Source organism: Micromys minutus (genome assembly GCF_963924665.1).
Source record: "Micromys minutus genome assembly, chromosome: 2".
Lineage (NCBI taxonomy): Eukaryota > Metazoa > Chordata > Mammalia > Rodentia > Muridae > Micromys > Micromys minutus.
In genome coordinates this window covers 50,590,091-50,711,986 of record NC_137971.1, presented here as the reverse complement: position 1 = coordinate 50,711,986, position 121,896 = coordinate 50,590,091, and the positions used below count along the sequence as shown (strand labels likewise).

The 121,896-nt window shown below is 41.3% G+C and overlaps 4 protein-coding genes and 1 pseudogene across 10 annotated transcripts; 2 read left to right on the top strand and 3 right to left on the bottom strand.

Annotated features, from left to right (window-relative positions):
• Positions 1-282: 282 nt before the first annotated feature.
• On the top strand, positions 283-8,792 carry ZFTA (zinc finger translocation associated). The gene is made up of 5 exons (XM_080912194.1): positions 283-898; positions 2,945-3,433; positions 4,121-4,510; positions 4,781-5,323; positions 5,502-8,792. Exons 1-5 carry the CDS (start codon positions 760-762, stop codon positions 5,960-5,962), a joined length of 2,022 nt encoding a protein of 673 aa, XP_080768320.1. The 5' UTR covers positions 283-759; the 3' UTR covers positions 5,963-8,792.
• A 4-nt stretch (positions 8,793-8,796) lies between these two features.
• On the bottom strand, positions 8,797-62,592 carry RTN3 (reticulon 3). Of its 6 annotated transcripts, XM_080912188.1 has the most exons (9): positions 62,301-62,592; positions 48,328-48,384; positions 36,485-38,626; positions 17,840-18,047; positions 14,982-15,120; positions 14,624-14,693; positions 13,740-13,786; positions 12,407-12,465; positions 10,469-10,764 (listed from the first exon to the last, which is right to left on the bottom strand). In XM_080912188.1, exons 1-9 carry the CDS (start codon positions 62,443-62,445, stop codon positions 10,719-10,721), a joined length of 2,913 nt encoding a protein of 970 aa, XP_080768314.1. In that variant the 5' UTR covers positions 62,446-62,592; the 3' UTR covers positions 10,469-10,718. The 6 variants fall into 6 exon arrangements, with proteins under 6 accessions (XP_080768319.1, XP_080768314.1, XP_080768315.1 ...); XM_080912189.1 differs by lacking the exon at positions 48,328-48,384; XM_080912190.1 differs by lacking the exon at positions 48,328-48,384 and having other exon boundaries at positions 36,485-38,353.
• Positions 62,593-73,920: 11,328 nt separating this feature from the next.
• On the top strand, positions 73,921-116,666 carry ATL3 (atlastin GTPase 3). The gene is made up of 13 exons (XM_080912187.1): positions 73,921-74,018; positions 87,690-87,904; positions 88,097-88,240; positions 93,258-93,362; positions 94,892-94,942; positions 96,543-96,599; positions 96,886-96,978; positions 97,855-97,993; positions 106,497-106,624; positions 107,167-107,223; positions 108,099-108,170; positions 109,153-109,584; positions 110,970-116,666. Exons 1-13 carry the CDS (start codon positions 73,973-73,975, stop codon positions 111,054-111,056), a joined length of 1,626 nt encoding a protein of 541 aa, XP_080768313.1. The 5' UTR covers positions 73,921-73,972; the 3' UTR covers positions 111,057-116,666.
• On the bottom strand, positions 92,340-92,648 carry LOC308417895 (large ribosomal subunit protein P2-like; the record flags this gene model as incomplete). The annotated part of the gene is made up of 1 exon (XM_080913204.1): positions 92,340-92,648. One exon carries the CDS (start codon positions 92,646-92,648, stop codon positions 92,340-92,342), a length of 309 nt encoding a protein of 102 aa, XP_080769330.1.
• LOC308417084 (large ribosomal subunit protein eL21-like) lies at positions 102,168-102,625 on the bottom strand (annotated as a pseudogene). The gene has a single exon. The product of its transcript is annotated as a large ribosomal subunit protein eL21-like (transcript).
• Positions 116,667-121,896: the final 5,230 nt, after the last annotated feature.

Genomic DNA, 121,896 nt, shown 5'->3' with positions numbered 1-121,896 from the left:
CGCCGCCCTCACTCTGGCCCGCTCCGGGGAAACCTCGCCCCGCCGCCCCTCCCCGGTAGAAGCCAGAGCTGCCAGCGCTAGCCCCAGGCTCCCGCGGGAGGGGGCGCGGCAGCCCCCACGGCTCCACCCTCTCCGCGGGGCTGCGGCCATCTGGGGCCCCTGCCAAGCGCGTCCGTTCGGGGCCCGCGCCCAGCTCGTGCGGGAGGACGAGGCACCCCGGAGAAGGGAACTGTGCCTCCACACCGGGCGGTCCCCTGCTAGCCGGCTGCGGAGAGCCGGGTTCGGAGATGCCCCGAGGGGGCGGTGGCTGAAGCGCGTCGCAGCGGACTGGACGCGGGCGCCCCTGGTCACCTCGTCTACTCTTTAACGAGCAAGAGCTGCAGCTGCGGACGCGGCAGGGCGGACCGGCGAGGGCGCTGAGGTCCGTGCTCCCCGCGTCCGTCACAAGCGCCCGCTGCGGACTTGCCACCTCCCGCCTTCCCCGCACCAGCCCCCCGCGAGCTGGCAGGAGGAAATTGCGCGCGGCCCCTTTAAATTTACCCAGGAGCCCTTAAAGGAGCCCCAGGGGCCCCAGACAGGAATCCCCACCCCGGTCCAGCCCGCGCTGCCGAGCGAGCAGCCAGCCGTCCGTGCGGCCGGCTGCCCGTGAATGCGCCCCGCGCCCGGGGGCCCCGCGCACCGAGCGCCCCGCGCGCGCCGCCGCTGGCTCCGCGGCCCCGCGCCCCGCCGCCCCGGGGCCCCCGCACCGCAGCGCAGCGTATGGAGCCCGGCGGGGACCACCGGAGCCGGAGCGGCGGTGGCAGGGGCGGCCCCGGGCCCGCAGTGGCCTCGGCACGGGGCCGACGGCTGCCGCCCACGGCGGCGAGCGGCGGCACGGAGCCCGAGGAGGACGACGGCGGTAAGATCTGGGGCCGACGGCCCGGGGTGGGGGCCCCGGCGTGGGGGAGGGGAGGGCTGCGGCTCCGGGCCCCTCTCGGCCGCCGAACAAAGCGGGGGACGAGCGTAGGGCGGCTTGGGGCGCCACCTGGCGGGCGCAGAGAGCAGCTACAAGGCCCGCGGGGCGCTCCCCGCCCGTGGCGGGGTCTGCCTGCCGGGCTGGGGCGGATCCCTGCTCCTTAAAGGGCCCCGCGGCGCCTGTTTTTGGGGGTCCAGCGATATGGGAGTCGAGGCGCTGGAACGTGCGGCTCCCGCCCTTTCTCACACTCCCAAGTGGCTTATCTTTTAAAGGCTGCCCAGTTCTCCTGTCCCCTTGTGAGGCTTTCCCCAGAGTAGCATAGCTCGGGATTCCGCTGTTCTCGGGTATGCCGTCCCTTTCTGCGTGGCCTTGCTGGAGACGGGAACTCTTCCCTTTACGATTACACTACGAGAAACAAAGCGCACCCGTGTCCTGGGGGCCCCCGTCTGTCATTCCCCACATCGGGAAGGTCTTAAGTAAGGGATGAGTTCACACTCGAAGGTGGATGCCCCCTCCTTTCCGTGCGTTGTCGCGTTTCAGAATTTATTTTGGTCCCAGTTTTTCAGCTGTACCAATACCCGCCGGTCCCAGTTGGCCCTTAAAATCAACTGCTTTTTTGTCTCCCTACTGCATGGTTCATTGCCTTTAGATCAGCGGAGGTTCCGTCCTGACTAGGGAGACTGTTCTCTACTCTCCGAGCTCCCCTCCCTACAAGCCCCCCCACCCCCCTTTTTATTTTTTAAATCTCAGCTCCTCCTTTTTCTTTCTCTCTCTTTTTTTTCCTTTCTGCTCTTAAAGGGCCAGACTGTCTTAGACTTACAAGGCTCCTGTACTGGAAGGATGCTTAGTAGGATGCTAGCTGTCCAGTCAGCGCGTTTGCAGACAAAGGGACATAGGCCCAGAGGCAGACATGACCTACCAGAGGTCACTGAGCAAGGCACCAGTGAAGCCAGATCTTGAATCTAAAGATTTTTCTATACTTCTACTTAAAGAAGTAATGGAATAAAAACAAAACAAACCAAAAACAAAAATACCACCGCCACCAACAAAACAACTCCATAAAGGGACAAGAGCCGCTCTGATCCTGTCATTTGTCTATCTGACTCTGGGATTCTGTACTGGGAGAATGACCAGAATCTGCTGGTTTAGTCTTTGTGGCCAGGAGACCATTTTCTAGGTAAAACATGGTTATCCAGCGCTGCGGAGAGGGCTCTGGGTGTCTAACAAAGTGAAGGAACACTAGTGGGTTGGTGAAGCCCCAGAAGTGCACACTTTTGGAATGGCAGGCTGTAACCACTACCCTGCCAGCACGAAAGAGATAAATGCCTAAGACTGAATGGGTGTGATGGGTGGTGGCTGCTCCCCAACCAGGAGCCACTCTTTGCAGGGTCATTGTGCCTCTCAGACTCTGGGGAAGTCCAGGTCTGAGCAACTCCTTTCCCTGGAGGTGTTGACAGCTGTATCTTAGGTGTCCCCCCAGTGGAAGACCTGACAGGTCACACCCCATCCCTAAACTGCTCTTTACCGGATGGACGGCACATTTGAGGCCTATTGGGAAAAGGGAGCTAACCTTTGGTTGGGGCCCTCCTGGAGGGGCCTCAAGTGGATGGGTGTTGTGCACAGATCTGGGTGCAGACAAATGCCCCCTATTGTTCCCCTCTCCTACTGCTTGCTCTGCACTGGCTGTAACTGCCCAGCCTGCTGAGCTCTGGCTTTATCCCTCCTTATACCTCTGTAGTAGTGTCCTTCCTGGCCTTCACTTTGGTTTTAAAGTCTTCAGCAAGCTCGCCCAGTGCCCATATCCCTTTGTTCTCCCTGGCTGGGTCCCTGCCCTCTGTAGTGTTCTGACTTCCTGAGCACTCACGTCCCTTTCTCTGCTCTTGCCATCCCTCTCCTGCCCTAAACTCCCACCCTTCTCATGCTTCCAAGCCTTAGGTGCTTCTCTGGAAATCGGAGATTGAGAACCTGTCTCCCTTTTCCCTTCTTCAGGACAAGCGCTTCAGCTGGAAGGGGGTGCCTTGGGGTCTTGGGGGAGTACCCCCCTACCCTCCTCCAGGGCCAGGGGACCAGCATCTTCAGGCAGGAAATACTCAGATCATTGTGAGGCTCGGGCCTCGAGGCCTGGAAAGAGTCGAATCCCTGGCAGGGACCACCGGCGCTATTACCACGACCACTGGCGGCTGGAGTACCTGATGGATTTCATCCCCTCCCGGCATGGCATGGTGTGTATGGTGTGTGGCAGCTCCCTGGCCACTCTCAAGCTCAGCACCATCAAGAGGCACATCCGCCAGAAACACCCCTACTCCCTCCATTGGAGTCCCAGGGAGAAGGAAGTCATCAGCAACAGCTGGGATGCCCATCTGGGGCTGGGGGCCTGTGGTGAGGCTGAGAGCCTAGGGGCCCAGGGGGCTGAGGAGGAGGAGGAAGAAGAGGAGGAGGAGGGGGCCAACCTTCAAGCTTGCCCACCCAAGGGCTCAGGTAATACAGAGTATGGAGAGGCAGGGGCTTGTGTGTAATGGGGCTCGGGGAGGGGACAGCTTTTCTGCCAAATTTTTTTTTTTTGAGCAAGTCTTTGCTTCTTTTTTGGGTGGAGTCTGTTTTCTGCCCTTACTGTTGAGAGTGGGGAGGGATAGTGGTGTGGTGTGGGGGTAGTTTCTAGCACACTGAGGCCTAGACAAGGCAGTCGAAAGGAGCAGAGTAGTTGTAGGGGTGGGGGTGGGGTCAGGTTGAGGGAAGGGCTGTGAGTTGCTGAGGGAAGTGGGGTGTGGTGTTGGAACAGTAAAGCCCAGGGCAGGAGCCTGAAATCTGTTTCGGGAGGCTGGATGGGACTTGAGTGAGCGAACAGGAGGGTTAGGGAGAGGGGTTAAGATAAAGGGTGTGGTGGCATATGCCTGTCATCCTAGTTCCAGGAGAGTGGAGGCAGGAGTATTGGATAGATAAGCATTGGCTACATAGGGCCTTTGAACCCTGCCTAGACTGTATGAGTTTTCTGTCTAATAAAAACAGAACAGAGAAAGATGTGAGAGGAAAAGACAGGCAAAGATCAGCCATGGGACCTGAGTCAGAGTTGAGTGAGAAAGAGGCTGTGTGTGGAGCACCTACCTGGCTGTGGTGGGGGACTCCTCAGAGGCCAGAGACTCAGTTGCTTCCCTCCAACCCTTTCAGGCAAAGCTCCGGCTGGTGGGGGCTGCCGGCGCCAGCGACGAGGGGCTCGAGGGGGCCCAGTGGCACCTCGGCGCCGGCGCCTCGCAGCCTCCCGAAGGGCTGGGGGCAGCAGGGGTCTGGGGTCCCGGCGCCTGGAGCGGAGGCTGAAGGAGTCACTGCAGAACTGGTTCCGGGCTGAGTGCCTCATGGACTACGACCCACGGGGGAATCGGCTGGTGTGCATGGCCTGCGGCCGGGCACTGCCCAGCCTGCACTTGGACGACATCCGTGCTCACGTGCTGGAGGTGCACCCCAGCTCCCTAGGGCTCAGTGGCCCCCAGCGCAGTGCCCTGCTGCAGGCCTGGGGTGACCAGCCTGAGGCTCTGTCCGAGCTCACCCAGCCCTCTCCAGGTGCGAGGCTGTCCCAGGGCTGAGATCCCTTCAATATTAGGGCGGCAGCATGGGAGTTGAAAACAAAATTGGGAGGCACGGATTTTTGGTTGAGGGCTGCAGGCCTCTTCCCTTTACACACAGACATTCAACTTCCCACCCATCTCTCTCTGGCTGGTGCCGGCTAGATTGGGGCTGGGGTGAGGAGCAAGGATGGAACCTTCTTGTGTGGGTAAGGACAACCCAGCCAGAAGGCTGCTGAGCCCTTCTCCTTCACCCCTTCCCCAACAGACGATGACCTCGTCCCCCAGGACCTGACCAGAAAGAGCCGGGACTCCGCCCCCGCTGCTGGAGCCCACTCCTCTCAGGATCTCAGCCCCCCAGACGTAAAGGAAGAGGCTGGCTGGGTGCCTGAGAGGCCCGGGCCGGCGGAGGAGGGCGAGGGCGAGGGCTCGAGGGCGGGCAACCCGGGCCGGCCTCGGAGGGGCCGAGACCATCGCCGCCACTACCAGGAGCGCTGGCGGCTGGAGTACCTCATGGAGCTGGACGGCTGCCGGCGCGGGCTGGTGTGCATGGTGTGCGGGGGCGCGCTGGCCTCGCTCAAGATGAGCACCATCAAGCGACACATCCGCCAGCGCCATCCCGGCTCCAACAGCCTCAGCGGGCCAGTCAAAGCCCTCATCGCCCAGGAGTGGAGCGAAAAGGCCGCACACCTGCTGGCCTTGGGGCTGCCCAGACCGGAGTCGCCCAGCGGCCCTGTCGCCCCCAGCACAGCCTCAGCCTCTGAGGAGGGGGGAGGGGCAGAGGAGGCGGAGCCAGAGGAGGAGTGGTGGGGTGAGCCTTGGAGGGCCAGAGCAACTGGCAAGGGAGAGAGGGCAGGGCTCGGAGGGAAGGGTGGTGAGATTTGAAGGCTGTAGAGAGACGGGAGGATGGGTTAAGAGGAGCCATGGGGAACAGGGACTGGGTCTGTTTCATGCCACTCGCTCCAAAGCAGCCCTTTGTTCTCCTCCAGGCGACGCGCCGTTGTCCCCTGGAGCTCCGTCGGAGCGACCTGCTGAGGAAGAGGAGGATGAAGATGACAGCCAGGAGTCCGGAGGGTTGGCCTTGCCACTGCCGCCACCGCCACCTCCACCTCCGCCACCGCCGCCGCCGCGCAGTCGGGAGCAGCGGCGCAACTACCAGCCGCGCTGGCGGGGCGAGTACTTGATGGACTACGACGGCAGCCGGCGCGGGCTGGTGTGCATGGTGTGCGGGGGCGCGCTGGCCACGCTCAAGGTGAGCACCATCAAGCGACATATTCTCCAGGTGCATCCCTTCTCCATGGACTTCACCCCGGAGGAGCGCCAGACCATTTTGGAGGCCTATGAGGAGGCCGCGCTTCGCTGCTACGGCCACGAGGGCTTCGGGCCACCGGCTCCGGCACCACGAGACAGCGGCGCGGATCTCAAGCCTGGCGCCGTCTGTCGCGCGTAGTGGTCACCCTGGGCTGGCCTGGCCCTTCGGCTGAGGGACCCTGATGTCAGGCCTTGGGACCCCCACCTCCCCGCTGGCCGGGCTAGGCAGGGGATGGGGTTGGGATGGCGCCACTTGCAGTTCTCTGGTGACACTCTGCTGTCCCAGCTCGTACTTGCGCCTCCGGCGCACACTGGCCCGGGGTCTCTGCGCTCTTTGTGCGGTGCTCTACGCTTCCCGAAAAGCCAAAGCGCCTCCCATTGTTCACAGCAAGTGCTCTCGGCTGTCCCCGAGGGCGCAGTGCTGCCAGGCCGGGATGGGGGCGCAGTCAGTCAGTATTAGGATTGAAGGCAGGGCGCAGGGAAACCAGGAAGGACACGCTGGCCGCGCGCCCTGGCCAGTGGCCCAGTTCTATGCGGCCTCACGCCAGCGGGAGAGGCTCTCGGCTCCCAGGCTGTGGGGTCCAATAGGTATTCTTGGCCTCTCAGAGGCCCAGGCAGTGGACTGGGGCTGAGCAGGGGGCCGGGCGTGGGCAGAACGGTGGGGCCCATTCTGCTGCGCCAGCTTCCCCGGCTGGCCCAGGGGACAGCGCACTCATCCTGAGCCGCACTGCCATGCCTTTGGGACCGAGGGCATAAAGGGATTAGCACTTTTTCTTTAGGCCCTCCTGCTCAGAGGGCTTCTGTTACTCACAAAGTGAAAGCAGCGGGAGCATTCTTGGTCCAGTGCCAGTACCAGTCCACCCCGGGGCCCTGGGGCGGTCGGTCTCAATTACTGACACCCTCTGAACATAAATTGCCCTCGGTGGACACACTACCGGTTCTCAGCTCCCAGGGCTTGGGGCCGGGCCTCGGCCTCCCTTGCTTTTACCCGAAACAGTGCCAGGCCCTGTGGTGCCAAAAGGGCCCCTCAATCTCCCAGGCAGGTCCGAGAGGGATATGTAGATTTCATTCTCCCGTGGAGAACAGGTGGTCCGAAGATCAGGCCCTTTTTTGCTCTTTGTATTTTATTTTGAAACTGTATTTAATGCTTTTTATATGAAGGGGAGAGGGGAACTGGCCCAATCACCCTTATGTGCAAATGTCTTATTTATTATGTATGTATCAGAAATAAGCTGTGAGGTGGTGGAGGAAGAACTGAGATGGGAGTGTGGTGAGGGGATTGGAAGTATACTAGATATTTTCATGTTTCCCTGGCCTTTTGTCTCCAGGTCCAGTGTCTGCTCTTCACAAAGGGAAGTCACTGCAGGCACTGTGCCCTCCTTTTAAAGTCAGGGTGCGGTGGTCAGGGCATGGGACCTGGGTTCTGGAGCCAGTGCAGCCCTTGTGGTGAGAAAAGAAAAGAAATCCCTTCTCACCCTCCAGAGCCGGAGCTCAAGGTTCAAGTGCCTCAGGCCCAGTTCCCTAGATCGAGAGATGGATTTTATACCACGGATTTTATAGCATTTTTTATAATTCAAAGTTGTCAGTGGGAAGGGACCCTAGAGCTCACAAACTGATCCCTTTCAGATTTCCCAGTTCAGTGAGCTTTGCACTATATTGCACTGCTTCCAATCTGGCAAGTTACCCAGATTTCTTTACCGTTAGGCCTGTCAGAGTGCATGGTGGGCACTACAGGCCCACAGCACTTGTGACTCCTGAGGACAGCAAAGTACTGTAGTTCCTGGGAACGAGGATGCAGGCGGCATTCAGCAGTGCAGGCTTGCCAGTCAGAACTCTAGGTGGGACCCACGTCCTCTGCCGCTGAGGTTTCCCCAGCAGAATTAGGCTGCTTATCTGTGCTTGTTTTGAGGCCATCAGCTATTCTGGAACGGCTGCTGGCTCAGTGAAATCCCAGTTTTGACCAGCAGGCTTTTGGAGACAGTATTAAAATCTTAAGAAGAGAGATTATGGATAGCGCCAGGCTGTGCACTTACCCCTTTGCTTTCCATCGTGCATGTTTTTAAGCTGAGAATGATTATTCTCTCCCACCTCCACATATATTGGAGCTGCTGATTGTTGCTAGAGCTCACTGCAGAAGTTCAGGTTAGCTGGGGCAGAAGATTTTGGCAGTCTCCAGGGTAGCATCCTCTTAGACACTCATTAGAGATGCATTCTTGGGTCCACCTGATTACTCAAAGAGGGTGGGACCCAAAATATATTTTGATAGGCCTTTCCCATACAATTGCAGCTCCCAAAGTGGTTGTCAAGTACCTCTGCAGTGATTCTGCCATGATGACCTATGGCCTCAAGGGGCTGGTGGGTCTCCGCCCTCCTATCCTGACATGAACAGGTGAAGTTCCTTCATTGTTTTGTTAATGATATGCTTGCTATTATGGCCCATATGTAAATGTTACTCTGGATACATATTTATATGCCATGTTACTTAAGTGACACTATCCAAACATTTGTATGTGTATTTGTGAAGTTGTTTGCATCAGTCATAAAGTCCCACTGCCACCCCCAGAGGTATATTGAATAAAATCTACAAGTCCAGCCCTATGAGTCACAGCCAACTTAGTTTGGGGGTAGAGCAAGTCAGAGGAGTTCTGATGTCAGACCAGACAGGCTATGACCAGCTCAGTTTCAGCTTTTGGCTGCATGGGGTTTATAGGCTGCTTCCTGTGGCAAGTGGGGAACCTTCCCATTCCCAGGCAGGTGAGAGCCTTTCACCCCAGTCATTTCCAAGTCATCCTTTACAGGGTCTCTAACTTCATTTTAGAAAACAAACAGTGCAGCTTGTGTGCTCAGTGCCATGGGAATCCTTGCAATCTTGGGAGTTCTTTTTCAGAGTTCTTGGAATGAGGGTGGGAGTGAGCGAAAGCCTTTGCTCTCACTTCACCCGAACTGTGTACAAAGAATAAAGTTGCAGACTGATGAGACAGTCACTGTGTTTTTATTTATAATTAATACATCAATTTGCAGTTTTACAGGGACCAAAAGAGCTCCTTGGTACTACTGTATTTTTATGATGCACGCACAGACACGTACACAATTTCATTAGTAAATTCTCATCTCTACATTTTTCTTTAAAAAAAAAAAAACTCGCATGTGACACAAATCTTTCCAATTATTTTAACACAGCAGCAACAAAGAAAAAAGCAAGGTGTGGAGGATTCCAGTGCAGAGTGGGGTCCCTAGTTGGTAGACCCCAAAGACCATCGGTGCATTTATTTCCTAGGAGGGCAGAGGATGGTGATGGAGTGTTGTCTACAATGGAAACCAAGGATTCAAAATGTACAGGGGCAAAGAAACTCAAGAAAATGGAGTAAGGCATTCTATCAAAATCTTAAGTCATTTCCCAAAAGGATTGGGAAGAGGACCCATTCCTAATTCTAGTCACAGAACTTTGTGACCATCAAATCCCTTCAAGTCCCCAGCTCCTACTTCCTCACAATAGGGTAGGGCTGAGAACTGAAGGAATCTTGGATGCCAGTTTTCAAGCTGACTGGATTTCCATGCTGAAGGAGAGACGCAAGGTCTCAGGTAGAAATCAAGATCCCTGGACACCTCCACTGGTTCTGTTGTAAGTTCCGTTGTCTTATCAGTATCACCTGGTCTTGCTTGGCCATCCACAACCTAAAACTTCCACAAAACTCTCCAAATGAGCACTGTGGATCATGGTAGGAACTATTTCTTAATCACGATGTTTGAAATGGAGATCCTTTCAGAACTGCACTGACTCGAAGCAGCTGCATGTCATGCTTCTAGAAATGTACCTCTATCAGTCAAGGCCTCTGACTACAACAGATACATGACTTACAGCCAGTGGGGCTTTGGTCCTCAGGCTAAAGCACTGCAAAGCACAGGTGGAAGCAGCAGGGAAGACAGAAGGAAGGCTTTTCTTGTTCTTGTACCTCATTACTCACAGACTGAGATAGGATTACAATAACTCAATGGCTGAGAGCCCACATGCAGATTATTTTTCTTTAACAAGTTTATAGCAGTGTACAGCAGTTACAGACATTTATTTTATAATAAAAGTACAACCATATTTATTAAACTTGAGGTAAGGTGGGCAGGGAAAAAGAGGGAGAAGCACATTCTGGAATGATTTCTCACACCAACACTCACACTGGTATCCCACACCAATGGCTTGGACACTGCCCTCCCAGCTGGCAGAGTCCTTCCTTCCCTAGGAAGAGCAGCAGAGAGGGTGGCTGCTGCCCTCCTGCTGACTGCTCCACCTACTGTGTCCTCCCTGTATTTCTTATGTGGCATTATGGGAATAGGGAATCACCTCTATCACCTGTAAGTTATTCAGAGCCAACAGTTCTGTCATTAAGGAAGAGAAACAGTAAGCTAGCTGCTTCTGTGTAAGTCAGGAAGGTGGGACTGGAGGGCCAAACAAACCCAATGGAGGAAATCCCACTCTTGCCCCAGACTATTTATTCATAAGTTAATCATTTCCTAACTTAAAAAATAAGGGCACAATGATAAATGGGAGCTGTATACACGTCCTTGAGACTGGATAGAAGAACCTGGAGACATTTTCTTTTTCCCCTTTTATGGTACATATAAAGCTCCAAAACCACTATGGTCTGATTAATTCTATTAATCTGATTCAATCTTTATTCTTTAGGGTTCTAAGAGATCAGTTCTTTTTTCAGTCTAACACATCTTGTGCTTGGTACTAAGGATAAAGGGAGAGGAGAGGAGAGAACACCAAATTAAAAAGAACAAACAACCTGGAACCAAACTCTAGCTGACACTGAGCAAGGTCCTTCATAGTACAAGTGACGATGTTATAACTATTAAATGGCGGTTTAGTAACTGTTGCACTTCTGACTTCCATGTGCTTATTCTGCCTTTTTTTTGGCGATTCCAGGAAGCTTTGCTTGGATCCTATTGAGGAGAGAAAAAGAAAACTTAAAGTATTTTTTTAAAATATCCATTTGTTCTAGGCCTGTTTCTCAGGGACGGGTGAAGTCAGGTAGGGCTCAGCTATCTGGAACAAACCTGAGGGGGTCCCAACATATTGCCCTTACTGCAGGGTCTGATCCTGTTTCCCTACAGTGATCCCTGGCCCTTCACAGAGATCCAGGAAGAAAAAAAAAGTATTGGGATCTTGGTATGGCAATGCGAGAGCCCATTTCTTTCACTCTGTGAAGTACAAGAAAAGGAGTGTCAAAAAGGAATGACACAGGTCAGCAAGACAAGATTGTGTGGAAAGGATGTGGCTGGTTGGCTCATGGTTCTCTGAACTACAAGGTCTGGCAAGAGGACATCAGTGCTGTCTTTTACTCTGGTGAAGTAGTCATCTGAGCCTTCAGTGATGTCAGAGCTGCTCTCCATAAATGTGACATCAGCTAACACTTTCAACAACAAAGCATGCCTGGTCAACAGCACAGGGTATTTATGTGTGCCTTCAACCTGGAGCAGTGTGAGCATTCAATAAAGCAAATAGGCCCAGTGAGGATTCTGGCACCAGCATCATCTGCCTGGCTTACACTTATATTTAATTTCTTCTTTTTGCTCTGTGGATAGAAATCAGGGCCATGTATGCTAATCAAATGTTTTACCACTAAACTATACTCCTAACCCATCCAGCTTCCTCTTGATAATGTGTAAAGACATTAAAATCTGGGGTGCGGAAGGTACAAAGTGAACAGCTGTAGCACTTCTTGAAGAACAGCTGAAGAAAACAAACAAAAAGAACACACTAATTTAGTGCCTGGTTCATCTTGCTGTGAACATTCAAAATAGAAGTAGTTCCTAGATTCACAGTATCAGATAAAAGAATCCATAGTATCTTGGGGCTGGAAAGATGGCTCAGCGGTTAAGAGCACTGGCCGCTCTTCCAGAGGTCCTGAGTTCAATTCCCAGCAACCACATGGTGGCTCACAACCATTTGTAATGGGATCTGATATACATTAAATACATAAATAAATCTTAAAATTATCTGAAAAAGTCACTAAAAGATTTAATGATATTTTATAGAACTTTGAAAAGGGAAACACAAATTTTTGTTTGTTATCTTGAGATAGGTTCTCATTACATAGACCTGGCTATCTTCGAAATCAGGCTGGACCTTTAACTCTACCCACTTCTGCTTCTCATGTACCAGGATTACACATGTTCACCACAATGCCAGATCTAGGCTTTATAGCATTTAATAGAAAATACAGAAAAGATTACCTTAACTTGGATAAATATGAAAATAAAATAGGGTTAAATACCCCAAAATATTTGACAGCCAAAGTATTTACATTGATCATTTCAATCTTGAGAGCAGGAAGGTAGGATATTGTTTGAGGCCAGCCTGGGCTACATAGTAAGACCCTGTCTCTAAGCCAAATGAACAACCTAAGAAACGAAACCACCACGAAACCCAAAGATGCTTCTCAATATAAGTACAACAAAACTAAGGTTTTATCCAGGGTGAAAATTAGTTACTTTTACAGTAACATTTTATATAAGAGACTAAGCAATATGGGGGAAGGGGTCCACATGGGAAATAGTGAACACGATCCCTAAGTACACTTACTTTTCAACAATTGACTTGGTCTGATCCCGGGCAATCCCAACATAGTGGTCAATCTGCGTCTTTAGGAGAGAAAGGAAGGAAGGCTCAGCTGGGCAAAAGGGGCTAAGAATTTTTAATTTCAAAAATTTTCATACAATATGTATTTTGTTAATATTCTTACTACCTTGAAAAGGCATTATTCTGTTTAGCGCAACTAAAAAATCCCACTATTCACTATTCCAGGAAATAAAAAGGATGTCCAGTGTTTCAGAAGTTACAAACATCTGTTTTTAGATTTCAACAATACTTCAAAATAAGAACTATGGATCATTTGTAGAAGTAGAACTTCTGTGGTGTTTTCTGTAGCAACACTGAAGTATATTCTAAGAACCAGAAACTGCATATTTAATCTGTATTCTGTAGTTGTGATGTGATTTGGTTCCTGGACATTATTAATTCATTTAGTAATAAAAAGGCCAAAAATATTTTTGTTTATATGTATGTGCATATTAGTGCACGTGTATGAGGAGTGTGTGCATGTATGTGTCTGTGGAGGCAAAATTTTTATATGAGGTTTCTCTTCAATTGCTTTGTATCTTGTTATTATTTTAACTGATTAATTAATCTAAAGTCTCACATAGCCCAAGCTGGCCTCTAATTTACTAATGTAGATAAGAATGAACCACGAACTTCTGATCTTCCTGACTCACCTCTGACATACTACAGATGTGCACCACTATATACAATTTATGTGGTGCTAGGGCTTAAAACCCAGAGTCTTATACATACCAGGCAAGTACTTTACCAACTAACCTCCATCCCTAGCCATGTACTTTACTTTTTGAGACAGTTCAGTCCTTCACGGAACCTACAGATCACCGATTTGGTTAGAATGGCTGTCCAACAAGCCCCAGAGACTCTTCCCAGGGCTGGGATTGCAGGTGTATATTTAATGCCAGGTATTTTTATGTGGGTGCCTGAGATAAGAAAACTCAGGTTCTCACGCTTGTGTGACAAGCATTTTATAAACTGAACTAACTCCCTGGTTCTCCCAAAAGGTCTTTAGATGGGTAGCTAATCACTTGGTCCACAATGGAAATATCTGCTCCTTAAAAGCGCAGTTTAGTTTTTAGAAGCCTAGTTTTAATATAAAGCATCTTTTTTACTTTCCCTTTTGGAATGGATAAGTCATCCTTATGACACAGAACAACTATCTAGGCCTCCAGTCTCTCTAGCTATTAATTTTTTACTTTCCTTAACACGAACTGAAGCCATCACTTACATCACACACATCACTCAGCATATCTGTTCCAGACAAAAGCCGACCTTATACTTCTCATAGACAAATGCCTACCTTATACTTCTCATAGACAATTGGGACGCTGAAAACAAGCAGCTCGGCTGTAAGACAAAATAAAAACACGGCAAGTGCAAATGTGCGACTCAAGCAGCATAGCCATTTCTTCTTCATCGAGTATAAGGAAACAATCAAAAAAACAAACAAACAAACAAAAAAAAACCCAAAAAACAAAAAACAAACAAACAAACAAAAAAAAACCAAAAATCAAAAAAACAAACAAACAAAAAAACCCAGAGCCCTTGCAATTGATGATAACTAGGAGAGAGCAGATAAGGGGAGTGCTGAAAACCCAACAGGCTATTTTCTTTCTATGACAGGTGTCAACTTTTATAAAAGTAAGATTCCCATATCTCAACCAAATCTAAACATAAACCTAACCAAATCATTCATGGTTGCTTTGAAATCCTTTGTGAAACCATTTAATAAACTCTCGGCCACAGCCCAGGTTACTATGGATAGACATCACAGGGGCACGTGGAGGAAGTGGTCATGCCGTGTCCATACTCTCCAGGCTCCTTAGGCAAGTACTCCACTCCTGGGCTACGTTTTTTGTGGTTGTTGGTTTTTATTTGTTTTATTGATAGTCTAAGCTTAAAATGATGCTGAATTCCGGAACTTCCTGTTTCTGTCTCCCTAGTGCTGGGATTATAGTTGTGCACCATCATGCCTGGCTGCCCTGGCCTTTTTGTTTTTATTTTTGTCTTTTGAGACAGAGTCTTATTAAGTTACCCAGGCTGGTCTTGAAGGTTTGATTCTCCTGCCTCAGCTTCTTGAACAGCTTTGATTATAGGTCTGTACCATCTGAATGAGCATTTACACTGAGTCTGACACGTCATTTAAGAAATAAGCACATAGACACGCTTTCCTGGTCACCTTACCGAGAATCAGAAGAGTAATTCCATTAAAAACAGCACCAACGTAGGTCATCAGCCACATGAAGACAGCCAGCTGGGAAGGCCAATGTCAGAGGGTTAGAGAAGCATAAAAACAGCAGAGTTCAAGCTAACGAGGTCTGTATCAATGTAGTGTTTTATGACACAGACCCCCATGTGCACTCACAGTTGGAAAACTCAGTCTTGGGGTCCACAGGGTGCAGAGTTGAAGACAGCTGGTCTAATGCTGCTCTCTAGAGGTGGCAGCTCTCTGTTGTTACCTATTTTTTTTTACAGGCTTTCTCTTTTCGAATAAAGTCCTATATTCCCTATTTTACTTCTAAATTCAAGCCCAGCAACTAACCTTCAAGGAGTCAACCAAGTCTTCTACCAGAAAGAGACGAATAATGAGCTTGAGGGCCTTGTTGACATGCACCATTGCAGCATTCATGTAGCTGTGGAAAGCTTCTGAGGACAGAGTAATGTCCACATCCAGGTAGGCCCTTCCGAGGAAGAAAAACAGTCACACGTGACACTCAAAGGGAAATTCTTCAACAGCATAGTGGTATTTTAGTGTGAAATCAGCATTCTAGAAATCTGTAGGGGACACAGCTGCCTTTTATTGGATAAAAGCTAATATACAAGTTATCTATGAATTATAAGGCTTTCATGCACAAGGAAGAACTATTTAGTGTGGATATATCAAAATACACTCTGTAGGAATGTAATCAGATAGCAGAGGACTTGCCTAGCATGCATGAGATCCTGGTTCAATCCCCAGCATTACACACACACACACACACACACACCTACATACCATACATATATACTGTCTATCTACCTACTTATACTGGTGGATTTGTCTGTCTGTCTGTCTACCTACCTACTTATCTATAATTCACTAAGCAGGCTAAATGGGCTGGCTATAAAGCCCTAGGGACCTGCCTATCTCCTCCTTCCAAGAACACTATTCTAGCTATGCAAATACACTGTTTTATTTTTAATGCACATGCCTATGTACGAGTGTGTGTGTGTGTGTGTACAGTGGTTTGAATGCAAATGACCCCACAGGCTCATAGGGAGTGGTACCACTAGGTGGCCTTGTTGTAGAAAATGTGCCACTAGGGTGGGCTTTGAGGTTTCAGGAGCTCAAGCCAGGCCTACTGGTTTATACTGCCTCTTCCTGTTGCCTGCTGATCCAAATCTAGAACTCTCAGCTTCTACTCCAGCACCATGTCTGCCTGTACACTGCCATGCTTCCTATCATAATAATAATGGACTAAACTGTACTAAACTCTGGACTGTAATGGACAGATCCAATGAAATATTTTCCTTTATAAAAGTTTCTGTGGTCATGCTGTCTCTTCTCAGCAACAGGACATTGTCTAAAACAGTAGGTATACACCATGGTGCATATGTACAGGTTGGAGGACAGCTGTGGTAGTTGGTTCTCTCCTACCATGTGGGTCCTGTGGACTGAACTCAGTTTGTCAAGCTTAGAGTAAATACCTGCTGAGCATCTTGCTAGCTAAGACCTTGTCTTAGCAAGTTCCAGAACTCCCAAGGCTACACAGAGAAACCTTGTGTCAAACAACCATCATCAGAACAAAAACTGGAAGAAAAAAAGAAGGGCTGGGACTATAGCTCAGTAGTAGAGCGCTTGCCTTGTATGTGTAAGGTCCTAGGCTCAGTCCCCAAGCTGGGGGTTGGGAGGCATAGTTTAGAAAAGCAAAGAAAAAACTGAGGAGGGTAGAAATCATGAATATGTTAGGGCTGCAAACTACACAACACTCTTTGTTTTCAGAGGTTGAGAAAAAAAAAATCAAAAAGGAAGAGCAGCCAAAGAGTCTCAACTATATAGCCCCCAGAACTTACAGAGCTCTGCTTGCCTTAGCTTCCCAAATGCTGTGATTTTGGCATATGTTAATGTCTGGCCATCTTGTTCTGAGGGGCAACCCTGTGCTCATAACCTGTTCATTCACACAGTAGCTACTGAGTGTCTACTGCTTGTCAGGTTTGAATACATGTTGAGGAGCTCGGACTCTTGGAAAAGCAGAAGAGCAAGAGGCATGTATTCATCTTCCTGTTTACTAAGAAAGTACCTTCAAATATAAAGGTTTTAAACATGAGATATTTCTAGGTATGGAAGCAGAGGCAGGTGGGTCTCTGAGTTTGAGGCCAGCCTTATCAACATAGTGAGTTCTAGGTCAGCTAGAGAGACACACTGAGACCTTGTCCCAACAAAACAAAACAAAATAAAACAACTCCCTAGATTTTGGGATTAATATAATTTAGCAAAACATTGCATAAATTCACAGAAATGGCTCAGAGAGGGACCATTATTAAGATATCTGAGCTTGGGCTAGAGAGATGGCTCAGAGGTTAAGAGCACTGGCTGCTCTTCCAAAGGTCCTGAGTTCAATTCCCAGCAACCACATGGTGGCTCACAACCATCTGTGATGGGATCTAATGCCTTCTTCTGGTGTGTCTGAAGACAGCAACAGTGTATTCACATTAAATAAATAAATCTTAAAAAAAAAAAAAAAAGATATCTGAGCTTGTAAAATGTATTCACTCAGTTAACAAGTCCTGGTTCATTAAGATTAATTTACAGGGCTGGAAAGATGGCTTAATAGTTAAGAGCACTGCTTGCTCTTTAAGAAGATCTGAGTTCAATTCCCAGCAACCACAGGGCAGCTCATAACCTGTACTCTAGTTTCAGGGGACTAGATGCACTCTTTTGGCCTGCAATGGCACCACACACATGTTGTACAGACATACATACAAGCAAAACAGCCATATACATAAATACTATTTTAAAGGTTAAAAATAACTGCCCCCTACTCCCCGAATCCCCCATCCCAGGGAAACTGCACTAGAGCTAAAAAAAAAAAAAATCAGAAATAAAACCTGGAAGAAACAGAATAAATTCCTGGTTTTAGAACTTGGAGTTCAAAGCTGTTTCTATCTGTTACTATATACGCCTGAAACATGGACATAGCAGCTGACCGAGGGCTGCCCTGGGCAAGCTATTCTGTGCCCTGCTCTGGATTTAGAGCTCTCTTTAATCTTAAGTGTGAGCCTCTAGTCTGTTAAAAGTTTTCAGATACTAACTTGATTACTTCTTAGGGTGACTGCAAGGTATTTAGGGAATGCTTCTGCTATCAATCAGCCGTAAGAGACAGGTTAGAACTTCTACACACGCAATCTCAGCAAACTTACTTGAATGGATGTCCTTCTTCTGACTTCTGCACAGCTTGAATGACAGACTTGTAGACTCTGAAGCTGATGGTGACAGAGAGAAGAGCCAGGATGAGGTAAGAGACCACACTGATAACACTGAAAGCTGCCAGGGAGAGCAGCATGATCAGTGTGGTGCCAAAGACAACCCCAGTCTTCTTCACATCTCGCCAGAAAATCAGATCATGCACTGCCAAGAGAGAGGGAAGAGAAGTTAGAGAGCCCAGGACAACCCTGCTTGTGCTGTGCTTCACTGACTGAACCATCTACCCCCCTACTATCTGGCACCTCTTTATTTTTGGCTTTGTTATTATGGGTTATTTTTTTTGTAGCCCAACTTTAAACTCCTGATCTCCTACAGTTGGTACTGTAGGCCTGTGACACATATCTTACTGATTTTATGAAGACAGGGTCTTGCTCAATTGTCCAGTCTGATCTTATAAAGTGAAGAAAATGGCACCTTCTCCCTAAAGTTGTTCCAAGTCCAATGCAGGTAGAGTGCATTATTATCTACAGGCAACAAACATGGGGATTTACTAGGAAGGAGAGGTCTCAAGATTCCTGATGGGAAACTGAGTTCCAGATAATGATTTTGCAAATCAGGGAGAAAACCAGGGGGCCACTCTGGTGCACATGATTGAACTGAGACTACACAGGAAAACTGGACAGGAGACTTAGGTAAGAGGTCCAGTACTAAGCTGGGTAATTCCTACAGTCAAGAGTTCAGGTACATATCTATGTCAAAATTCATATGCCTATAAGTGTAGTTACAATACAGAATGCAGAGAGGTTTCATGTCATCAACCACTCACACAAACAGATGATATGTGCTCCTGGACATGACAAATATGAGAAGAACACAATACTGCTTCTATGGAATTCTAGTCCTTTTTAAAAAGAGAAAATAACTAGACAAACTCAACTGGAGAAATATTCTACAAAACAACTAGTCTATATTATTAAAAGCTACCAGTGTAAACCATAGGGGCTAGAAAGATGGCTCAGCAGTTCCAGAAGACCTGATTTTAGTTCCCAGTATCCATAGACTGACTCACAACTGTCTGTAACTCTAGTTCCAGGGGAGTAACAAACCTTTTTTGCCCTTCATGGGCACCAGACACACACATGGTTTACACATACATTCATACATGTAGCCAAACACTTATATAAACAAAATGAATAAATCTAAAAGTTTTTACAAAGAAAGAAAAGATTCCTACATTTCTAGAAGTTGAAAAAGGCCACTGTGTCCTCATGGGTTTTACTGCCACCTGCTGGAACGTTGTTATACAAGCTAGCCAGATGTACAATTCACATGTGCCTAGTGCCCCCTAGAGGCATGCAGAATATAAACTGCCTAACAGTACAGAAAAAGCCCTAGGCTCAACTGGTGGAATTCAGGGCCTAGGCCCGAAAAAGGGCATTAGGGAATGGCTGATAAAGGGCAATAATAATGTCCTACATCTCCAACCTCACAGCTTGTTCCTTTGCTTGATTCAGGCCTTGGCCTTCAGTTACTTCCTGTCCTACACTCTGTATTCCATCACTCTGTATGACCTTACAGCTTTGTTTCTGCCAGAAGTACCACCACCTGGTTTATAACAGGCTCTTCAAAACTGTGACAGGCCAACCTCATAACCCAGAGCCAGTGTGACTACAACTTTCCTTCATTTCCTGATACTGCTCCTCAACATGGAGATTTGCCAAGCATATTCAGTGGGGGGTGGCGGCAAAGCATTTGGAAACGTTTACCTCTCTGATTCTCTGGTAGAGTTAAGAGAAAAAATGTGACAAACAGGGCAGCTGTCAAAGTTAAATGTGAAGCCATCAGGATGGGTGCTCAAATTAGCAAAACGCCATGGTAGTTCCATTTCCATAATTCTTTTTTTTTGAGGTGGGGGGAGTGGGGGGGTTCATTTATTTCCACTATCAGTACAGCTTTACAACAGCAAATTAGCTGGTGTGATGGTGCACAGCCGCAGCCCCAGACTCTGAGGGTGGAGGCAGGAGGTCAGCAGTTCAAGGTTATCCTCGCTTCCTGAGCCAGCAGGGATCAGAAGTGCACACCAAATTGCTTGAAATATGTGGTACCAGAGAGAGCTATGCTCCCCTTCCCACTTTTTTCACTTTTTAATTTTGAGGTTGGCCTTGGACTTCTGACCACCCTGCTAATAACTCAGCTTCTTGAATAGATGTAATTATAAAACCTGTGTCACTAGGGACATCTCTTTCAATGAATGAAAAGGAAACAAGAGGGGCTAAGAGTATGAACCTAATCAAAATTTATTAATTACACACACAACAGAATTCACCATCTGCCCACTCTTTCAGCTGATAATGTATAAACAAATTCTGAAGTTTGGGTTTGCGACCTTTGCCACTGACAGCAGCGTAACTGGGACAGGATGCAGAGCTGGATTGTCACTGTAAGACATGGTAAGGACCTTGCAGGGATGTGCAGGACTGTCTGGTGTGTATGAAGCACCAGGGCACTGCTGAGCAGGCAGTCAGAGCCTAATGTTAGCCGACATACATTACTCATTCATTGCTAGTCTTAGCACGAAGTTACATTGCAACACTAATGACCAAAGCTTGTTACAGAGCAATAAAACTTGTCTTTTTTGAATTGTTGCTTCTAGGATATATATAATTAAAACTGAGGGAGAGAAAGCAGCTTTCAACTAATTAAAAAAAAAAAAATTTAGAGCCAGGCATGGTTAATCCCAGAGCTTAAGAGACAGAGGCAGGCAGAACTCTTGAGTTTACGACCAGCCTGGTCTATAGAGTGAGTTCCAGGGCTACACAGAGAATCCTTGTATTGAAAACCAAACCAAAAGAATTATATTTAAATATTTTATTATTTTTATTTCATGTGTAATCTGTGTGTTATATATTCTATGTATGCAGTTTCCATGGAGTCCACAAGAGTACATTGGCTCTCATGGAACTACCATAGATTTTAGTGGCCATAGGGGTGGTGGGAATTGAAGCTCTGACCTTTGGAAGAGTAACCAGTGCTCTTAATGACTACATCTGGAACTAACTAAAACTCAAGTGGCTAGGTATACTTTTGAGGGATTTTTTTTCATCTGAAGTGAGAAGACCCCACTTTTAATCTAGATCTTTTGTTTGTTTTGTCTTGTTTTTTCTAGACAGGGTTTCTCTGTGTAGCTCTGGCTGTCCTAGAATTCACAGAGATCTGCCTGCTTCTGCCTCCTGAGTTCCAGATCTTTTGAGATGGGAAAAGCCACCTTTAATGTGGGCCACACCTTCTGCTGGCAGCCTATAAGAAGGAAGCTTTTGTTTTTTGTCTGCTTGGTTTCACTGGCAAGTCTATTCCTTTACTGACATTAGAGCCTACTTCTTTGAAATTCTGATGGATACTGAAGACTGGCTAAGATATCCAGACTCATGGGCTGAACAACTGCTGGATTCTTGAACTTTCTGTTGGTAAACAGCTATTGTTAGACTAGACGGATTACAGCAGATAAACCATCCTAATAAATCCAATTATATGTATATGTGCACACACACATATTTCCATTCTATACGATGTTTTCCTAGAGAATCCTAATACAGTGGCCATACTTAAAATGGTTTAATTTAATTTTTAAAGAAAATGCTTACATGCAAAAAAAAAAAAAAAAAAAAAAAAGAGCTTATTTAAAATCTAGAGCAGTTACCACTCCTTCAGAAAATTCATTATAAACAAAAAGCCAATGGGGCTGGAGAGATGGCTCAGTGGTTAAGAGTGATTGTTATTCTTCTGAGGGACCAGAGTTTGATTCTCACCACCAACATCAGACTGTTCACAACTGCCTGTACCTCCAGCTCCAGAGAATCTGATGCCTTCTTCTGGCCTCTACAGGGACTTATACACACATAGCAGATATAAATAAAAATAAAAGGCTAAGATAAATTACTATAGTAGCTTGTGCCAAAACATTTTCTCATGTTCAATACAACTTTAAAAAAGCATTAGCACAGGAAATAGGGCCAGACATCTTTAAGTGACTTGCAATGATGAGATTGCAGCTTCAGTTATACTGATACATACAACAGTATGACTTAATGTAAATTCATATGCTAACGTGTCATACTCATCTCTGAGATGGAAACAATGACAAAACCTAGATCTCATTGTAATTCAGTTCTGTGCATGCTACTTCAGTACAGCAGGAGCCTTGAGTTCCTCTTTCTATCTGAACTTCCCTTTTCAGGACATTGCCATGTTACTGCTGCAAGACAAAAAAAGAAAACATACTAAGAAAAGCCCAGGTAAGTGTGCTTACCCATGCTCAATCCTCAGCCAAATCCAGGGAACAATGGGGGGGGGGAACATTTTATATTCCTGCTTTTTAAAAAACATTTTATTTATTTATTTACTTACTTACTTACTTAATGTGTGTGCTGCATGTATGAGTGTGAATTTGTGTCTGTGTATGCTACCAAACACTTTCAAGGGTTGGTTTGTGCTTATTAGAAGCTGATTCTCTCATTTCTACCTTCAGTACTGATTTAATATGGGTTAAATAATAACAGGGCTTCTATTCTCTCTACCGTTCAGCTTTCTGACATGTATCCAAAGTCTTGGTATTTTTATTTCTCAGGTAAAATGAGATCTATGTTCCTATTGTGCAGACTGTTTTTCAAACCAATAGACCACAACTAACTCCTGAGAACCAGGTCAACCTGACTTGAAAAGCAAGGTTTTTCTGAAACTGGCAGGCCATAATGAATGTAACAATGTCCAGAAAGTTCCAGAAGTTCCACTTCTGTTAAACTTTGCTTTCTTGCAAAAGTCATGAAATACCTATAAAAGAGTCTCCCCACTGTGGCTGGGGGTCACTTGCTCACTTTTGATTTCAAGGAGAGCAGGTGGCCTGGCCATTACTAAAAATCCTTGCCTTGCTCATTGTGATCTCTGTTGAGTGTTTGGATCGCCAGTCTGACATGATAACAGGGTTTTCCTTAAACCATAAAGGTTCTGGCTGTGAACTCAGGTCCTGAGCCATCTTAATGGTATTCCTCTGCCCTGTATATTGCTTCATAAATTCCAGAAAAAGCTACTTGCCACAAATGATATATACTAGTTCCATGACATTAAATCAAAGAGTAACAGAACCAATAAAATCTTTCATACCAAAAAGGATTTTATTTACTTTTAAATACCTGTATTACTATCATTTATGGTTTCTTCAATCATCCACATCTACATTTTTTGTGTAAAATCTTTCAAAGATCATTTCTTGTAAATTTTAAAATAGAATTTTAAAATAGAAAAGCCTTCAAGAAACCAATATAAAGTCAATACAGTAGCATATAAAAGTATCTAAGTATATAATTATATATTATTTTTAATATCACTATAACATATACAATAGCTTTTTTTAATAGAATCTCTGTTCAGAATGTGTTAACATCACATTAGGATATGCACTTGTGATAGGTGTGTAAAGAAATCATTCCCTCTTTCTCTCCCTCTTTAGATTTCTTAGGGTCTTCTCAAGTTAACTGTGCTTAGTAGTAGACAGCAGATTTTAAAGAAGTCATCAAAGTAAATGACGCTGGAAAGCTGGAAAGTAGGTCCACAAACTCTGTTTAAATGCTCACCTTGCTGGCACTCTCTAAAATACTTGATTCCTGCGCTGCTTCCTCCTGTCTGCATCAGGCCCCCTTCCTTGCGGAGCAGCCCGAAGCACTGCGTCCAGCAACAGTTACCCATCGCATGCTGCCCAGGCACCAGCAGCTGCATCTGTCCGCCCCGGAGAGCTCCGCCAAGGTGGCCGTTACTGCAGTGGCCTAAAGGAGCCGCGCGCTCGAGCACAGCGCGGTGGCTCTAGGGAGCAACTCCAGGAGCCCAGGCCTGGTCCGAGGCCCCCACTTAATTTTTATTGAAAACAAAGGTTTTCTACGCCTTGCTAGCGAGATTAGGGACGCCAGCTGCAGTACCCATAATATACCAAAAGGGGGAGCCTAGTGGCACTCGCAAAGGAAGCTGCCAGTTTGCAAATGCAGTCAGGAGCAGCATTTGCTGACTCCTTTATTAATGTATTTGCTTTATTACCAAATTTAGTCAAAGAGTTCAGTTTGATTTTAAGCTCATAAATCACCAAGAGTCAACATAATTTAACCTACTCTCCCAAGCAGGGTTCTTTGTGTAGTCCTGGCTGTACTGGTATTCAGAGATCTACCTGCCTCTGCCTTCCCACTATGTGGAGTTTCTCCCAAGCATTCTTAAGGGTAGAAAATTATTATTCTGAAAAAGGAAGGAATGAAATTGACAAAACTCCAATTTTAATTTATTTTTAAAGAACAATTCAAGATCTACACAAGGTTTTGTTTTCTTTGCATATGTCTTTTGTTTTAATCTGCTAATATTCAATACATCTAATAAAATTTAAGTGGGGAAACTCAGGCTGACTGGCTGGTTTGTTTAGAGTTTTCCGTTTGTAGCATAGGCTAGTCACCAATTAATGACCTTTCTCAGCTTCCTGGGTGCTAGGATCACAGTCTTTTGCTACCTGATTGGCTAAAGACAGGCTTTTTGACCATAAAAGGGAAAACTGCTCATTAATAAAGAGGAATGCACACTGACAGGGTAAGCTCTTCTCTGCTTTTTCCAATTTTAACTTCCTTTCTTATAGTTAACTCTAGATTTTCTGACCAAGATCTGTTTTGTAGCAATGGGTAAAAAGACTTCCTTGCTAAGCATGCTAAGGCCCCAAGTTCCATCGCCAGCAGTGCTAAAGTAAATAAAAGGTGAAGGGGATGGTTCAGTTTCAAAAAAAATTTTTTTTTTCACTAAAAGAAAATGATGAAGGCATTTCCCCACTGGGTTACATTTTCATCATTTAAAAAAATTGCACTGTTTTCATTAAATTAAACCACCTTTTAAGTTAAAAAAGATATTAGGTATTTATAAATTTAGACCCCAAATTTGTAAATGCTGAAATTTCTTAAGTCTTAAGCAGAGATTTACCATTAACTCAGCACAGGTCACTGTCGGGGACAGCTCTCACTGTCAAACATGCTTTGTCCACAGAAGAGGCTGGCAGCAGGCCAAAGAAATTTGTAGGGACCTCTTTCAAACCAACGCTCACTTGACTTGTAAAAAATAAATTATTTTTCAACCATTAAAACCTCCCATTGTCTTTACCCTCAATTTCCAATTTGTAAAGCACATACAATAGTGTGAGACTAGCCCTCCCCAAGCTGTGTAGCAAGGTGGTTTTGAAACTCTTATTTAAGAATGCAGCTAGATATTAAATGGGTAAAGACATAAAGACTTGTTTTTTCTTTCCCCTACTAAATATGGGTGTGTGTTTATACATATCAGACTACTGAATTTGCTAATTAAGAAACAGTATAGAAGGGGCTGGAAAGATGGCTCAGTGGTTAAGATCACTGACTACTCTTCCAGAGGTCCTGAGTTCCATTCCCAGCAACCACATTGTGGCTTACAACCATCTTCAATGTGATCTGATGCCCTCTTCTGGTATGTCTGAAGACAGCGACAGTGTACTCACATAAATGAAAAAAAAAATTATAAAAAAGAAAAACAGTATAGAAGATGGGTGTGGTAGAATACACCTGAAATCCTGTTCCGGTACACAATTATACCTGCAATCCCTTGGAAGGCTGAGGCAGAAGAATGAGCAGGAATTTAAGGTCAGTCTGGGCTACAGTGTGAGAGTCTGTCTCAACAAAGAAGAAAAGAGCATACAGAACAGAGCCACTGGACCATGCTAACTCAAACACTAGTTACTGCTAACAAATCTAAACACACAAACATTTTAAAGAAAGGTTCTCATAAAGCCAAGGCTGGCCTCAAACTCAAAGCTAGCAGAACCTTGAATTTCTGATCCTGCAGCCTCCAAGTGCTGAGATTCTGACATGTGACATCATGTCAGAATGTGCTTATTAAGCAGTGTCAGGGTTCAAACCCCGAGATTCCTATGTGAGGCTAGTACTCTACCAACAGGACTGCCTAGAATATCCAACCCTCCTGCTCTTACCCTCTTCCATCCTCTGCCAGTGTGGGACACCTAAGCCAGCCTCAAATTTAAATGGTAGTCAGCTTGGCTGTCTTTCTCTGTTAGTTGACTCAGGCAAATAACATGGTTTTAGACTTTACAGTATTAAAAATGTGACACAGATTCTTTATCTGAGACAAAAATTGAAAGCAAAACCACCTATTAGGTTGACACACATATCCCTGACTTTTAAAGTCCTTATTTTTCTAGCAGTAACTCTCCTATGAAAAAAGTGGGTATACTGGCTATTTTTAAGTCAACTTGACACAAGCTACAGTCATCAGAGAGAAGGGAGCCTCAACAGGGCTGTGGCCAAGCCTTGGGGCATTTTCTTATTTAGTGACTGGTAAGAGAGGACCCAGTTCATTGAGTCAGGGAAAGCCCTGGGCTAGAGGTTCTGGTTTCTAAGAGAGAGCAGGTTGAGGGGAGCAAGCTGTAAGCAGCACCCCTCCATGGTCTCTGCAGCTGCTCCAGGTTCCTGCCTTGTTTGAGTTCCTGTCCTGACTTCCTCCAGTGACGAACAGTGTTGTGGAAGTGTAAGCCAAATAAACCTTTTCCCTGCCAAATTGCTCTAGTCATGGTGTTTCATCACAACAATAGTAACTTCAACTAAGACAGTGGGCATCTGGGTAATGAACAGATACTTCCCTGTTTTATTACCCCAAGCATAGCACAGCTGAAAATCATTTCAGACTAACCAAACACAGAATCATCAACCTAGATTTTATTCCTAGTCTCTGGCCTTCCCTCAGGCAATGCTGGGGATAGAAATTGAGGGTCCCATGAGTGAGTACTCATAACAGGGAGCTACACACCTATATTATTTTGTTTGATTGTTTTTGAGACAGGGGCTCACTTGTCTCAAAGGCTGGCCTCAAGCTCATGTGGTACTTCTGTCTCATCCTCCTAAATGCTAAAGGCCCAGCTTCTACATTAAAAACGAAGTACTAATAGGCTGGAGTTGGCTCAACTGTTAAAAGCACTTGTTCTGGCAGAGGACTGAGGATCAATCCCCAGAACCCATATGGCAGTTCACAACTGTCTGTTAACTTCAGTTCCCCAATGCCCAATTCTAACTTCAAGGTACACCAGGCATGCACATGGTACACACACATACACGCAGGCAAAACACTCATACATACAAAATAACAAATCAAAAACAATGTGCTCAAATACATATATCATAAAACAACATGGGCTATTTTTTAAGAGTAGTTCAGTAGCATTTAATTACATGCACATCAGCAGGTGGGGTGGCACATACATACTTTTAATCCCAGCACTCCAGAGGCAGAGTTCTCTGTGAGTTTGAGGCCAGCCTGTCCACAGAGTGAGTTCTGGGACAGTTGAGGCTACAAAAAGAAACCCTTCCTGCTTTGAACAACTTTCCCCAACCTCCAATAAAAGCACATGCATATTGATGTACAACCATCACTGTTATCTATTAATGTTTCATTGTATCCTTCTGTTCACTCCAGTTTTTAAACGAGCATGTCAGTATAAACAATGATTATTAGGACATCTACTTCAGCTTGAGAACCAGGACTAAAATCAAATACTCTTTTCATGGTTTTCTTTAGATGTAAAATTTACAGCAAACTACATAATATAGTTGCTGGGTATATGTACAATATGTACATCTGTTCAATTTCAATCAAAGTGTAGAAAAGACCACACTCCTGAAGGTTCCCTAGTGCACCTTTCTCATTCTAGAGTTTGTATTTTGATCCCTCATACCCATTCCTAAAGGCCCATTCAGTTAAAGACTGATCCCCAGAGAGGCAGTTGGGAAGGAGGTTGTTTAGTGGAGGTCTTAGATCATGGGGTGTTGAGGGGACTTTGAGACAGTTTCTTCTTTTATGTTTTGGCCATAAGGCTGACAGTTTTGCTTCAGCACATTTGCCCTTCTAATGGGTGATGCTAAAGGCCCAAGAACAACACAGCCAACTGTGAGCCGGACAATCCTTTCCCAAGCTACTTCAGGCATCTGCTATAGTAGAAAGCTGATTAACCTAAAAGTCAGTAACTCCTAGAACACCCACTGCTGTCTGTTTGTCCCAGGTCTTTTGTTCTACAATCATATAGATGTTCTATAGTTGCACAGATGTAACTGACACAGTACAAATTATTTTATATCGCTTTCCTCACTGAGCATAATTTCTGAGATTTATATTGATGCAAGTACCAAAAACAAACACAAAAACAAAACAACAACAACAACAAAACCCAGCTATATCCAGCTGGAGAGATGGCACAGCAGATAAGATTATTTGATCCCTGGGATCCACAAAGTAGAATGAGAAAACGGCTTCTCACAAGTTCTCCTGCAATCTATACACAAACATAGCTATGTCAAGGAATGTTTATTCTGTTTTCAACTTCAGGACATTATTAGTAAAACTGCGCACACACACACACACACACACACACACACACATTTGTGAAGGCTTTTCTATTTCTCTATAGTGGAGTTGTTAGGTCACAGGACAAATGGGTATTGTTACAAGAATCTGCCCAGCTTTCTTCTAGACTCAGCCACAGTCCATGAGACTCTCACTGTCACCCCACCTTCACTGGGAACTGTATTTAGTTTGAGCCACTAAAATGCATAGATAGTGGTGACTACTTAAACTGCATGAGATTCAGTATGAGGCAGATTTACATTGTATTACAATCATTTGTGTGAAGTTCTTTTGGGAAGTGTAGAGGAGTGGTTCTGATGCTTTGATTTAATTGGAAATCTGTGTTTACTAACGGTCTTTGACCACAATTGGATTTTGATCTATCAGTAAAGATGCCAGTGGCCAATGGCTGAGTGGAAAGAAAGAGGCGGGCTTCCAGGTTCACGCAGGCTAGGAGAGAAGGGGAACAGACTCAGAGCTAGCTATAGGGGAGATCTTCCAAAATGTAGGAGGAAAAGAAAGGGAAGAGGCCCACGAAGGGCAGCCTGAAATTTATCTTGGTCAGCTTCACAGACAGTAACTGGGCAATTAAGTTGAGGGCAGATTTAGAGATGTTGCACTAGGAGTAAAGGTAAGGGGCATGCTACCCGTAGAAGGCTTTGAAGAACCCAGCCACAGACCCAAAAAGGCAGTTTAAAAATGAGCTAATGTGTGTATGTCTTTCATCTGTGGTTCCTAGCTAGCTCCTGGGTGGGTGTGCACCTGCAACCAGCTGGGAGCACAAAGTGGGACAGCCAAAAACTACCCTCTGAAGGGAAGTATCATAATTCTGTTTGGTCCAATTTCTGATAGTTGAATAGATACACACTTTGACAAGAACTTTCTTAAGGCAGTGGCTTATTAGTGATGTTTTTCATTACTCAAAAATTAAAAAAAATTACTTTTGATAAAGTCTAATTAAATTGAGATTAGTGCAACCAACAACCTAAGAACTCCTTGCCTAGTCCCATACGATGCACATACCTTTTTCTTCTCTTCCATTGCCATAGTCTCATTACTCAGTCTGGGCTGAACCTTGGCAAGTCCTCTTATCTAACCTTAGCCACCACCCTGGCTTTGTAAGATTTTTTAAAAAATGTTTTATGTTTACTGACCGATTTTCAATTAACTTGTACACTATGTGATGTTAGAAATGATGGGCAACAGCTGAAGACATTGTCTAAGACTTGCCCCTTGGTTTATGCGTCCTGTATAGGATGTTCACCTGTTCTCAATTATGAGGAGAACCAATGATGAGGAGAGGCTAAAACCTGAGGACAGCTCCAGAAACTAAACTTGGCCACCACTCTTTTTTTCACAGTTGACAGCTAGTAAGAGTTGTGATCTAGGGTGAGAGAGACAGCTTAGCCATTAGGAATACTGATCTTACAGAGTTCAGTTCCCAGCACCTACATCCTGTAGAGAAGATATCTTATGTCTGTATGGATGTAGCACCCATCAATAATAAATCTGATGGCCTTGAATTAGGTAGGAATAGAAGGTGGGACATCCAGAGAAAGGATTCTGGGAGATTCAGGGAGATCTACCTGTGAAGATGTGAGGTGGCTACATGGTACCTGAGCACAGGTAATTAACCTCGTGGCAGAATGTAGGCTAAAATAACTGGGTTATTTAAATTATGAATCTAGTCAGGGAAGAGTCTAAGTATATGGCTAAGGTATTTGTAAATATATTTTGAGTCTGAGTTCTATTTCTGGAAACATGAGGATGGGTGAAAGAATTGTACCCAACATCTACACATCCAGTGGCTCACAAGCCTGTAACTCTAGCTCCAGAGGTTCCGATCCCCTCTCAGCCTTACATGAGGTACCTGCACTCATGTGCACAAACCACAGACACACATAAAGGTTTTCAGTTTGTTTTTGAGACAGGATCTCACTATGTAAACCAGGCTAGCTCCAAACTCAGAGATCCACTTACCTCTGTGGATCTGTGCTTCCTAAGTGCTGGGATTAAAGACATGTGCCACCAAGCCTAGTTCTAAATATTTTTTTTAAAGATTTTAAAAAATTACGTGTATTTGTGTCTTGATGTGGATATGTACACATTAGTCCAAGTGGCTGATGAAACAGAGTTACAGGTGCTTGTGATTCACCCAATGTAGGTGGCTGGGACTGAACTTGGGTCTCTGCAAGAACAGTGCATGCTCTTAACCACTAACCCACGTCTCCAACCATCTGTAACCATCTTTTACCACCAACCCCCACCACCGAAACTGGGGATCTAATTACACAACCTCCATGACTTAAATTCTGTGAGCAACCAAAGAAGTTGGTACCAAGCTCCTGAGCTTCAGATGAGGTTGCAACTCTGGACCACACACATGCCAATGTTAGAATCAGACCTTATTTCATTCAGTCTAGCAAGCCTTGCATAGAAGATCAGCAGACCCACATATGGACCCCTGGTCTACAGGATAATAATAAATTATATATAAATATAATAGTTTAAATCACTGAACTAATGGTAATACTCCCTATGCTCTACATGACTTTATTACTAGGGTTTTTACAATGTCTTGAAGTGAATATTCCAAGTCTTTTATGTTCTTATCCAATACTGCTTTGGGTTTGTTAGGTTCTTTGTATTTCCGCAGAATTCCATTTGGACTCTCAATTTTTTTGTGGCAGAAAAATCCTAGTACTTTGACTACATTGTATTGAATCTATATTCTGGTCAGCACTGACATGGTAATAATTGCCAGTCTTCCAAACCCAGATAGAACATCTATTTCCTCTTAGTTCTTTCTTCATTTTCCCCTGCAGTGAGCTGTAGTTTATAGCATGTCTTATACATGTTTGTTAATTAAAAAAAAAAATGTGGATGCTGGGAATCAAACCTTGGTTTTCTGCAAAAAGTACTCTAAGCCACCGAGCTGGAGTACTCCCCAGTCCCCTTTTTGGTTAATTGTGATTTTTAAATGAAATTGTATCATGTACTGAGGGGAGACGAGAGGAGACAGGGGGCAGGAGACAAGGCTGCAGGTTCTCCGTTGCTCAGGCTACTCTCAATTCAAGATCTTCCCCTTTTAGCTTCCCAAGTGTTAGGACTCCAGGCATGTACCACCTTACCTGACTTGCAACTCTCTATCCTGCTTCATAGTTTTAAAAATTATTTGTGGGGCTGGAGAGATGGCTCAGCGGTTAAAAGCACTGACTGCACTTCCAGAGGTCCTGAGTTCAATTTTCAGCAACCACATGATATGGCTTACAACCATCTATAATGGGATCTGAATCCCTGTTCTGGTGTGTCTGAAGACAGCTACAGTATACTCATATACATAAAATAAACAAACAAATCTTTAAAAAATTATTTGCTACTAGTGTACAACAATAAATTGAATTTAAGATATTTTATTTTTCAAATTATGTGTGTATCCATTTCCCCATGGAAAGTAAAAAGAGCACTGGACCTCCTGGAGGTGCAAGCACAGGTGATTGCAGACTCATCTCTCCAGCTCTTGAGTACTTTTATTGTCATTCTGGGGACTAAACCCAGAGCCTCATGTTTTCCATTACTTATGTTTTGAACATTAGCCAGTATGTCTTCCTAAATTTTGTTACATTCATTGATTAGTGCTAGTGATTTTTTTAAAATAAATTATCTAGGATGGATTCCTTTTGAACTTTTTAAGGAGTTATTTTTAAGTGTATTTCCTATGTGTGTGTTGTATGTGCTCCATGTGAGTACAAGTTACCTGTGGAGGCCAGAGTTGGATCCCTGTGGAGTTGGATTTACAGGCTGTTATGATCTGCCTGACATGGATAGTGGGACTCAAGTGTTCTTAGTTTAAGAGCCATCCTAAGTTCACTGTTTTGTTTTTTAAAAATAGGGTTTCATTATATAGCCCAGGGTGGGATTGAGCTCACTGTCATGCATAAAAGTCAGAGGATAACTTGTGGAAATTGGCTCTCTCCTACCTCACAGATGCTGGGGGAACTGAATGCCAGGTGTCAGGCTTGGCAACAAGTGCCTGTACCCACTGAGCTGTCTTGCCAGCCTGAGTCTTTACCTTGAATTATAAAGATTTTATTTATATTAGTACACTGTCTATCTTCAGACACACCAGAAGAGGGTATCAGATCCCATTACAGATGGTTGTGAGCCACCATGTGGTTGCTGGGATTTGAACTCAGGACCCCTGGAAGAGCAGACAGTGCTCTTAACCACTGGGCCATCATCTCTCCAGCCCTTTACCTTGAAGTCTTGATCCTATTGCCTTTAGTGCTTGATGGGACTGATGTCATTTTTCTCTAATCTGGAGAAGTTCACTTAGCATTTCTTGTAGTCTAGGTCATCTATAACAAATTCTCCTTATTTTATGTCTATTAAAGATACATTTTTTTTTATTCTATGTAGAAGAGCATTTGCCTATGTGTAAGCATTTGTACTGCATATATGTAATGCCCAGAGGCCAGGAGAGAACATCCTCTGAAAGAACTAGGGCTCTTAATTGCTAAGCCAATTCTCCAGCACCTTGGTTTTTAGTCTTCTATTATTTAATATAGAAATCTGGGTTAAAGCTAAAAACGATGGCATATCCCAGCACTTTGGAGGTGGAGGCAACAGAGGATAAAATATCCCCCCCTTGGGTTATTTGATGTTTTTTTTTTTTTTTACATTTTACATTTTACATTTTACATGCCTGAGACCTCAGGGCTATGCTATTTTATAATGATCAGATTAAGTATAGCCCAGTACTATGGTAAATGCCTACTTTGGCTTGGTGATGCTGGAGTCCGAGTAGTCATGTAGCAGTTAAAAGGACACTGCTTGTCATCCTGGATACCAAGAACTTAACAAGCAGCTCTGGATGACAGCTCTGTGTTTTGTCATCATAGTTGTGAAAGAATCTGATACTTCCCTGCATTGAGTGTGTTGACAGCTGAAAGCTTGCCTGGTATCTTCCTGCATGTGACCCTTTGCTGCAATCAGCTCCAAACAGTAGTGTTATCAGTTTCTGAATCCACTGAGTCCTAACCAATCACTCAGCCTGGGAGTGATCTCAAGAGCTCTAACACAGCTCCAAGGCCATCTGTGGACTTATCCTACTGATGATGAGCTTTAGCCAGTCAGTATGTGTATTTCATTGACTAGGAAGCCTGTGATCATTTTAACTTCAAAAAGCTCTTCTCTAGTCTACTGCGGGATGCTGATTATACAATCTTTTGATTATTCCAAAGATTCCTGAAGTTTTGAAGGTAATTTTTCTTCCTCTCTTGTTCTTCAGGTTGGGTAATTCCCTATTCATCAAATTCACAGATTCCCTTTTCCCATTTTGTTATTATGGTCACTTAGTGAGTTTCAAATTTCAGATGTTATATGGTTCTAGGGTTTTCTCTAGGCAATTTCTGTTTATATTTTTAGGCTGAGAGTCTCTTTATTTTCATTCACTACAAGCATTTTTCCTTCACTTTTTGAGTGACTATAATAGCTGCTTTCTCCCCCAACCTCCTCTCCAGGGTGTCACTATGTAAATGGCCATCCTGGAACTCATATATAGACTAAGCTGGCTTTGATTTAATTCTAATATATGAATTTAGTTTATAGAGATTTTCCCCTTTCCAAACTGAATTATATTTTTCTGGTTTTGAAAAAGTTAGTTTTGGGCTCCATTCTAGATACCATAACTAACAAGTTTTACAGCTTAATGTATTTATGGTTATAGTTCTCTGTAGAATATGAATTAAAAAATTATTTAGCTGGATATTCATTTAATCCCAGCTCTTGGGAGGCAGAGGAAGATGGATTTCTCTGAGTTTGAGAGTTTCAGAATAGCCAGGGCTACACAGACCCTGAGTCAACACTCTCACACATGCAAACAAATGACTGTGTTTATTTCATATGTACATGTGGGTGTCTGCTTGTCTGTATGTGTGCTAAGTGAGTGCAGATGTCTAGCCACCATGTGGCTCCTGTGAATTGAACTCAGGACCTCTGGAAGAGTAGTCAAGTGATTTTAAGCATGGGACCACCTCTTCAGACCAGTGATTTTTATTTTTATTTAAAAATTTTTTATCTAAGGATTTCTACTTATGTGTATGTACATGTCATATGTACATACTGTGAAAACAAGTTGATATATTTTACCAAAATGTTTTACATCTTTAAAGATTTGGTCATAAAATAACTGCTAAAGTTTTTAATCTTGCAATTTGTAAAGAATAACCTTTTAAAAATAGTAATTTTATGTGTATGAGTATTTTACCTGCATGTATGTAAGTGTAGTATGTGTGCAGTGTCTCAGGAAGCCAGAAAAGGACACTGGATCCCCTGCACCTAGAGTTACAGACAGATGTAAGCTGCCATGTGTAAAGAATAACCTTTAAGCTTCTAACTATATGTCAATCTACACTAACTACCATCTAAAAATATTTCCAATAACAGAATTTGGTCAGTGAGAAATATCCTTAACTTCTATAGCTCTTTTCATTTCTCATTCTAGATGAAATAGTTTAGCTGGAAATTACTAATAATTACTACTTACACAGTTCTTATAACAACACTATTAAAACATGGTAAAATAACTTCCATTATCCCATTACCAAAGGGAGATGATTAACCAGTTAGGCTTGTTGTCTAAGGTCACACTGAAATCTGAAAGTGCCACAACTAGACAGGAGGCTTTATGCCCTAATTTCTATATCTTTCATGACTCAAAATGGTTGCAATGCACTGCAACCCAGGAATCCAAGAGGTACTGATCAAAAGTAGTGATCCATTTCAATGCTAGTTGAATGTAGAGCTTTAAGTATCTTTTCTTACCCCTTAAATTGTGATGGTTTGAATGAGAAGGGCTTGCATAGGTTCATAATACATTTGAATGCTTAGTCCCTAGTTGGTGGAACTGTTTTGGTAAAGACTAATAGGTACTATTGGGGGAGGTGTGTCACTGGGGATGGGCTTTGAAATTTCAAAAGCCCATGCCAGTTGGCTGTTTCCAAATTGTGCACCAAATGTAAGCTTGCAGTTAGTGCTCCAGAGCTATGCCTGCCTGCCTGCCTGCTATGATCCCAACCATGATGGTCATGGAGTCATGGAGTTTCAGAACTGTAAGCAAGCCTCCCCCACCACCTGTTTTTTTTGAGGCAGGATTTTTGTGTAGCCTTAGCTGTTCTAGAACTCCCTCTGTAGACCAGGCTCAGAGATCCACCTGTCTCTGCCTTCCAATTGCTGGAATTAAGGAAATGCTCCATGACCACCAAGCTAAGCAAGCCCTTTTTGAATGCTTTCTTTTATAAGTTGCCCTGGTCATGGTGTCTCTTAGAACAATAAAAACTAACATGCTTTGCAAGATAAAGAGCATTTAAAACATTTTACTGCAAGCCTCTGCTAGGAAAGATATCATTTCAAATGCAAATGACACAAGAGCTTCTGGTATTGTTAAATGTCCGGTTGTCCTAAGACTGTTTAGCAGGTCAGAAGTATAAGAATGAATGAGTTTCTCATAAATATTACTCCAAAAGAGCACTGTAATAATGGTCACCTACTTTCAAAGCATAAACCCTCTGTGGAATACAGCAAATTAATTAAAAGTTACATTTACTGAGTTTCCCTGAAGGAATTCTTTTATTTTTGATAACTAATTAAAATTTACAAGTTCCCTATTTAAAAAAAAAAAAAAAAAAAAACAAAACCAAGTGCCTATCAATGTTCACTATCGTGGAGATTTAAAATAAGAACACAGACTGGGCCTGTAACCTCAGCACTTGAGGGGCTGAAGCAGGAGTACTATAAGCTCAACAATAGCCTGGACTACATAGTGAGTTCCAGCTGGGGTAACCTTGTCTCAACAGTAGCAAAATCACAAATTGGTAAATATGAATATGGTGATATTCTTAAAGGCAATAGCCATAACTCAGGCCACTTATAAAGAAAGAAGGACCTCAAAACAGAACAGAAACATTAAAAACTCAGGAGGCTAGTTCCCAAAGTCTGTGGCTTTAGGAAATACAGATATAGAGAAACCAAGTTAAGGATCATGTACGTGTGTGTATGTGTGTGTGTGTGTGTGTGTGTGTGTGTGAAATCTACCTTTTCTTATAGGGCATAAACCAGAGTGAAAAAGTGATAATCTGATAGTCACAGCAGCATTAGCCACATGCAGAATTTCTGTTGTAAATGGTTACCTGGGAAATCACTGAGAAGTCTTGCTAGAACATGCTTGTTAACAATTTCAGTCTTGGTAAGGCTGGAAACAGAATCTACTCTAGTGTCTTTGATGATAGTAGGCATTTTGGGAATCCCAACATCAGATCCAGTTTTGACATCTGTGTGTTCTAGGATGTCAGATGAACTCTGTGGCCCAGACTGTGAATCAAAGGCTTGCTTGAGTTTTCCTCCAGGAGACATCCCTTCAGCCTGCACCTGCTTAGCTTGCCTTTCCCCTAATTCTTTAATGGCTCTGATGGTGAGATGCTCCTGTTCTAAGTCAGGAGACATGGGGGCACCTCCATTTGTTTCTCTGCTGTGTTCACTGTATTTGATTTTAATATATTTGGTTTCAGAACCACTTAGCTCACTTTCATGCAAGAGTTCCACAGGCAAAGTGTTTTTAAAGTCTGCTATCTTCTCTAACACTGCTTCCAAAACATCACCTTCCTCTTTATTCACTATCCCCTTCTCCTCAGCTCCTGTGAGGGCAGCCATCAAGTCCTCTGAGGAGGAGCCATCTTTATCTTCAACGTATTTTTCAAGCAAAGATTCCAACTTGGCAGAAGCTGGCACAGTTAGTGAGAATCCTGTCTCACTAAGAACATTTGGAGGTGCTGCTGAGCAAACTTTGGAGTTGTTAGTCATAGCAAGCTTTTCAGGTGTGACTTCATTCAGGGCATTAGGTACTTGTGAAGACATCTCACCTTCCAGACTCCTCTGAGTAGGAGTTTCTGCCTGGGCCTGCTGCTGCTCAGAGTTTTCACACATTTCACTCCTCACTGTTTCACAACTGGTAGTCTCTTTGTTTTCCCTTTCACTTGTTTTTGCCCCAGCAACTGGAAGGGAGTCAGTTTTTTCTGGCAAGACTGAGGGATTTTCTGTGATGTCCTCTATTACCGTGTCATCAGATTCCCCAGAACTATCAACCTCTGTGACTTCCCCCAGCACAGAGTTAGGCCAGGCACCCCTTAGGTCAGGTAAAGTCACTTCCACTGTGGCTGCTCCAGAGCCTGAGACCCATTTCTCAGGCACAGAGCCAGGCAGAACTGAATAAGGTTGAGAACTGTCTGGTACACCTTTGCCACCAGCTTCTTTTGTGGAACTGAGGTAGCCTCTTATTACAGGTTTTCCTTCTGTAAATGCTTCTGTCCAGTCACCTGTGGATTTGGTAATGGGAGTGCTCCCATTAAAAGAACATACAGGCATTTTCTGTTGAGGGTTTGTTTTAAGATTTATAACTGGAATTTCTGATCGATGTTCACTCCTGTCTAGTCCTGTACTTTCTTTGGTGCAAGATGATTTATCAGCCTGTTGTTTTGCTTGGGGATCTAAGTCCCAAGTCAGTATTTCATTAGTAAAGTTATGCATATCATTCACACATCTAGACACTTCTTCCAGTGCTGCTGTAGTGTGTGAGAACTGTCTACTGAGTAGTGCAGAGGACGGGTAACGCCCTGCCTCTTTAGTTCTCAGTGGAAACACTTTGTCATTCATTTCCAACAAGTCTGCAGGGGATTCTCTGTCACTGTGAGTTGTACAGCCACCCAAATCATTTGTGCTTTCCTTATACAAATCTTTAAATTCTCTGTCAAATGTTGCTTTGTCAATAATTACTTCAAATGGTGACTCAGGAGAATCTTTTTCTACACTGGCTAATGAAAGTTCAGATGGGGACAAGGAATACATACAAATGTGTTCTGTCTTAGACTGTCCAAGATCCAGTGCACTTCTGTCCTCTCCACTTGGAACCTTGTTTGGGTTGTTGGGTTCTTGGTCTTTAACTATGCACTCTTCTGTTGGACCAGTTTCCTTTGACAGAAAAGCAGGTTGCTCTGGGAAACTGTCTGGAATAGAAGGGTGGCTGCAAGGAATGCCAGCTGCAAGAGAAAATGGAGCGGCTACTCTGTCCTTGTTGGTCCCCTGAGGTGAGTCCAGCTTTTTTTCATCTGGAAGAATCAAGGGGTCTTTTCCTTCTTTAGCTAGAACAAGCTGGCTGCCTAATGTTTCGCTTCCAAGTGGTGTTGTAGGGTCAGGGTTATATATTTCAGAAGATGAAAGAAAGGAGGAAGCCATAATTTTTGACGGTGGCTCATCAGAGCAAAGAGAGCTCAATCCCGCTATGGTTAGAATTTGAAAGGAAAAAGATCATTTACCAGGTGCAAGTACACACATTAGCTAGTCAGGCCAAGCAGCATGCTTTTTATTTTTAAATTAAAAAAAAAAATCACACATACAAGCACACCTACACATACACATACAGCATATATAAAAACAAATGCATACACACATAACAAACCAAAGATCAATAATTATCCTACAAAACATGCAATAATAAAACTGCCAATAATGAAACAAAAGCCAGTATCATGCTACAAATTGCAAATGACACATTTTTTAGGACAAATATCTTTTAATTAGTTTGCTTTTTCCTCCCTGCATAATAAAGGGGTGATGGTTCTGGGAGGTTTGGGGAGTTTTTTCTTTTTGGGGTGTAGTTATTCAATAGGAGCAATGTAATCTATACTAAACAGCTTGCTGTTATGACATGCTGCTATGCCTTCTTTTGTAAACCGAACAATTCAGGACATACTGGCTCTTCAGATCCCTTGTCACAGCCCTCACAATCTGAGAAGGAAAAGTAAGCAGCTCGACTCAAGTTGTTCTTGATTTAGAAAGTTAGCAGATCTTTCTTGCATCTGAAAATCAGACTAAAAACATTCCATTCCATTATTCAACAAAGGGATGCAAATTGCCTGATGTTTTAGAGTGTTGGAAAGCTAAGTCTGCTATGGAATCTCCCATCTACCTGGCCATTGTAACCCAACCATATGGTGCATCAGTAAGAGTCTCCTTGAGCTTCAGAGGTGGCTCAGGACTTGACTTCTGAGCAGTGTCAGACCTGTTAAGGCTATGAGCATGATGGAGATGGGCACAGCCTTGCAGCTGGCCAGGTGTACAGTGTCACAGTGAGACATCTGGGCATAAGCTGACCAGGGTGGACCTGACTTGCAGCAGTTCTTCTCCATTGTTACCGCAATCACTGCCTATGACAATGCTTCAAAGAATGTAGCTGAATGTAGATGGCATCACCCCATGCCTAGTCTAGGGCCTCAGACAAAATAAACAAGAAATGAGGTGCCAGTTGGGCACCAGCACCTTGTTCTTTGCTTCCTAACCTAGTGAATATTCTGAACTCATAATCTAAAATAAATCTTTTTTCCTTTAAAAAAATACTGAATGGTATGAGTTGGTTTCTTTAGGTTAGAACATCAGAGTTCATTTAAAAACAGGAGTGATGTACTAAGTCTTACTGCTTAGTAATTTCGAAGCATCCATACATTTACTATATTATCTTTCTAATATAAGACAGGATGAAAATAACTGTCCCAAGAGTCTTTCCCACACACGAGAGAAGGCGCTGTCTTTTCCACACACTGCTACATCTCTGGAGCTGGAACAAAGCAGACCCTAGAAGAAGGTACACTTGGGTCAGGTGAAGCCCACATAGGCTTAAGACAACAATGTCTTGAGCATGAATGGGTAACTGGGGAAGACATAAAAGAAAAAATTCTCTACACATAGCCTAGGCTCGCTTTTCTTCCAGTTATAGCAGACAAAAGAAAATTTATGACACCATGCAAATCATTAAAAATTAAAATAAGAGTCAAATATTTTAGTACAATAAACAAGATCATATATTATAGGATGTTTCCAAATGCCATATAAAGAATCAGTGCCTCATTAGCCAGGAGTGGTAGTGCATGCTTTTAGTGCACTGGGTGGGATTGGGGGTACCAGAGGCAGGAGGATCTCTGTTAGTCAGATGCTACCCCCGTTTACATAGTGAGTTCCAGGACATCCATGACTATGTAGAGAGACCCTGTCTCCAAAAACAAAAACGAAAGGTGTTTTATTCTGGACATCACTAAAATTTTACATCACAGGATCTGAGCTTTAAAACATTAAAGCTGCTGGCTGGAGAAATGGCTCAGAGGTTAAGAGCACTGACTGCTCTTCCAGAGGTCCTGAGTTCAGTTTCCAGCAACCACAGGGTGGCTCACAACCATCATAATGAGATCTGATGCCCTCTTCTGGTGTCTGAAGACAGCTACAGTGTACTTATATACATAAAATAAATCTTTTAAAAAAGAAACATAACAGTAAAGCTACAACCTAGGCAGTAGGAACCCTTTTATAAATGGGGGTGGGGTGGACGTAGAAGTAAGTCTGGTTATAAAACTGACAGAAAAAAATGATATTATAGATGTAAACTGTGTGTATACCCATCACTACATATCTGAGATCCTCAGCATAAAGAGGGTGTAAGGGGGGCTGGAAAGATGGTTCAGTTGTCAAGAGCACTGTCTGTTCTAGAGGACCAGGGTTCAATTCACAGCAACCACAGTCTGCAGTCAAATCACTAATATACATAAAAAATAAAAATTATAAAAAAAGAAAAAGGTGGAAGGTAAATGAACCCAAGTTCCTGGGTTAAAATGCTGAAGCTTTCCCAACAGGAATGGAACTCTGAGGCAAGCAAAACTGACCTCTCAAAGAAAGCATAGCCTACCATTTTATAGACATGGAATTTCAGATGATTCAGAAGACTCACAGATGAAGAGTGTCAACAAAGTAAATTAATTATGTCTATCACATGCCAGACACCATGTCAGAAACTGGATTTAATGTAGTAAATGAAACAGAAAAACCCTGTTCTTTATGGAGCTAACGGAAGAAAACACCAAAATACACAAAATCAATAAACAAATAAAATAATGGTATTGATTATATATTCTATAAAAAGAAAAAGAAACCACAAGAAAGAAATGATAATCACAAAATATGTAACTACTAGAATAACGTGAGAACACTGTGTGCTTTGGTAGAACATGAACTTGCCAGTTTCCTGTGCCCTGTTCTCTCCTGTTTCCCCTGAACTCTGAGCACTCCAATAGTTTTGAACTGGGTATAGAACAATCTAAGGCAAAACTATGAGGTTAGGCTAGAAGTCTTGCTGTCTGAATGCTAGTAGGTTTTCTTATGAGCATCATGACTACCTGGCCGACTGCAAATATCTACCTATCTCTATCTCTCAAAGTGTTCCAAGCTGGCCTCAAACTTATGTAGCTCAGAATATTCCCCAACTCCTGATTCTCTTACCTCTACCTCCCCAAGGGCTTCATATATGCCAAATAAGAACTCAATCAACTGAACTACAGCCCCAGCTCCTTATTAAAGTCTCTCCTATGCCAGATGTGGTAGCACAGCCTTTAATACCAGCACTTGGGAGGTAGATCAAAGTTTAAAACCAGTCTGGTCTACAGAGTTCCAGGACAGCCAGTTACATAGAGAAACCCTGTCTTGAAAAAAACCAAAAGCCTGATACACGTGCACAAACAGACACCCATGCTTCCTAATAATGATTTTATAACTATCTGTGGTGGACAGTGTTTTGTGAAGTTTTAAGGGTAAACAGAACACTGCCTAGTTCATTCTTTGGTGAGTTTGAGATAAGAATGAGATAAGGTGAGAGCGTTAGCTCTCGTTACTGTCAGACTTTCTTCAGGTAGCCAAAGAAGGTAATGTCTTCATCTGTGTTTTAATTATCTCCATTAGGATTTTGGAAAATGAAAAGAAATTCTGTCTAATTGTAACCCTAACAAACTTGGGCAGAGCTAATGTGTATTAACACAATGAAAAAAATTAGGCTGGAAGTAAAAGGTTTATAGTGTGAAAACATTAAACAGAAATAACAAGCCTTTTACAACAACAGTTGTAAACAAAACTCTCCAATTAGTAGACAGTGTGGCATTTAATAGCCATTAATGTTTTACAAATCAGTACCTTATAACACAGTAGAAAATTCCAGAATCTGAAAGTTGTTACTTATTAAAATACTACACACAACACGACTTGCTGATCAAACAGGTTTGGGTTATTTTATCAGTAAGAAAATGTCTACTAGCTTTCTTTTTTTCAAATACCCAGCCCATGGTGTCTCATGCATTTGACCACAGCACCCAGGAGACAGGCAGGCAGTCTCTGAGAGTTCCAGGACAGCCAGGGCTACAGTTACCCTGTCTCAAAAACCAAAATAAACACAATTGTAATTGCAATGTTTCACACACACTTAAATCTCCATTTAAAAAAATCTCTTATGAGTAGGGTATGGTGCATACCTGAAACTTGGGAAGTGTAAGATCAGTAAGCAAGCACTTGGGAGCAGTAAGATTAGGAGTTTGAGGCCAGCTTGTGTTATATTATATGATACCTTTTCTCAAAACAAACAAAGAAATAAATAACAACAACAAACTACAAAACCACCACTACCAACAACAAAAAACTTCTAAGGGGGGCAGGAAAGATGGCTCTGTGACCAAGAGCTATTTGTTGGTAGAGGACCTGGTTTTAGTTCTACTGCAAGTAGCTTCTAAATTAAGTTTTTTTCCAACACTGGGATTCAATTCCACATTCATTTTAAGGTTTTTCTATGTAGCCCTGGAACCAGGCTAGGATTAAAGGCATATACGACCACTGCTTGGCTACAGGAGCTTAAATTTTTTTTTTTTTTAAAAACCTCTTTTTTTTTTTTTTTTTTTTTTTTTTTTAAAGATAGGGTCTCTTACTCTACACAAATCTGGCTGGCTTGAAACTCACTATATAGATGAGGCTGGTCTTGAACTAACAAATATCCACCTGTCTCTGCAATACCCCCACCCACCTACCCCCCTGTAAAGTCCTGGCATTAAAGTGTGTGCCATCTTGTATTTAGCTATATTTGCCATTAATTAACACAGAATCTAGGACAGAGTTCACAGGTCTGCCCTCTGGTTTCCCTGACATACCTACTTAGCACGTCCGGTAGATTTAAAAGGCTACATTTCAGAACTCTGGTCCTGTAAGTCACTGGTGGCAGCCACTCTCTTCACTGTCCATCACATGTTCAGGAGCACAGTGAGGAGCAGGGGTTGATCTTCTTTGTCTACTTTACTCCCACAGGGCTGGGGTGGGGCTCTGGGTCACACTCCCACAATCACACACAAAATTAAACCAAACCATGAGCTGGAGAGATGGCTCATCCGTTAGGAGCACTGGCAACTGTTCTAGAGGACTGGGGTTCAATTCAGCACCTACAATGGCAGCTCACAACTGTAATTCCTGTTCCTGGGGACATAACTCCTCATTTAGATATACTTGCAGATAAAGTACCAATTACATGAAATAAAAATAATTTAAACAAACAAATAAGAAATGATAATAATAAACAATCCAGGCCAATTTTAAGCCTATTTTCAAAAATATAGCAACACTAAATTTTAGAGAAATAAGGCAGAGCACCACTTGACTAAAAATCTAGCATGGGAATTGACTGAGGATGGTTTTCAAGAATTAAAATATTTTATAAGATGAGGATTAAAAAGTGACACAATTAAAAAAACTTTAAGTGAATTCAACATATACATCAAGTAAATATATTTGAATTATAAAAATCCCTTATTGCTTAGCCTGCTTTTCAAAATATCTTCTCTATATTTTCCCACTCAAACCTTCTCTTAGAAAGAGTGAAAGTTTACTATTTATGTAAATATTTCTACCATAATCACTGAAAACATGTGATCTAAATCCAATAAGCACATTTGCTAGGTTGTTAAGCATTCTTTCTACAAAAAACAAATAGCTTAGACTAGCATTACAATTACCACTTAGTTAACTCCTCTTTTACTTAGGAATTCTCTTGTTTTAATTAAAGGGACACGAAGACAACACACATTAGCAAAGGGGCACCAGCCTATAGAAGCCACTAAGCGGTTGTTTCACATAAACAGTGTGTATACCAACACAAGAGGAGCTTGGAATATTCAGGTGTAAGTTTTCCTACACTTGAATTTTCTTATGTTCACAGAGCAAGAAGGCAAGCCACATTACCGTGCACAACAGTACCAGCAACTTTCAGCCACAGCATCCAAATAGGAAGTTAGCCAGCAGACAACTTTGCAGCCAAGCAAGGTCCTAAACAAAAAGTCTCTTTTGTACAAAAAAAAAATGTTTTGCTTTAAAAAAAGATATTTTTTAAGAAAAAGGCTGTAACTGGCAAAAATGTTTTTCTCAATGCTTTGCCCCAAAGTTCAGTGTTGCAACTTCCTATTCCAGACATCCATTGCACCAGTCAGACTGAGCATGAATGCCCTGATACAGCTGACTTCTAATCCTCAGTGCGGATGGAGCCTGTTTTTCCACCTACTTGGAAAAAAAAAGGGGGTGGGGTTTCTTAAGAAAATAAAAGTATTTTCCAGACTTCACTCTCTTTAAAGCAGAAACCAAATTTCAATTTGATTTTGTGTTTAATGGAAGGCTTTTTCTCCCAATAATAGCACAGTATATCACTAATAAAATAGGAATATGGTCAAAGGTCTACCTCTTTGCTCTCATGGATTTAATATCAGCTTCAACATCACATCCAAATGCAGCTACTGATTTGATTGATCATCTGTGTCACAGGTGCTATAAGCATCTGTGTCAGTTGGCTATAAGCAGGGTCTTTGGAGTCTTTGGTCTGTGTGACTCTGAGCCAGGCACCTCACCATTCTAAAGCTAAGTTATTCCACTGAGCTTTCCTTTCCTCCACCACTGTCTGTGAGAGTTAATGATTTGCTAGTACCAAGTACTAGCATGGTAAAGGGTCCCTAAAAATTACCTACATGCAGTATGTCTTGTCAATGTCTTTATGTGTCGGAAGACACCATCAAAAATCACTCAATTCTGAAACACTTAGGAAGTACCTGAAGTTTAGCTCTCCTTGATGGAAAAAGGAACCCAAAGGCAGAAGACTGTAAGGGCCTACTCCCAAGCACAAGTTAACTAAGGATTCCATTAGTACATTAACTATAAATATATTTATTAAAATGCTTTACTTCCTAGCTTATATAACATATCTGTCATAGAAATAAGTTAATAAATATAATCTACTTTTGGAAAAACATGACTTTTACTCAATCCAAATTAATGACATTTTTCTTCTTCTCTCTCTCTCTTTTTTTTTGTTATTTGCAAGGGAAATACTACTAAAGAGAGTGGGCTGGGGCTGGAGATAGCTCAGCAGGTAAGAGCACTGGCTGCTCTTCTAGGGTCCTGGTGTGTCTGAAGACAGCCACAATGTACTTATGTACATAAAATAAATAAATAATTCAGAGAGAGAGAGAGAGAGAGAGAGAGAGAGAGAGAGTGGGGGGGGGCACTGGGCTGGAACACTTTCCAGGAAACAGCACTATTAACCACCTTTACATAAGACTGTTCTGAATCTGCATGAATCAAAATAAAATTCTTAGGTAAGCAAAAAGCAAGAATGATCAGCATGCTCTGATGAAGACTAGAATGCACTTTAACACTGACTTTACTTAGGTTTTGATCCCTTTTACTTATCTCCATTCTACTGAGGTGCATGTATGCTGTTTGCAAGAAGGGCTAAGACAGTTATCTCAGGATTGTGTTCCTAACACTGTTTATTAGGAACTGCCTTGAGTTACTCACTATCTAGGACATCAACTATTCCCTTTCTGTGTGAAAAGTGACTCAAATGTAGAATGCATTTTTCAAAATCTGAAATATTTAAAACTGAAGAAAAAAGTTGTTTGTTTTACTTATATATGGTATTTTTCTTCCAGAGTAGAAATAAATTCAATATCTATTGGTTTAAATTATCAAATAATGAGGGAAATAGCTTAAAAATAGCTATCTGGTTAGATTTAAAATATCAACAACATAACTACTTTTGTATGTGTGAATTACTTGTGAGTTCACAAAACTTTGCAAGTAAACACATAAGACACTTGGCTGATAAGACAGGATTATTATTCTGATATTTTATTATCTTAAAATCAGATAATTAAGGATATTATAAAGGAGTTAGGGATGCTGTTATCAGTCTGCATGAAACCATTTTATAAGGCTTTCATCCTTTCTTTTTAAAAATTTAAAAGGATTTCTATTTATTTTATAGGCTTGAATGTTTTACATGTATAAGTGCACTTCCTGCCTAAGAGGACAGAAGTTGTCACTGGATCCCTTCCAACTGGATTTATAGTTATAAGCTGTCACATGGGTACTGAGAACTGAACCCTGTTCCTCTGCAAGAACATCTGGTTCAGACCTTAACAGTTCATTTTACATTGTTGGGTATCTAACTCAGGGCCTCATGTATACTAGGCAAGTGCTCTAACTTGAACTATATCCCCAGCACCGTGTTTTTATTATTATAAGGTCTTCCTTATGAACCAGCATCCAAAGTTGCAGAAAATCCCAGCTAGAACACTCAGTATTTTTCATAGAACTTTTGAGATCTACCTAGTAACTTTAATTATACATGACCCCCACCTCCCAATGATTGGGTGATGCTGGGGTTAAACCCAAGGATTTGTGCATGAAAGGCAAGTGTTCTACTATTAAGCTATAACAGCCTAATCATTTTATCTTTAAAAAGTAAGTTTACCATTGAGTTGTATTTGGGTTTAGTACAAATGGAATGCACTTTACTAGCACATTATAAACAACAAAGCGTACATCATGCTTACAAAGTTTTGGCGGGAGCTGCCATATTAACTTAAAATATCTTTCCCATTGTTGACTTTTTTTTTTTTTTTTGGTGACTGGGTGGTTCTTGCTGTGCAATCCTGGTTGGCTTGGAATTCATAGGTGAGCCTCCTGCTGCTTCTTTCAGAGTGCCAGGATTACAGGTGTAAATACCACACCCGGATTTCTTTTAAAGTCACGGCTTAATCTCTAGAATAAAGAACCTTAACTGCTATAAGTCAAGTGACTTGTTCAATATTTCTAAGCATCTGAAAGCAGTTTAGCTGTTGGAACACATTTCAGACTGATTTACATTTAATTAAACCTTGTAGCTAGGCTGTTATTTTATAGGTCAATGGAAGCATACTTTCATTCTGCTTCCAAATAAATTCAAAGTAATAGGTTAAGTGCATGCTGAGATTGAAAAGTCCCAAATCTTACATGCAAACTTTTAATATTTTTAAGATTTATTTTAATTGCATGTGTCGGGGAATGAGTATGTGTGTGTAGAGTTCAGTGCCTGTGGAGGCCTAAAGGGGGCATAATCCATGAAACTAGAAATACTGTAAGTTATCCAATGTGAGTGCTGGTAATTAAACTTTGGGCCTCTAGAAAAGCAACAAGAGGAGCTGGAGAGATGGCTTAGTGGTTAAGAGCAATGGCTGCTCTTCCAAAGGTGCTGAGTTCAATTCCCAGCAACCACATGGTGCTCACAACCATCTGTAATGGAATCCAATGCACTCTCTGGTGTGTCTGAAAACAGCTACAGTGTATTCATATACATAAAATAAACAAATCTTAAAAAAAAAAGAAAAGCAACAAGAGCTCTTAATTGCTGCACTATCATTCCCAATAAACTTTAAACTGAGTGTGTGTGAGAGAATTCATGGAGATCAGAGGCCAACCCATGGGAGTTGATTCTCTACTTCTGAGGACTGAATTTAGTTTACTAGTCTAGGTGGCAGGCACCTTAACCAGTGGAGGCATCTCAATGGCCAAAGTTTTAATTTTTAAGTAACAGTCAAAGCTACATTTAAAACTTTGGTAGAAATGGTTCACTCAGCTTCATTCAAGTATATTAAGCTTCACAGGGACCTACTGGCAACTCTAAAGTAGAAAAACGATGGGCTAGTAATTAGTTTTCATTTTAAGAAATAAGAGGGCAACGAAAGAGTTCCACCTCATCCTCAGTTACAGCCTCTTCCTTAACATTTTTCTTTTTATTAATGTGCAAAGAAAGTTATGAACTTGCCTTGTGAGGTCGAAAATATAGATACAGGCTGAGAGGAAGAGGAAGAAACAAAGGAATCTGAAAGAAAATATACAAAATGAAAAATTGACAACCCCATACAAGAATCGTCGTAACTTTCTTTTTCAGGAAGGTTACACATTATCATTTTTACTGGGCTTACTAGCCAAGGAAAGACTCAAACTTTATTCTAGGGACTGTTTTCACTCACCTGACAGTGACACCTCAGGAGGAAAGAGGAAGCCCTACCATTTCACAACAGCCACGGCAGCAAGAACAGATACTCCTCTGCTGCCCTCTGGCAAAGTGGTTTCTAAGTACTAGTTGCCACTTACTTTAAATAATTTCCAACTACATCTAGAAGCATTAAGTCATTAAGATTAGCACTTAAAGACATTTAATTGGCAAAACCCGATCTTCCATAATTCATTGGTCAAATAGGGCTAAATGAGAAATCTTTCAGCTTTGAAACTTACACTCCTCGAATCTGTCAACATATATATATATATATAAAAAAATAACATATACATAACATTTCTTTTATCTGCTCCATAAACATACTCTTTAACTAAGTAGTTAATGCTTCCAGGAATCCATTCTACAAAGTACATATGTGTACAAGGATGTGTATAAGGCACTGGTTTTAAGTACTAGAAACAATGTAAATGTCTTACCAATAAATGACTAGTTAAAAACAACATCTAAACAATTAGCCTGGTGCTCTGGAGAAGAAGAAAGTACAACTTTTGGTGATGCCTGCTTGCAGCCCAGGGGCACAGGACCGAGGTGGAAGGTCATCTAAGTTCACAAGAGAGCAGGAGAAGTGACATGGCTTTGCTCCATCTCCTCCTGTATGTACTGACATAGCAAGTACGGTCAGTGTGCTCCCATGTGTTCAGTGCAACAAAAGTGACTAAGAGAAGGGACTACAAGTCTGAGGTGACACCTGTATGAAGGTCTGCAATCCCAGTGCTTAGGAACTAAATGTTGGAGGGTCAGTTCAGTACAGCCCAGGATCCATGAGATTCTGGCATCTGTCTCTCTCACAGACACAGAATTAAGAATGGTGGCACACACTTTTGGATCCCAGTGTTCAAGAGGCAGAGGCAAAGGCAGGCAGATTTTTGTGAGTTCAGGGTAGCTTGATCTATATAGAGCTCCAGGCCAGTGGAGTTACATGAGACCCCATTTTCAACAAAGAAAAAGAGGAAGAGAAAAAGTTGTTGTTTGGGATAGAAGGAAGATTTTGTTTTTTGTACTTAAGAAAACAATCTTTTCAGCCAAAAAAAAAAAAAAATATATATATATATATATATATATATATATATATATATATATATATATATATATATATATATATATATATAAAATCTTGTTGGATGGTGGTAACACACACCTTTAATCTCAGCACACTGGAGGCAGAGGCAGTCAATCTTTGTGAGTTTGAGGCCAGTCTGGTCTAAAAAGCAAGTTCCAGGGCAGTCAAGGGTACACAGAGAAACTGTCTCCAAAAAAAAAAAAAAAAAAAAAAAAAAAGCAAAATGGCTGAGTGGTAAAGGTGCTTGACAATCCAAATTTAATCAGAGTTCACGTGATACTAGACAACTGTGGTCCTCTGATCTTCATATGTGTACTGTGACATGCACCCATGTAAGTACAGACATACACACAAAACACTCCCTGCAAATACTAAATATATAAAACATACATGAATTCTTTTTTCTTTCAACTATAATAATGTTTTCACAAATACTAAAGTTATACTTAAAAACAGAAAACTGTTTTAACTAACTAATCCATAGTTATCTATAAGTAAAAATTTAGAAAAATTATTTTGTAATGAATATGGAGCACATTAAAATCAAGCCAGAATTTGGTGGGAATCAGACAGTTACTCTTTAATTCAAGATTAGAAGTTTGAAATTCACTTTCAAGTTGCTTTAAGATGAATCATCACATACATTCTTAGATCTAAGAACCATTCTCTCTCTTTTAAAATAACTTATTATCTTAAATTATATATATCTACATATGGGCATGTACACAAGTTCAGGTGCCTGCAGAGTCTAGGAGCGGGCATTAGATTCCCTAGCAGTTGTGAGCCATCTAGTGTGGGTGCTGGGAACCGACTCTGAAAGGGCACGACATACTCTCTCAAGGCTCTCCCCTCTTTTTAGAGGAAAATGTTTACTATCTCTTGTTCAATGTTTCCAAACGGGTCCATTACTATATGTAATTACTGTTAATATTAAATCTTTCAATTGTTCAGTTTAAATCTAAACAAACAGCCAGTTGCGTGGGAACACACTTGTAATCTCAGAATTCAGAAGGCTGAGGTAGGAGATTGTAGGCTTAACAACAGCTTGGGCTTCTTGAAAAATACAGAAAACCAAAAATAAAATAATGCTATAACCTGGCTGTGGGGACCCCCTTTAAGCTTTCAGTAAGCCCAGTGCCCAAAAAAAAAAAAAAAAAAAAAGCCTATGAAGCTGGCAGTTGTCCTACTGTTTATTTCTACTACAACCCGCACCCAGTGGAAAATTCCACCCTGCCAATTTATATGCATAGCATAGGTGCTGATAGAGAACAGATATAACCAACACTTTGCAACAATATTGCAAGAGGTTTCTAACTTACAAAATTACATTATATTCCTATTCAAATCTACCCTGAAGGTAAGTGAACTGAGAATGGCAACCTTAATCCTCTAATACTAATGAAATAACTTTCTGTAATAACCAAAGCTAAATACAGTAACTAGTCGAATACAGTAAGAGATGTGAGTAGTGTGAGTTGTTGGAATGCAGCAGGAACAGCCACTAAGGTAAATAAAGATCACTCCAGAAGAGACTTTGCAATATTAGGTGAGCCAGGGCCAAGGAAGGGAGTGGGGGCAAGCATTCTATAGGGAAGGAACTGAGCAGATTCCAAATGCCTTTAAATATCTAAATGATATATTTTGTACACAGAGGAATCACTAAAGAGTAGGACACTGTCACACACGGGTTATTTTGGGGGAAGGGGGTGGTGGTGTTTGGAGACAGGGTCTCACTATGCATCTTAGTTTTGGGATTCCAACCATGTACACTATACCCAATTTTCACACATTTTAAAAAGAACTTACATATCTACTAAATTGGAAATCTCCTGCATAAAGTCAGACATGAGAGTACATACCTGTAATTCCAGTACCAAACCAAACAAAACAATCACTACTTTAGCAAGACAGAATGGAGACAACCTGGACTCTTCTGACTGGATGCTAGAACTAGAGAAATAAAGAGAACTGAGAAAGTGGTACTGGTACACACCTGTAATGCTGGAACTTGGAAAGCAGAAGCAGGAGGTTTACTGTTAAGTCTGAGGCCAACCAGGATGACACAATGTGTGACCTTGTTTAGAAAGAGAAGTAGAAGGTGGAGAAATGGCTCAGGGGTTAAGAGCACTGACTGCTCTTCCAGAGGTCTTGAGTTTAATTCCCAGCAATCACATGGTGGCTCACAACCATCTGTAATGGGAGCCAGTGCCCTCTTCTGGTGTGTCTGAAGACAGTGACAGTGTACTTGCATACTTAAAATAAACAAATAAATAAAAAGAAAGAGGGGGAAAAGAAAAAGGAAAGAAAGAGGAAAAAGAACTGAAGGACTCAATGCCATTAATGAATCCGAGGGATAGCTTATAGCATTCATTCCTTATTCAATTATTTTCTGTCTATTTCAAGGTTTAGAATAGGGTCTCACTGTATATGTCAGGTTAGCCTGGGAGTTGTAGTTTGGAAATTAGTATGTTACGGTAACATTCAAACTAGTAATCCTCTTGCCTCAGCCTCTCTAGTGCTGGGATTACAAGTATGTGCCATGACCACTGGTTTATGTGGTGCTGGAGAGCTTGGTGCATCCTAGCCAAGCATTTTACCAACTGAGCTATAGCCCCAGACCCAATGCCCTTTTCACCAGCCATGAAGACAGGCAGGGTATCATCATATATTGCTGTTACCACTCCTTTAACTTGCAGAAGATGACAGCTTCTCAGACTTTTCTGGTTTTATGATCTTGAATGAGAGTGTGTGTATGTATGGTGTTGATATGTGTAAGCATGCAAGCTTGAGGGGAGGCAGGCTGTGGGGGCCAGAAGCACACACCAGGTATCTTCCTTTGTTTGCCACAATTTTTTTGTTTTCATTGAACCTGAACCTTTGCTACTTTGGTTAGGCCGGCCGGCCAATTAACCCCAGGATCTGCTTGATTACAAAGCTGCTTCCCCCAAATGCTGGGGCTATAGAAATGTGCATAAATCCAGTTTTTACTTGAATTCTGGAGATCTGAAATGTAGTCCCTGTGCTTGTGCCTGACTGAGTCATCTCCCAGCTAAACTAGCAGGTTGGCCTTTTTATTTATTTATCTATAGCTAAACTGACTATTGGAAGTTTCCCAGGCTTGGTTTGGGAGAACCATGGAATAAAAAAGGAAGGTGCAGGAGGAGGAAGGAGAAGCTGCCATAGATTAGGGTCAAGGTGATCTTGACAGTTTTGAGGAACACCAATCAATATATTTTTTACAAAATGTCTTCCACTTTAAGTCTGATTTTTTTTTTCTTCTGGTTAGATGGAAATGATGGTTTAGAGCAAGAATACCACAGAGATGAAGGGTCATCATGACCTTTGAAGGAAGTTACTAGTAAGACTTGCAGTAGTGATGAAAGCCTAACTCAAGCTGTTTACTAAGTTTCTCCAGGACAGTTCTGCTCCCCATCCAAATCGAGACCATGTGAGTGTGGCAGTTAGACAACTTGCAGGAGTCAGCTGTTTCCACCACATGGGTTCTGGAGACCCACCTAAGACAATGGGTTTGGTATTAAGTATCTTTACCTGCTAAACCTGTGGTTCTCAACCTGTGAGTCGAGAACACTTTGGAGTTACAATGACTTTCATAAGGATCATCTAAGACCATCAGAAATCACAATTCATAACAGTAGCAGAATTTCAGTTATGGAGTAGCAATGAAAAGAATTTTATAGTTGGGGATCACCACAATTTGAGGAACTGTTTTAAAGGGTCAGACCATTAGGAAGGTTGAGAACCATTTTGTTAAGCCATCTCACCAGTCCAGGTTTTTCTTAAACACTGTATTACTTGTCAGGTATGGTGCACATTCCTTTAATCTCAACATTCAGGAGGCAGAGAAAAGTGAAACTCTAAATCTGAGGCCAACCTAGTCTTCAAAGAGTTTTAGGAAAACAAAAACAGAAAACAACTCCCTCAATACGTACACATATGTGTGTGTGTACATACATGTATATAAATGTGTGTCCATCCACCTGCTTAAGGCTTATTGTAAATATAAAGGTTATGTTATTTTTCTCTGAAAACTATATGATCTAAGGTGGGGTAGAAACCCTGGGTCCACATTAGATAATTTCTACATATTAGCACCCAACATGGGTGTGGGGGTTTGTGTGTGACAGACACCTAAATCAGTTCCTTCTTTCTACTATGTGGGTCCCAGGTATGGAACTCAAATCATCAGCCTTTGTGACAAGCACTTTTACTGATCCATTTGCTAGCCCTAAACTAGCAGGCTGACCTTGTTTTAAATTTATCTATAGCTAACATTAACTACTGTACTTTTTCTTTTGTTTGTTTATGCTATTTTTAGCACAAGCTGCTTCAAATCCTAACCATAGAGGCAGTATATGTGTTTATGTGAAAGAGATCTGAGTCTTAATTCCTTGATTCTAGCCAGTCTACCAACTTGACTATTGCTAAGTTTGTGGCATGGCTTAATTTTTCTGAGCCTGTGTCTCCACCTAGGGTGTGTTATACTGCTACACTGTTACTTAACTCACAGATAAACAATACAAGTCTTTCTTCTATTGAATATAGCCCCCAAAGGAATAGCCTATGTTGTATCTGTCTTCCTATCTCCGAAAGTCCCTTACAAAGAACCTTAATATTCTCAGGTGTTGAATTATTATGTGGGCATGACTTAAACCAGTAGGTAAATATTAATATATCAGAATTATTAGCCAACCAGAGTTGGCACACACCTGTAATTCTAGCTGCTTGAGGAGTGAAGGTTTGAGAACAGCCTCTGCCACAAGTAAGTTCAAAAACAGCCTGAGAAACTTGGTACAAAGAGAGGTGGAGATCATCCTTGTGTGGCTGCATCCTTGCTTAGTACTCACTGAGCTCTAGGTTCAATTGCTAGTTGGGCAAAGATCACCATTATTAAGTATTTCTACCTTAAATGTGAACCAAACCAATACAAAACAAATCAAGTCAGTTGAAATACTTTGCCATAACAGAACAAAAAGGTTATGTATTAATTTTGCTTAAGAATTCTTCCAAAACACCTTTCCATGTATCCTAAAAGGGTAAACAACTAATGACGAATGCTAAGAGCCCACACATATCTCTCCTGGTTATATTATGAAGATGTTTTTATAGGAAGTGGTTAAGTCAATGGAAAGAAAAGAGGTAAGAGTAGTCTTTGAAATTAAAAACCAACAACAAAAAAACTACCATTAAGGTGGCCCATCTGCTAATAATTAACCTTCCCTGAGTGAAAATCTTACCTAATAAAGTTCTCTCTGAGGTGTGGTGGCACATGCCTTTAATCCCAGCACTTGGGAGGCAGAGGCAGGTAGATATCTACGGGTTTGAGGCTGGCCAGCCTGGTCTACTCAGAGAGTTCAGTAGCCAGGAGTACATAGTGAGACAGGACAGTGGCAGCAGCGAGGTTCTCCCTGAGGCTGCTATAGGAGAGCCATATGGCTTCCATAAATCACAGATACAGTGTAAAAAGGCTTCCATGATGCAATCAGAAGCAACAGTGTTAAAACTTAAGCAGAGTTAGCATGTTCATGTCTTTCAAAACATCTACAATAAGCCATAATTGAAACTGTAGAATTATACTCAATAATTGTTATAGAATAAAAGTAAGCTAACATCCTTTCTTTCTTGAAACAAGGTCTTAACACATAGCCCCAGTTGGCCTTGTACTCACAGAAGTCCACCAACCTTTGCCTCCAAGTACTATGATGAAAGATGTGTGCCACCCCCACTAGCCAGAAAGCAGTTTTTTCTTTTAAACTTTCTATTTATAGTACTGGGGATTGAACCCACAGCTTAGCACATGCCAGTCATACACTCTCTCCTTTGTTTTTCAAAGGTCTGTAAAGTTTAGAAGGCTAAATTCATCATTAACCCTAAAAGTCAAAGACAAAACGCACTTGGTACACAGGATTACTGCACACATAGTCACCAGCATAAAACTTATTTGGAGACAATGTAATTCTGCCAAGAACTAGGAAAAGATTAATTCTAGGACTATCACTACTTTAAAGAGAAGTGTCTTTTAAGAGAAATAATGCTTGGCTTAAACAAAACTGAGAAACTTAATTTCCTCTTTCCTTTAACGACACATCACTAATTCATTCATTACCAAACTCCATTTTACAAACACTTGCAACACTCACCTGAGTAGAACAGTAGACTGGCATATTATGAAGAGCAATTTCCTCACAGATGAATTTAATAAAATAACACTATTCCTGCTACTATTTTCAGACCATCTCTAAAATACTAAAAGGCAAAAAGCATTCAACACAAAAGCAGCGCAAAGAATAAATAAATAGCAACAAAATAAAAACACTAAAATTTGTACCCTAAACTATGTAAACAATCACCTGCTGACTTCAAGTTAGCATTAAGGTGCATCCATAAATAGAATCAAGTCGGGGTAGTGGTGGCTCATGCCTTTAATTCCAGCACTTGGGCAGCAGAGAGGCAGGTGAATCTAAGTTCTAGGGTCAGACTAGTCTAAGAAGCAAGTTCTAGGACAGCCAGGGCTACATAGAAAACTCTTTCTTGAAAAACAAAAACAAAACAAAATAAAGCAAGTCAGTAGGTGTTCCTAGACTTTTCTGAAATGACTATTCTTGCTATCTCTTAAACCATCTGCTGTGACAAGCATTTTCTAATGTATCCTAACTACATTTACTATATAGTCATACTATTATGGTCAGAAATGTACAAAAAAATACTTAAACATACTGTTATGCCAAGCCACCTGGGAAACAAGAAGCCCTCCCCACCTTGCTTTTTTGTTTTTGATATAGGGTTTCTCAATATAGCTTTGGCAGGCTGGAACCCGATATGTAGATTAGGTTAACTCTGAACTCACAGAGAACTGCCTGGCTCTATTTTCTAAGTGCTGGGATTAACAGTGAGCACCACCAAGCCTAGAGTTATTAAAACTTTTTTTTTTTTAAAAAATGGATAGAGGTCTGGAGAGATGGCTCAGCAGTTAAAGAGGACATAGCTTTTGCAGAGGACTGAGTTCAGATCCCAGAACTCACACTGGATGACTCACAACCACCTGTAATTCTAGTTCCAAGGGGAATCTGACACCTCTGGCTTCTGTAGGAACCTGCACTTGTATATACACATACCTACACACATTCACATAATTAAAAAATTTAAAATATTTACAAAAGTGGCTCAAAATACACAGCTCACTGGTGGACTGCATGTGTAGTACAGGCCAGGCCCTGCATTCACACTTCAGTATTAGTGGAAAAAAAACAATTTTCATTTATTGTTAAGGAAGATCAGGATTTCTCACTTGTAATTCAATTACTATTCTATGTTCAGATAATTTGTAACTGTCAGATGCACCAAGTATTAGGTATTGTTAATAAAATTTATGAATTAGTTTTAAGTAGTTTGCTTTCAAGGACATAAAACAAAAGCATCTACCTCACGCAGCTGATATATTTTATCCCTTCACATTAATCACTATTATTTACTAACATTCACTATGGGCAAAGTACATGCTTTCTGCGTGCTTAATATTCATACCAACTATTACTATCATTTTTATGAAGTGGAAACTAAGGCACAGGATGTGTACAAGAACAGAAATTATTAAAGAGATATACCTAAGGGCTGGAGAGATGGCTCAGTGGTTAAGAGCACTGGCAGCTCTTCCAGAGGAATTAGGTTCAATTCTCAGAACCAACAGGACAGCTCACAACCATCTGTAATTCCAGTTTCAAGGGATCAAACACCCTTTACAGACATACACCAAGGCAAAACCCCAATGCACATAAAATAACCATTGAAAAGAGAAAGAAAGAGAAACCCAAGGCATATGCCTTTAATCCTAGCACTCCAGAGGCAGAGGTAGGAGGATCTCTGCAAGTTCAAGGCTGGTCTGATCTACATAGTGAGTTCCAGGCCAGCCAAGGCTAAACAGTGAAGCCCTGTCTTAAACAAATAAAATTTAATAAATTAACTAAAAAGAGATACACCAGAATTGAAATCAGGTCATTTTTGGTGCTCATATTGTTTGCTAGTAAATGTATGATGCTACCATGGATAATCAGGAATGAATATGATATTGACATTAATATAAATAAGTGGTTAGAATCCTTGCAGTTTAAGGGTTAATACTGTAAATCCAAATTACATAGTTAATGTTTAACTAGCTATTAGAACAAAGCATGGAATGCTACCATGAATAGAACACAGAACCAAGTTTAGAGAGAAACAAAAGAAAAAGTTACAGAAAAAAAGGGAAAAAATAGTTACAGCAAAATATTTTTCAATTGTCTATGCTATTGTTTGAACAAGTATCATGAAGTGAAATGTAGCTTTATTTTTACATTATTATTTTCATAAAGTTAGTCTTTAGCGAGTCATAAAATTTCAATGTTATAAATATCAAAACCATATTTAAAATTCAAACAGCACTAGAGAGGCCATCAATTAAGAGCAATGGATGCCTTTCCAGAGGACTGGGTTCTATCCTGGCACCTACATGGTGGTTCATAATTGTTTGTGAATCCAGTCTCTAACCGTCAGCAACCTGATGTGTGACCTGTAAGAACACTAGACACACACGTGGTATACACACCCCCCCCACATACATTCAGGTAAGCAAAACAACAATAAACATAAAATAAATTCAGACAAAACAGGTATTGGGTATTTCTCAATCCATTAAAAAAAATATCACACATTTTTGTTTTTCTTTGGTTTTTTTTGACCTCAATCTCAAATGTCTGCCTCTGAAACTTTCAATTTTCTTCAAAGGCAGGAATCTAGAAAAGCATCCTGGCTCCTTACCTTCTCTAAGAGTACCAGCACGAATTACTATTGCTTTAACACCTGCCACACTGAGCTAGAGAGTATTGTTACTCATTTCTACCTAAAGCCAGAAATCACTATTTCTAAACTTAATGGACAGATCAGTTAAAATGCAATTTAGTAAAGAACAGGAAACAAGACTGACAGCAACTTTTGCATGTTTTTTTTCCTGCAACTACAGCTCACAGATTTGCTGATTAGCATTTCCATATAATCAGGACCTGACAACCACAGCAGGATTTTTAGGAATCTTTTAAAATGTGTTAAATTTTAGAATAATAAACTACATCTTATTTTCATCTTGCCAAACCTACAAGTGTCTCCTCTGAGAGAGGGAAGCATGGAAGAAGGGGCTACAATAAGATGGTGACTTCACTGTAGATTTTTGTTTTTTGAGACAGGGTCTCTCAGTATAGTCCACCCAGGCTGGTAAACCTGCTTCAGAGTCAGAAATGCAGAGGTGATAGGCACACATTCAGGTTCATTGGAATATCTTTATAAAGATTCTGTTTTCTGTTGTTGCTTTTTTTGAGACAGTGTCTCATTATGAAGCCTTGACTGGTCTGAAACTTCCTATATAGACCAGGCCAGCCTCTTAACTTACAGAGATCCATCTGCCTCTGCAGCCTGAGTGCTGAGACTGAAGATATATGTCATCACACCCAGCCCATTTTAAAATGATTTTTTGTTTGAGACAGGGTTTCTCTGTTTAGCCCTGGTGATCCTGGAACTTACTCTGTAACCAGGGTGGCCTCAAAGATCCACCTGCTTCTGTCTCCCCAGTGCTGGGATTAAAGATGTCTGCCAACACCACCCAGCTTTTAAAATAATTGTTTTAGGTTAAAATATAAATGCATTTCACCAAGGCATGGTCATAAGATTTTTTTTTTTTAAACATAAGTGGAAGGCAGAGGGTTGTGCTTATTATGGTGGTCAGAACAGTCAGTTTTCTCTGTTTATCATGTGTGCCCAAGGGTTCTAACTCAGGCTGTTAGGCCACCTGCAAATGTCCTATCCACTGGGCCATCTTGCTAGCTCCATAAGATAGACTTTTATATTCAAGTAGTCACTTGACCAACAAGAATCCACTGGGGCTACTGAACTATCATGGCTTTCTGATATCAGTTAATTAACAATGGACAATAGTTTATGATAGGGCATTCATTTAGTGTGTACTTCAGGCATTCCTTTCCAACTTGTAAACCTGATGACTCATTCAACAGAAACACACTGAGTACTTCTGTAGTTACAGGTAGACACTGTTTTAAGTGCCAATAGTGGGCTAGGTATGTGTCTCAGAGGTTCACCTAGCAGCAACATGGCTCTAGGTTCTTCTACCTTTAGAAGACAAGGAACAAAAATAAAACCCTCACTAAGAGTCAATAGTGACAAAATGTCTACAGTTGATGTCACAGAAGCAATTCTATACAAACATTAAGAAAAATGGGTCATACTAGGCAATTTATGCTGTTAGGAAAGTGCAGGGCAAATTCACATCTACTCAGAATATTATTTCAAGATATAAATTTCTATTGGCAAAATTCCTCATTTTAGCATCTTTCTCACTATTTTAGAAGTCAGTGGTGGTGGTACATGCCTTAATCCCAGGACTCAGAAAGCACAGACAGGTGGATCTCTAAGTTTCGGGCCAGGCAGGTCTACAGAGACAGTTTTGGTTTTGTCTCAAACAACCAAGCAAAACAAAAATCAAAACAAACTAGTCTGTTAAAAACAACAACAACAACAATAAACCAAGCAAGATAACTTGGCATAGTGGTTCACACCTATTATCCCAGGATTTGAGATGATGAGATAGAAGAAAGTTCAAAGCCTGCTAAGATACGTAATGAGTTCCAGAAGGAGACTCTGTATTTAAAAAAACACAGGGAAATGGCAATAATTAAACTATGACAATGTGGCATGTGACATGAGCGAATAATATCAGAAATACAAGCTAAACAAAAATGCTGCATGTTAGTATATCAGTACCGCTAATAGAACATTCACAGGGTGGCAGTATATACTTGCATTCCTCTGGTGTACCAAGGGAAGGGAGCCAATCCCTCTATGACAGTGCATTAAAGGAATAAAAATGTTGATTCTTGATAGGTGTGGTGGCATACACCTGTAGTTCCCATGGAGACTGAGGCAGAACCATCTTGCATTCAAGGCCAGCCTGGGCTACTTTGTATTAATTTTTCCCACCATTTGATTATAATCAGAGCTGAAATTTTAATTCCCTGCATACTAGCTAGATGTATTCCTCAATATTTAACATTTGATCTTCAGCACAAAAGCCAACTTCTGAACCCTAGATTTTTGTCCAAAATTTGAAAATTAGGACTAGGCTAATTAAACAGCAAGCAATGATTAAAGTCAAGGGACCAAGTCGCTAAGTTATAGAAAAGCCACTGTTCATCTGGAAGTTAGCCCAGAATACAAAAATTTAGAAGAGAAATGATGGTGGTTTAAACAGAACCAGGGTTCCAAATATGCTGCCTCATTCCTTTTATCTGCAGAAAGCTTCCTCCCATACCGTTTACCCAAATGGCCATAACCACACGGGAGAATTCAGCAGGGCACCAAAGCTCTCAGACAGGTGGAAGGCCAGTATTAGGAAACATAAGCGAATATATTTGATGCTAAGATCAGGAATATTGTATTCACAATTCAAGAGTGTGCTGGAGTCAACAAAGCATTTTCTAAACCTCTCAAAATCCTTCCTTTGATAAACTGAATTTTTTAGCCAAGGGTTCAGTTCCTTTAAGAACTACCACCTGCCAGCGGTGCATATTTTTTCTCAAGGAGGCATCTGCACTGCAGATCTCTGTGATTTGAGGGGAGCTTGCCAGTCAGCTCCAGTCAGCAGGCAGATACAAAAGAAACTAAAGGAGGCCAGCAGCGTTCCTCCTAGTCCTTTCACACACAAGGGAGAAGGGGGTTCAACCAGCCCAGGCTTTGTCTGAATTTTCTTTTCCCTGTAGCAAACATTCCCCTTTGTTATACTGCTATTAAGAATAGGCCAACGAAGACAAGAAACCAAACCATGGTGATAGCTTGGCATGACTGTATTTATTATCTTCTAGAATATAGCAACTGATTGCGTGTCCCCACCCCCACCATGCACCGGTGAAGAGCCGGCTGTGTTGCAGATGCAGCCAAGGATCCATCTTGGACTATCAGCAGCTCCCTCCCAAACCTTCCTATGCTATTCTCATCACGCTCATCTACCACAGAGTTTCAGGGGAAAATAAATCTGGCATTCAGTTTAGCCAAAAACAGTAACAGAACTTCCTGATCCTTCTGACGAACAAAAAAAAAATTTTTTTGGGGGGGAGGGCTATCACCCATTTAAGATTGTGTCAACCGGTCTGCAAACCTGCAACGCCACCTCTTCTACCACCACCCCTCTCAAAATTCTAACGACTTCATTTCTTTATTCTCCCACCTGTCACAATCCTCTGAAGCTCGCTAATCCTTCTTCTCTAAGTCACCCCCAACCCCGTCCCACCCCAGGACTCTCGGGCCTCGAGAACACGATCCGTGCACCTAGCCTTTCCCCGTTTTCACGCCACTGCGGTGCCCTCTCTTGCAGGGGGTCAGCGTCAACGCCCACTCTAGTTCACCACCCTGCCCCCAACCTGTTTTCTTCACACCCCGTTATTTCCTCACCGCGGCTCGGTCCTTTGCTCCCCTCCCCCTTTGCCTGTTCCTCAAATGCCCGCCAAGAGGCTGAAGCCGCCCGCGGCCGGGGTAGGTCGCTCGCCCCTTCCCCGAGACCTAGTCGCTCGCGCTCCCCAGGGACCGAGCCCCCCGCGCGCCTCACCCGCACAGGAGGAGCCGCAACTCTTCGCCCCCAGGGCGGGGCAGGCTCCAGGGCTCCCGCCGCCGCCGCCAAGCGCTGACGGCTCGGCCCCGGAGGACGACGAGGAGACTGACGGGGACTGAGTGGCTGCCGACGACTCCGCCATGGCTGCACGAGCAAGGGCGGGAGAAGGGTGAAGAGACGTGGGGCGGGAGGGTGGGAGGGGACACAGAATAATCCAGCAGCTAGCTCTCGGAAGTACCCGGCGTAGCCTGTTCGGAAGACTGACTCCGACAGACTGACTGACTCAGCCGTGCTCCGCAGGGAGAGGAGTACGAGCGCGCATGCGCACAAAGAGCCCGAGGACGCGCGGGCGGCGGCTTCGGAAGCGCGCACCGACGCAATGCGCAGGCGTAAGAACTGTCCCTCCGCGCTCCCGCAGGAAAGGACGCAGTGAGACTGGGCCCGCGGGTGGGGCAGGCCTCTGGGGGTGGGGGTTGGGAAATCTGACGTAAGGGGCGTGGCTAAGCACTAGAACCTGAATGCCACTGCAGCCCCTGCTACAGATTAACCGTGCCCAGTCTCCCTACCCCCACTTGTTTATGTGAATGTGTTCTAGCAAGCAGATTATGTCTGTGACTTCATAAGCTGCAAATAGTTTTTACCATAATTCTAATTTATGTCTTTGTCTGATGCGTACTAGCCTGTGGCTCCAAAGAAAATGAAAGCCTTGTACAATAGAGACCCCCCTCTGTAGTGTTCTTTTCGAAATATCTGGTTGTGTCGTAATATCGCCTCAGAGGCAGACATGGCACAGTCCTATGTTGATAGGCGGAGAAAGATGCTAAACAAAATGAGAAACTATTTCTTATTCCAATCACATTGCAATGCAGTCACAGCTTCATATTTTTATCTTGTTTTTCTTCCCAAAGAAGGCTTCAGGTTGCCTTTTCTCTGAATAGGTTATGAGCTACAAAAGACATACTTTGGGGGAAAAGCTGCCAAGGAAAAGAAAACAAGGAGATATTATTTTGGCTGTGACTGGGGCTGGGGCAGTGGAGTGGGGCATAAAATGAGGTATTAAAAAATGAGGCACAGATACTAATAACACTGAATTTTATTCATGTCTTAGCATGAGTCCCTGAAAAAGGGCATTTGAAACTGGACATCAATCTATGTCAAATTTTGCTTCTCTATTTTCTTCTGGATTGACTTGCTAAATTCAAAGCCTCCCTACATCTGCTCAAAATAACTTTTTAAAAAGTACACAATAATGATGATAAATTTGGATTTGATGTTGCTAAGCAGCAATCGATGACCCAAAGTGCAATTGCAGATTCAGCAAATTCTGTAAAGATGCTAACTCACGGAGGGGCGCTAGGCAAGCAGGCTGCTGCAGAGAGAACAAGCTGTGGACCTCATCTGTCCTGGACAGTTTTTTAAGGTCAAATAATGCTCAGATAGCATGCATCCTGGTTGTTGCAATGTTCTGAAAACAGTCCGGGATATTTTCCCAAATGACTCTGGAAAATATCTTGCAGCAGGCATCAGTGCAGTAAACAGTAATGCAGTAAACAGACTGTCACCGATGCCGTTGAGTACCAGAGAAAGATGGCAAAGGGAACTAACTATATGCCAGTGTGATGAGGAATCCAATTACTTATTTTGGTGAATGCTTAGGTATTTTTTCTTAAAGCCTATGTTTTAGTCAGGCATGCTGAATAGTTCTATGTTACCTGACATAAGCGAAAATCATCTGAGAAAGCAGGCTGAACAAGCAAGAGATAAGCCAGTAAGCGGCACTCTCCATGGTCTGTGCATCAGCTCTGCCTCCAAGTGCCTGCCCTATTCGAGTTCCAGTTCTGGCTTAATTCAGCAGTGTGTAAGTAGAACAAACCTTTTCTGTCCCAACTCTTTTTTTTTTTTTTTTTTTTTTTTTTGACATAGTGTTTTGATGCAGCAATAGGAAATCTAACAAACAAAGTTGTAGCAGTGTAGTGGGGTATGGATCATGTTTTGGAAAGGGCTGTTGAAGGACTTTGGAACTTTGAGCTAGAAAAGCCATTGAGTATGGAGAGCTCAGTGGGATGTTCTGAAGGAGCTTGGAAGGTAAGAATGTTGAGAGCGGTGCAGATGACTGAGGCCTGGCTTGTGAAGTCTCAGAGGGAAGCAAAGACTACCAGGCCTTTTGTGTGAAGAAACTGTGGTGTCTGGTTAGCTAGGGCTGAAGAACTGGCTGTTATTAACCTGAGACCAAAACCACCAAAGTAAACCCTTTGCTTTTCTGGGAAAATGGATCAAAAGAATCAGATGTCATTAAGAAAAGACCAGGTTTAGCCAGGACATGGTGGCATGGGCCTTTAATTCCAACACTCGGGGTTGAAATAGGCCGATCTCTGAGTTTGAGGCCAGCCTGGTCTACAGAATGAAACCAAGTCTACAACAAGAAACCCTGTCTTGAAAAACCAAAAGTGGAGGGGGAAAAAAAAAAAGACAAGACCAAATCACCGAGTCAAAGTCTTCTGGAAGTGTTTCCTCAGGGTCAGCACAGAGAAGTTACATTCCAAAAATGGCCAAAGCTATACCTCATGTTGTCAGCTGAACCTGGTAGTGTAAGAGTCACCTAGGCGGCACTGGTTTTGAAGGGGTCATGGAGAACAGCTGAGGCTTGGTACTATGTGACAGGGCTGGCGTCCCTGAAGAGAGCCCAGTGATTGGTGAAAGTACATTTTGGAGATGCCAGTACCATGGGATGGCCACCAAGAAACAACAGCAGGTGCAGAGTGGAGCCTGCAGGAGCCCAGAAGATGGTGAGTGGATCCTAGACACTGGCTATTGAGTTATTCACACAGTTGGAATTTGGTTTTGCTTTGTTCAGATTGTACCGTACCCTAGTTCTCCCGTCTTGAAGTATGAAAATGCTTATTTTTGATGTTATAGGAGCCCACAGTTGAGAGAATTTAAAATTTTTAAAAAGAAATTTTAGAGTTTTATGGAGAATTTGGATTTTAAAAGAGACTGGGTATTTCTTTTAAAAGACTAAAAAAATTTTAAGTGTGAATTTGTAAGGCTGTGGGACTTTTTAAGTTTGTAAAATGTTTCATACTGTGATGTTTATATTAATGTGATCTTGGGGCAGAAAGAAAAGGTTGTGCCTTTGCAGTGATTTGTGTCAAGTTGATGAGGGGTCAATTGTGCGGGATATCCTAAAATAGCAGGTGTGGCGGCACATGCCTGTAACCCCAGCATTCTGGCAGTTGAAGTAGAAGGAGGGAAAGGAGAGCTTGAGGTCTTATTTTAGGACTAACAAGAATTCAGTAAAAAGGTTTTAGGTGGGGAATGCCTTAGAAAAAAATGTCTCACTGTGTGACCCTGGCTGGGCTGGACTTCTCTGTCCATGAGGTGGGCTTTGAATTCAAAGAGATCTACCTGCCTTTGCCTTCCTAAGTGTTGGGATTAAAGGCAAATGCTATCACACCTGGCCTTATGATTATTCTTATTATTGCACAAACCCAGGGCTTTGTGTATGCTGGGCAAATGTCCTACCACTAAGCCATGTCTCAGCACTGTTATGAGACAGGGCCTTGCTACGGAGCTCAGGCTCAGTGCTCCTCCTGCTCCTTTCCAACTCCCAAGTAGTAGAATTACAGGTCTGCACCATCTTGCCCAGGTCAGAGACTAAAAATGTTTTTTTTTCATGTATATATATGGCCTTTTATAGTTCATGCATGATACCACATGTCTGGAGCAGCCTTTAAAGTCCAGAGGAGGGCACTGAATCCTCTGAATATGGAGTAGCAGGTGGTCTTCAGCTGCCCTGTGTGTGCTGAGAATTGAATGTAGGTCCTCTGTAAGAAGAGTATGCTCTTAACCACTGAGCTGTCCTTATGTCCCAATAACATTTTTTAAAAAGGTGATCCTGTGGTATTTGTCTTTCTGTGACTGATTTTACTCAACAAAATGATTGCCAGTTGTTGCTGCAAATCACAAGATTTCATTCTTTTATTCCAGAAGCATACAGTGTATATATACCACATTTCCTCATCTTTCTATTCATTCACTGACTGACATGGTGGCTGAGTTTGGATCCTGGCTATTATGCATAATGCTCAAAGAAGCATGGAAAGCCAGAAGTCATGACATATTCCTGCACTCAAAAGGCTGATAGGAGGATAGAGAATTTGAAGCCAGCCTGAACAATATACTGAAACACTGTCTCAAAGAGAACAACACACAATATGAGCATCTGAGATGCAATGATTTTCTTTTCATCAGATATATACACTGTATGGGAGTTGCAGGATCATACTGTAGCTCTGCTTGGTGTATTTTAAAGTACTTCATATCGTTAAGTTGCCCCTGTACCGAGTGCATACACGTTCCCCCTTCTCCACATCACACATTTGTTTGTTTTGTTTCTTTTTGGTACTAGGAATTGAACCCAGGGCTCCTTACATGTTAGACAGGCCCTCGACCACTAAGCCATTTCTACAGCCCCTTTTTTTGTTTGGTTTGATTTTGGGTTTTGAGACAGGGTTTCTCTGTGTAGTACTGGCTGTTCTGCCACTCACTCTGTAGACCTGGCTGGCCTCAGACGTGGATATCTGCCCACCTCTGCCTCCCAGTGCTGGGATAAAAGTCACACACCTCCACAGTCCTTATTAGTTTCAATTTTTGTGTCTCTGTGTATGTTGAAACAGAGTCTTAACTATGTTGCTCAAGCTGGCCTCAAATTCTCTATCCTCCTGCCTCAGCCTCTTGAAAATCAGGAATTACAGGTCCGTGTTACTAGGCTAGGTTATAAACACTACCTGTTATTAATATATACACATATATGCACATGTATATTAAAAACTATGGATCAGGGTAGTGGTGTATACCTTTAATCCCAGCACTCAGAAGGTCAATATCTGGTCTACATAGTTAATTCCAGGACAGCCAAGGCTACACAGAGAAACTCTCCAAATCCTATCTGTCCAAAAAAACAAACCAAAACAAAAAACCAACTGTGAACATAGCTGAGTCCTGGAGTTTATCCCCAGAACTCAAAAAAAATAATGTGCTTGTGAGTTGTTTGATAATGGGGATGTGTTGTGAGAATGGCATGAGGAAGTTTCATTCTTGTGGGAACATTAGAGAGTGCATTTTCAGAAATCTCCATGGAATAGTCCATGTGGTTTCTGATGCAATCAAATGGTTCAATGGACACAGATATGCAAAGCTGCTTCCCGTGTCACATGTGGGCCACTTTCATTTCATAAGTAGAAGCTAGAAACCGATGTAATGTCAAAATACAGTAAGTACATGGATCTGCAGCATGCTGCTTGCCAGGACTAGGCATTTTTAGCTATACACACTCAGATGTACAATCTTTTCACATGACTGGGACAGGACTCCAGCATTTGCACGATCACATGAAAGGTATAATGCCCACATCACTAAATGATCAGTTTTTCTGCCATTGTTGAACAAAATGTTATTATGTGATACATGACTATATTGTAAAGTTTCTTTCATCACTGACCTCCCCCTCCACATTGATACACACAGATAGGTAACCATGGTTAAAATCTTCTAGCTTAAGCAATCTTTACTTACATTTACCTTTGAACGAACATTTTCTCATTTCTTTTTGTTTGTCCTGGAACTCAGAGATCTACCTGTCTTTGCCTTCCAAGTGCTGGAATTAAAACTGTGTATTACTATGCCCAGTTTACAAAAGTATTATTTTAAATTATATATACATTGGCAAGGGGCATGGACATGTGGGTACAAGGGCCCTCAGAGGCCAGAGGCTTTGTTTCCAGTGGGGCTGGAGTTATATGAGCGGTGCTGGGAACCAAGTTCTAGAAGAGCTGTAAGTGCTCTTAACTGCTGAGCCATCTCTTCAGACTTGCACACCCACCCTTTGTTGTTTGAGACAAGGTCTCTTTATATAACCCTGGCTGGCCTGGAACTCACTTGGTAGACCAGGATGGCCTCCGATTCACAGAGATACTTTTTCAGCTTCATTGCTGAAATTAAAGGCATGCACCACCACACTTGCCTCACATCCTCCTTTTTTAATACAATGGATATTGTGCTATAAACAGTACTGTGCACATTTCACTCTTCTACAGTATTCTCTAGATTTTTGGGAAATGTCTGATGGCTGTACTGTTTGCTGAACTAATATGAAGCATTAGTCTTGAACTATGACTACATTGCCATGCCAAATCCTACTACTGCACATTTATTGTCATATCATTATTGTTATGGACAGGTCAGCTGATAGGCCTGGAACTTGCTAAGTTGGCCAGGGTGACTTGTAACCTTCCATAATCCTTCTGTGCCTTCCTTCCGAGTGCTGCCTCTTGTTCTTTTTATAATTATTTATATATATTTTTTATTATGTAGTTTGAATCTGTATAAGGTGTGTATAATCTTGGGGAGTCTGTTTTTACTTTCCATTTTGTTTTGAGGTGTGATCACACTTCATGTTCCTGATACTTTGCTAGCTACTCCCGGCTGGCGGTTCTGTGTTCTCCTCTCTGCCTCCCATCACCCTGTAGGAGTGCAGGGATTACAATGCATGAGCTCTCCCACGTAGCTTTTTTATGTGGGTCCCTGGATTTCATTTGATCAGTTTGCCAGTGGAGCCACCTCCCTGCTCTCTGTCTCTGTTGCTTTGAGGTGCTTGGGAATCGAACTCAAGGTCTGCTGCATCTTCAGCATGTGTTCTACCACTAAACTATCTATCTGTCTCGATCCTAGAATTGGTATTTATTTTTGTGTTTCAAAATGGGATCCAAACTAGGGATACCACTGAGCTCTATGCTAAAGCTAGGTGGTTTTAAAAATGATTTCTAAGAAGGTAGTAGTCTATCATTTTGAAGGTGCGTAGCCATTAGTCCTGTAAATAGGTGATGAGAGGCCAAATGCTGTCATGTGTATCATCAATAGAGAATGACACTTAGCTGTTTACCTCACAAGACTGTGAGTCTGTGGAACACAGGAATGTGTCTTATGCAGCATTATTGCTTCTCACTGTGCCTGAAATATAACCAATATCCTGTGCTGGGAAAGCTTTGGAATATGAGTCAGAGTGAATGTCATTCTGGACAACAATTTTGCTATTTTTATGCTTCATAGCATATATAAGTATCTTGAGTATTTATGACTTTGCTTTGCTTTTCTAGAATGAATATAATCACCAGTTCCAGACTAACCATAAAACAGTCATCAGGGACAAACACATTTAATACAAAACTATGTCTGCAATAGAATTAGTTTGTAACTGATGAAACAGATTCAGAGAGATTAACTTACCTGAGTTTGCACAACTAGTGAGCATTAGTGCCAAAATTTAATGCCAGTCAGTCCAGCCCCAGATCCAATGACCTTAATTATTTAAAAAAATGTCTACATGTAACTTGTCACCTTCTTCTTCTAAAAAAAAAAAAAAAAAAAAAAAAAAAGACCACAAATCATGTCAGGTGCTTCAGTTCTAAGTGAGAAGACTGAAGGCAGGCTATAATGAGAATCAGTATTTTGAACTTTGGCTTTTTATTTCTCTTTGAGACAAGGTCTCTCTATGTAGTTCTGGCTGACCTGGAACTCAATGTGTAGACAAAGCTGGCCTTGAACTCACAGGGATCCGACTACCTCTGCCTCCCAAGTGAGTGCAGGGATCACAGTGGGCACCATGAGGTCAGTAACATTTCATTTTTTCCTTCCCCTTATGATGTAAATTCCAAATGGAGAACTTTGTTTGTTTTGAATAAAATAGCTGTAGCATCATTGTCTGAAACAGGTGGTAAATAGAAACTCCAAAGGTTGTATTGATGAATGAGGGAGGTGTATGTTACACTAAGCACCCCACAACTTTCTGCTTCTTTTAATATTACATACATAGCTTTTGCTACAGAATACGATACCCTTTTTGATTTTAAGAGCTTTCAATAAAAATGGACTGACATATATCCTGTCAGGAAGTGAACACTAAGTGTTAGCATTAGATCTGTGCAAATATGACAGCACTGAAGCCAATACAAGTATATAGGCCTTTCTTACACTTGGAAGATTTTGACTTTTGAGACATGGTACAAATTATTTGTAGATTTAAGGATTGGTCACAGCTTAGAAAACAATTTCTGCCAAGGAAAAGCATATTTGATGGTGGTTTCCTAGGATAGCTGAGGATACACATAGAAACCTTATTTCAAAATAAATAGATAAATAACAAATAAATACATGATTAAAAAAAGTAAAAAAAAAGAAAGAAATGTAAAATTCAAATTTGATGGTAAGAATATACTGGGAGAAATATAGTGCAGGAGCCAGCAAGATGGCTCTGCAGCTAAAAGCCCGTGCTCTGTGTGCCTGATCACCCAAGTGTGATTTCCACAACTCACATTTAAAGAGTCTATCTATATATATTACTAAAAATATATGTAATCCTTAGATATACAGTGGGGCTTTCTCAGTATTCCTGCGGAAAGATGAGAGGTAGAGAGATAGGACAATCTTCTGGAAGCTTCTGTATGCACTGAGTGCCAGAAACAAGAGATCCTGCCTCAAAAACAAGGAAGGGCTAGAAAAATGGCTGGCTGCTCTTGCAGAAGACCCAAGTTTGGTTCCCAGAATCTATGATGGGGGCTCACAAATACCTAAAACACCAGCTTCAAGAGATCCAATGCCTCTGGCTTCCATGGGCAACTCACCATGTGTACATACTCACGGATTTATAATAATTAAAAGTAAATCTTAAAAAGGTAGAGAAACAACTTCTGAAAAGTTGTCTTCTGCACTGTGGAACGCACACGCATGCACACACGCCCAACACAATTAAAAAGAGAATTACAGGGAATAGGTGGGGTTGGGAACAGGAGACGTGGTAGGGAGAAGAAATGACTGGAATTTAAAATCATCCACACATACTAGGGTTTAATTCCCTAAGTGGAATTTAAAATGCTGCCAAATTGGGGACATTTTTGGGAGTGAGGAAGAAGCCTAGTGCAATGGAAACCCCATGAAATTTATGAGAATAACATTAGCAAAGACTCCTAGTAATGGGGGACACAGAAGTTGAATTCTCCATGTCCTGTAATTAGTCAAGGCCTCAAGTGGAGTGACTGAGACACCAACTCAGCCACAAAACCTTCCACCTATAGTCTGTTCTGTCTGCGGAGTGTTCTGGACCAGAACCTAAAATAATTATCAGAGATACTAGAGAGACTTCATCCAGCAACTGATGGGGAGGAGACAGAGTCCTACAGCCAAACATTAAATGGAGCTCTGGGAGTCCTGTGGAGGAGGAGAGGATGGATCAGAGGAACCACCACAGAACACAGAATCAACTGACTAGGACTCATTGAGATCAGGGAGCCTATAGGGTCTGACCCACGTCTTCTACATATATGTTCTGGTTGAGTAGCCTAGTGTTTATATGGCAGCTGGGGCTGTTATTGACTCTTTTGCCTGTGTGTGGGACCCCTTTCCTCCTACTGGGTTGCCTCAATCCAGTCTTGATGTGATGGTATGTGCCTGGTCTTATTGTTGCTTCTTATGCCCTGTCTGAACTGACGTCCCTGGAAAGCCTGTTCCTTTTTGAGGGGAGGTGGAAGACACTGGACCTGGGGGAGAGAGAAGGGGAGGGTAGAGAAACTGCAGTTGGATGTAATATAGAAGAATGAAATAGAAAAACTAAAGAAAGAAAAATATACTTTAGAAAAGGGGACTAGAGAATGCTAGGATGTGTAGGTGATTTTAAGTTCTTACATAATAATGTCTGCAATTGTGACAAAGCCATTGACCTTTGGCTCTCCTATTTGAGCATGTAACACAATGGATTTGTGTCATGTCCTGTAGGTCACGTCTTCTGAATTAATTTCTTCCCCTGATGTTTTACTTCTAGTTTCTTGCTGGATCAGGTTGGCCTAGGCTGTGTTACTTTTTCTTGTGAGAGAGGCCTAGTCATTCTTGGGGGAAGGGCAGTGACAGATCAGAGAAAGAATTCTATCCAAGTTCAGGCTGGTGAACCATTGAGTTTATTGAGGCAACTTATTGGTACATGGGTGACTCAAGGCAGTTCCGTGACTAAGAAGTCCTTCAGGCAGTCTACAGGCAACTATACAAATTAAAAGTCTCACCTGTGGCATGGATGATTCACAAAGAACCTGCACCACTGAAGAGTTCGTTGGGACACTTACAGGAAGCTTCAATAATGGAAGAGCCTGAATATGCACCTTTCCCTCATGAGGGGATATTAGTAGGTCTGGTCCCATGAGTCTCCTGTGGCTGATTCAAGACAGCAAAGGTCATGTTCATCTTAGAAGAAACAACTAAACAATGGCCTAGAAGATCTAATCTGGTTTAAACCTAAAAGCTGGAAGAGTGTTTCTTAACCGTGTTGAGAGTTTGGGGGTAAAGGGACTAAAAAAGGGGCTAAAGAAGTGTAAGCAGGATTTCTTTAGGTAGGCTAAGAATAAGCTTTACCCCATTACCTCTGGCTTAATTTCTCAGGAAGTAAAGATAGCTTGGCAGGGTCTAGAGAGAGGGAAGTTCTGGGTAGGCCGAAGGAAGAAAGTGAACATTTGTTGAGTGAATCAAACAATGGAGAGGACAAATAGTGGTCACTAGGGTGAGGATACCTCCATCTGTAGGAGACAGTATTCAGTTGTGGAAAATTGTATTTTCACAATATGTCAAGTATGAATAAAAGCATTTCCCAACAAGCTTCCTTTTTGTAAAGTAACTTTGAAACAAGGTCCTGTGAGTCTCAAGTTCACAGAAGGCGTTCATGGCTTAGAATAGAGAAACTGTAGCAGAGGTCGCGCTAAAAAACAAAAACAAACCTACCACCACCAACAAAAAACACTTTTTTTTTTTTTTTTTTTTTAAAAGAGAGACTGTAGTTCAGGAAGGTATCGAACATCTGATCCTCCTCCCCTGGTCTAGAGTACTGAGATTACCAGCGTGCCACCCGGAGACTGACTTTAGTAAGGTCTTCCTTTAGCTTTTGGTAAGACTTGGTCAGATCAGAGATTAGGGATGATGATGATAATGAAGTCACCATGGTCTGTCCTTGTGAAGTCAAAGTCATCAAAGCGTTCACGTCATTCTTTCAGACCACCACCTGTAGTCCTGGTCGGCGAGGAACACCGGAGCCCACCACACGGGCCGGGTTGGGGCTCCCGGCGGGAACCGGGCGGCCAAAGCCCGGCCCTGGTCTCCTCGTTAGGCGCCGGGCAGGGTCTCCCGAGAGCCCTCCTTATTTTCTCCCTTTGCAAGGCTTAATGGGAGTTGTAGTTTAGTGGTTGGAAGGCCCGCTCGCCCAGTCCCTCCCTCCGTTTCCTCCACGCCCCGGATGAGGGCGAAGACTCGGGAGAGCAGGGCCGGGCCCAGAGAACGTCGAACTACAATTCCCGATGGACCCGAGATTCCAGTACGCAGTCACAGGTACCCGCGGTAAGATCCGCGCTCCGGCGCACGCGCACCGAACGGTGGCGGGACTCGGCCGCGTGCGCTTTCCCGCCCTCGTCACGCCCCGCGCCGTCGGCAGGGCTGTCTCCTAAGCTGTAGGCTCTCTCCACGCGCTCCTCCTCCCCCGTTTCTCCCGAAGTCCAGGCCCCGCCTGTTTCCCTTCTCCTGGGCCGCCTCAGCCCGCTCCTGTCTTCTGTGCCTCTGCTACTTGTGCTGAAGGAGGAGGCTCCATGTTGTCCCCTCAGCGAACTGCAGCGGTGGCATCGAGAGGAGCAGGTGAGGCGTCCAAATTTCCCCGGACCCGCTCCGTGGTCACCCACGTCGCCTCCCAGTGCTTCGGCTCCGAGGTGACAGGCTGCCCTGCCGCCGCCTTTTTTTGGTGTGGCAACCGGGGGCCGCACCGCCGGGTGTCTCGCTCCCGAATTCAGGGCCAGGGCTCCTGGAGCGATGAACGTCGTCAGTGTCAGCCCGGAGCCCGCGGCCTCCTGCGGCCTGGTGGTCTGGCCCGTCGAGCTCCGCCCTGGGGCGGGCAGGGCGTGCCGGGCAGCGGCGCGCTCCGGGTCGGGAAGCGAAACTGGCGGTCTTAACGGGCCGGGATCGGCGGGAAGCCTTTATTGTTGAGCCTTAAAAGTGCTGGAATGCTGCGGTGCAGCCTTGGAGTCGAAACGTTTTACTTTAATCGGAAAGACCTCGAGGTCCTGACAAGTACTAGTAAAGTTCGCTTTCCACCCGCGCTTATTTCCATGTTAGGAGATAAAAAAATTGGCCCAAATCTGGTTGTTTTGTTTTGCAAGCTTTTTTTTTTTTTTAAAGTAAATTTGGTTTTTTTGGTTTTCCCGTAGAAATAAAATGAGGCAGTAAAAGTACTAAATGAAAGCCAAATAGTCTTGCCATAAGTTTATGGATGCGAATTCACCTGTCATTTTACCTAGCACGGTGCTTGGTTTAATGGGTATGGCCCTGAAATGATTTCAGGTTTCAGTTGCGAAATCTAAAGGAAAAAAGAGTGAACAGTAGTGTTTGAAGAATTTTTTTTTTTTTTTTTTTAGCAAACCCCAGTCTTCAAATTTGAGTATGAAATGGAATGTTTTGTGAAAGGTGAAGGAAAAAAAAAACAGACTAAAGTGGCTTGATTCTCAATTTTGTGTTGGAGAAGTGGTTAAGTAAAATCTATGAAAGGACTTGTAATCTATGCCAGGCTTTGAGCTTTCATACAAACTGGAACGTCTAATAAGGGCTGTTTTGCTTCCTAAATCAGCTTGTATTCTAGAAATTCCTGTGCAGCTTTAACATAAGTGAAGAGGGAATGTATGGTTGAAAAAAATGTTGACACAATGAAGCATAGTAGGCCAGTACCAACATATTGCTTTATTTGCAATGGTTTATTTTCCATAGTCATAACCATAAGAAAAAGTTGGTGCACCTTTTAATCCCAGCACTTGGGAGGAAGGCCTCTCTGAGTTCAAAGCCAGCCTGGTCTACACTGAAAATTCCCAGGACAGCCAAGGCTACACAGAAAAAACATGCCTGGAGTGGGGGGGAACAGAATGAATCAAACTAAATAACAAACAAGACCCCCCCCAAAAAAAAACTCACAAACAAAAAACAATGAAGAGAGAGGTGTGATTTTATGTCAGAATAATTTTCTTAGTGTTTAGTAAATAAGACCTGTTTGTTTTGTGGTGCTAAGGACTGAACTCAGTTTTTTACTTTTACAGAGCTTAGCCCTAGTTCCTAGTGCTCGTCACAACGAGGTTTTAAACAGATTCTTTTGCGTGAGCATGATGATGCATGCCTTTAATTGTCTTAGGCCTTCAGGGGTGGAGGCAGTCAGGATCATGTTTGGCTACATCCTGAATTTGAAGTTCAGACCCTTTTTCAAATTTCCACCCCCAAAAAATAAAAAGAAAAAAGAAAAAAATTGGTTTATAAATAAAAGTTATAATCACTAATTAAAATAATGGGGTGGGGCTTGATGGCATATACCTATGATTTAGCACCCTGGAGGCTGAAGCAGGAGGATTTCAAATTGGAGGTTTTGTTCCAGTAAACCAAATAAAAATTCTAAAATTAATAATAGAGAGTCATATGAAAGAGAAATATAAACACTCCTGCCTGTCCTGTACATAGCTTAGATGGATATGAACCTGATTGAAAATTGATATAGAATTTACCCATGATAGTCCAGCCCAATGGCTCAGCAGATAAAGGAATTTTTTTTTTTAAACAATCTAAGCTTAACAACCAAAATTTGATTCCTAGGACCCACATCATACAAGGAGAGAATAAATAAATATGATTTAATGACCAGCATGCCTGTTAATCTTTGGTTGGTTTTTTTATTTCTTGGGACAGGAATCTTCTGTGGCCTAGGCTGGCCTCTAGTTGAGGCTGACCTTAAGCTTCTTATCTGCTTCTACCTTTGAAGTGATGTGATTGTGGATGTGTACTCATTGCACCAGCTGCCATTAACAGTTCCTTATGGTCTTATGTTTCATGTTGAGAAGTGTTAAAGTAAAACAATGGTATTTTAAATTTCGAATTTTAATAAATTTTCCTGGGCTGTCTGTCAGACTCCAGGAGCATATTTGATGCTTAGGGGAAATAGTAAGGGGGAATAATGTAGTTTAAGACAAACCTGAGTTGTTTTAGAGCTGTGGTTACATATTACCTAGGGATTTGAAACTTGCATATGCTTGGGTTAAACTTGTTGGGTCTTGATCCCAGCACTTGGGAGGCAGAGGCAGGTAGATCTCTGAGAGTTCAAGGTCAGCTTGGACTATGTGGTGAGCAGGACAGTTAGAGCTACACAGTGAGAGAGACCTGTCTCTAAAAAACTAAAAAAACCCAAAAGCTAGATCTCACTGCATAGCCATGGTTGGCTTGGAACCTTTTTTGTAGATGAGGCTGATCTCAAACTCATGGAGCTCTGACTCCCTCCTCCCACAGATACCCACTATTCTAAGCACAACTTGATCCTGATTTTATTTATTCAGGGGCCAGGAAACAGTGGAAAGGGAAATTCTCATTTTGCATATTTATAATCAAATTTCTCCAATGGTAGTTATATACATTTGAATAATTTGATAGAAAATAAGCATTTGTTAGATATTAGTATTTATGTTGCTTTTTTTTTACAAATTAAAAGATGTTTTTATTTGAATTTCTTTTGCTAGAACATGCTATCTCACAGCTAAAAGTATGTTTTAAACCTAGCAATAGGCTTTGCTCATACATAGTAGGTAAGCAAAGGATTGGAGTAAGGGCATGGTTTTTTTGAAATGGTAATCTAAGCCGAGTAAATATTGCCAATTAGGATATTCTCGTTTATAAGCACCTTCCCTCTGAAAACCTTTCTTTAAGCTGGATGTGGTGGCTCACATTGGTAATCCCAGCATTTGGGAGGTGAGACAATTGCCACGGATTTGATGCCAGGCTACATAATGGATTAAAAAACAAAAAGTAAACCAAAACAACAACAAAGAAACCAAACCAGACTAAGAAACTAAGAAAACAAGGAAGGTTTATTTAACTGTAATTTGACTAATTAAAACCTTCAGGTTAGATTTCCTGTGTTTAGGACAGGCAGTACTGTAGGCAGAAGCAGGCAAATCTCTGAGTTCAAGGCCAGTGTTTTCTATAGAGTCAGTTCGAGGCCATTCAGCACCACACAGAGAAACCATGTCTTGAAAAAAAACAAACACAACAACAAAAACAAAAAAAGAAATTTGCCCCCCCAACTCACCACCTCCTTCCCTGGAACTGGAGAGATGTGGGTTAGAGGGTTTACTGCTCTTGTAGAGGATGCATTTGGTTTCCAGTACCACAGCCCAGTCTATACCTTCTGCCACAGTGGATCAGTTGTTACTTTCTGGTCTCCTTGGGCTTCTGCATGCATGTGCAGCTCATAAATTTGGGAGAGTCATATATGTATGCATGAAAAAAAAATCATAGCCAGGTAGTGGTGGTACATGTATTTAATCCCAGCACTTGGGAGGCACAGGCAGGTGTATCTGAGGCAAGCCTGGTTTACAGAGCAAGTTCCAAGAAAGATAGGATTACACAGAAAAAGCCTGCCTTGAAAATGCCACCCCCCTTTTTTTCTCTAGCTGATAGAAAGCTGAATAGTTTTTGTTTTAAGATGAAAGACTTTCTGTGTTGCCTAGGCTGTCTTTGAACTCTGGATTCAAGTGATCCCCTTCTCAGCATCTTGAATAGCTGTGACTGCTGATATATACCATCTCACTTAAATTTTAGCCAGCTCTGTCTTTGTAGTTCCTGAATCATTTTTAGTTAAAACATGATTATCATCATCATTATTATTGTGTGTGTGTTCATGATGGATGTGTGTGGGTGATTATGCCATGGCCTGTGTGTGGAGGTCAGAGAACAACTTAGTAGACTCACTTCTCTGCTTCTGGGTTTCAGTGATGGAATTCAAGTCAGCAAACTTTCGAGGCAGCATCTTTACTTGCTGAACCCTCTTGGTTGCCTAGTTTCTGAATCCTAAATACTAACTAGTCATACTTTGTTGTTAAAAGCCCATAACACACTAGATGTTTCTGTCAGCAGGTAAAATGGTTTTGTTTAGCATCTTCTGCTAAAGCACAAAGATTGTCTATAGAAAATGAATTGGAAAAAACTTTCCTCCTAAATGCTTTAATTAGAATATACATATTTCCCAGTGTTCTGGTTGGTTGTATAGCTTTATGGGAACAAGCTTTTCTGTTGGCACATTCACTGCCTCAAGGTAAAGGGCAACATAGAAGCTGGAAAGACCAACACGCTGTGGTTGTGGAGTCAGGTGAGGGGGGGCTTTTTAGCATACTTCTCTTGTCTGTGATGTTTACTCTGGCTTTGTGAATCAGGAGCTTTAAGGACTGCCAGCAAGGGCAAGGCATGGAAATGGTATGCCTCTTTTTGGGTGTGTTGCTCTTGCCCTTTAGAGAATATGTTATTTCAGAAGGGTACTGGAAAACTCAGGTCATAACTCCACCATGAGTCATATAGTCTACTCCGTGAAGTGTCTTTGTAATTTTGGTGCTGTGCTTTTAGGAATCTTCTGGGCAGGGAGGATTAGTGCTGAGGACGGTTCTAGCACAGCAGTTTGTTTTTATTCCATTTTAGGTTATTTTCCCCAATTATGTTATGAGTGTTTGCCTGCATGTGTGTATGTGCACCATGTGCATGCCTGGTGCCTACAGAGGTCAGAAGAAGGCATCATATACCCTGGAAATGGAGTTTTGGATAGTTGTGAGCTGCTCTGTGGGCGATGGGAGCCAAATCCCAAGTCATCCAAGAGCAGCAACTGTCTTAACTACTAAGCCATCTTTCCAGCTCCTTAGTGGTACTTAACAGAAGATATTTGCATCCATGTGTCTTTTTAAAATGTCTGTAGTGTTTTTGGATGTCAACCTTTATGGGTAATACTTATACCACAGACTAGGGATGCTGCTAAATATCAAGTAGTTCATAGGGTCTCCTCTCTCCACAAAGGGTTTTCTGGCCACTAGTTATCAGTGATTTTTCACTGTTTAATCCATTAATTTTTTGAAGTAGCAATGGTAACTGCTTTCAGTTATCCATTTTTATTGGATACATCACTATTCAGATGATATATTTTTTTAAGATTTCTTTATTATATGTAAGTACACTATAGTTGTCTTCAGAAGAGGGCATCAGATCTCATCACAGATGGTTGTGAGCCACCATGTGGTTGATGGGAATTGAACTCAGGACCTCTGGAAGAGCAGTCAGTGCTCTTAACCACTGAGCCATCTCTCTAGCCCCAGATGGTATTCTTAAATATTTGAGAACCACTTAAATTTCCTCATTATGGGACTGGGCATGTACCACAGTTGGTAGAGTACTTGTGTAGCATGCACTGAGCCATCCATGGTTTGTATTCTAGAATCCCTATGAAACTGGGCCAATGATTCCAATATTCTGGAAGTGAATTCAGGGGATCAGAAATTCATGGTTATTCTAGCAAGTTCAAGGACACCTTAGACTACATGATATTCTATCTCAGACAGATAGGCCAAAAACCTTACTGGTTATATCTGTGTATCTGTTGTGTATTTGTGGTGCTTGGGGTCAAATCCAGAGTTGTATGCATGTTAGACAAGTATACTACTAGTAAGCCACACCCTTAGTCCTTCTAATAATGTTCTTATAGTTGAACTTGAAATAAAATAGGTTTTATGTATTCCTTTGTAAGATTGAAAAGGCTAACCATGATTAGTAGCCAACCTATGCTGTGCTTTTTTAGCCTGTGCCAAACTTTTTTTCTTTCCCCTTTGGCAGGGGAGACAAGGTTTCTCTGTTGTGTACCTCTGGCCTTGAACTCACAGAGATTCACCTGGGATCAAAGGTGTCCTTTATTAGGATTCTGAGCCAGATTGTTTTTGTTGGTTTAGGTATTAAATCCAGGGTTTAGTTTATCCTAAGCATGTGCTACAATATTGAACTACATTCCCAGGCTTCCTAGCTCCCTCTACCCCATTTTGAGACAGGATCTTATTATGGGCTGGCCTGGAACTTGCTGTGTAGAACAGGCTGACCTCAGAAATCCTGCCCTTCTGCTTTCCAAGTACTGGGATTAAAGTTGAGAACTACCATTCCTGGCTTTGTTTTTAAGGTCTGTAATGTAGGAATCAGTGCTGTAATATCCGTCTAGAAAATTTTCTAATTTACCTGTTGGCCTTTTAACTTCATTTTTCATTCTGTGTGAGTGATTATCATTTTAGTGCAGAAACTATGTGGAATGTAGTTTACTAGGGAGATTGTTTGAATTGGCCTGTTAAGCTTCTTGGTTATTGTGGATTGGGTGTATTGTGCCAAAAGTAAAGGTTAAGTCAGTAGTTCATAAGTAATTAGGAAAAAGGATGTAATGTCCACATAAGCTGTTAGACTACTTTTTCATTACTAAAGATTTTCAACATGCTATAATGTTGACAGAGTTATCATGAGCAATTTTCAGCAGTGAGCAGCAGACAACACTGATAACAGCATTTCTATTTATTTTCCTGAAGCAAAGGCTTAAGTTTATGTACATGGATATGGATATAACTATCGATAGGCCAGATTTTTGCATATAAGTCTCACATCTCTTGTCCACATTTGTGTAAGTGCTTATAATCTATAGTGTCATCTGTTGTCTCAGTGTGCAGATGGGTTCTTTGTAAAATAACTGCTTCTTTAAAGGGAAAGGAGGACATTATTCTTGAGATTAAATGGAATAAAAAATTTGAGTTTCTTGAGAGATAAGCCAGCTGTGGTGGTTCATACCTGTAATCCCAGCAGATATCTGGGAGGCCAAGTAAGGAGGATTGTCATGAGTTCTAGGCTAGCCTGAATTACAGTGTGGGATCCTGTCTCTGAAAACAATCCCAAACCAAAAATACAACAGGAAAACAAAAAAGCAGGGGTTAGATTTCAGAGCTAAACAAATAGCTTCTGCCTGACTTTGTAGTATAAATGGAGATATTGACCTGAAGTGGTTTATTCAGTGCAGAACCAGGACCAGAACTCTAGTATTGCTATGGAGGCTTTTCTTCCCTGCACTCTGCCTTTACAGTGATGACTTTTGCCTTTAACCCTGCACTTTAATGCCAGCACTCTGGAGGCTAAAACAAGAAGATTGAGAATTTGAGGTGATCCTGGGCAAGACACTGTCTAAAAACAAAAAGCTCAAATAAAATACCCCCAAATAACCTTAGCTAAGGCAGAAACTTCATTTATAGAAGAGAGAAATGATGATAAGACTTGGTAATACATTGCATATAGGGAGATAAAGCAGGGAAAATGCAGAGGACTTGGGAGAGATGGAGTAATTGAGAGGAACCATTTTGAAATACTAAGTGTAGACTTGTAAAATGTTACCACTGGGGAGTTTTGAAAGGAGACTGGAGGTTAACCAGCTAGATCACACAGGCTGAGTAGTAGAACTGGAATAAGGACTTGTCTTCTGACTCTTGAGGTCAGTGTGTGTGCATATATCTTTCCTGTTAGTATGACTGAAACATTTAGTGACTCTGTACTTGGGCCTTTGAACATGTCACTTCAGAGGTTAGAGAGGAGGGAAGTTAGAGCATCAAAATACAGGGTAGAAAAAGAAAGAAAAATGGTAAAAAATGAGCATAGAGTTAAAATTATAAAATAAAGAGCTCATTGAAGCTGGCCATAGTGGTCACGCCTGTAACCCTAACACTTGGGAAGTGGTGGTAGACAGATCGGGAGTTCATCAAGGTCAGCCTTGGCTACATTTTGGTTTTGAAACTCTGTTTCTCTCAAAAAGTTCAGTGAGAGAGTAAGAAATAAGTAGTTGCATGGGTCATCTACTTGAAATTGTGGAGTTAAGACAGGATAAGATAGGACTTGAGCCCTAGCTTTCTCCCTGTAGAAATACCAGTGAGGATGACTTTTTCACTTTTACAAGTTAGGGTAGTATAAGGAATGGTGAAAGTACTTACAGGATGGAAACTTAGCTTTGAGCTGTCAGTCCATAAATTGTTTTATTTTATGTCTTTGTGTTGCTAGTGGCTAAACACAGGGCTTTATGCTTAGGCAGGCCTCTGATTTGTATCCCTATACCTTATAATTTTGATAGCTATTAATGTGGCTTCATGGTATTCTTAGTATTTATATTTTAATTTTTGAGACAGGGTTTCTCAGGACAGTTTTGGCTGTCCTGGAACTTGTTTTATAGAGCAGGCTGGCCTTGAACTTAAAGATCTGACTACCTTTGCTTCCTGAGTTCGGGAATTAAAAGTGTGCACTACCACTGCCTGGCTATAATATACTTAATATGTAAAGAAGTATAAGAGTTCAACCCCAAGGGATGAGGTAGTGATGTAGTTAAAGGAACAATCAGAGATAGTGACTGCTAGGTTGGAAAGGGAAAGGGCGTGCTGGTAAGAAAAAGGACTCTAAGTTTCCATATTTTAAGGAATCTTTTTTAAATTAAATTTTATGTTTTTACTTGTTCACTTTATATCCTGTTCACTGACCCCCTCCCATTCAACCCCTCCCACATTCTTTCCCCCATCCACCTTCCTCCTCTCCTCTGATTGGGTAGGGCCCCCTTTGGACATTCCCCCAGTGGCACTTCAAGTCTCTTTGATGCTAGTGCTTTCTCTCTAACTGAGGCCAGACAAGGCAGCCCAGCTAGTAGAACATATCCCACATACAGGCAACAGTTTTTGGGATAACCCCTGTTCTAGTTGTTTTAATAAAGGAATCTTAATGATTGTAGAGTCCAAGATAAATCAGCAAAGTCCCTTTATCTGTTATCTACAGTGGGAGGAATCAAAAAGAAAAATTTTGGGAAATCAATTAATGAAACACTGTTGTCTTTAGGAAGCAAGAAGGTGACAGTATGGTAAAAATTAGGTGCTCAATGTATATAAATTAATTTGTTGGTGATGTGTACATTTTAATATGATTTTTTTCTTTTTTGTGGCCCAAATCAAAGAGACACTGTTAGTGAATATGGTCTTTTTTAGCCTAGAGGATGTAAATGACTTATATTCCCAATGAAGGGACATACAGGGTCACCCCAGCTCTCACACTAATATAGCCTGTTTTTCTTTACTCCTGCCTAATGTATACATGAGTAATAACTTCCTTTTTATTCTCTATGTCCTCAGCAGTGTCCTTTTTTCTTGCAGTGGAGTTCATTGGGTATAACTGCGTATCTTTTTGTCATTGGCTCATTTCATCTTGCCTGTAGCCTGTACAGCCTTATCTTTCGTGCCTTTTGGCTGATAGTGCCACTATCATCATTAGGAAGGACCCTAGCCTTTGACTGTGCACTACTGCATATCACTCATTTGCTGTGTGCCATTCTCATTCATTTATGCTGAAATAGAAAAGTAGCTGGAATTGAAAGGTCTAGTGTATAAACTTAGTAATAAAAATCTTGGGAGATTCTTGTATTGGTTACTTGATTTGGTTGTATTTGAAAGTTGCTATGTTACTGAGTTAAACAAAATAGGATCCTTTCTTTCCCATAAAAGTAAACTGGTAGGCCCTTCTGCATAAAGTTCCGGCCCTGACTGCCTTGTGTTCTAGGGTGTTGCCCTCCTGTACCTGGTCCTCATTGGCTCACTTCCATTGTTGCATCTATCCAGTTGGAAAGGGGAAATCTGGAAATTACCTGTATTTTTTTTTTCAGTTACTCTACTGGTCAAAACTTTAATGTGTCATATGATCACAAAGTTGGTCTGGAAATGTATTTCTTTAAGGCAGTTATATGTCCTGCTAAAAACCTACATAGAGGAGGGGGATGAATTAGACAGTAATGATACATTGTTGTTAAAATTCCATCCCATAAATAACCTCTGTTTACTAAGGGCCCAACCATTAATAAACCAAGGCACAATTCTGTCAGAGTACACTGGGTAAGTTTATTGGGTTTTCCTACAGAGCATGGTGAAGGATTTCTTACAGGTGAGGGCTCCTTATTCCAATAGGTCACACTGGAAATCCTTTACCTAGAATGTTAGTGCAAATAAGGTAGAGTTGTATACTGTAGGTATCTTAGGGTTACTACTGCTGTAATGAAACACCATGACCAAAGCAACTTGGTTTCTTTATCTTAAGCTTCCATTGTCACAGTTCAGCATCAAAGAAGTTAGGACAGGAACTTAAGCAGGGCAGTAAACTGGAGGCAGAGCTGATGTAGTAGCCATGGAGGAGTATTGCTTGTTGGCTTATCCCCTCCACCCCTCTCCCCCTTTTAATAGAATCTTCCTTAGCCCAGTTTCTTATAGAACTCAGGACTACTAACTAGTGGTGTGTCTACCCATAACTCACCCATGACTCACTAAGAAAATGCCATATAGGCTGTCTACAGCCTGATCTTAGGGAGACATTTTCTCAGTTGAAGTGCCTTCTCCACCTATACTCTAGTGTGTGTCAAGTTGACACAAAAGTAGCCAGCACTAGTGGTAGGTAATGGCTGGATACTAAGGGCAGTGTCTTGTGACCCTCTTCAAACCTCCACAGTGTAAACAGTCAACAAGCCTAACTGGGATAATCATTTTCCAAGAGGCCAACAGCTGAACATCTCATGGGGGCAGTTGTTTGGTTGCAAGAGTATGTATGCATGCAAATGCCATAATGAAACCCATTATTTTGTATGACCAACCCCCCTCCCCAAAGAGAAACATATACCTACACATGAAAACCCAGCACTATTACATAACAAGGAAAATAAGAGAGTATTAGGGTGTTGACACAAAAACTCAGCTTTTACCTTGAAGGGGAATAAGAGATAGTTTGTTCTGGGGCCATATTTGAATGATTGTGATCTGGGAATAGAGATTTAGACTACCTTAATTCTTAGAAATGAACTTTTAGTTTTGCATAATGTAAAAGATCAAGGCAAGTTTACTCTACATTGGTGGGTACAGCAGGGAAATAGTGTGACAAGATTGGGGAGACTTTTCTGTAGGCCTCAAAGGCTGTCTGATGACAGCATTTTTAACTTCTAAGTCATCTCCTCAGCCTGTTTTTTTTTTTTTTTTTGGTTTTGTTTTATTATATGTGTGTGAGTGTTTTGTCTGCATGTTTCGTGTGTTCTCTACAGGCATGTCTGTCTCTCACAGAGTTCACAGAACAGTGTCTTGGATCCCCTGGGACTGGAATTAGAGATTGGTTGTGAGATGCCATGTAAGTGCTAGGACTCTTCTAAAAGAGCAACAAGGACTCTTAATAACTGAGCCCTACCTCCAGCACCTGTTGTTTGAAGACAGGGTCTCATTTTGTGTTCTGGGCTGTCTTAGAGCTCATTATAATTCTTTTAGGTGATATTTTTGACTCATCCAAAAGTTGCTCTCCAACCTCCATGTACATGCACATACAATAATAACAAATAATATTTTAAAAAGTAAATTTGTGGTAGCATACACTTTTAATCTCAGAAGTCAGGAGACAAAAACAGACAGATCTCTGAATTTAAGGACTACATAGTTGAGTTCCAGGTTAGACAGGGCTACACCGTGAGACTATCTGAAAAAAGTTTTTAATAAATATATATGTATGAAAATGCCATCAGGAAATCAATTATTATGTATAATGAATATATGTTAATATATTACATGTGGAGACCATAGGACAATTTTCAAAATTTTTTCCTTCTGTTAAGAGAATGAGCTCTTGTAGAAATTATTTAATCTCAATTGGAGGCTTCTACCCTGCCTTTGATCATTCAGTTCCTGGATAAAGGACACACCGCTTTTATTGTTATAATAAGCCTTAATCAGCACTATAGCTGGGCAGATATCTACCCTCTAAGTTACTAGAATCTGTTTTCCCATTAATAATACCAAATTAAAATTTGCCATGTAACATCTGGGCTGCTCTAAACTTCAATTGGCCAACCCTCATGGTCATGCTTTTATGACTCACCTAATTTGTGGCATCTTCCTTTTTTCTTTCTCCCTCTCCTCATGGTTCTCCTCAGACCCCAAGTATGGGACAGTCCTCCTCCCCAAGCCCCACCTATCTCAATTCTGCCCAGCTATAGGCTGTAGGCATCTTTATTCACCAGTCAGGGATAACTTGGAGGGTAAGGTCACATAACATCAGTTGGGTCTAAGGCACCCTTTTGGGTGTGTGTGGGGAGGGTATCCAGGCCTTGAGTGCCAGTATTTAGCATTACAAGACATAGCAAAAGACCAAACCTCAACAGTTTTCTGCTTTTCTGTTTGGCCAGGTATTTCTTGTTTCTGCTGCTATATTGCATGCTCTAGGCTAGCTGGCCCTTGAGCTCTCCAGTAGTTCTGTCTCTGTCTCTGTAAAAATGCTATAGGAGTGCTAGAATTAATTCTACTGCATCTGGCTTTTTTATGTGAGTTCTGGAGATTGACTGATGGTCTTCATTTGGACTTGCAGGACAAGTGCTTTTACCTGCTGGTCCATCACACTGGCCCCATTCATAATGTACTTCATTGGGTTCATCTTATTCCCTCTTCTGCTCCCCTCCCTCTCCCATTAATTCCTTTCTTCTTTCCACTTAGTTTCTCCTCTTCTACTTTACTGCTTTTATTATTTTTGATCCACTGAGCTTTATTAGAATTATTTACATAGTCCTGGGTAAAGCATGTTAATAGGAGTATGAGACTCTTTATCATTGAAGAAAATGTCTCTCTGTCTCCCAGTAAGCATTAATTGGCTTTAGATATAACTCAAGGAGAGGTTTGTCCTCATCCACCCCCCTCCTTTAGCTATTATTATCTATCTTGGTCTTCAGTGGGGGTATCTCTTTGTGGGCTTTTTCTCCTGTGATAGGGTATTGACAGATCCAATCTTGTGTAGTTGTTGTGCTGGTAATCATAACTACTATGAGATCAAGAGTGTAGCGGGGATACCATGTTCTGAGAAGACAGTTTTCCATGTGATTTTTGTTCCTTCCTCCAGCTCTTAGCATTCTTTTTACCTTGCCTTCTATGATGATCCATAAGTCATGGCAGGGGAAGGTGAACATTAAACAGCTCTTTATTAGCACTCTGACCAGTTAATAAGTCTCTGCAGTTTCTGCTCTTACTGGGACCTTTTAATTTTTTTTTTTAAAAAACAATTATTATATCTATCTGTGTTTGTGTGTTCTAGCACATCAGCACATGCATTCTATATGTGGGGATCAGAGAGCACGTTGGGCATCGGTTCTCTCCTTCAGAATGGGGGGCCTAGGGATTGAACTAAGGTTGTGTGGTTTGGCAGCAGGTAACTTTTACCCAATGAGCCATTTTGCAGGCCCCTGGTTTTTTTTAATTGGCAAATATTCTTAGTGTTGATGAAGTTCTATTAGTACTCTCATATACTCCTTCTCTTATGGCTACTGTATATATTAATGTGTCTTATGAAAGCCTTTGTTCTCTTCATGGTGTGTATGTATGTGTGTGTGTAAAACTTAATATTTTTGTCTCTCAATGAGCATAGGTGATGCCATGGAGAATGGGAAACCTGGTCCAGTGCAAGTTGTTTTGGTTCATAAAGAGCAACATTCCTTTGAGCTAGAAGAGAAAGCCTTGGCCAGCATCCTCCTCCAAGACCATATCCGAGATCTTGATGTGGTGGTAGTATCAGTAGCTGGTGCTTTTCGAAAGGGCAAATCCTTCATTCTGGACTTCATGCTGCGATACTTATATTCTCAGGTAACTTAATTTCAAAATAGATAGTGAGAAGAATAAGCTTACGTATTATCCTTGATGTATAAGATTACATAAGATTTGGTGAGGGTTCGGGTATATAGTATAGTTTCAACTGTTTGCCTAGCATGTGTGAGGCCCTGTATGCCTCTGAAAGTGAAACCAAAGATGTAACAAAACATCTTATTTCTCCTGTAGAAGGAAGGTGGTCATTCAAATTGGTTGGGTGACCCAGAAGAACCACTGACAGGATTTTCATGGCGAGGAGGCTCTGACCCAGAAACTACTGGGATTCAGATTTGGAGTGAAGTTTTCACTGTGAAGAAGCCATGTGGGAAAAAGGTAAGGATGTTAAAAGAAAGAAAGAAAAGATTTAGACATTATACAGAATTGCCAAATGAAATGAAAACTTGTATTTATTTTGTTTTCTTGAGATAGGATTTTTTTTGGGGGGGGGATAAGTTTGCCAGGCTGATCTGGAACTCAGTAGGTATCCCAGGCTGGCCTTGAATCCTGAGAACCCTCCTTCAGCTGTCTGTATTCTGGAATCATAGGTATGGGGAGAGGCGAAGGAGTCACATGACAAGTCCTGGGAAATCCGGCTCTGGAGACCAGCATCAGGGTGCAGATCTGAGTTTATTGCCCAGCATATAAGCTTATGTTTGAGCCAGTCCCAAGCCCCTAATCCCTGTTCAGTCATATCTCATCACATCATCACTGTCCTCCAGTGAAAGTCATGCCTGATGAGGTTACTCTGAAGAAGTGGGGCGGGGAGGGGGGAGTATCCTTACCTTTTAAGACTTCCATGAAGACAGGTGAAGCAGCTATGCCCTTCAGTTCTTTGCTGTCTCACTGGTGTTCTGGGAACAACCTTAGATCGATGCCATGTAAGGCAGATCAAGACTCTGAGACGAGTCTCAGGAGCCTGTGGTGCCTAGCTCTCCATCCCACTTTTTTCTTACAAGGCTGACTTCCTTATTCCCCCACACATAGGTGCATGCTACCTTGCTTGGCTCAAGATGGGAACTTTAACATATGCTATGTTAATCCAGTCAAAAAATAAATTAGATCCTTTAAAATTCATGATAACTCCTCCTATCTCCTAATGTAATTGCTTCTTTTTCATGCCAGCTACAGATAGTTTCTGCAATTGTGTGATATTTGGAATTCTGGGGACTTTTCAGAGGGTGTGTAAATGTTGTTGGGTTGTTGTTTGGTTGTTGTTGGTTTGCTAAGTAGTTATGCCCAAAGAAGAAACAACAAGAAGAAATTAGATATCCTGACAGTAAAGATCAAATTGTCCCAAGGAACTCAATGCACATAGTCAGCAGGAAGTAGTCTAGTGATAATGTAGTTCCCTTTATGACAAAGACTTTATTCAGGGATCTTTTTCCTTTCCTCTCTACCCACTTTTCTCATTTATTTAGGGTTAAGAGGTTGAAAGGATGGAAGAGAAAGAGTGGAGAAGGGTGGGAGAAGAACCCATAAAGTAGCCAAATAACAACTAGACCCTCATCTACACAAAATAATAAAACAAATACATCTAAAAATTATTAAAAAACACTACCTGCCATAAACATTTATGTACATGTTTTTCTAAGATTGAAGGTCTCACGTATGTATCCATATGTTTACTTTTCATGTCTGTGACAGATACCTGATACACAACTTAAGGGAGGAAAGATTTATTTCAATCACAGCTCCAGAAATTTCAGTCCTTAGCTGTTTATTACTGAGGGCTAGAGGCCAGCTTGAACATGACAGGAATCATGATTATGCAGGGTTGACTGTCATGGTGGGAAGCTTGGGGTGGAGCAAATTAGCTTATTTTGTAGTTGACAGGAAGCTGGAGACAGACAGGAGGGGCCTAGGCAAGCATGAGCCACCTACTTCCTCATTCAGTATGAACTCATCAGTGGGTCACCGTTAATGAGATGAACACCCCCACAATTTCTCACCTCTTAATATTTAGACTCAGCATCTGAGGAACAAGTCTCCAACAAAAGAACTTCTTGGGGAAAATGCTAAATGTGTTTCTGTATCACATGGCAATTCTGACTAATTTAATTTTTTAAAACTTGTTTACTCTTTCCGTGTTCATAGGTGTTAGGCATCCATGTATTTCTGTGCATCGTGTGCATGCAGTCCTACAGAGGCCAGAACAGGGCATTAGATCCCCTGAACAGGATTATGGATGGTTGTGAGCCCGATATATGGATGCTGGAAATCAAATTCTCTTAACTAGTGAGCCATCTCAGCAGACCCCGCGACTATCCTTAAAAAAAAAAACAAACTGTATTCTAAAGATAGCTCTACCAACCTGTATGCATATTGGCAATGCAGGAGGTTCTAGTTTCTAGCACTTGATAATATTTTTTCTTTTTCTTTCCATTTTCTTTTGAGCAAGATTATATTTTCAAATCAAAGCTGATCTCCAATTTGATATCTTAGCCTCCCGAATCTAATATACTTGACTTATTTTTATGTGCATTAACTTATTTGATGGCTTGTATATACCTCTGAATAGCCCCCATTTCCTGTTTTGAGACATCTTGGGGTGAAGGAAGTGAGTATATGTGTATCTGTGTATATTTTTGTGTTGGTGCATATATGTTTATATGTTTATGTCAAAGCTTGAGGTCAGAGGAGAGTCTTAGCCTTTGGTGTCATCCTTAGGAATGTTATTTATCTCTTTTGAGACAGTGTCTCATTGGCCTGGAGTTTACCAATTAGGCTAGACTGTTGGCCAGTGAGCTGTAGGGGTTCTCCTGCCTCTGCCTCTCCAGAGTTGGGATTACAAGTGTACACCATGAAGTCTAGGATTTTCACATGGGTTGTGGCGACTCAAACTCAGGTCTTCATGCTGTGAGGCAAGCCTTTTACTGACTGAGCCATCTCCTCTCCAACTCCATTGTGTGTGTGTGTGTGTGTGTGTGTGTGTGTGTGTGTGTGTGTGTGTGCGTGCGCGTGCTCATGTGTGTGTATTTAATAGTCAACTTAGTAGGTATGTATGAAGTGGTAACTCATTGTGGTTTTGATTTTCATTTGTATTTTACTAGTGACTAATAGTATTAAACATTTTTTTTTTTTTTTTAGGTACTTAAGAGCCATTTAGACTTCTTTGGAGTAATGTCTATTCAGTTAAAATCCAAAGTTTATAAAAATTTTAATTTTATGTGTATTGGTGTTTTATTGATGTATATGCCTGTAACACATATGTAACTGGTATCTGTGAATATATAACTGATATCTATGAAGGGCAGAAGAGGGCATTAGATCCTTTGGAACTAGAGTTTCAGATGGTTATAAGCTGCCATATGGGTGCTGGGAATTGAACCTAGGTCCTCTGGAAAAGTAGCAAGTGCTCTTAACCACTGACCTGTCTCTAGTTCCTGACTAAATTAGCTTACAAAATAGCAGTAATCAAAGTTCCTTATGATTTTTCATACATACTTAGTTTTAGTTGACCCTTTCCCTTACCTCCTCCATTTTGTCCCCATTCCCATTTAACTATTTTCAGTTCCCAGTTCCTCCTTCCATGTGCCTTCTATTACTCCCACCTCTCTTAAAGCTTCCCAAGGGTGGGTAATAATAGGGGGAGGGGGTACCCCAAAGGAGAGACTGAGAGGAGAGGTGGGGGCTGAGATCAATGTATAAAGTCATCAAATAAATAAATTAATGAAAAATAGAAGAAAGAAAAAGCTTCACTTTTCCTCTTTTGTGGGTCCCTTTCTAGGTTTTGGATTCTACACATATGCATATATAAAAAATTAGAAAACATGGTGTTTGTTTTTCTGAGTTTGTGTCACCTTGGTTAATAAAAATATACTATTTTTCATTCCCACCCACTTTCATGGGAATTTAATTTTTCTTTATGGCTGAGTTTTGTTTACATTTATCACATTTAAATAAATCTAGGGTGAGTTCATTTTCTTATTGTAAATAGAGAGCAACGACCACAGATGAGGTTATATCTCTGTAGTAGCATATCGGGATCATAACAGGGATTTTTTTTTTTTTTTTTTTACTAATTTTTAAGTCACTGATTTCTATAGTGACTATTGCAGTTTACATTCTCAATAAATAAATATTTCAGAACTTAATTAAGAATATTAAAAATGGTGGATAGTGAGAGAAGTGGCTGGCTCTGACGTTGATATTTCCCTTTGGGATGAGTTTATCCTCCTTCATGTTGTCCCATGTGCTAGTGTTCTGTGTCATCTCACCAGGTCAGAGCAGATACTCCTAGTGAAGTGCTCTTACCAAATCAGGCACCTGATTGCTTTTTCTGATAGAACTTACAAGTAGTGTTGGGTAGCTCGTGTAAATGTTACTTTCAATTTTTTTTCTTTCTTAACTTTTTTTTTTTTTTTTTAAACATAAAAAGGCTTTTATTTTTAGAGGAGCAGGAATTAAATCAAACAAGCCAAATCCCATGTTGTCATCTGACTCCTTGGACTCCTTCTTCTTTCTTCTCCTCTGCTGCAGCGGGGGCAGAACCAGGAGCAGGAGCTGCAGAGCCAGGGGCAGCAGAAACAGCCACAGCCCCACCAGCAGGCACACTGGCCAGGTTGCCAACACCCTGAGCGGTGGATGACATCTTCAATGTTTTTCCCATTCCCATTCCCTTGTTGAGCCGGTCATCGTCCGCCTTGATGCCCATGCTGTCTAGTATTTTCTTGATGTCTTTGGCGCTAGGAGAGGAGTTGCCCCTGAGGGTGGCCAGCAGATAAGAGGCGACATAGCGCATGTTGACTTCGGTGGACAGACCTCAAGCGTGTGACCTCGGCGGTGTTGGGTGACCACTTTCAATTTTTCTTTTTGATTTTTTGAGACAAGGGTCTCATTCTATAGCCTGTGTTGGATTCCATGCTGATCTTGAACATACGGCTGTCCTCTTGCCTCAGCTTCTCAAGTGCTGGGATTACAGGATTACTGTATACTGTAGGGATAAATTTTTGTGCATTGTATAAAAGTATCACTGTCAATAAGGAGATGAATGGCCTATAGCAAGGCAGGATAGAAGACAGGACATCAGACATAGAACATTCTGGGAAGGAGTTGTGCAGGAGATTCACCACCCAGACTTGGAGGAAGGCAGACGTATGAGACTGAGGAGAGGGTACCACCACATGGCAGACATAAAATAGTATAAATGGGTTAATTGAGTTACAAGCTAGTTGGGGAACAAGCCTAGCTTAAGACCTAGGCATAAATCATAAATAAACAAGCCTCTGTGAGTTATTTGGGAACTAGATGAACATAGAAAAGCCCAAATATACTCTTAATTTACTTTTTGTATTCTTTTTTTTTTTTATTTTAACTTTTGTTTTTCTTGTCTTTCTTTCCTTTTTTTAAGGTTGCAGTTGTTCTGATGGATACCCAGGGAGCCTTTGACAGCCAGTCAACTGTGAAAGATTGTGCTACCATTTTTGCTCTAAGCACCATGACTAGTTCTGTTCAGGTAAGATCTCATCTGTTCCTTTCCTTTGTCTACTCCCTTTTCCCCTTCCCTCCTTTTTCCCCTTTCCTATTTTCTCCCTCTCTCCCTTCTTCTGGGGAGAAGGCCTAGGATTTTGAAAATACAAGGCAACTATTCTACAGTGAGCTCTGTAGTCTGTCAATTATTAGTCTGTTAATGCAATTTTTGTGGTTGTATATGAGTGGCTTATTTTCCTTTTACTTAATTTGGTTTCTCAAGATAGGGTTAGCCCTGGCTGTCCTGAAATTTATTCTGTAGACCAGGCTGGCCTTGAATTCACAGAGATCTGCCTGCTTCTGCCTCCTGAGTGCTGGGATTAAAGATATGTGCCACCACCACCTGGCTATGATTGTTCTTTTTAGACTGTTTCAGTTTACCTTTCTGTGGCTGTGATAGACCACTCTGATTAAATCCAGCTTGGGGAAGAAAAGGCTTAAACTTCCAGGTCTTCCTCCTTTTATGGAGGGTAGTCAGGGCAGGAGCTCAGGGTAGGAATTTGGAGATCTGGAGACCAGAACCATGGAGGAGTGGTGCTTACTGACTTTTTCCTGTTAATGCTTAACTACTATATATAATCCCCCCACCCCCCAATTAGGATTTCTACATATACTTGCCTACTTCTTCATGAAGCCACACTAAGTATAATAAAATAAAGCTTAATATCAAATTCACAGGACAAGGAGGACATGAAATAATATGATAGTACAAAGAACTATATATCTAGCTTATATATATTTATATATATTATATATAATTTATATATAGTTATTTATTTCAGGTCTACCTGCCTAGGAATGGTGCCACTTAACAGTGGACTAGAGCCTCCCATATCAGTCACCAATCAAGAAACTCTCTTTCTGGGTCAGTGTTTAAGAGAGCACTGTCTGCTTCTCTAGAGGACCTGGGATTAATTCCTGGCACCTGCACGACAGCTCACCTCTGTCTGTAACTACAGTTCCAGGGGATCCATGGCACCAAGCCTGCATGTGGTGCACACACCTGTGCCCATGTACCTACCCATACACATAAATAAAATAAATCTTAAAAGAAAGAATTTGTTTTTTCAGTTACAGGCATAGGACAATCTAATTGAAGAATTATTCAGTTGAGGTTTCTGATTTTCCAGGTGACTTTAGGGTTGTGTCAAGTTGTCAATAAAATTTAACCAGCATAAACTATATGTATAACTTAAGCTTTTAGAAACACAAAATAATTAATTTTTCTACTTATTATATACAAAATATTTCAAGAAAATCTCAAGCTTTTTAAACTATAAAGAAGGAATTTTGTGATTTTAGCTTTATATTTTAATTTTTTCTACAAGATAGATAATAACTGTTCTCTCCGTGTTTTATGCATGTATGTTTATATATATGTGTAAATATATGTATATATAATGTTATGTGTGTATGAGGCATATATATATATATATGATGCAAATTTTCAGTTGTACTATTTGGGACTTGTTTGAAGTATGTTATCATTCTTGATATTTTGATTTTGTTTTCTAGATTTACAATTTGTCTCAGAATATTCAGGAAGATGATCTTCAGCAGCTACAGGTAATAAATGGTAATGGGAATAGTGGATAAATAATAAAATATCGTGTGTTTTCTATCCTATATGGAATCTAGACACGAAGGGGGTGTGTCTGAATACAGGAAGAAGACCAGAGAGGAGGAGGGATAGGATGAAAAGGCTGTGGCTGGGTGGGTGCTGGGAAGAGAGGCTTGGCCGTTGATGTACCTGCTATGCAAGCATGAAGACCTGAGTTTGAATCCCCAGCACTTGGGTAAATGAATGTCCAGGTGTAGTAGTGCATATCTTTTATCACAGCACCTGAGCAAGAAGCAGATGGATCTTTGTAAGTTTGAGGCCAGGCTGGTATACATAGTGAGTTTCAGCATGGTGGTCTGCTAACTGCAGTGGTGGAGAGGTAGAAATAGGTTATCTGGAGTTCAATGGCCAGTATAGTCTAGGAAACTGGTTAGCATAGGGTCATTGAGACACTATCTTATAAACTAAGGTTGAAAGGTATAGAAGAAACCTGACAGTAACCTCTGGTCTCACATACACAAAATACACATTATACAGACAACAGCAACACAGCACAGACATGCACACAAAAATAAAAGAAATAAAAGCAAACAGCTGTAGGTATGTCTCCTCATAATTGCTTTTATTTATTTATTTATTTATTTATTTATTTGAGGCAGGGTTTCTGTATTAGGCCAGCCAAGGCTTTTGGGGATTGGATTTGGGTTGGGTTCTCAGGCTTACATGCCTAAAAGCTTTTACCTACTGAATGATTTCCTTAGCCTCAAGGCTAGATTTTTGTTGTTATTAAGACTATGCATACATATTACTCTTGTATTCATTTCTCTGGTAGAAGGTAGAGACCTAGGGGCAGACATTAAACATTTCTTTAGTTGGTAGTCCTACTTCCTTACCTCTCTCGGGAGGAACTCAGTTTTTCATTTCTCAGTTGTTTAAGGATTCTGTTAAGCTTGGGCCTTTTGTTTTCTTCAATTTAACAGGGTAGAAAAAGCCAAATCTGGAATTTGCCACCTGTTTCTTTTCTTCTGTAGTGTTTGTGACAAGTTCTTTGTACTGCTGTATTATTTTATGTCCTCCTTGTCCTGTGAATTTGATATTTAAACTTTACTTTATTATACTAAGTGTGGATCCATGAAGAAACAGGCAAGTGTATGTGGGAATCCTAATCTTAGTGAATTCATTCAGTCATTTGAATTGGGTAGCTACTTACAGTGGTGACAGGACGTTTGTTGTTGGAGATAACAGAATGCACCAAGTGGGAATGTCCTTGCATATTGGTCTGAGTGCTCATAGTGACTAAAAATGCTCATGGCAATTAAAAGTAACAATGCCTAGCCAAATGGATATCTTAAATCTTTTTAGATATATTTTATGTGCATGAATATTTCACCTGAATGTATAAATGTGCTTGGTGTTGGATCCCCTGAAACTGAAATTTGTGAACCTCCATGTGGGTGCTAGGAATTGAACCCTGGTCCTTTGGAAGAACAAATGCTCTTAACCTCTGAACCATCTCACTTAGCTCCCAAATATTTTGCAAAAGAATACCTTAGAATTACTTTAAATAAAGTTGTCCTACAAGTCATTTACTTTTCTTTTTTAAAGCTCTTCACAGAATATGGCCGTCTGGCAATGGATGAAATTTTCCAAAAACCTTTCCAGGTAAAGCATTGTAAATGTCACTCATATCTTTGTTTAGTTTACAGTTCAGCAAACAAATACAGCTCACAACCCAGATCTGCCTGTTATTATAACCTATAAGCTGAAGTTTTTGTTTTGTTTTGTTTTGTTTTTTTTAGACAGTCTTGCTATATTGCTCAGGCTGGCCCCTTTCAGCATGCCCTTGCCCCCTTTGAAAAGATTAGCAGAAAATATTACCAGAGTAACTAATTAATCTTGAATATGCACTTATACAGTGTTGTAATTCTGTTCTGCTCTGTCACAATAGACACTGATGTTTTTGGTTCGAGACTGGAGTTTCCCTTATGAGTATAACTATGGACTGCAAGGTGGAATGGCATTTTTGGATAAGCGTTTACAGGTAAGTAGGAAATCTAGATGGTTTTCTAAAGGTGACTTTCCCATTTGCTTTTGCATATTGTCTTTAAAGCATAGCACTGAAAATGATTCTCTGTTGAATTTTTATATTAGCATAAGTCAGTCTAATTTTTTGTTCAAAATTTATAAGATCACATGTATATATTTGTGTATGTGATAAAGAAAGAGGAGAGAGCTTCAGTATTCATGTGAAAGTCAGAGGACATCTTATGAAAGTTAGTTCTCTCTTTCACCATGTTGGGTCTCAGGGATTACACTCAGGTTAGCAGACTTGATGGGCAAGTACCTTTACCTGCTTAGCAGAAAGATGGTTATCTTTCTGACCCCAGTATAAGTTTTTTCAAGGTAAAATTGAAGAACCAGGGTATATAATATATATAGGCACTGTGGAGAGGAACTCTGAGCAAAAGGCCTTTATAATTATAATTTCCAGTAACTTTGAATCAGATTCTATATGTGCCTTTAGAATATCATGTTTAGAGTTGTAGTTTTGTTCTTACTCAATATTATTTGCTTTGGCATATCTATAAACAAGCCTAGCCTGTTCCCTAAAACTAAAGCACAGGAGACCTTTGTTAGTCACTGCCAGCTTATTAGATCCTCCGTCTGGCCCACAAGCTTTCTGTTCTTACTTGTTGTGCAATACCTTTGAAAACCAAGTCTTTAGTCTCTACTCTCTGTTAGCTATGGGAGCCTTGTGCACATTCATACACTTACTACTTCTTGGGGCTCTGGCTCTTCCCATTGGTCACTCTGATCCATCATTTGGGAAGTCTTCTTTCCTTTGTCTTTATGCTAATGGATGCTAGTGAAGAATACCAGATTGTCTTTGGCTTGTAAACTTGATTTTCTTTGTCAGGTGAAGGAACATCAACATGAAGAAATTCAGAATGTTCGAAATCATATTCACTCATGTTTCTCCGACGTCACCTGCTTTCTCTTACCACATCCAGGGCTCCAGGTGGCCACAAGCCCTGACTTTGATGGGAAACTGAAAGGTATGTTACAGACATTGCTATTGTATTGTGTGATTTGATCTTTGGAATTTCATAAGAGTTCGTTATGAACCAAATGGATGCTTATGAAAATGAATGTGGTCTCATAGAAAGAATAGTATTAGTATACTTTAGATTTCCCTCCTCCCCTGACTTACTCTGGCTGTCAGAAGTATTTTGCCAGTCTCACTAACTGAAAATGAAGCAATGTTCTTCAGGACTGTTTGTTTGTTTGTTTCTCTCTCTCTCTCTCTCTCTCTCTTTCTTTTTTAAAGATTTATTTATTTATTATATATAAGTACACTGTAGCTGTCTTCAGACATACCAGAAGAGGGCATCAGATCCCATTACAGATGGTTGTGAGCCACCATATGGTTGCTGGAATTTGAACTCAGGACCTCTAGAAGAGCAGTCAGTGCTATTAACCGCTGAGCCATCTCTCCAGCCAAGGGCTGTTTCTAAGAGACATAATTTCTGCTTTATAAGAGATCAAAGTGCTAAATGAAGGAAGACTTGAAACCTAAGACATCCAATATTTTTCAAGTAAAAATATCTTCCTCAGGAAAAGTACCATGATACACAGCCAAGTACTGTTTCAACTCCTTTGTGCTTTTACCAAAACCTGATGCTGGGTCATAGGCTAACTTACGATCAGGAAGTGCTGGGTCAGTGGTAGGTTAGAGAATCAGAGTTAGGATGCTTGTGTACCATTATCTTATTTTTGTTTCTTATTCCTTGAGCCCCTGAGTCACCTAATGGCTGACCCACAGTTTATACTTGTTAAAGTTTGTTTATAGGCTCATCTGAATCTCTTAATTTCCCTAAAACACTGATAATAGCAGCTGTCAACTTTGCAGTCCAGTTGAGTCCCCACAGTGTTGTGCAAAATGCTTTAATACTAAGCTCACAGTAATTCCATGAAGTTACATCATTTCATTTATCTCTATATCAGGAAGCTGGCAAAAATGAGGAAAGTTAAGCAACTCACTCAAAGTGCTCAGCTAAAAGCAGTGGGGCAGAGGTGTACATCCGGGTACTGGTGCCTTAAAGCCCACACCGTGGAAATAGAAGTTCATTGTTGTTTGGAGGAAGTCTTTATAGAGTATACACATGTTGAGTTACCAGGGCAATTTGCCCTATAAAAATAGCCTCAGTAAATATGATGAAATATATAATTTTCATTTTTTTTGGTTGAGTTGATCTACGAAGAGTAAATATTTGTCTAAGTCCGTATGTACAGACATGAAGCTACAGAGATAACTCAGTAGTTAAGATGCTCTTGGTCTGTTCCCAACACCCACAGTAAATGGTTCACAACTATTTGTAACTGTAGTTTCAGGGAATATGACGGCCTTCCTGGGTACTGGCGTGAACATAATGCATTTATGTATATGCTGCCACACACGTACACATGAACTAAAATGGAAACTCAGCATTTTTTTAAGTTTATTCTGTGTGTATGAGTGTCTTGCTTGCTTGCATGAATATATAGCATTTGTATGTCTTGTGTCTGCAGAGCTCAGAAAAGTGTGCTGGATCCCCTGGGATTTGAGTTATTTATTGTGAGCTTCATGTAGATGCTGACAACTGACCCTGGATCCTCTGCAAGGCAACAAGTATGCCTAACTGTGGAGCCATTTTCTCTTTTTTCTTCAAAGATTTATTTTTTTATTTAATGTGTATGGTGTTTTGCCAGCTTATATGTCTGTGTATCACATATGTGCCTAGGCCAGAAAGAGGGTGTCTGATCCTCTGGAATTGGAGTTACAGGTATTTTTGAGCCATCATGTAGGTGCTGGAAATCAAACTGGAATTTTCTGGAAGAGCAGTGCTCTTAACTGCTGAGCCACTTACTACACCCCCTACTCCCATTAATGAATATTTTAAAAAGATTTACAGACCAGCTGGTCTAAGTGCCTCGAAACAAACCGTCTGTTTGACACTTGTGTGATGTGTTAGGTAATTGGCAGCTTTCCTAAAGGGGATACTGTGTGATCTTATTACTCAGTGATTGAGAGATTCAAGAGCAAGGCATGGGTTTGGTACAGATACCTGTTTAGGTAAATGGTGGAACTAGATCCTGTTACCTAAAAAACTGGGAGAGAATTTTTTAGAGTTAAGTAGGGAGTAAGTTAGGTGAATTCATTTGTGTGTGTTCATGTGTATGTGTGTGTGCATAATAATATATTTTCTTTCCTTCTTTTTTTTTTTTTTTTTTTTTTTGGGAGGAGTAGGATCTCTGTAGCCCAGGCTGGCTTCAAACTCATTTGATAGCCAAGGTAACTTTGAATTTATTTTCCTGCCTCTACTTCCTGATTGCTGGCATTAAGGTATTCCCCACTGTGCCTGGCTGATAGCTCTCTCAGGGTTATGACACTTAGCTTTAGCTGTGTTTTTACCAAATCTAAACTGTTGGATTTTTGCTTGTTTTGAGTTAAGGTATTGCTATTTAGCCATTGCTTACCTGGGAGTTGATATGTAGACCAGGCTGGCTTTGGATTTGGAGCAGTTGTCCTGTTTTCACTTTTTAAAGCTGGGATGGGTCAGTGACTTTTCATGTAATGCCCTTGACTCATGGGGAGCTCAGGTTACCAGGTATGCACATAGAAAAATGTCAGTTATTTCATCTCTTAAAGCATCTTGATCTTTCAAAGCCTTCTATTTTGAAACTCAGTTCATTTTATATTTTGTATTTAGAAAGTAGGCAGATTTTAAAGGTTTTGTGATTATGACCTGAAGGTGTATGTTATTGAGATGCATGTTGTTTGCATTTCTGTGGTTGCCTTTAGTGAGTCACTACAAGCTGGGTGGCTTAAGACACAATAGAGATTTATTTCTTTACAGTTCAGGAGGCCAGAAGTTTGAAGGAGTGGCTGGTTTCCTCCAGGGGCTCTGAGGAGAGCCTATCCCATGCCTCTCTCTCGGCCCCTGGGAAGTGATGGCAGTTCTTGGCATTCATTGGCTGTTTGTGTGTTGTCACATGGCTGTCTTCCTTGTATATTTTTCTTCCTATCAGCCCATCATTCTGGGTTTAAGACCTCCTCAGCTATTATAAACTTTCCTGTTTAGTGAATTAAATTTGTTGGGGCACCTTCCAAGTAAGGTTATATTTTAAGGTTAAGTTGAATGTGTGTTTGGGGAGGCAGCAATATTTACTCCACTGTCTGCACAGTTTGCTGATGGTTTAGTAACTAAATGGCAAGTATGTTGTTTTAGGGTAAGCAATTTTCAGTCTCATGACTAGGAATCATTTTCTTCCTTCATTCAAGATAGAATATGTATTTTTAAATTATTTTTTAGACAGAGCCTCACTATATATACTCTTAACTGGCCTCTGGAATTCACTATGCAGATCAGGCTGGCTGAGATGGCTGCCTCTGTTTCTGGAATGGCAGGATTAAAGGTATAAACCACCGTGACTAAGATAGAATTATAGAACACAATTATAGGGTTTAAGTCATGCTTTTTTTTTTTAATATGAAAAGGCAAGTCCAAAAAGGACTAGGGCTGTATAGCTCAGTTATAGAGGCTTCTCTAGCATATATGAAACTCTTAGTGTGATCTTCAGCATTGAACAAAAAGCAAAAAGCAATGAAACACCAAACTCAGATTCAAACCCAGACTTGAACCTTAATCTCCAAACTTCAAAACCCAAATTATTGAAAATTATGTAAACCATTACAACAATCAGAAAAACCACAAATATATTAGTATGTTACTGGTTTGGTGTTTTTTGTTTTGTTTTAGCTCTGGCTTTTGGTTTTTTTGTTTTTCAAGACAGCATTTACCTGTTTAACCCTGGGTGTTCTGGAACTCATTCTTTAGACCAGGCTGGTGTCAAATTCATGAGATCCATATACCTCTGCCTCCTGAATGTTGGGATTAAAGGTGTATGCTACTGCTACCTGATTATGTTATAGTTTTTATGTATAGTAATTTGGTAGTATCAATTTTAAGTGCTTTGTTCTTGGATCTAGTTTTCTGTTTTAGGAGTTTATTCCAAGGAACTGCCCAAATAAATGAATAAAAATTGTTCAAGTATATATATTTGGTATTCTATATTGTATTATATATAATACATATTTTATTATACACATATATTACTATATAATATAAATTATATAATATATATTTTTTTAACACTTTGTAGCCCGGGTCCTTTATTTCTCTTTGTACATTAGGCCATGAATTCATAGGGAATGGGCTCCAGCAGCTCAGGCTCTTTTCCTTTAGTCCTCACAAAGTGGGCGTCTCTGGGTGGCGCAGGCTGGCGCTTCAGCTGAACCCAGGTGCCCTTCTCCTTGGCTTCCCTTTTCTTCTGATCGTTCTCCTTCACCCGCTTCAGGAAGCTGTCTCTGCTCTTTGAGTGCTTGATGTGCTCAATTCACATTAATCCTCTTAGCCAGAGTCTTGCCCTTAACTTGCTTGTTTACAATGATGCCCACAGCATGCTGGGTGACACCGTGGTAACACTTATGGGGCATTCCTTTTTGAACAATGCCCATTCCCTTGATGTCTACAATATCACCTCTTGTAGATTCGCATGTATGTAGCCAAAGGAACAACTCCATGTTTCCTAAAAGGCCTAGAGAACATATAGCGAGTGCCTCTCCTCTTTCCCTTTGTGTTCGTCATGTTGGCGAGTTAACTGGAAGATGGCTGCCGCAGCCGACTATAATGTATTATATAAATATATTATATAAATTATATGATATATTATATAAATATATTATATAAACTATATGATATAATATATTATATAAATATATCATATAAATTATATAATAATATATAAATATAATAAGGGATAACTTCAAACCAAATGTGTACTTATGAGAATTAAACTTAAATCTTTAGCCAGGTGTGTGTGGTAATGCACACCTGTAGTCCCAGCACTAGGAAGGCAGAGGAGGGAGTATCAAACTTTAGGCTAGCCTGAGCTATATAGGGGATCCTTGTCTCAAAAATTAAAAATATAATTATTAAAAAGGATTAGGTAGGAGCTGGAGAGATGGCTCAGCTCTTAACCTCTGAGCCATCTCTCCAGTCCTCAAATAAATAAATCTTAAAAAAATAAAAAAATTAGGTAAATATTTGGATGTTTGTGTATGTATATACAGAGAAGTCGGGGTAAATTATTAAATGTTGAATAAAAATAAATTATGAAAATAGTTATTTAATGTCAGAAGATTGAAGAATAGCAAATGAAATCTGATAAAAAAATAAGCTGTATTGTTTGAGATATATATAGTCTTGCTTGTATAGTAGCTCTTTGCTAATCTCAAACTGGCTATCTACCACAGTCTAGCCTTGAACCTCTCTTCTCCTGTTTTGTTCATTCCAGTGCTAGGATTACAGATCAGTATCACCGTGCCTAGTTTACAAGTACTTGTAAAAATAAAAACACTTAAAAGCATACTTTTTTTAACCTCAATTAAAAAATGTATATATGTTTAAGGAGCTGTAGTATAGTTAGGTACTGTAAAACTTTTCATTCAACAGTGGCTTTTGTGCAGATGGCCCCAGAGATAATAGAGCTCATATGTGTCATAGATTGTACTTATGTACTAGACAGTGTTAGCCCAGTTAGGAACTTACCTGATGACAGTTCTTAGATTATCCCTGTTGCTAAGTTATACACGGCTCCACTTTTAGATTTATAGATGGATGTTTTTATAATTTTAGGGAAGGTTTTAAGGTTGAAGGTTTTATTTATTTATTTATTTATTTTATTATTTATGGGCGTGCTACTACTTGTTAGTCGAGGTCAGAGGACAGGTTTGTAGAGGTGATTCCCTTCTACACTTTAGTGGGATCCAGGTCAGTAGACTTGCTTAGCCAAGCCTCTTTTACCCACTGAGGCATATTGTACCTATTTCTTCTTGGAGCCAATGTCTTGCTGTGTTCTAGAACGGCTCTACTCATTATCATAGCCCATACTGACCTTGAACTCAGTCCTGCCTCAGCCTCTCAAGTGTTGGGATTTTCAGCATGTGCCTCCAGGCATGGCTTTATTGAGTTTCAGTGAAAAATAAATTCAAAGTTGAAAAAAGTAGATGACTTGTAAATATTTGGCTAGGATTAACTTGAGAGCCACACAGGTTTTTAAAAATATTGGAGACAGGGTCTTGATACACAAGACCTTAGAGCTCAAGCTGGCCTCTAAGTTTTTAGGTAACCTGAGATGGTCTCAGCCTCCCAAGTTCTGGTATTGTAGGTGTGTGTCACCATATCTGGCACCTCATGTGATTAGCTTTATTGTGATACACTTGTGATTAGAACTGTTGTGGGGATGACTCAGCAGGTAAAGGTTCCTGCTGCCATGCCTGATGATTACAGTTCAGTCTCTGGTCAAACATGAACTTAGTTTTGGTGTCATAGAAGCTGAGCTGAGCTGCTGTTACTTGCAGACAGGGGATCAATTGCTTTTTGAGACTTCATTTCCTTAGAAGCAGGATGCTGTGTCTGTCATCTTCATAAAGAAAACTTCACTGGAGTAGGGGTTGCTAAAGCAGTTGTTTAAGTGTTTCTTTTAACCAAACACCAGGGCTTACTTTTCTTTTATATCCCGAGATCCACTGTCATGAGACAGTTCTTTTATGATTTAAAAACTGTTATTTTGGAATAGCCTTGGTAGAGACCTGAGTAATCTGAGACCTGTAAATCTTAGCATCTGCATCCTGCTTGGGCCCTGTGTTTTGTAAATAGTCCTTTAGTGTGATGAAAATCGAAACCATTAAAAAAAGTTTTTAAAAGTAGATGATATATTCTCAAGCTAGGTGGTATGACTGCAGTGGCTCGTGCCTTTAATCCAGTACTTGGGAGGCAGAGACAAGGAGATCTCTGAGTTAGAGGGCATCCTAGTCTACAAAGAAATTCCAGGGCTGCACAGAGAAACCTTGTTTCGGAAAAACCAATGGCTCAGTGAATAAAGGCAGTTCCCACTAAGTCTAATGACCAGAGTTTAGTTCCTTAGACTCACATAGTAGAAATAGAGTGACTACCACAAGTTGTCCTCTGACTTCCACGCACACTCTGTCACACATGTACACACACATGCACAAATGCACATGTTTTTAAAAAAATTCCCAAAGGATTAAAAGGTATTCAATGAAATTCTATTTTCTGTAAGGTTTTATAGTTTAATGTGCATAAGCATACCGTAGAACAGTATAGTGTGCCTACCACTTTATACTTTTTTTCAGTATAGAAGATTCAGTTTAGAAAGATTTAAGACATAGTTGTTTAGATTTTTATTTTTTATTTTATGTGTATGGATGCTTTGTTTGCACATATGTCTATGCACCGAATGAGTATAGTGCCTGCAGAGACTAGAAGAGGGCGTTAGAGCCTCTGGAACTAGAGTTACAGACCACTGTGTGTCACCATGTAGGTTCTGAGACTCTAACCCTTCTCTTCTGGAAGGGTAGCCAGTGCTCTTAACTGCCGAGCCATCTCCAACTTAAAGTCTGAGATTAATAATAATTTGTCCTACCTTTTTATTTCTTAAAACTTAATAGGTTCATTTTTATATTATAATTAGGTTTATGGAGTGCTGAAGAGTTTTTCTATCTTGATATCGGCAAAATTTTATTTTCATTTGGCAGTTGGAAACTCATGAAGACACTAGAAAATTTGTACACATTATTTCTGTAATTTAGTTCTCCTGCATCTTCATAGTTGGATTTGTTTATTTGTACTTTTAAGAAAGGGCACCTCTAAAGTCCCCTGATTCTGCTTTGAGAGCCTGTGCAAACTGCAGAGTACATCACTTTCCTGACATAATGGTCTTTTTATCGTAGGTGGCTTGGCAGCCACTGAGAAGATACTTAGCAAATAGCAGGAGGTGCAAATGCTTCTACTTCTTCAAGTATTATTATCATTTTCTTTTCTTTTGGAGACAGAATGAACGCACATTCACCAAGTAGTCCAGGCTGACCTTGAGCTCCTTGAGCCTCTGTCAGGTCCTCCTGCTGGGATTATGAGTGTGAATCAGTGCCAGGCAAGAGCTTTTGCTTTTAAGACAAAATCTTAGCAAAAATGAGGCAAATGAATGAGTAGTGGCTTCCTGTTTGTTTTAAGGGACAGTGTATGGTTGTAGCAAAGGTGCGGTACAAGTGAAGAGGTTATTTTGTTTCTGAATGCATTCTTTAATTCTTTAAAAGTGGTACTGACTTGGGAGGCAAAAGTAGGAGGATTGCAGATTTGAAACCAGCCCTTGGTAAGTAGTCAGGGCTCCGTCCCTAAAGCCAAGCCAGGCTCAACTATGTACTTTCTCTAAAAGCAAAGGAATAAACCAAGGTAAGGACATTCTGGATATTCTGCTCTGAACTGGAAAGGACTTAAATGTGACAGGAAGAAAGGTCACAAATATAAGTGCATTAGGACAGACGTCTTCAGCAGCCCGACCACAACCAGAAGACGGCAAGCACAGTCTTATCTTTCTGTTGGAGGGTTTTGTGCTCACTTTGGCTTCTTGTGTCTTTCTTTATGATCCTGTCTATAGATATTGCTAGTGAATTCAAAGAGCAGTTACAGGCTCTAATACCATACGTACTAAACCCATCTAAATTAATGGAGAAGGAGATCAATGGTTCAAAAGTTACCTGTCGAGGACTGTTGGAATATTTTAAGGTAAATATGATCTTAATTCTAATTTGCTTTTTGTAAAATTGATTTTAATATTAGTAATTTTCTGGGGGAGATGGTCAGAGGCATTTTATGATGCTAGTGTCCTTACAGAAGCGGGCCACTGGATGGCAGTATGGGCATAAGAACCAAATGATGTTCTTTGCACTCTCTTAGAGTAGTCATTACTGTCTCTTCAAGGAAGATGATGTGGACAGGAGGTGGTTAGGAGGTTGCTGTGAGTAGGAGACACATAAATGGGACGCAACTATCTCCAGGTGGATGGTCTCTACCCACAGACAGTGGTGAGGCCATTGTGCATGGGAGCCTGAGTGGATACCTGGCCTTGGTAGGCTTGTGCTGCTTGAGAATATTTGTAGATAACTAAAAATGCTAACATGCATTCAGAGGTGTGTTGTGCTTCTGCTAATTCTTGGTTGTTGATCTAGGATTTTAGGAAAATGCATTTGTGTGATCTCACTATTTTAAAATATGAGCAAAATATTTTAGAGTTATATTTTTGTGATAGTTTCTGTTTATACTTTAAGGCATATATTAAAATTTACCAAGGAGAAGATCTGCCTCACCCGAAATCCATGCTTCAGGTAATAAAGTCTTTGGTATTCTAAGTGACATTTTTCAATTGCTGGAGTTGACCCAAATATGATAGAGTTGAGTCCTAAAGAAGAGAGCGAGGCCACTCTCCTTTTCTTTAATAGCCTTACTTGACCATTAAGAGCACATTTCATAGCAAGTGTATGTACCTGTGCTGTGTCTGTGTTCTTTATAGTCAATACAGTTGGGATGGCTCTCCTTGTATGACACACTGGGAAGCACCCTTAGTTATATCCAGCTGAGAAGATACTCTGCTCATGTGTTTAAAACAGCTTTCACTTTTATATGCTGAATATGTGGGTATTTCTTTTAAATACTGTTTTCTTTAGTAGCATTTTAGTAGTATTTTCACAAAATTGTTGGACCTTGTGACTTGTAGTATAATGAAAAACTTCTTCCCCCTCCTCTTCTTCCTCTCCTCCTCCTACCTTCTTCTTCTTCTCTTTCTCCTCTACCTTCTACCTTCCTCCTCTTCTTCTTCCTCTTTTTTTTTTTTTTTTTTTTTTTTTTTTTGAGGCACTGGGATTGAACCCAGGTGTCTTACACCTTCTTGGTTAGATAAGCGCTCTGCCACTGATCTTTCATCTCCAGCCCAAAGTATGTACCTGTTAAGTTTAAAATTGAAGTAAAGGAAATTATATTTTCTTGAACTTTAGAGGTTTGGTTTATGCTAAAGATTCTTAAGTGTCAGAATAGATGTTTTGGCACAAAAATTGGCGAAAGTATGTATTTTATAAGTTTAATTATATGGAAATATAAAAAATAATAGGAGGCCAATAAAAAATGGGAATAGCAAGAAAGATATTTTTACTTTGTTTCTTGGAAAATGTTACAAGAAGTATTTAACACTTTTCTTTCTTAAAAGGCCACTGCTGAAGCCAACAATTTGGCAGCTGCAGCCTCTGCCAAAGATATTTATTACAACAACATGGAAGAGGTATGTGGGTAACACCTTGTTCTGAAGTGTCATTTCCTGAGCATTGCTGCTGAATTCAAAGGCCCAAACTTGATTCTCCTCAATGAATGCTTTTGGTTTGTTCATTAGAGACAGGGTTTTATGTAATAGGCTGGCCTGAGAACCCCTGTTAGGGAGGGTGTCTAATTGCACTGTTCACCAATGCTGTGGCACAGGAATGTGCTTTAAAAGCATGTTCTTACCGGTTAATCGTTGTGTATGTATGCCACATAGACGAGGGTGTCTTTCAGGTTACCCTAGTCAGTGCGATGTCCTAATTATTACTTTTAAGTCTAATTTTCTTTTCTTTTGAAACATGTAATTGGTATCTTCTAGTTATATTTATTTGTGTGTATATCTCTGTACCTGTAGGTACCTGAGTACTCTAGAGTCAGACATTAGATCTCTTGGAGCCCTAGTTATAGCAGGTTTTGAGCTTCATGATATGGGTGCTGGGAACTGAGCTCTGGTCCTGCAAGAGCAGCAAGTGTTCTTAGTTACTAAGCCATCTCTCCAGCCTTCCAGGGTCTGGTTATTAACCATTTGTAATTAATTTTTGTATGTTTATACAATGTCTGGCTAATATGTCTGGCTTTGGCCTTGGATGTTTGTGTTTTCTGACTTCTCATTTAAGCAGAAGCTCATGTAGCTTAGGTGGGCCTCAAACCTTTCATGTAGCTGAGGATGATTTTGAATTTTATGTAACTACTTGTGGAGGGTTGGGATTACACATGTGTACCACCATACTGATTATATGATACTAGGATTAAACTGAGGGCTCTGTGAATATAAGGCAAATACTTTAACATATAGGTTATATCCTAGTCTCCCTTGAATATTTTCTGAAGTTAATTTCTAAGCTTTTTTTCTAAACTCTTAAGATCATTCTAATCTTTACTGTGTCTTTTTACTTATTTTATTTGGCATATACAAGAATTTTAAGCATGTGTTTTGTTATTTTTAGATTTGTGGGGGAGAGAAACCTTATTTGTCTCCAGACATTTTAGAAGAAAAGCACCAAGAATTCAAACAACTTGCTCTGGACCACTTTAAGAAGACCAAAAAGATGGGTGGGAAGGATTTCAGCCTCCGTTACCAGCAGGAGCTAGAGGAGGAAATCAAAGAACTGTATGAGAACTTCTGCAAGCACAATGGCAGCAAGAATGTCTTCAGCACCTTCCGAACCCCTGCAGTTCTGTTCACAGGCATAGCAGCATTGTACATAGCCTCGGGCCTCACTGGCTTCATCGGGCTTGAGGTTGTGGCCCAGCTGTTCAACTGTATGGTTGGACTGCTGTTAATAGCACTCCTTACCTGGGGGTACATCAGATATTCCGGGCAGTATCGTGAACTGGGTGGAGCTATTGACTCCGGTGCAGCATACGTGTTAGAGCAGGTAAGCGGTGCTGGCTGAGGCTGTGGATCTGTGATGATCAAGCTGTACTTAAATTTGGAAGACATTCATAGTGAAAAAGGGGGTAAGCTCATTTTCTGATGGGCTTTATGTTTTATTCCTTTTTAGTATATTGATATTTAATCTTGATGTCTTGTTTTAATGCCTGAAAATGGCCCTTTAATACAAAAAGGGATCTTTGATCTACTGTTTGTCCTGGGTCAGTTTTATTTTTAATGTGTATGAATGCTTTGTCTGCATATATGTCTGTACACAATTTGTATAGAATGCCTGCAGAAACAAGAAGAGGTGGATCCCCTGGACCTGGAGTTACATATGATTGTGAGCATGGGGCAGCTCTAATGATGTGCTCCTCAGATCCAGTTCCTGTATGATTCTCCCATCCTCTGATGAATTTGCTTCACTGAAAAAATAGGAACTTAACACTGTTGCATTATTCATTAAATTTTTATGTATATAATTTTAATTAATTCTTTGGTTAACATACAAAATAATGGGTTTGTTTATGGCATTTTCATACATACCTTCATTTATATCTTCAAAAAGCGATTTTTTTTTTTTGAGATTGTCATGACCTCTAGGGCTTTTTATTTTTAAATTTGTTACTATTGTGTGTGTTGGGTTGTGTATGATATGTCAGTGTGGATGTGTGGACCCAGGCCACAGGATATGGAGGTCCCAGAATCAGAAACTATAGAATCAGTTTTCTCTATTCACCTTTAGGTGAGTTCTGGGAATTGACTTATGTCATTAGGGTTGAGCAGCATTGTTTACTCTATGAGCCATCTTGCTAGCCCATGTTTGTTTGTTTGTTTGAGATAGAGTCTCATGTTACCCAGGCTGGTTTCAGACTTCATATGTAGAAGAGGATGAACTTGAACTCTGGAACTCCAGATTCTACTGTCTAAATAGCTTTTAAGTGCTACAAATTCTGTGGGTATAGGTACACACTAGCTGCTAGACCTGGGTGAGCGATAGTTTTCATATTTTTTTTTTTTTTTTTTGAGATAAGATCTTTTTGTGGTCTAGGCTGACCTGGGACTTACTGTGTAGTACATTCATAATCTTTCTACCTTAGCCTCCTGAATGCTGAGATTGTAGGTATATACCACTACACTGGTCATTTTGCATGTTTTTAGGACTAGTTTGTTTCTTTTTCTGTAACATGAATAGATTAGTTAGGTCAATAGTAGGAAGCTAGAAGAACAGATGCTACGCTGACACTTAGGAGTCAGCTATGGCATCATGGTGTCTTTTCAGCATGCTGATGATGAGGAAAGATATTTGGAAGTTATCTCACAGGACTTAGTTTTTTATACTGTATTATAATTTATTAACTAATATATTGACTAAATGGACTTTTGCAGGCTTCTTCTCATATTGGTAATTCTACTCAGGCTGCAGTAAGGGATGCTGTTGTTGGGAGACCACCTGCTGATAAAAAATCTCAATAGCTTCTTAATGGGATGATCCATCAAGAGCCCAGTCAGCTTCTGGATTTCTGCTAATGCCATCATGGGTTCAATTCCAGAGGAATGGCAGATCTGAGAGCATCCTGGAAGACCTGAGATGGCACTGTAATACATGAACTGACCTCTGCTGTGCTTTCCGACTCCACGTGTCTTGGAAGCAGTTCTTTTTCTTGCTGTTCTGAACTCAAGGCTACTCTTTAGTCTCTGCTTTTTGCACTTTAAGGGATGGGGGTGGGGACTAAAAGGAAAACAGAAATGCAGCTTTTAAGTCTTTGCCACACAGTGCCTTTTAAGACCAGTACATTCCTCTGCAGCCATGGAGGCTACAGAATGGAGGACAACCTCGGGAAATGTGGTTTTGGATCAATTTCTCTTTTGGATTTTGGATTTTGGTTCTTTTGTACCTTTGAAGATTTGTCTTTTAAAAAGTTTGCACAACTTGAAAAAGTCTGAGAACGAAAGGCCCACTGAAATGTTACTTATTATTCTTAAAAAATTTCCCCTAGTACTGGTGACTGAACCTATTGCCTGAATATGCTAAGCAGTTGCTCTACCCTCAGCCCGCTTGACTATGCAGACTCAGGTCTTGAAGTTACTCTGTTCCCAGGTGGCCGTGAGCTTTCCATTGTCCTCCCTAACTTCTTGAGTAGTTGAATACAGACTTGTGGTACCATCCTTGCTTCAAAAGCCTTTTTTTTTTTTTTTTTTTTTTAATATATATAAATTCTCTTTACTATGCAGCATGAAAGAAGTTAAATCACCTAATACTTTATTTCAGATTGTAAGGTCTTATACCAAGTAGGATGGCAGTTTTGTTGAACTTGTAGCTTCTTTGTAGAAAAGAGGCAAACTATCCTTAAAAAGCCAGTGGTTCATAATTAAAGGAATGAGCTAGATACTTCATGGTAAAATTGTAGTTTGAATGAACCATGTGACCTCTGATAAATCACCTTGAATTTGTGTCTCGGTGAGATTCACTGTACATTTATGTTAGTCACAAAAATAGTCATTTTCAACAGAAATATTACTCCTTTTAATTAATGTTCACTTTCATTTTGCCTAGCAGTAATACCAAATGACCTGATTTGAAGTTTACCCAAACTCTGTGTGTGTGTGTGTGTGTGTGTGTGTGTGATGGTGTTGCCTGTCATAGAACAGAATAGCCTTGAACTCATAGATACTCGTGCCTCTGTGTACCGTTGTGCCTGGCTCCAAACTGCTTTTTATTCTATATGCTATCTAAAGTTCATGATATCAAAGCTGGACTGTTAATTTTATTTAGTAAACTCCCCTCCCCATTGAAGATGGAAGTGTACTCAGTCTAGCCAAACTATTTAAAATACCTCTTTAGCCAGGTGCCATTAGCACGCACCTTTAGTGCCAGCACTTGGGAGGCAGAGGCAGGTAAATCATCTCTGTAAGTTTGAGGCCAGCCTAGTCTACAGAGTAAATTCCAGGATGGCCAGAGTTACACAGAGAAACTGTCTCAACAAAAAACAAAACAAAACAAAACAAATTCCCCTTTTGATTCTTCTTTTGGTTAGACTAGCAGTTTAAAAATAGTTGGCTTTAGGAAGGACAATTGCTCAGACTCTAAAATTTATTTTTTTACATTTACTTTAATTATGTGATAAAATTTTATCTATGGCTTGTAATAGTGAATTATTGTGGACTTAAACCTTCTTAAAACATACCTGAAGGTTTAGAAACCTTAATTTTTGAGATGATTTGAATTTTGTTTTGGGAAAGAGATAGAGTTTTGGCAAAACCTAGTGTAAATTTTATGTACACGAAGTATGAATGGAAGGTAGGAGAAAAGGAAGTCTTGCATTTAATTTTATCACAACTTTATTTTCAATAACAGTTTTCCAGTTAAACATTTAACAAATTCTGAATTTTTTAAAAAAATATTTATTTACGTATATGAGTACACCTTTCTTCAGACACACCAGAAGAGGGCATCAGATCTCATTACAGATGGTTGTGAGCCATCATGTGGTTGCTGGGAATTGAACTCAGAACCTCTGGAAGAGCAGTCAGTGCTCTTAACCACTGAGCCATCTCTCCAGCCCCCAACAAATTCTGAATTAAAACATTAAGCATTTTACATATTTTCATACCATCTTATCCTGAAAATGTTAGTAATTTTTCCTTTTGCTGTGACATTTAGGAGCAATTCCCACTTCTTTTAAACGTCATTGCTCATGAGTGATGGCTGACTGTAAGGGGCTGGAAGCTCACTCCTGGTGTAGTGCAGTTTTCAGGTGATGTCCCGTATCTGGAAACTTGTACTGAGCTCCTGGTACTGAGATAAGGTCAGAGAGGGGTTTGGGGACAGGGTTTTGTTGTGTAGTCTAGGTTGGCCTTTAGCTCTGTAGTTGAGACTGGCTTTGAATTTTAGGTTCTGCTGTCTCAGACTTGCCAAGTGCTGAGTCTGTAGGTGTGTGTCCCCGTGCTCACCTCTGGCCCTACCCCTAATGGTGAGGAAGGTGATGTGGGAAACTTTGCCATTGCTTCAGTATTACATCTGTGTGTGTGTGTGTGTGTGTGTGTGTGTGTGTGTGTTGAAAGAGAGTGTTTCATTAATTAACTTACTCTGCTCCTGGAACATGTTTATAAAGTTTTCTTTGAGGGTTATTAGAAGTTCTCCTTAGCCTGTTTTCTAACTATAAATAGTTGGTTTTCTATCACAGTTTTCAACACAAAATGCCTTTTTATGACTGGCTGGAAATAGTTCTGAGGAGATTCATAACTGGTTGAAGGAGTATAACACCTCTAGCCTTTTCTTTGTGGCTCAGGGACGTGGAGGAGTCAGCCAGTGTCCCTATAGGTGTTCTGTGCAGTCCTGTCACTATGTATAGCACATTTATATGATCATAATGGAGATTTCAAAACATTAAAAATAACTCACTCTAGGAAAAGCTAATTGTTGCTGTGATATTCTTGTTTTTGTCTGTGAGGGCTGGGGAAGCACTCACAGGACTGTGTATGCCAGGAGTTCGCTCTCTCCACCAGGTTTGCCTCTTATTATCAAATGGGTAAAATCACAGCTTTGATTCTTTCACTGAGAAGTCTCTCATGATTAGTACTTGCTGATAAATTTTGAGTATCCCTTTTGAAGAGTACCAAAAATCTGTCTCATAGATGCTTGTGACTTATTTCTGTCCGTCTTCCCTCCCTCTACCCCCTTCTCTTTTTCTTTTTGTGTGCAGCCCCAGCCAGAGGTTTATGTTCAATACCTGTTGTGTATCCTAGGTCAGGCCTTATTTTTTATTTACTTCTGCTCTCATTAGGATAAACAAGCTATATATATGTACATACACACACATATATACATATATATACATACATATATTTGTAGTTTCTTTAGTAGGTCATACACAATGGTTGGTACCTGGATAGGAATGAGACAAAAATTCAGTAGGTTAATATAAGCCCAAGCAACCCCCCCCATCAAAAAGACTCATTTTGTTTGTGTAGGTTTTTTGGAGAGTATGATTTTATTTTATTTTTTTTAATCAGGTGGCCAACATCTCTGTATTTTGCTACCTAGAAAATGAAGCCTTTTTTTTTTTTTTTTTTTTTTTGGTCAGGAGTGAGGCCATAAGCAAGCCTCATTTAGCAAAGTGTTCCTGTCACACGTGGCCTGTTGTAGTGGCTACAGTTGTTTTCATCAGCAGTTATACTGTAGCTCCATCTTCTCCATCTTGGACACTGGCTCTCTTCTACCTTTTCATGCTTTAGACTAATCTATAGGATATATCAAAAGAAAATGAGACTGCTTCGTAGCTACGGATTGCTGAAGTGCTTTTGTGTTGTGGCCCTGGGATCATTTATAAACATGGCGGTGGGGTGTGGGGATGAATGACTGAGAATGAACTGGTTTATGCAATGGGAGTACCCAGCGGGAAGTGCACTTCAGCATCTCCAGCAGTTTCACCTGAGGTCTGCTGCCAGATCTGCTCCCCCAGAGTTTACTATGTTTAAGGGTATTGTCATTCAGACGATTATCTAAGCTTTTAAAAGCTGTCATAGTGCCTTCTCTTAACGCTGTCTTCATACACTAACAGGTAATTGGGATTTTTTTTTTCTTTAATTTTATAGTGTCCTTTCTTACACTCTGGAAAAGCCCAATTGTGCACTGTGACTTGAATCCCTACATCTTTTGTTGTTTTATTTTGAGAAAGGGTCTCAGTGTGTAAACCTAGCTGTTCTGGAACTCGCTGTAAACCAGGCTGGCCTTAAACTCACAGAGATTGACTTGTCCCAGCAAATCCTGAAATCTTTTATACACAGAAAACCTAACATATTAATACATAATGAACAAAAAAGATGGAATCACAAGTATGAAAGTCGTCTCCTATGTACCTACAGCAGGAACCAGAAAACTTACTTACAGGAAAGAATTTCAGGTGCCAGAGCTGAAGTTCAGTGTTCTGACAAAGGGATGGTCACATTGATGCCCAAACCTTATAGTTCGGTGATCAAAGTTGTTATGAATGTAAGCCTTACAGGAGTTAAATCTTGAACATACACAGTTCTCAGTTTTGTCTTGAAATAATTTGTTATACTTTCTGCTAGGCCATTGCCTGTGAATGGCTTTAAAACTATAATTTTAAAAGCACAATGGGACTCGATGATGCTGTTTCTGTTTTACTTTTGGGTTGTACACTTACTGGATTAAAGATCACACCACCATGTCATCTGTGTTTGTTTTTACTGTTCTTTCTTGTGGAAGAACCTATAGAACAGAGTGGGGCTTGGCCAGGGGAGTTGGTGACCTGGTCAGAGATGAGACAGTGGCAAGGTAGCTCACATTGCCCTCCACAGTGACATTGAGCCTGATTAGCAGGGAGCTGGTAAGGCTGTTGTCCAATGGCTTAAAAGCAGTGTGAATAGTCAGGAAAGTTGTGGTATCTTCCAACTTTAGTCTCACACAGTGGGAGGATAGGGAGAGCTGTGCTGAAATATTTCCTTTCCACAGGTGACCTGGGAGGCAATGGGGAAGTGGCCCCAAGTTTCTCCAATCCTGAGAAAGGTTTGTGGTGGGGTTTTTTTGTTTGTTTGTTTTTAAAAGAGTTTCACTATGCAGCCTTGTCACTCACTATTGGCTGGCTTTGAACTCCTAGTAATCACCAGCTTCTGCCTAGAGCACTGGCATTGGAGGAGTTTGCCACTACACTGGGCTCTTTTTTCTTTGTCGAAACATGGTCATGGTGCATGATGAACAATGCCTTGGGGAACTGTGAAAGAGTCTCCAGTAAAAAAGGCAGAGAGCCATTTACCTCAAGTGGTTTTGTTCCCTCAATTGTTTACAAATGTGATTTTGTACCTCCTGTGACAAAAAATTGCAATCAACTTGTAAGACATGTTTCATTTTGGATGTTGGAAGATAGCTGTAGAACCCAGTCTGGTGAAAGGATATGCTGTCCTCAGTGTGTCCTGAATCTGGAGATGGCCTTCTGCCTTGCTTTAGTGCTTTTCCAGATATAATCTATAGTGCTCGCCAGGCAATTGTATTAGTATTATTCTGTCTTGAGAAAAGTTTAAATTGGTCTGTTCTGGGAAAGGGCTGCTCTGTTAATATTTAGTATGTGCTTATTGGCGTTTATTTACATTTTTCTGAACTCAACCTTCTTTGGATCATTGCTTTTTTTTTTGTTTGTTTCATTTGTGTATATAATGCACTGAAACGAAAGTAAAGTCTGCAGCATTAAATTGTAGTCCTCATTCTTTAAAGTCCTCAAATCCTAGCTCTCAGACAGATCTACATAGGTCGATGAAAGTCAACAGTTGCTCAGCTTGTCCCCTCACTATCTGATAATACACTTGATTCTGCTTCCACCTGTCTTGTCTGAGATTATAGGACTAAGTTGTGCCACATCCAGTTCATGTGGTGCTGGAAATGGAAACAAGCGAACTCATAACAGGGCAAGACAGTACAGAGCTTCCTCCATTTTATATTATTGCTGAGGCTATTTTTATAGGTTTAGCTAGATTTTGATCTTGATGGAAAATCTGTGGAAAATAACCCAACTCTAATCTAAGAACCCCAACTAACTTAGCTTCTGTTAAATGACATGCTTGTGTGCTGCCCACCAACTAACTGCTTATCTTAGCTTCTGTTATACTGTCTGTTTGTGCAAAACATCCCTGTGTAGCTGCTGAGGGACATACCTGGATGTGGGTTTTGCTTTTAAAAGCCCCTTGCTCTAAATGCCTGGGGCTACACTTGTGTTCCAAATATGTGAATAGTCCCTACCAACTAAAATAATGATTTTCAGTTGTATAATTGTTACAGCTTAGATGAGAAAGGTTTCCTGGCAGTTTGGAACCAAGGATTACAGGAAAGTCACCATACAATAAACCTCACAGAGATTTATAGGGGGTGGGAGGGCAGAAGGGTGGCTGCTTCTGTTCTGGAAAAGCAGCAGAGAATTGAGCAGAACAGGGTTTATTTAGGGTATTCTGTGGGTGGGATGCCGGGTGGCCCGGGAGTGGAGGAGTTATGTGGCCTGATCTTGGGGCAAACTCTTGACAGGATAATTTCCATCCAGCCTTGGGGCTGGGAACTGCCTTTAGGGCCATCTACCGGATGGGGCCTGGCTACTTTGTACTTCAAGAGGCTGGGAATGGATGTAGGGCCTTTAGAGAAGTCTAGGGGGCTGCCTTTAGAGCTCCTCAGGGGCAGGGCCTAGCTGTTGGAGCTGAGGGGCTCTGGCTTCTGGGAGTTTTGGGGGAGGGTGTGCTGTAGCTTGCAGGCCTGAAGAGGTTAGGCCCAGCCATCTAAGTAATTTAGGAACCTGGTGACCAGAAGTTTTCAGACGTTCAGGCTTTGCTTACAGAGTCTGTGAGTATAGCAGGGAAAAAGCCCTTCTGCTACCTGACTTGACTTGAGTAGCCAACAAATTGGTTATAAATTTTGTATGAGTGGTCTTCTCTGATGGGCTTCTCATACATTTTGGAAGCCCCCAGCAAGATCTCCAGAGACTGAATCCTGGCACTTTGGGGCCTCAGGATCCCAAGAGCAGTGGAAAATATACCAGCTACAGAGGACTCCTAGCAGGTATGCAACTTATGCTGGGAGCTCTGAAGGCATCTTGACACTTTGCCTTTTTTGTACTGAACACTTGGGGAGGGAAGTGTGGTTTGTAGGAGATGTCATTTGGTTAGGACACAAGAGGGGAGATCAGAAGCCATCATAGATGCTATCTGGGACCCAAATGAGATGTGAGACATGACCTATGAATGTGTGGTGGCTACTCCTGTCTGTTTACTATTTGTCTCTATGTGACTCTGTGTCTCCCTGTGTGCTTGTCCTGATAATTAGAGAAGCATCTAAGATTGAAGTGGGAATGAGCTATCCTGAGATCGCAGCTTCTGCTGTCCTCAAGGTAACATACAATTTTCTGCAGATGCATGATGGGGGCAGCATGCACCCACCTGCACTGTGGTGCCCCCATCCTGGGGGAGACTGGCCAGTCCTGGCTGATGCTGTTACTATGGCAGCTCTTGCAGATCCCAAGTAGTGGTGGTAACTACCAGTTTCCCTGTAACAACCAATGACTTTCTCTGGTACAAGACCCCACTCTTTGGCTTAAGAGCTATGTCATCTTGTTGATCCCCTATTTTGGCTCATCCAGGTTGTCAAGAGAAACCCAAAGCTGCTTGGTTCTCTCAGCTCTGCCTAAGGAAATTGACCTTCTCCCATCTCTCACCCCAGAGCTCTTCCTTCTGGCTTGTTTACTTAACTGGCTCTTGCTTGCAGTCCAGGGATCCTGGTCCTGTTCCCTGTGTGGAAGTGGGGAGAAGCCTAGCCTTTCATTGTGGTAGGGGTTATGGAGAGCCTTGCCATCTAAGCAGAGTGCACATAGGGAGGAGGAAATAGTTCCCTTACTGCAAGCAGCTGGTTGCCCCAGTGGAAAGGAAGCAGTCCCCCTATTGTACATATTTGTGTGGGGGTGATGAAAATCTAATAAATAAATCTTTGTGCTTTATGCCCCCCTCTTTACCAGTGATTTGTATAACTGGAAGACTGCAAACTTTCCCATTCCTTCAGAGAATCCTTTATTAGCCTTTTCTAAGATAAAAGGGCACTGGGCACTTTTTCTCTAAATAGTACAGAGAGGGTTAAAATCCGTAGCCAGAAAACCTTGTAGCTTATCCAAGCTATATTACTCAAAGACTTGAACAATTGCCCTCTGGGTTCGTGTCATGGTTCTGTGAGGCATATTGGTTTTTTTCTCCCATAGACTTAAATACCTCTGGAAACCAGCAAGCTGCTAATATTGCCTTTGTCATGTAGTTGGCCCCAGACATAAGGAGAAAGCTCTAGAAATTAGATGGATTTGAAGGGATGAATAGGCCTCAACTTTTAAGGAAAAATAAATTTATTCACTTTATAATCCCATATTAACCCTTTTTTCCCAGTACCCTCTCATGTAAGTCTTTCCCCCAAGGCCTCAACTTTTAGGAATTGCTCAGAAAACTTAAAGAGCCAAGAGTCAGCCAAAGAGAAAAACAAACTCCCCTGCAGTTTTTGCTACCTTTAGGGAGTGTACTGGCTGGTTTTGTGTCAACTTGACACAAGCTGGAGTTATCACAGAGAAAGGAGCCTCAGTTGAGGAAATGCCTCCATGAGATCCAGCTGTAAGGCATTTTATCAACTAGTGATCAAGGGAGGAGGGCCCAGCCCATTGTGGGTGGTGCCATCCCTGGGCTGGTAGACCTGGGTTCTATAAGAAAGAAAGCTGAGCAAGCCAGGGGAAGCAAGCCAGTAAGTAACATCCCTCCATGGCCTCTGCATCAGCTCCTGCTTCCTGACCTGCTTGAGTCCCAGTCCTGATTTCCTCTGGTGATGAACAGCGATATGGAAGTGTAAGCTGAATAAACCCTTTCCTCCCCAACTTGCTTCTTGGTCATGATACTTGTGCAGGAATAGAAACCCTGACTAAGACAGGGAGAAAGACAAGAAAGGACATAGGGGAAATAGACCCAGGGAAAGGTTAAAAACCTCATGCTTTTTGGCCTGTGCTTTTCGCCGGGGTAGATCATCAACTTGTCTGTACCTCTGAAGACCTCATAGTCTGAAGGCTGCCAAGTGATCCGCTGCATCCAGGGCCACAGGCCTCCAAGGAGACCCTCAGCAATCCAAGGACATAGGAAGCAGGCTCCAGAAAGTGACACCCAGGCCAGCTAACACCAGAGGTAATTAGATGGCTAGAGGCAAGTGTAAGACCATAAGCAACAGAAGCCATTATACTTTGGCATCATTAGAACCCAGATATCCCACCACAGCAAACCCTGTGTACCCCAACACATCTGAAATCCAGGATGTTGACCTAAACTTATTTCATGAAGATAATAGAGTCCTTTAAGGAGGATATAAATAACTCACAGAAAGATATACCGGAAAGCACAGGCAAACAAAAGCACTTAAAAAGGAAACAAACTCCTTAAAGAAATACAGGAAAACAATCAAACAGGTAAAGGAATGGCATAAAGTGGTCTAAGACCTAAAAGTGAAAGTAGAAACAAGAAAACACAAATGGAGGCAACCCTGGAAATGGAAAACCTAGGAAAGAGCTCAGGAACAAGCATCAACAACAGAATACAAGAGATAGAAGAGAGACTCTCGGGTGTAGATGATACCTTGGAGGATGTTGACACAACAGTCAAATGTTGTGGTAAATATTAAAAGGATGGCTTAATCTTTTACCCCCCCCCCACGCCCACAGATGCCGCTCTAGTATGAAACGGAGCACATACCATGGGGTCTCATGCCGCCTCTAGGAGCTCTGATGCGGTTCACTTTACCGCCCCTTTGTTGTTTCTGTCCCAGGTGGATACGACCACCTCGGCATGTTCCTTTTCTTCACCATGCAGTACAAACCTGACTCCAAAACCCGGTAGCTCATTGAACAGGTTTATATGTCAAATTCTCAATCCATAAACCCTCTACACAATAAGCTTACGACCAATGGACAAAGATACAAACTGCCCTTCTATAGGAGATAAAAAGACTCATAGAAATTCTTAAAAATAACCTCATCAAGCTAGAGATGTGCTGAGAGAGACATAAATATCTGGCTCCATCTTCGTTCCTCCTGGAATCCTCTTTTCTCCCTCCTCCTCTCTGCCTTCCTAGACCTTTCTCCACCTATCTCTCTCCTGTCCAACATTGTATTGACTTAACATAAATCTATAGTCAAAGAAAATTCAAAGACCCAACAAAGAGAACTTCAGACAAATTTCGCTTATATCAATGCAAAATGCTCATAAAATAAAACTTTAGCGATCCAAATCCAAGAACACATCAAAACCATCATTCACCATGATCAAGTAGGCTTCATTCCAGGGAAGCAAAGTTGGTTCAATATACAAAAATCTGTTAACACAATCTACTATATAAACAAACTCAAAGAAAAAAACATGATCATCTCATTAGATGCTGAAAAAGCATTTGACAATACAACACCCCTTCATGTTAAAAGTATCGGAATGATCATGAATTCAAGAGCCGTATCTAAACATAATAAAAGCAATATACAGCAAGCCAACAGCAAATATCAAATAAAATGGAGAGATACTTGAAGCAATCCTACTAAAACCAGGTAAAAGGCAAGGATGCCATTCTCCCTATATCTATTCAATATAGTGCTTGAAGTTCTAGAGCAGTAAGACAACAGAAGGAGATCAAGGGGGTACAGATTAGCAAAGAAGTCAAGGTATCACTATGCAGATGATATGATAGTTTATATAAGCGACCCCAAAAATTCTGCCAGAGAACTTCTACAGCTAATAAACAACTTCAGCAATGTGG

Excerpts from the sequence above, each read along its gene's own strand:
- ZFTA (XM_080912194.1), top strand. The coding sequence starts at position 760 with ATGGAGCCCGGCGGGGACCACCGGAGCCGGAGCGGCGGTGGCAGGGGC. Across the intron at positions 4,511-4,780 it reads GCTCACCCAGCCCTCTCCAG|ACGATGACCTCGTCCCCCAG; the intron begins GTGCGAGGCTGT and ends CTTCCCCAACAG. Across the intron at positions 5,324-5,501 it reads GCCAGAGGAGGAGTGGTGGG|GCGACGCGCCGTTGTCCCCT; the intron begins GTGAGCCTTGGA and ends GTTCTCCTCCAG.
- RTN3 (XM_080912188.1), bottom strand. The coding sequence starts at position 62,445 with ATGGCGGAGTCGTCGGCAGCCACTCAGTCCCCGTCAGTCTCCTCGTCG. Across the intron at positions 13,787-14,623 it reads AATTACTCTTCTGATTCTCG|CCGAGCTGCTTGTTTTCAGC; the intron begins GTAAGGTGACCA and ends TTTGTCTTACAG. Across the intron at positions 12,466-13,739 it reads TTGTCTATGAGAAGTATAAG|ACGCAGATTGACCACTATGT; the intron begins GTAGGCATTTGT and ends TCTCTCCTAAAG.
- ATL3 (XM_080912187.1), top strand. The coding sequence starts at position 73,973 with ATGTTGTCCCCTCAGCGAACTGCAGCGGTGGCATCGAGAGGAGCAG. Across the intron at positions 106,625-107,166 it reads GACTGTTGGAATATTTTAAG|GCATATATTAAAATTTACCA; the intron begins GTAAATATGATC and ends TTATACTTTAAG. Across the intron at positions 107,224-108,098 it reads ACCCGAAATCCATGCTTCAG|GCCACTGCTGAAGCCAACAA; the intron begins GTAATAAAGTCT and ends CTTTCTTAAAAG.